This window comes from Camelus bactrianus, chromosome 5 (assembly GCF_048773025.1).
Source record: "Camelus bactrianus isolate YW-2024 breed Bactrian camel chromosome 5, ASM4877302v1, whole genome shotgun sequence".
Lineage (NCBI taxonomy): Eukaryota > Metazoa > Chordata > Mammalia > Artiodactyla > Camelidae > Camelus > Camelus bactrianus.
The window spans coordinates 56,396,104-56,510,114 of record NC_133543.1 but is presented as its reverse complement, the minus strand read 5'-3'; the positions used below and the strand labels follow the sequence as shown (position 1 = coordinate 56,510,114).

The window sequence follows — 114,011 nt, the reverse complement described above, 5'->3', positions numbered from 1 at the left end:
CCTAATTTATCTGTTCAAGGGAAGTGGTAACTTTGAGGGTGGGAGGTATCACCATTGTTTGTTGTTAGCTTTTTTGTTCATCAGGTCAAGACCAATGAGAAACATTACCTACTTCACACATACAACACACACATACACACACACACACACACACACACACACACACACACACACACACACACATACATACACAACTCTAAAGCTAGATAAACTTTCCAAGGCCTCAGATATTACTTCAATAAGAGCCTCTTGATGCTAATCTTACAGAGCTACATCGTTGTTAAATCAACTTTTCAGTAATAATCAGCAGAGTAAAGGATACAGAAGAATACTAAGGTAATAACAGAATGTAATGATCATGAGAACAACCCTCTTTGTTTTATAGGAAAAACTGAGACCGGGGAAGTTATTTTCCCTTTTAATCAGAAAACAGAACTAGTGCTAAAATCCAGGTCTCCTCCCTTAAGAACAGCATTCTTATTTTCACAGTCCTGTACCTCAGCCTCAGGGATTCCATCCTTCCAGGTAATGCTTAGAAGTCGGTTGTGTAGCTGTGTCATCTCTAGCTCTGTATTTCTCTTCTGTTTGTATCATTGAGAAGGAGACACACCAGGAAAGGATCTCCAGGATGAGCCAGAGCTCCTCTTCCAAGGCAGAGAAATAATTCAGCCCGCCAGTAGCCCAGAAGAGCAGAGTGAGGTTGAGGTGCTTAGAGCGTAGAACAGAGCCCCAACCTGCCACGGTTCACATCATCAGCTCTTTGATGCACTTGAATAGGAGTAAACAGGAAGTCTGGCTCCAAGATGTTGGAGAAAAGTAATTTTTGCTGTCATCTTACAAGCAATGGCTGAGTAGTGGGAACAGAGCAACCATGTCAGGAAGGGACAGAAATGGATTTACCATGAACCCAAAGAAACTTAAGCTTACTAACTTGGGCCCTTCAGGTCCAGGAAGATGCCCTAGCAATTTTGTATTCATGACTTTGAGGTTTTGGAGTTTTTTTCTTAAAGAGTTTCCCTCAAATTGTAGTTTAGGCTGTACAAAACCTTTAAAATTGGGATGTGCTAAACAGTCTAGAACCCTCTAGAAATGCCTCAAAAATGTCACTGACTACCTTTATTAGATATTAAAAGTCAAATGAGCACTGTTTGGCCATCCTTGATATTCATTAAATGTATCACTTAGACTATTAGAAGTAGAAGTGATAGTGTTTAACTCTTTACAGTCTAATAGACCTTCTTTTCATACCAATACTTAGGATTTCTTTCCTCTTCTCTTGAATTCGAAGTTTCTACTGAAATTATATTTCTGTGTAAAAAGTGTAACTTCAGAAGCAGTTATACTATCTTGTATACTTGTTGCATGTTCATGCCCCAGAAATACGCTATGGAATTCAAAACCATGAAGACCTTGATTTTTACTTAGATGGAGATTTATCATTATTTGTGAGATATGTCCAGTATGGTTTCACTTTAAAACCACAAATAAAGTTTTAACAATGGGCATTTTTCTCATTGGGAGGTCTGTGGTCAAATTAAACATCTCTCTGAAACTGATTAGGTCCTGAGGCTTTCAAATTCAATATTCAGCAAATACAGAGCATTTGTTTGAACATAAGAAATAATGAAGAGCTTCAGAGTTAATGCAATTCCGAACCTGCTCCCCTTTTCTGATGACACGATAATCGGCTATAAACTCCTCTGGTCCCAGGTCTCACCATATTTAAGATTGAGGCAGAATAAATCACATACAATTAATCTTTGGAGGACCTAGGCAAGTTTGCTTTAGGTTTTACAACAAGAAGTTCTTTCTTTGCTAGTAGTTAACTAGTGAAATTTTTTTATGTTATTAAATGCTTTATTTCTTCTTTCTCACTCCCAACTATTCTCAATCCAGAAAAATAGACACATGGTCATTCTGTGAAGACAAAGAAACATTGAATAGTTAATTATATAACAGACAGAACTGTCTACTGTGTATTCATTCTTGTAATGAGTCACTGGAGGGTAAATTAGCATATTTGGTTCATAATCTTATAAAATAGAATTTTTTTTTTTTAGCAGTTTCACAGTTTGTGTAATAACCATCATACTTCATGGAAAATTTGACTCAGAATAACACAAAACTCTGAATAATGTGAAGGAGAATGTCCTACTAACATCCACATGGGCTAGGTATCTCCACTGATGAGATGTATTTAGTAATGTCTAAAATCCACTTTTCCTTTATAACCACAGTATCATCCTACTCCTAGGAATTGCATTTGCTTCCTTAGAACTGAACTCTCTTCCAAAGATAGGCCTAAAATGAAATAGGCAGAAGTCATTGAATTGTTTCTGTAGCATTTTCATTGCTGGAAGGGACCTCTAGAGGTCACCTAGTTCGTCCTGATCTCCAGCCTGGGCTCTCCCTACTACTGAATATAGCTGTATAGAGATCTGCATTAAGAAAGCTTTTAAAGATCCCTGGGGTTGGTCAAAAAATAGCTAATATTGGCCTGATTCATAGAACAGCATTATACGTATGTCAAAATAGCCACCTTCATCAGGGAAAACATCCATCAGGGCTAAGTGCTAGTAGTAGCTTCAAAAGGAAAAGCTTTATTTTCTCAGAGAAAAGGGTGGTAGATTAAGGAAATGACCAAGCATGTTGGTATTTTTTTGTTTAGGTGTACATTTGAATGCTTATCAAAAAGGAAACATTGTCTTGTCAAAGACCACTGCAGGGGAAGCCGGGAGGTAGCTGTAAGCATGCAGATTACCACTCCTTAACAAGTCTTTTCAAACAGTACAGAGCTCAGAGGGGGGCTGTTGTCTCAAACAAGATCTGATTAGCATCAAGTTAGTGAAGGGCAGAGGGTGAAACATAAGAATAATATTGAGAGACCTGCTTTCTAAGTTGTATCTTTTCCCCCTAATCAGCTGAGTTTGCTAAAGCTGATAATTTTATTTCTTCAAACCCACATAACTGGAGTGCAAAGGACAGGAATTTAAGTGTAATTTCAATCTTCTAAGAAAATAAATCACATTACTGTTTTATGGGAAAAGGAATCGTCCACAATTATTAGACGTCTGAATTTTGGGGTTTGAAGTACTACAGGAGAATCTAGAAATCCAGCTAGGAGAGCTGAGGCTCTCATCTGAATTATTTTGGGCTTTCAAGTCTTTCACTTGAATTATACAGAGAATTTTAAGGATATAGCTATAGTTATCTGTAAACTGAGAAAAATGACCTGCCCTGACAGTTGTCCCAAATAACCACTTGATTTGTGTATTAACATTGCACTTTTTCAAGTAATTCGTGTAAGGTTACATAAAAGCCTGTTCAACCGTGGTGGCCTTCAGGGTTGGGAACTGGGGGCTGGGTGGAGAGACAAAGTTTGAGGGTTTTTGCCACATGTCCTCTTGCCAACTTTCAAATTTTGTGCTTGTACTTCTTCCAAAGAATTCATTTGAAAATATTTCATTTTTAAAAACAAAAAGACCCCTCTGTGCTCTCTTATAAGGCTAGATGCTCAGTCTGGGTTACAGGAAGTGGAAAGCTCCGACTACTGGCCTCTCCCAGCCTCCTTTGTAATTCTTCACTTTGCAAATGGGAATTCAGACGTTGAGACTTTTTGATGTGCAGCTGCCTTCTTCAGAGAACACTAACCAACTAACACAGACTTCAAGTTGCCCTTCCTCTTCCTTTTGAGAGCAGGAGACAAAAGAACAAGGAATCTCTCTGCTATATCTCCTTGGCTTTACAACACTCCCACAGTGGACGCCTCAATTTCATGTGCCATCTATATATGCCATAAAGGTAGAGCACTGAAGGTAAGGAAATACTTCCATATTTGGGAAGATATTGGGCATAGTAGGGGTTTTTTTCCTCCCTTAAACTGTTCAGAAAATTGTCCCCAACTTGTTTGCATACACAACCTCTAAAAAGTACTGTTTTTACAGTTGTCAACCTAACAAATTCCCATAGCAGAATTGAGAAGTTCCAAATAGAAGAAACCTAATCATCTTTAAAGAAAGATAATCAAAATGAAAGGAGCATAAGGAAAAGGAATAGCAGATTCTGTCATTTTTATTACAAAAAAAAGTTCAAATCCTTTACATGCTATGACATTAAATGTCACATGTAAGTTCACTGCAAGCAAACTTTTAAAAAATATACATACTGTATATATTTACATTCAAGTTTAAGTAACTGGAGTCAAGGTGTGGTTCAGGATCTCTACCCACCCTGCAGATTTGTTAGCTACTAACTAAACAGTGATTGTATCTTCACTCAGGCACATGGAGAGGTAGAAACCGCTTTTTAAAGAGGAAAAAAAAAAAAAAAAACTGTAGTGCAAATATGAAGATCATCATTGAAGCAGCTTAGCTACATCCAGGAGGCCCTAACTCTAACAAGCTTTGGTCAACTCTAGAAGCTGAATACATATAGCCTTGTCTTTTAAATTAAAACCAGATAAAACTTTGGGTAGCTGCTCTTCTGAGCACATCAGGGGGTTGGCAGAGCTCAGTAAGGAATGCTCTACCACTCTGTACTCAAGAATTGTGAGAATTGCATATGACTAAGTTAGGCAACATAGCAGCAGGGCTGGGCTGGTGGCTCGGCACCTTTTCCCTGATAAGACACAAATAATAAACAAATGAGTGACTTTAGACTTCAAGTTATTATCTGTACACCCATGGTCTGGAACTCAGAAGCCAACTAAGACACTTCCTCTCCCAAATGAAACCTCAATTATTTCTGTCCATGCCCACCTCCATTCCAAACTGAGCTGGCAAGTCTAGGTAGAGGTGGGTAGCCTATGAATTCTGCAGGCCGCGGTTCCTCAGCCTCATGACTAAACCTCATGAAGGTTCTTGGGCCTGAGAAGGGCTTCCCGGGTTTTTGCCAGACTTCGTGGGGCTCGTTCCTGAGACGGTTAGTTGGAGGGAAACCACAGGCGTGGTGGAGGGCAGAAGCCCTTCTCGTTCCCTCTTCTTCTGTTTCATCCTGCGGTTCTGGAACCAGATTTTGACTTGGGTGTCATTCAGCTGCAGTGAGTTGGCTATCTCGATGCGTCGGGCCCGAGTTAAGTACTTATTGAAATGAAACTCCTTCTCCAGTTCTGTCAGTTGCTTGGTGCTGAAATTCGTGCGGATCGCGCTGGAGGAGCTGGCGGCACCATACTCGGCGAGTTTGCCTGCAACGTAAAGACAGGGCGTCAGCGGGGCGAGAGGACGCGATGGCAGGTCTCGGGGGATCTGATCCTTGGGGCTACATGAGAATCAGTCACCGCGCAGCCCTCCTGGGTCTCTGAACACAGTTGTGCTGGGAGAAAAGCTCCACGGAGGGCTTCTTCATGCAGTTTTCTTTACACCTGGCACTCGGAGCACGCCCAAGTGATTCGCCTACTTTAGTAATGCCCGGACCGCGTTCTCCCCATAAAACCCAAACTGCGGTCCAGAGAAACAGCTTTGGCGAGCTCCCGGCGCAATTCCGCCGGGCAAACTCCGTCCCCACCCCTAGTTGGGTCCGTCGGTCCAGGGCCCAAGTACTTACTTTTCTTCGGGGCGTTCCTTTTCACTTTCATCCACTCGAACGTGCTGAAGGCGGCCGGGAGGCCGGAGGCCGGGGACGCGGACTTGGGGTAGGCGCCAGGAGCGGGGGAAGCAGTCTGGAAGGCCCCGGAGTGGCCGTCGGCAGGCTCTTTGAGACACGCCGGGAAGGGGCCGGGCTCGCTGAAGGCCGCGAAATCCACCTGACCGCTGAGGAGGAAGGAGCCGCCGCCCGAGAAGACGGCCGAGGTGGCGTAGTGGACGTGTGCCCCGCCGTCGTCGGCAGGCCGCCCGAGCGCGCACGGGAAGTCGTAAGCGGGCCCGGGCCCCAGGAGGCCGTAGTCCGCGGCCCCCGCCGCGGCAGCTGCGGCGTCCGGCTCGTAGGCCCCCTCCAGGGGGCACGGCGCGAACGCGGGCGCGGCCGGGGACGGTGCGGGAGGCTGCGCAGGGGCGCCCGGGGGCGAAGGCGCCGCTCGGGCCGCAGCTAGGGGCAGGCAGCTGACGAAGGCGCCGTCGCCGCGGCCCAGGGGGAAGGCGGGCTGCAGGGCCACGGGCCGGGCGTCGGCGCGGCAGAACTTGGGCGCGAAGCTGAGCACGTCGCCACCGCCCCCGCCATCGCCGCAAGACACGTAGTCCAGGTAGGAGCTCATGACTCCGGCCCACCCACCTGAGCGCGTTGGCCGGGCCCGGGTGCGGGGCTGGCAGGACCGCCGCGGTCTGCGCCGCTCTGCCTTTCCTCTCTACACGAGCTGCCCTCGCCGAGCCATGGCAAGCGAGCCGAGGGTAAATAGTGGCCTAATATAGCGGCGGGGCTGGCCACGTGGCGCCGGCCGGCCAATGGGCGCTGTCCCCGCACGGCTCGGGTCCCGGCTGGCGCGCGGCTCCACGCGCCTGCCCCGCCGCCAACTTTGCCAAACCGGCGGGAGGTCACTGCCCAACGACCCCAGGCCCGGAGGAGAGGCGCCCCGCCCGGGGCTGCCTGGGGAAGGGCGGGGCGAGAGCGCGGGTCGCTTACTCCCCGGACAGGTATTGAACCAGGTAGGGGCAGAGAGGCAGGACTAGCCGCTCGGGTGAGGACAAGAGGATGTAGGGGATGTTCTTCTGCATCGTGGGTGGCTAGTGGGTGGTGGGCGCCGCGATGGGGAAAGGGTTAAAAGGAAGCGTGGAGCTCGGCCCTTGGGGACCGCTCCTAGCCTTCTCCGGAGAAGGTAAATTTATTTCTCTTCCCTTTTTCTTGAGCCTTATGCTTTTTCAGTTTTCGTAGCACTGGTGTTATCCCTCTTCTAAACTGGAGTAGATGTTAAATTTCCCCTCTCTTTTTCCCCTCCCTCAGACTCTTGGGACTAAATTTTATGCTGTAGGAGCTGTGTACCTGGGGCGGCACAAAATCTTCACTTTTAGACTAGATTTTCACTTTACTTCACAGCATTCTCTCCAGCTTCTTCCACTCCTTCCATTTGTGGCGGCATAAGGGCGAGTGTTGGAGTGCCAGGTTTTGATTTGGACAGAAGATAGTTTCTGCCTTGTGGGAAGTTAAGCAGATTTCCCCCTCTGTCTACACTGTCAAAATAAAGAATCTGCCCTTGAGGTGGAACCCTCTCTGTGCTCCTCCCTGGGAGGCTGGCACACGCACCGGTGCTGTGCACGCTTTCTTCGAGGCGCTTGGCTCTAGGGCGCAAAGGCTTCCCAGGGACCGGTCAGATCTCAGAGGTTTGGACGGGCTTGTACCTCTAAGCAATTAAAGCTTCTGCTCCATTAGATAAGTGCTGCGTCGTCTCTTGCGAGTGAAATCTGAGGGCTCACAATGTTAATGGGCTCACGTCTTTCCCTTGATAATATGGTTTTGTTTACTGAGTATAGAGAGACGGGAAATAAAAGTGCTATTGGCACAGGAAATGAAGAGTAGAAGGATTATTACAAAGGCAAGCTTTACATTGACAAACTTTTCAGCTTCCTTGAACATTTTTTTTTTAATGTTTCCCTCTTTGGGGCTGTAGGAAAAATAACAAATTAAATGTTATTTACACACAGTAGTAATGAAAGAGGTTGGTTTCCTAAAACTGTGTGAATAAAGAGTCTACTCTTGGCTTAATCAAGTGCCCTTGAGAACTTGATCTATTACAGCCTCTGAATTATGGTGACCAAGGTTTTATTATTCTTTTACTGATCCACTTGTCATGAAAGAACGATTGAGCCCTTGCCTAAAATTCCACTCTGAGGAAGTCTGGAAAATAAGCCATCACAGACCAGGGAGCCAGTTCCTTACAGGGATATGAACTTGTGAATAAATAAACACACACCAAAAGTGTTACCACTGGTGAGGCTGAAACTGAGCCAGGAGGGTAAAGGGTAGACACCTAGGAGTGAGCACAAAGCTAAGGGTCTGGGGTTCCTGCACTGCTGAAGTTCTTGGATTTAATTGGGAAATAAAAATCTTGTGCTGAAATAGCCCTTCAAACTTGGTGTTGCTACTTCAGTTATCTCCTATAGCCCAAACACATGACAAAGGTCCTAAATAATTTTTAAAAAGAGAAAAGTAAAGGCTCTTCTCTAGCACCTTGGTTGGGAAATGACAGAGCTCTTCAGAGCTAGCTGAGGCTTCAAATATAGATGCATTTCTTCACTGTCCTCCTTCTGCATCCTTAATGCAAAAGAATCAGCAGATCAGATGCTGCTGAGTTCACAATGCCCCCTTATCCCACCAGCTGGCTAGACTTTAATGGCCAGTTTTTACCAGTATAACGTCTCAGATCTCACACTCCTGGCTCAAAACAGTAAGACCCACTCTCAAAAGGTACACATCTGATCTCAGCTTCGAGGTCCAGAGGCCCTAGGGGGTCAAGAAGGAAGAGTGGCCTTGTAAACTTCTCTGGAGAAAGACATCCAGCTGACTGCAACCCAGGATGTAGGACAGAAAACCCAGCCTGACTGGCGAATCTGACCAAGACCTATCAGATTAAGGGCCTTTTCTCTAAGGTTTCAAGAAAAACAGGCAGCCTTGGTGACTTGGCAGTGTTCATTGCAACAAGGACCAGGTTTTTGCTGCTAAGCATTTGGAGCAAATGTTGGATCCTTCCTGTTCCAGTTAAGTATTGACTTTGATGCACCCATAAGCTGTCCACACTATTTCCCTGAAGCAAAATTTTAGAGATTGAGCTTTTGCTAAGAGAAGAAAATGTCCTGAAAGAGAATGAGATTTTTAAAAACTGTGTTATTTTCAGGCTGTGGGTTAAGAGTGGGTGGGTGGGATGTTCAATATTTGTTCAGACCCAGTAACAGTTCCCCAATAATTGCATACAGAAAACTACATTCTGTTCACCCTTCTCTCTACTCCTTTGAATCTCCCAGCCTTTGGCATACTCTACACCTTGGGGCTCAGAGTTGCCATCTCCACTCCTGCCTGCTTCTTGACTTGCTCAGGTTGAAGTCAAGACACTGGTCGTCTCAGGCTGAGATTCAAAAAACATTTGCCAAGGACCTAGTTTGTAAGACCTTTTTGTTACATGAGGGTTAGGTGTGGAAAATATATTCTCAAACCAAAGGAATAAGGGAATCATTTCTGGCACAGATCTTAGCAATTCAATAAACATACTCTAGGAAAATCTGAATCTATAATTTTCTAAGGAGATATTGGAAGATATTGGGAGAAGTATATGTATAAAGATATATGATATTTTGAGTGACTTTAAAGTTTGTCTCCTGGAAATTCACAGAATATGGGAGAAATGTCTTACTGATTTTATTGCTTATTCAAGTCATGGATTCCCGAGGGTCACTTGCCCCGCTGGGTCCTAGTGCTGTGAGTTCTCAGCAGGAGGTGACGGCAGAGGGATCTGATTGCCAGGTTGTGTTTGATGTAGGAATGCTTTGAAATCGCTCCCATCCTGCTCACCACAGCAGCCACCCCTACCCAACCCCCATGACTACCTTTCTCTCCCGTTTGAACAACAAGCTTCTTTTCTGCAGACAGAAGTGATGGAGGGTGGCGGTCTGGTCTTCTGTATGTTTACAGTTGTTCCTGAGAAGCCTCTTACAACCCCTCTCCACAAGTCCCATTGTGTTATCCCTTGGAGACGCTTGAGTACATGTAAACTCTTGGCTCCACAGCCCCAAAGGATAGAAAGGCTCTTGCTCACTGGGGTAAAAAGGGGAGATCTTTTCTCTCAAGCAAGATTTGCCATTCTCTGCAGCATCCTTCTATCCCAAGACAGAGGTAGGGATAGAAGGGATCCTAAGGACAGGAATTCTAAATCTATGGATGTCTGATAACCTGCCCTGCCCTGAGAAGAGTTTAGTGTGCTGGGCCTTTCCCTGAGAGCTTTGTGAATGAGAGGCTCGTGGGACCACCCCATGCCTGGCACATGGTAGGCATTCAATCAAGTTTGTTGGACAGAAATAAAAATGGGCAGATCAGTGTGTCTTCACTATGACTAATGTTGGCTAAAGGATGTCCTTAGATTACTGGCTCCCAGCACCACTTTATGTGGGTAGGGATCAGCAGAGAAGCTTATTTAAATGTGCAGTGTGCAGATTCCTCAGGCTGCCTACCCCCCTCACCCCATGGCCCTCTCTACTCCACTGCCCAGAGATTCTAGTCCAAAAGGTCTGACTCCAGGGTCTTTCTTTTTAATAAGCCTGTTGGTAACTTCATGCTATTCTACTGTATGTACCTACCTAACCCCTAGAGCAGGGTTCTTTGGAACCACACTTTGAAAATTTTCTACTTTAAAAGCTGGGGTGGAGGACAGTGTGGGGAGAGAGGGGTGATTCTTGCCCAGCATGATGAGAGTGCATGGCTAGCTGAAGCAGGATTATGCCTGAAAAGTGTCCAGAAGCCTGTTGGGTGGTAGGGGCAGAGAGGTCAAGGTCAAGGTCAAACTTAAATCCAGTTGAGCTGAAGTTCCAGAAAATACCCGTAAGAAATAGTCAGGAGAAGTTTCCCAAGTTTTGCTGACAAAATAGTGCTTTGAGAATGCTGGCGTGGTAGGAAGTGAAGGAAAGGGATTTGTCTCTCCCAATCTCTTTAGAGAAAACTGAGTGGCTCTGAGGCAATTGGAAGAAGGAAGGAGTAGGAATGGGAGTCTCCGGAGAGAGGAGCCAACTCTCATTTCCTTCCATCTCTCCCAAACTGTCTGGAATGAGCATTTGAGCCCTAGGGATCCAGAGGGGGCCAACCATCCCTTGGCCTATCCCTGTTACTCTGGCCAACGACTGACCTTTCACAGCATAAGATGTCAATGCTAGAAGGCCCCTTAGAGATAAGCAACATCAAACCTCTCCTTTTAGCAGAGAAGCCACTTTACTTAGAAGTTAAAGGCAAAGCATCTTGCAAAAAAATGAGAGAACCAACTTGGGTCTCTTGAATTTCCACAGTCTGAAAAAAGGGCAGGGAGTCAGGCAGCCCCTCCTCTGCACTGTGGTGGCCTCCATACTGAGCAACAGCACACAGTGTCCAAGGAGGCACCTTGTTTCTGGCAGAGCACACAGCCAGCATGGCTGACTGGGAGGCCTGCAGCCATCCCTTTGCCATTTGTTTGCTAAACTTTTGCCCCAGACTTCTAAGGTCCCACCTGGAGCTGCTTCCACAAGAAAGGGCAGAGCTGAACCTGGGTTTCCACACCCTCTACCAAGCAAGGGTAAAAGATCCATTCATTTCCTGTTGAGCTTGCTCAGCATCAGGGCCCTGGGAGGACACAAGAGGTAGCCCTAGATTAATGTAGCTGGATAAGCAAGTACAAACAAGGACATGTGAACACACACAGGTACACGTATACTTGTACTCATCTCTTTTTTTTCTCCTTTATTTTTATAGCAGGTAAGAAATTTAAATTTACATGGTTTAAGATTCAAAGGGTACAAAAGGGTATGCAGTGGAAGTCTTTCTTCCTCCCAGCTCCCCAGCCACCTAGTTCCTCTTCACACGGAAACCAAGTTTTTAAGTTTCTTCACTCTTCTTATATATTTCCAGAAATACTTTATACTTATACAATTAGGTACATAGATAGATATAGATATATCTCCCCACATTTTTACACAAATGATAGCATATTACAACTCTTTTGCATCATGCTTTTCCCCCTATTATATCTTGGAGATCATTTCATGTAAATGCATACAGAACTTCCTGGTTTATTTTTATAACCTCATGCTATTCTACTGTATACACCTACCACAATTTTATTTAGCTAGTTCCTTATTAATGGGCATTTAGCTTATTTTTAGTCTTTTGTTATTACAAACATGTGTTCAAGTTTTTGCCTATTAGAAAAACTCATAGACATGAAGTTACTTAGTCTAATGTACTTGCCTTGGCAATTTTGATATATATTGTTAAATTGCTCTCCTTAGATAGAAGTGAATCAATTTATACTTCTACCAGCAACATATGAAAATTCCTGTTTCTTCACACCCTTGCCAAATCAGTTGAATATTAATTTTTTTAAATTTTTGCCAATCTGGTAAGTGAAAAATAAGTTTTTCCAAAAAGTGTCATTCTTCCTTATCTGATTTGATACTATCATAATTCTATTTTACAAATGCTAATACTAACACAGAAGAAAGATAAACAACTTACTATAGTCATGCCCAATGTAAACAGCCAAGGCCAGATGTTCAACACTCTTTCCTATACAACATTGTGCCACAAGGAAGCTTAAGGAGGTTCAAAGAGAATGGGTGGCTTCGAGCTTTCCCTGAAAGATACATGGTATAAAAAAGCACAGAAGCTTTCAGACATCTGCTAAGAGGCCCCCTCTTTAGTGGACTGATACCAAGACCACATTTCTGCATGTTTCTCTGGAGAGTACCCTCCCAAAGCGGAGGGGCTCTGATTAGCAATCTGCTCTGACTTAGTCCTAAGCATTAATTTAGATTCAATATCTGGGAAACAGTAGGGTGTTGTTTTCCATTTCCCTGAGACTTACTTCTCACTGGCCACCCAGGATCTAAGTATTGATCAGCATGGTGTGTGTAAAAGGATGTTCTCCCTAGGTTTTAGCTTTATATAGGTCACTCACTTGGACCTGATGAAGATAATACCTAATGCCTATGTGCACGCGCGCGTGCACGCGCACACACACACACACACACACAGCTCTAATGGCAAACTTATGAGGTAGATATCTTTATTGACTGTTTCATTGATGATGAAACTGAAGGCCAGAAAGATTAAGTGAATTTCTTAGAGTCACACAATATGTCAGTTAGCAAAGCAGAAAACAAAGTACATAGACCTAACCCAAACTCATTCATTTCTTCTGCAAAGTCTCTTCCTCCTCCTCTATTCATTGGGGTGGATTACCTGACTACCCTCTTAGGCCTCAAAATTGAGTCCTAGGGATTAACTTCCACAACTTTTGTTGTTGTTGTTAATCATTTTTGTAACTGAAGTATATTTAATTTACATTGTTGGGTTAGTTTCAAGTATACAGCATAGTGATTCAGTTATACATATATATATATTCTTTTTCAGATTCTTTTCCATTAGAGGTTATTGCAAGGTACTGAATATAGTTTTCTGTGCTATACAGTAGGTCCTTGTTGGTTCTGTATTTTATATATAATAGTGTGTATATGTTAATCCCAGACTCCTAATTTATCCCTCTCCTCCCCGCCTCACTGCTTTCCCCTTTGGTAACCATAAGTTTGTTTTCTATGTCTGTGAGTCTATTTCTGTTTTATAAATAAGTTCACTTGTATAATTTTTTAAGATTATACATATAAATGATGTCATAGGATATTTGTCTTTCTCTGACTTCACTTAATATGATAATCTCTAGATCTATCCATGTTGCTGCAAATGGCATTATTTCATTCTTTTTATGGGTGAGCAATATTCCATTGTATATATACACCACATATTCTTTATCCACTCATCTGTTGATGGACATTTGGGTTGTTTTCATGTTTTCGTTATTGTAAATAGTGCTGCTATGAACATTGGGGTGCATGAGTCCTTTCAAATTAGAGTTTTCTGCAGATATATGCCCAAGACTGGGATTGATAGACCATATGGTATCTGTATTTTTAGTTTTTTAAAGGAACTTTCATACTGTAGTCGCCGCACCAATTTACATTCCCACCAACAGTGTAGGAAGATTCCTTTTTCTCTACACCCTCTCCAGCATTTATAATTTGTAGACGTTTTAATGATGGCCATTCTGACTGCTGTGAGGTGATACTTCATTTTAGTATTGATTTGCATTTCTCTAAGAATTAGCGATATTGAACATCTTCTCATGTACCTGTTGGCCATCTGTATGTCTTCTTTGGAGAAATGTCTTATTAGGTCTTCTGCCCATTTTTTTGATTGGGTTGTTTGTTTATCTGCAACTTCCTTTTCACTCATCCAATTGATCACCAAGACCTGTAAATTCTTCAACACATTTAACTTCCTCCTAAATGTTTCTCTTCTTCATCTTCTTTAAATTAAATTCTCTCTAGGCTGGAATATGGCCACAGCTTCCTCCTTTGTTCTTCTTCCTTCCTATCTCTCCTTTCTTCAGTCAGACACACTGACCCCAAGAGTTAGCTTTCCAAATAAATAACCTCATGTCCCAGCTTAAAACCTTCAGTGGCTCTCCATTGTCCACACATTAAGGCCAGACTTCTCTCCATGGCCATTACACGGCCTCTCTGTCAGCCAGATGCCTCACTCCAAACTACTCTTCTTGTTCCAGGTCCAGATCTTGTTCTTCCTCCCTGCTTTTACATGTGCTGCTCTCTCCACCAGGTATGTCCCTCCTTCCTAGGCCTAAAAATCTCCTATACTTCAAGGACCTAAATTCACCTCCTCTGAAAAGCCTTTTTTGACACTACAATACCATGATTAGCTCCTTCTCTTTATTCCAGGAACATTTTGGCCACACCTCTGTGACAGCATGTGTCACACACTTTTAGGATTATTCTTCTTCTCTCCCAGGAGATCAAAGGGCATACACCATTAGTAACTCAATCCTGTATCCCAGAGCCCAGTACAGTGCACATAGTAGGTATTGGTGAAAGGACAGAGGACTCTGAACCAAGGACAGGAGGGCCAGTATTTTAATTGCTCAAGGAGTTCAGGACACTGTGCAAGGTTTAATGTTTCAGCTAATATCTATCTGAGGTAAAATGTTAGCGGAACATTTCTCCAAAGCAAGTTATTTCCACCCAAGAGGATAGTGAGAGACAAGAGGACTGAGGGGAGGAGGAGAAAGCTGGGACTTTCTGTCCTTCAGGGCTCTTTCCTGTGAGCTGAGGTAACACATTTAACTTCAGAAACTTCTTAGCTGATGTCACTCAGAAAAAAAGGTCAGAGAGAGGGTAGCCCAGAACTCTTATAATTTGCAAAGAAGACAACAGGTACCACTCAAGAGGGGGTATAAAAGTGCTCCCCCAGCCTCTCACTCAAGCTTTCCTGCTGTGAACAGCCCCCACAACACACACACACACCCGCCCCTCAGCTTGCAGTCTATCCCTTTACGGTGTTTCTAAAATGAACCCAAAAGAGCTCAAGTAAAAATACTCCAATCCTTCCCTGACATCAGAAAAGAGAGAAGAGGCATATCATTGTGGTTGGTGCTTGAAGTATATTTTTATTGTTTTAAATGGCATTCAAGTTTAGTTCCAAGTTCAACAGGACTCACCCTGCTTCCTCCCATATAAACACTCTTGCAGGTAAATAAGAGAACGAAACTAGTTCAGACTCTCCCCTGAATTCTGATCCCTAGGAGTATCTTTTATAAAAGTCTTAAAACAGTGTTCGCAAGAACCTTCAGACCCGTTGGGATTTTTCTTGTCCTGCCTTCAGAGATGGATTTGTCCCTTTCCGGGGGGCTGAGGGACAGCAGCATTTAAGGGTGTCACTGGGCCGAGCGGGAGGTGCGTGGGGGCGGGGCGGGGGAGGCAGAATCACTTGGTCGGGGAGGCGGGGGCGCCCCGCGCTGTCCGCGGGCGGGGCTGGCAGGCGGCAGCGCGGCCCGGGTGCGAGGAGGTGACCGGTCGGCACTTTCCTCGCGCGTCGCGCGGCAGTGTACGGGCGGCGGGTCGCGCCCTCTGGTAGCTCAGCCTGCGTGCCTGCGTCTCCTCCGCTTGCGGTTTCTGGTCGAATCCCAGCTGGCCCAGACTTGCTCCGAAGTAGAAGGAACCGCTGTCGAGCGAAAAGTGCACACCGGTGATTGATGAACTCTTAATAGGACTAACCTCTCCCGCCCCCCCCCCCAAGACACACACAGAGCCTACCTTCACCCCAGCCCCTCCCCGAGCTTCCCTGCGGGCTAGGGGGACGCGGCCGCCAGCCGGTTGGGTGATTAACTCACCGTTTGTCTTTCCGAAAGCGTTCCAGGTGGATCAGGAACACCCACCCCACCCACCCGCTGCAGCCCGCCTCTCCGCGCTGCGCCGCCTGCGCCTGCCGCGGGGAGAGCAGGCCGAGCGACCGCGTCACATGGTGGCGCGGCCCAAGCCGGCCTTTGTGCCGCCGACCGCCCGGGGAGACGACGTCTATTGTTCACCGCGAGGGAGGGAGGTGTTCAGACTCGGGGTCCACGCCAGCCCCCTCCCCCGATTGTCCCCCGTTTCGAGGACCGACGAGGGCCTCCTTTGTGTGTTTTTAGCCTGAGGCGGGGATGGCAGCATTGCGGCCCCAAGGGGTTAGCAGACGCGTGAAGGGGGCGGGGGGTTGGTCCCGGCTCTGACACTGCATCGAACTCAGCTCTACCGACTCAGTTTCCCCGCCCGGCCTAGTGCCCTTGCGGAGGAGGTGGAGAGAGGGATGCGGTATTCGTAGGGCAGCTCTCTGAACAAGAGTCATCAAAAGGCTTTCTCCCTGTCTCCTCAGAAGTCAGGGATGCACTTCTCCCCTCCTTCAAAAAAGCCCCAACAGGTCTTCTTGGCCTGGTTTTAGGTCCTCTTCCCCAGAAAAAACACTTCATCTGTACCAGGGTTCCTGGTACCTGATACCTGATTTAAATTAAGATCTTGGTCCCTTTCTATTGTTAAAATCCTACTTCCATGATTTTCTAGATATTATTATTCTATTAAAATGATCCAGACTACATATAGGAACCAGTCAATATATTTTGCCACAAGAGCTAGGACAAGAAGACTTAAGTAGTATCCTGCACCATGCTGATCTTTCGGGGATCCTTCACCTGCTTCTGCTACTGCAGATGAGTGGACTCCTGTTTACCCTGGCTCTTCCTACATGTGTGGAAACCTTTCTTCTGTGCTTCAGGCTGGACCTGGTCTGAGAGTGAGTGTTTGAATTGTCTTTGTACTTTCCCAACTTGTCAAGGTGGGTGTGCGACCTGAGGAAAGGGCTTAGGCTTGGGCTTTCGGCCAGGTATATGAATTCATTTGGCACCAAATTTGGGCCCCCAAAATAAGGGCATTTGTAGCTGGAGTAGAAGACAAGGGAACAATGATTTCATTCGCTGTGATAATCCTCTCCACCAATGCAGTAAGTGCATAGGATTCATCACTCAATCTTTTTTGTCTCCATCTAGACCTTCTGCAGGAGAGATCTAAGTTAGCCAGTCCTGAGAGGTGGTGAGGGTGTACTGGCCACTCAGTCTCAGCTCCCTATGCCCAAAGTGTCTAGGTATAGGTCTGCTCACCCACGCTGTTAGCTAAACCCTCTCTGGGAAGTTGCAGTTCCCTTAAGTGATCAGGCTATATATGGGCCTGTAGGGACTGGAACCTTCTTTCTTTTTTTCTTTCTTTTTTTATTTAATACAAACTTCTGTTCATCCTATTCTTTTCTTACAGTTTCTGAAAGGACCAAGTAATGCCAAGAATTGCCAGATAAAGAGGACCTTCCTAGATCTGTAACTGGGATAAACCAATTCTTGACTTCAATCGGAACCTTCAACTAATTCTCAGGATAAAGTCAAAACAGGCCTGTGACCATCCCTTGAATACTGATGGTGTAAACAAGCTTCTGGCTCCCCCAGGTCAAGCAGAGAAATACATTTTTATTAGAATGTGGGGTTTCTTTTTTGTTATTCAAACATACACCCACACACATCCTCTTCACCCTCCCTAATGAAAAACCTCAACAGATGGGGAGCCTAGACTCCCAAGCCTACTGGCTGAGAAAATCACTTCAGTCAAGCGTCAGTTGGCTGGTACAGAATGGGGGAGGGAGAAGGGTCGAGTAACTAGTATAGATAATCACTATCTTTTAATAATACTCCTTACAGATAGAAATTCAGAAAGTCCTCTTCAGCAAAGTTAGCAGCCTCTGGGGCCTGGGAAACCAATTTGGCTGATGTGTCTCTGATAGGGACTAGGCTTAGGGCTGCACCAAGGAGAAAGTACTCACTCTATATTCTCTCCCTCTCTCTCATTTGAAAGCCTGTACAAAGAAATGGTACAAATGGATGGTTAACTTAATGATTCCATCAGAGGCAGATTTTTCTCTGTCAGGTCCCTGGATGAGGCTGAGGTCTGAAAGCCAGGAGGCAGAATGTGTAATCGCCCTTTCTTACCACCTTTCCAGGGGCCGGGACTACTCTTCCTTACAGGGGCCTTTCCTCCACAACTTCCCCATCCCCCTGGTTTGCTCAATTGGGTCTCCTCACTCCACTCCTGGCTGGGTCCTAAGTTTCTCCTGGTAGCCAGGGCAAGCTCTTTCTCTGACTAAATCTTTCCCCACCCCCACCTCCTATTTTGCAGCTGGCCACTCCAGCCACCTTATCTCTACTCTGCTTTAATTCATGTTTGATTGTCTCAACCGAACAATCAGGGGCTCCCAAATGACTGCCACCGCCCCCCCGCCCCGCATCCATGGGCCTGAGCTTGAGGCCCTGACCCCTTCAGGCCTCAGGAGGATCCCCCAGAACGTCCCTGATCCCACCTCCCCCAAACCAGTCTCTACAGGGAAAAGGCAGAGCTGGCCACGGCCGGAGCCTAAAAACCATTTCCTCCCTTTGGGCAAACGAGGAAAACCTTCCAGAGCCCAAAGCCCGAAGCGAGGCCCGGCCCCTCCCCACCTGCCGGCGTCCGCCCCGCGCTGCCTTTGTGCAGCCTCCCAGCCGCGGGGCCGCGAACACAATGGCGCCGCCGCTCTCGAGAGGCCTGCTGCTCCGGGCACCCTCGACCCAGCGCCCGGCGGCGAGGGGCCAGCAGCTTCGAGGCTTTGGTGCGCTCCCCAGGAAGAAGTCTCGGGATGGGGTTGGGGAGGGGCGCAGTTTCCTTCGGCTGCCCACTGGCCCCTTTCCGATGCAAGTCCTCCCCGGGAGAAGGAGAGGCCTGAGCCCGGGGCGCCATTGCCCAGGCCGGGCTCCCCTCCCCCACTCTTCTTCCTCAGCTTTTCCGAGACCCGGGAGGGAGGAGGCGGGCGCCTCCGCCGATAGAGCAGCTATTGTGACCTTCCTTCGCAGAGCAGGAATCCAGTCGAGTGTATACCACGGGCGGTGGCGGGGGCGGGGAGGCGACTGTGTGCAAACCTCGGGGTGCAGAGGGGTGGCCTGGGGAAATAAATAAAGGTTTGCAGCCTTGGGCAGTTGGGCGCTTCAGAGAGTGGTTGTGTTTAGACTCCGGTGCTTCCTAACACTAATTGCGGGCTCAAAAGGAGCAGAATTTACGGCGAAGGCCAAGGAGGCTTGTTTATAATTTATGAAGTTTTAAATGTCTGTGCGCGGTCCCGGGCTCTCGCTCTGGCCGGCGGCCGCGTGGGAAGTGCCCTCCCCAGACTCGCCGCCGCCCCCACGCGCGCCGGGAGCGACGGAGTGTGCCCATCACATGACACGCCAATGGCAGGAACGTATCGGAACCATTCTTGGAAGCCTCGGTGAGAGAGGACCGCAGATTTGTCCCAAGCGAACTCCTACTCGACTATCGAGAGATGCCTCGGGCGGCTGCGGCTGCCTGGAGAGGGAGCCCCCAACCCTGCACTTCTTTGGAGCCTGAGTGTGAGGGAAAGCTAATGTCAGCCGGGCTAGACATCGTTTAAAATCTAATCCATGAAAGCCTAAGCCACAGATGACACTTGGGGCCTTGCAGACACCCGCAGACTCAGCAGATACTCCTGCGGTAACACACCGCGCTGGAAAACGCCTGGAGCCGTGATGCATTATGTATTTTTATTATTATTTATAGTAGGAAGAGGAGATGAGGGAAAACCGGGCTGAATCTAAACAGCCTGACAATTCATCTATTTAATATTTAGCCAGTTAAGAAAGGTGGTTGTAATCCCTGCAAGGCAGCAAGCTCTTTGATTTCCCTAATAGCTTAAAAAATAATTTCTCACAAAACAATTAGAAATTCTGCCTATGGATGCAAATTTCATAGAAAAACAATTTTAAGCCTTGAAGTGGGTAAAATATCCCCTCGGTTGAAGTCATTTATTCTGTTGATACACTTCTACAACATGTATACTTTAAACCTGCTCTGATAAAGTGAAATTTACCAAAAAGACAATACCCTCCCGCCCCCAATCTAACATGCCATTTTAAAAACAGCACAAAGGAACAAGGAAACTAAATATTATTTTTGATCCATCATTATTTAGCGAAACACAAACATCCAAATAAAAACGATTGTTCCACCATAAGATTAGAAGTTAAATTATTTCCACACAATAGGAATTTCACCTTGTGTCACTGGGGATGTAGTAGGAGTTGCATTATTTGTCAAACCAAATAAAGATGCGTGGGCCGACTTTACTGAAATACAAAAAAAAAAAAAATGAACCTTTTCTGAAGGCGTTTTCCAAGTGTTTCTTCCTAGAGAAGCGGATGTAAGTAGTCCACCCCAGCTAAAGCCACGGGAATATTTACAAAACGGTTATAAATCCTTGAAGATGTTTTTGCCCATTTTGTACAAAGAAACAGGAGTTAAACAGGTGTTTATACTTGTTTGTTCCATTAATGAAACTTTTATTACTTTACATCGTGGGGTACGTTTGTTTTCTTTAGAAATGAACCACCGACTTCTATAAAGGAAAAAATCTGACAGCATTTTCTAGAGAAAAAGCTTAAGTGTGTGGCTTCAAACGATCATTTCTTTTTCTGCACCTTAGCTTTTTCATAGCTCAGTTCTTCTTATGAGTTTTGTTGTGTCTTTTCTTTGATTGTCAATTTTCTTTCAGTTTTTTTTTCTAACTACTTAACGCAGAAAAGTGAGCTCTGCCCTCCCCAATGTAAATGCAACCTAAAAAAGTCGATTTGTGTCTAGAAAGAGAACGGTAGAAACAGCAAAGCAGGCAGCAGTGAAAAGCCCTACCCAAATCATCCCTCGCAGAACACTTTTAGGTTTGTATCCTCAGATATTTATCCCCTAATGTCAACAGCAGGAATATAATCAACTATCCCCAGAACCAATTTATGTACTAGATTCCAAATAAATGGAAAAAAATATTTCAAAGGGTCAGCCTATTGGGGGGCCTTCCACCGGGATTGTACGCAAGATAAAGGCAAGTGTGTGTGATTAACACAGATACACTTCTGACTGAGAAATTTTTTTTATTCTAAATGTTTGTTCAAATAGTACCAGACAATTTGAAATCAATAAACTGTGTCCAGTGGAGAGGGCTGCGGCTGTTCAGAAATGAGTAACGGGTGTCTTGCCACGCCACGGGGCCACCTGACTTACCCATGAAGAACAATTTGCGGTCTTAATCCTTTACATCAACTACAAACACCAGCCACGGTTACAACTGTTCAAAACTACTCTCTCAACTAGTTCAGACCAAGGGGACTAAAGAGGTGAAATGGGGCCCCCGGTGGCCTGGGAGCACGTTCCTAAACTCGGCTGGGAAATTCTACAAATATACACATAAATACATTAAGACGAGGATAAATAATCTGGGAAACGAAACGACTCGCTTCAAATAATAAATACAGATCGTTGAGTCCAATGCAATCTTGACGGGAAGAAGCTTATAAATTAAGGGCTCCGCAACTAAATTAGACGCGGGTCAGGCCCGGGCTCTCCGGGCTCTGGTCCCTCTGCAAGGAGCGCCGCACATGGATCTCAGACTTACCTTCGGGACACCATTACCAGATTAGAGTCCCTCGGTCCGCATGATACGGCACTGTCAGGCTTACAGAGGAGAATCCTTGCGGCTGATTTATGGCGAGTCACCCAAATGAGGGCGCGCCTGGAGAGGAGGCCCAGTTGCCTGCGCCTCGGCCGCTCTTGGCCCGAGACCCGAAGGAAGCGACCGGGCCAGAGCGAGGGAGGGGGAGTCACCGAGCTGCCGCGCCGGCCCCGCCCGCCACCCCCGCCACCCAAACAAACGAGGTAATTGTGCCGCGAGTTCGGGCTGTTGGCGGCCGCTACAGATGCGTCAGTTTGGGGGCCTCGGGCAGGCGTCCCTGAGACGAGTGGTGGGCCGAGAGATCTGTGTAGGTGGGATGAGGGTCACACGGTCCATGGTGGTGGTTGCCAGGAATCTGCGCGGCGCAACTGTAGTCCACGCTGGCCGAAGATGGGTGCGAGAGGTGGCCCAGGTTGAAGACCGGCCCAGACGCGGGCGCCATGGAGTCGACGAAGTTGCCGCCCACGTACACCGGGCTTCCCTGCAGGTTGGCGCTGGCGAAGCCGCCGCCGTTGCTCGCCATGGGGTGAGGCTCGAACTCGGGCGCCGCGTAGCGCTTCTGCTGTGGCAGGCAGCTGCTGAGCGGCGCCGTGTAGGCGGCCAGGCCGTACATGTTGGGCTGAGATTTGGCGAAGGCGGGAGGCGAGGGCGCGTCGTAGGCCAGCCCGGGCACGGGTGGCAGCTGGCCGGAGTAGGCCACGTGGCCAGCGGCGCCGCCGAGAGGCGGACTGCGCTCTGGGGACTGACCCGCCGGCGAGTGCAGGATGCCCTTGGCCTTCTGGTCCTTCTTGTACTTCATGCGCCGGTTCTGGAACCAGATCTTGATCTGGCGCTCGGTGAGGTTCAGCAGGTTGGCCATCTCCACGCGGCGTGGCCGGCACAAGTAGCGGTTGAAGTGGAATTCCTTCTCCAACTCCACCAGCTGGGCACTTGTGTACGCCGTGCGCACTCGCTTGGACGCTGGGCCCGGCGGGCTCTTGTCCTCGCAGCTCTCTCCTGGGCAGGGAGGGAGAGAGAGGGGACGCTGAGCCTAAGAGGTGGGGACACCCAGGGCCCAGAGAGGGGTGCTTCCCTGGCTCCCTCCTCTTCCTTCACCCCTCCCTCCCTTAATCCTAACTGGAGTGGAGGAGGGGCGTTGAGAGGTGAGATTCCCAGGGGGAACTCAACGGCTCCAGGCCTACCTATCAGTCGCACCTGAAACCCTCATCTGCCTTCTGAAGTTCAATTCACTCTGCCCGGCCCCTCCCCTTCAACCACGTCCATCATCCCATCCGGGGCTGTGGAGGAGTTTAGTGAGAGACTAGTAGCAGCTGGTAAGGCCTCCCCTTGTCAAAGAAGACTTCTTTGAATGCTCCTCCCAGCCTCTGCTGCTGGGGTTGGGGCTCAGGAGGCAGCCCCAGTCTGCCTTGCTCAGAGGCTGGCTCTTGAGCAAAGCACCCTAGGAAGCATGGAATGAGGGTAGAGATCTTGGCACCTCACTCCAGCCCAGCTGCACCTATGGACTCTGTACCCAAATGCAGGAAAGTTACAAACCATAAAAACACTGCCCCAGAGTTTTAGGGGATCCAAGGCCAGCCTGGGCATATTTTGAGTATTGCAGTGCTGGGAGCAGCAGTCTCAACACTGATTTCCACAGCCCCTGCCACCCACCTCTCACAGCTTGTCCACTCCCTCCCTAGGAAGACAAATGGATTTCTCCTGGGAGGGAGGGCCTGGGCCTGCAGCTGGGAAGGAGGGGCAGGAGGAGAAGGAGCTTACAGGCTTGAAGACACTTTCGTCTTGGTGCAGCAGCCCCAGAGGCCTGATAACAAGCTAGCTACAGCCTGGGCCTCAAGTTAGCTCTGGACCTGGGAGCCAGTTTATCTACCTGGAAATAAAAGTACATCAGAGAACACAAGGCCAGAAAAGTTCAGGAACCAAGCCAACTGAGCAGAGGGAGACAGCAGGCCTCAGAGCTCCTGGCCCTGCCTGTCTTCCTCTACACACCCTGAATGAACCTACAGAAGATCCTCTCAACTCCAGGGTCTCCCTTTCCAGGGAGAAAACCCCAAGGCTGCTCATGTTTGAGTACATCCTCTTCCCCTAGGATATACCCCTTCACATTAGGGACTTGCTGAGATGGGGAGAATTGGGCTGGGGTGGGCCAAGTAGAACTCCATGGTTATGCCCTGCAGGCCCTGGTTGGAGTCAAGTGTGCCATTTTGTAGTTTTGTGATCTTGGGCAAGTGACTTATTTCTAACAGTTTCCTTATCTGTAAAGTGGGGTGTTATCATACACCTCCCTCAAAGAGTTCTTTGGAAAATTAAATTAGTTAATGCTTGTAAAGCACTTAACATGGTTCTTAACATAGCACTCCACAGACTTTAGTTCTTGTTAATTTAAGGGAGTGTGGGATTCATGTGATATGGGCTACCTAACCACCTGAACCTGGGAATCATAATACCTATCTTCAAGGTCTAAAGAACTGTTGGCTGGAAGAGAGAGCTGAGTTCTGACCAGCAGCCCAGGAAAGCAGATATTAGGTCAGTATAAGGAAGAGCTGTCTATTAATAACTATGAGACGTCCAGTAATGGTGCCAGCCGCCTGGAATGGAAGTCAGCACTCTGTCACTGTAAGGATATGACCCCAATCAGAGACACTAAATAGAATATTTCTGCATGAGTTAGAGTTTAGACATATGGCCTCCAAAGTTGTACGTCCAGCCCTGAGTCTCTTGTTACCTAGGTGAGCTAGCTTCTTGGGGTCAGTCTGGGAGTGAGTCCCCTCAGAGAGCTACCTGCAGTGGCACAGTTGTTCTTCTGCTTGGAGTTCTGTCGAGACTCTTTCATCCAGGGAAAGATCTGCTTGCTGATAGTGGCTGAAGAGCTAGAAGCATTGGGCCCACCCTTGGCCTTCTTGGTGGGTACTCCACCTCCAGGATTGGTGGGTGAGGATGGGGGCAGGGTCGGAGGTGGAGGAGGGGGTTGTGGTGGCTGCTGCTCTGAGTTCAGCCCAGGAGGCTGGCTACCACCACTCCCACCCTGGCTGTTCCCAGTGCCAGGCCTCATGCAGCTGCCATTGAGTTCAGCCCCCTTGTGGGCTGGGGCTCGCAGAGGTGCAGAGCTCTGGATGGAGCAGGCAGAGCCTGGGTAATCAGTGTCCAGGGAGTTGGCAGCAGCAGGGGGTGGATAAGGCTGATGGGGGGCACCATAGCCATAAGTGTCAGCAGCTTTGCTGTAGCCATAGCCTCCAAAGAGTCCTGGGTTTTCATAGTAAGCAGCCTTCTGCATCGTGTACTCAGGAAGCTCCGGGGCCTGCTGACCCTGCTCAAATAACATTGACCACCACTGTCTCCTTCACCACCACTTCCACTGTCTGCCAAATCCTGAGAGAGATGGGGCAGCCCCAGGCTTCAGGTGACCTGCAAAGAAGAAAAGTGAGAGGCCTCAGAGGGACTGTCATTGGCAAGTCAATACAGAAGGACTAACCCAGGCTCTCTGCTTCCCACCCACTTCATAGTGGGAGGATTTGGGGATTTTATTTGAACCCTTGGAAAAGTCAGAAGGAATTTCTCATAAACATAAGAAAAGACTTCTCTTTAGCTCAACTCCATTCAAAGGAAGGGGCTTTTCTTTTTCTTTCTTTCTTTTTTTTTTTTTTTAACAGATACAACTTTCTTTCTCCAAGGTTATCACTTTAGCCTTTGAAACTACATAGAAAAGCACTTAGAGCCTCATACATTTTAATGGCTGATTCTCCCCCTAGACTTGAGCTCCTTGCAGGCAGGGACTGTATCCTATTTACCTATATATTCCTAACATCCAGCCCACATGTAGTAAGTGCAATAAATGCTTGTTGAGTGAATGAATGAATGGATCAATCAGTTCATTATTGAATCATCCCAGGGTTTTGATGGGGGAAAAAAGCCCTCTAACACACTCAGAACAGCCAGAGCTCTCAAAAAAAAAAAAAAAAAGTATCTCCCCTACCTGGTTTCAAAAATCACAGCATCTTTCATGGAGACCAAGATAGTCCACTTTCCGGTGACAGTGTGAGAATCAGCTGGTTAGCTCTGTGCGTCAGCACTGTGAAATCTACTAGGAGATAAAAGCCAAAAAGAAGACTTAAAGACTCCCGGACTTATTTTGATTCTAGAAAAGTTTCTTCTCTTTCATCTACATTTTTCTAGATGCTTACATTGTCCTCCACTACTTTTAAATGGATACTACTGGAAATAAGTGAAGAGATTTAGAATTTGAAGTACATGGAGCATGGGTGAATGGAGAATGCTTTATATTATAACTTTATCATTTTTATCTTGCATCCATTGTATAAATAGATATTACTATTGACTTGTGCTCTGGATCATCCATTCCACTCCACCTCCTACCCAACCTACAACCAATGAGAGAACCTCTCATGGCATGATGGATGGACCCAGATTAGAAGAAGAAGAAAAAAAAACTAAAAAAATTCTGTGCCTTTTGTGTCCTCCTACTCTTGATGGGGGGTTTCCCTTCTCACTCACCCCCCTCCTTCTCCTGAAAGGCCCCTAATGAGTTAAAGTATAACTGATACCATTCAACCACTTTTGTCTGCTTGATAATGAAAACTCATAGGTCAGCTCCCTGGTCTGAATTCTTAATCTCATCTTTCAGGCAACTTTCCTTCCCCCAAACTCCCAGGCTTCCGTTGTGATCATCATGATGGACCACATTATCTACACAACTTATGTGACCTAATGGATTTGACCACTAGTACTAAAACCACTCTCCATAAACTCATTTCCTCTCCACTTTCACCAAACAGTCTATCTCAATTTTTAAATTTCTTCTTATTAGCCTTTATTTGGTAGTATTGTTGCCCATTTTGTTTTAAAAATATAAGTGACTATACCATTTATCTTGATAAGAGACAGGCCCTTCTCAATGGGGTAACAGACTACCGTGATGTAACATTCTAGGAACTGATTCTATTATTGTTCTTAAATGTGTGCACTTAGGATATCTACCAAACAAAGTTAGTCTTAATCTTTCTTTCATTCATTTTCTGCATCATTCTTGAACTTTTAAAGTTACTGAATCTTAAATGGACAGCTACATCTTTATTCAGTGACTAATATTTGTATGTGTTTGCCCCCAAGCCAAAGGACTAGGTACTCTGGGTTTGGTTAGGATTCTGGTCTTTTCTGGAATCCTGCTTCCAGTCTTAAACTTTGGGCGCTCTGGATACCAATATGGTCACATTTGATACAGACCACCAGAATTTGCTGCTGCTTCTGTCATTCCATTTACAACTGTGGAAGCAAAACATCCCCCCTCTTGCCTCCCAGGGTGACCAAGTTTAATCTTGATAGGTAGACCAGTCACATTAAAATAGCTTCTTTAGCAACTGACCAGGTCTCTGAAACAGATGTTTTTATGTATGTATTTGTTCTTATGGCATATTCCTAGAAAAATAAAACTCTGTCTATGGCTCTCAAAAGTGCAAATACTGAGCAGCTCCAAGAGTAACCACAGTCTGCTCTCTGGCTTCTGTTTTCATTGTCTTAAGGAATTTCAAGGACCACTCAGTGATGATCCACCACCCAATGTCCATTTTCCCACAAGCAAGGGCAGTAGCCCTCTCCTTACCGGGAAGGGATTTGCAGCCTCTACCCCCACCCCAAAATATAGCGCTCTAAAGAAGCCACCTTTCCTAAAACACAACCTGAGAATATTGTTACAAAACTGGTTTAAAAAAAAAAAAAAAGCTTATTTCTTTCCAGAAATCCCGACTCCTTGTGAACTCTGCTTGAACCTAAAAAGCAGGAACAGGTCATAAATCACTTGGACAATGGTCAACTGTTCAGTGGCTCATCTTTTCGATCACCCCCCCCCCTTTTTTTAAGGCTTTCTTTTCTCGCCCTTTGGTACTTCTCTTTTGGGCTACGGGACCCAAATGCCTAGGGGCGAAGACTAGCCGGTGTAGGGGGAGGGGCGGCCTTCGAAGTCCTCAGCTGCCCTTTCCTCTCACTCCTCCTCCCCTCTACCCCCTACTCTCGCCTCCCCCGCTCCCCGACAGAGGCAGCCTCCCCAGAACCCCGCCGGCGCCATCCCCGGCCCCTCCTGGGGAAGGGACGCCAAACGGGGTCCGGCTGGTTCTTTCTTGCGGTCCCAGGAAGTTGCCCAGCTCAGCTCAACTGCAGGCCAGGTATGCAGGGCCAAACGGTCCCAGCCGGAAGGAAGGCAGGCGGCCTTGGAGTGACCACCGCCCGCTCCCCCAGCCGCCCTGCCACGCCGCACCCGCCGCGCCTCCGAATCAGCCGAACCCTGATACTTGCTCACTGCACTTAATTCTGCCCGGGATCAATACCTAATATGATACCAAATAAATAAAAGGCGCTCACAGCGGCCGGGGGACGGGGTTATTAAGCAGCTGGAGCTCTCACGGTGCATATCAATGCACCTGTCATTGTGGTTTGTAACAAAATTTATGACTGCGAGCACGGCGGCAGTAAACGCTTCAGTAAGGAATGAAAAGAAAAACACTTCCCAAGGCCCGGCACTTTTCAGAAGTGGAAAACAGGCTCCGCGTAGGAGGAAGCGCAGCAAAAGAATTCCCTGCTCCGCACTTTTCCCAGCCCTGCGCCTGGCGAGCAAGGGGATTATATAAAGTAGCCTGTGCCTGCCTCTGGGAGCAGCTCTGCTCGGCGGCCTGACGCGGGACGGGGCCGGACGCGGGACGGGACGCGAGCAGCCTGGCCGGGGGCCGAAGACCTGCCGCCCACCGCGCCCTCGGGAAGCCAGGAGGCTCGCCGGACGAGCGGAGGCCGGGCCCCAGCTTCGCCAGTCGTGGCGGCGGAAAGGCCGAAGGTCTTGGGGAGGGAGGGGGCGGTAGTGGCCGGACTGTGACTAGCACCGCGATCGTCGTAAATCACGGACGGGTGTAGTCCGTGCAATCTGAAAGAGAAGGGAAAGGCGTTGGAGTGCAGATTGCTTCTGTTCCTCTCAGTTTTTTTCTAAGGTTCGAGCTGGTGTCAGTTTCTCTGTTTTGCCTGAACCAGGGCCTTGGAAGCCCACAGATCTCTTTCTGGCGGACACCGCTCTTGCTGGGCATCCCCGTTAATTCACTGGAACATACCAAAGATTCTTTCCTCTCTGTTGGCTTTACTACTTCGGGATTTTAAAAGTACTCCTTTTCAGGTTTGCTCAGAAAGGGATATATTTACCACAGAGCTGGGGCAGCTTTCTGCCCACGCCCTCCCGATCTCTCAACCTGAGCTCTTCTACACTATGGGAAGCCCTGGGTGTGCCTTCTAAATCACTCTTATTCAGCCCAGATAACTCGATATGTAATACACCCTGCATTTAAGGCACTGGGCTCACCCCATTAAAGCACCATAAATTTGAAGGCCGATGAACGGTTATCATGTAACCAGCAGCAATTCACACTGAGGTGATCCACTTCAAAGCCGCCCTTTGTTTTATGTCTTGATGTATGAATCGTGAGATGGCTACCTTGAGTTTCAGGACAAATGGAAATGTAGTGGAAATTATTTTTAAAAACACCACCACTCACCACAATGTGTGTGTTTTCTCAAAATTTTGCCTCTAACTCTAGGCTTTTCGAGTTCCTTTTGATATTCTGCTGAGACGATTTGGAACAAAATGGAAAACTCTCAGTGGCAACCGGTTCTTTCTTACAAACACATGCAGAGAGACTTTACTCCCTTTAAGGGTGTCATAATCAATGTCACTATTGTATATGGTGTATTGTATATGGCAGGCAGTCCAAGTGACATCTCACTGGCAGAGAGGAGACTCGGCTGGCTCCTGGGGAGTGGATGGCTTTTAACACCAAAATTCTTGGCTCTGTTGGGGGAAGGGGGGAACCAGAACTGGACAGAAGGTCCAGACCCTCCACAGGGGGTGTAAGCCAAGTGGGTCAGAGGCACTGGAAAACCAGTCCCTCTCCTCCTACTCCAACCAAATCCTAAATGGTCCAGGTGCCCCAATCCCCCAGGCCAAGCCCACCCTCTTAGGGCTAAAAGGGAGGGACTGTGCAGAATGGGATGGAAGGGAAGCTACAGACTAGGGCATCAGAAAATGAGGGTAGCTATGTAGATGGGCCTGGGTAGGTCCTAGTCAAGGCTCCTGCACGCAGCCCCAGTGAAGAGGGAGCTGGGCACTATTTCTTGGTTTGTACATTATATCTCCGATGGTTTCCCAGAATTTATTTTATCCCAGTAAGTACCCATCACATTCCTGGTCTTGGCTGGCCTCGACTGGGCCAGGATCAGGCTGCAATCCACCTAAGAAACAAACTTCCCTTCCACCCCACCCCAAAACAGACCAAGTTGCCCACCACTGCCTGTGTTCAGCGGGTGCCCACTCCCGGTCAGGTGAAAGGAGAGACACAATCCCCCCCTTGCATCTGCCCTGTGCAATTTGTCGACTCAGTAGTTTGCAAACACTAAACCTCGCCCAAGAAAGCCCCACACAAAGCGTTCAGGGCCCTTGTAAAGACCAGAGCAGGCAGCCATAAGCCTTTGAAGTGACCTTTGGCTCACTCGGCAATAACTCACCCCTTAATGAACACCCAACGGAAGCGCTTCGGAGAGATCCCGGCCTGGTAGGGCTTCTAACATCGCTCCTAAGCTTCAGCTTTCCAGCCAACCCCAGACCCAGGGGTCCCCCTCCGCTGGGCCAGCCCCAGAGACTGAGCAGAGGAGGCACGAAATACCTTGGCCTTCGGACCGGGCTGGTGAGCCCCAAAGCCGCTTTATATGATGTATTCACGTGGGCGGACGTCAACTTTCGCCACTTGGTTATTTTTTTATTTGGAAAAAATTCTTTCAAATTAGGAGCTTCCCCTCAGAAGAAGGGCTAAGTTGGGAGGCCACCCAGGGCTGAGATTCCCCCCTGCCTGTAGCTAGATTTTATTTTCCCATCTGCGGAGGAACAGGGTAAGTTTGTTCTTGGGCGTTCCGGGGTGTACGGTGTGCTCTGCACTGTGGATGCAGGAGGCTTGGGAAGGGGAAAAGAAAGAAGGACCCCCCCCCAGTGGCCAAAGTTGGGCTGCCCAGAACCCCCACTGTCTTCTCCTGTGCCCCAGCCCATACACCACCCACAACCCACCACCCAACAGGGGCCCAACCAACTTTAGCCTCCTGCTTGCCCAGAATCACAGGCTTTACCAGGCTGGCTCTGGGCCACCAGCTCAAGTACCCTTTCCACAGCCAGAAACTGGGGGAGCAGGAGGGAACCCTGTCTGAGAGCTGTCAAGGAAGACCTGGTTCCTGGCAGACCTGGCCCTATACCCCATTCCCCACCAATACCCTGGGGAAAAGTCTTTTGGATGGGGAACCTTGGTGTGGATTATTGAAATTTTCGGGGAAGTTATAAGTGAGTGCTCCATGGGGCCAAATGAAATGCTGCTCGCAGTAATTGGATTCAGCTGACTGAGTTGGCAGGCTTGCAGCTCCAAGGCAGCGAGGGAAGAAAAATGTCCAGCGACTCTTAAGTTCTGATGGAGCCAAGCGCAGGCAATTGACAAAACAACTTAACTGCTCTCCTTTGATAGCAAAGCCCCTGGAAGTCGGTCCCTCTCCTGCTGGGGCCTGTCCTGACCTAGGCTATGGGAGTGCTCCATGCTTTCTGGGTCCCTTCCCCACAGAGGCCCAGTCTGGCCCGGCCCGATGATGGCGTTCCCAGGAGCACTGAACCGCTCACTCGGATTCATGGAGCTGCTCTCTCAGATTTTGGCCCTGGGGAAAGACCCAGGATGAATTGCTCTGTCCTCCCACATCCAGGAGCCACAGGACACAGTAAACAAAAGGATGGATGGGATGTGGGAACCAAACTATGATTTAGCTTTCATTTCGAGTTCTTTGGGGAGAAGGACCCAGAAGCCCTAAACCTTTTCTTTGCCACTATCACAGTCAAAACCCGGATTAGTGAGGAGGCATGTGGAGGAGTCTCCCAAACTCTGTTGGGTAGTTTGGGGGTTCTCTTGAATCTGGGGGAGAAGCTTGAGAAGCAAACATTTTAACTTCACAAGAAAAATATATTAAGCCAACAGCAAGAGATAAAGGCATGTATATGTGGAGTTAGCTCCCAGAACAATGCAGGGAGCTGGCTGGCCACAGAGTTTATTTTAAATACGTATAAATCAACCTGCCTGCACCCAGCCAGGCAGCCCAAGACATGGAATTAATATGACGCTCTATCTTACTTTGGCAGTGACAGTGTAAAACAAAAGTTTTTTTTAATTCATTTCATTTTTCAGCCCATTCTCATAACCATGCTTTTACCCCCAAAATAGTTCCTCCAGCACCCAGCCCCCTCACCGACCCTCTACTCAAACTGCCACCCCCACCCTACAATGCTACCAGCCACCCTCCAAGCCTGGCAAGGTAGTGTGTCCTCCTAACCTTTGGGTAGGTGGGGAGCATCCCCACAAAGCACACCTCCTCAGATTAATCACCGTCCTGAGTGTATATGTAGAAGTGTATCTAGGTCTACGCCGGCTGCCTCACCAATTGGCAATAATCAAGATCACAGATTACACAAAATAAATCATATTTAGTATCCCGCTCAGGGCAGCAAGCAGCCCTGTGCCCAAAGATTTCCATTTTGTCATGCAATTGCTTACCTGGATCCCAATTTATCATAAACCTGGTGTCCTCGGCCTCAGAGTGGGCGCCAGTTGGGGGCAGAGCTAGCCTTCCCCCTTTGTCTGCAGACAACACTGTCCCAACCCTGGTCTTGCGCACTCGAAGATGCGGCCATATACCCGAGCACACAGAATTCCCGGTAGAACGGAACCAGGCTGAGGTTCAACTACCAATAAACGCAGGAGGAACGAGTTCGTAGTCCCCGAGCTGGCTTTGCCTGCGCTGCACGCCCGTCGGTCCACCCGCCCGCCTGTCCGCTCCCGGGCCCAGAGCGGCGGCCACCCGCGCCCCCACCCACTCCTGGGCTCCTGCCCAGCCCTCCCAGGCCCCCCAGAGCTCGGTGTTTGTTTTGCTTTCGGAATGTGGCCCTTTCTGGATTTGAAGAGAGCCCCGGAAACCCCCTCATAGTCGGGAAATACAGACGCTGCCTTCAAAAGCGAGCACATTTGTTCACGTGACCCCGAGGAAAGATTGTACTGATTGAGGCTGAAACTTTCACGCCATCCAGCCCCGGAGCGCAGCCAGGCCTGGGGACTGGGAGGAGGGGCAGGAGGCGTGGGATTTCGGCCCCTTCCCAGGGTAGACAGGGGTGGGTATGGGGCCGTAGGAAACCCCCTATCCCGCAGCTCTGGAGCAACCTCGACCCAGCCTGATCGCTGGCCAGTGGTATGGGGGCTCTAAGAGTCTCTCCCTCCCCACGACCTTTGACCCTGGCCCAGCCTTCCACCAGGCTGGTCCCAGGATTGGAAATTTTAGAGACTGCCTCTCTTACAGGCGTCTCCGGAGGCGGCTGTGGAGCATCAGAAGCCCGGGGTTTTCTTAGCTCCCCGGCGGCGCCCAGAACCCCGCATCCGCAAGCACCCAAGCAAGGCGCATCCTCGGTGGACGCACCGCTCTTCCCTTCCCCGTGCGAGGCAATAACGTTGTGGCACAGCGCGCGCTTCGGCTCTAAGGTGAGAGCCTCCAGCTCACAGGCAAGGCTGGTCACCCCGGGGACCACCCTCTTTCACCACCATCACCACCACCGCTTGGGGCCTTGGCTCCTTCCGCGGACGCAACCGATGACCCGCCACTTCTAGAGCCATAAATTCAGGCGCATAGGCGAAGGTCTGAGCCTGGGAGGGTTCTCCCCTCACTGCGTCTGCCTCATTCCACCCGGTTCCTGCGCCGCCTGGAGCCGCCGAGGCCCGGAGCCGCAGTTTGCCGTGACCTGTGCGCCTCCAGATCTAGGCAGGGCCCAATGGATCCCGCAGGCCCCTCGACAGCCAGGCCGCGGCTTCCGGCTTCCCGAGGCACCTCCAAGAAGGCGAGGGGGGTCTGCGGAATCAGTCCTGGCTGGCCTTATCTGGGCGAAGAGGGCGCTTCTGTTTTAGAAATAGTAAATCAGGACAGGTTTCCAGCACTCTCTGGTCAGGTGGAATTAACGTAACAATTCTGCATGTGGAAGAAGAGTTAAAAGCTCCCAGCCAGAGCGAGCAGCCGGCATCCAGCTCCTGGCTTGCGGTGAGCCCCAAAGGCACTTCCCCAGCTCTGCCCGCACCCCGAATCCCGCACTCTGTCGGGGTGTCCACCCCATCCCCGAAGTTTCGCTCTCATAGCCAGCTCTGCTTCTCAGCGGCATCGGGCACGGAGCAGATGCCCTGGTGCTACTTGCAAGGTCTCGGACAGGTGAAGGCGAATGTGCCAGGCAGCCGCAGAAGAGCCAGGGAGAAGAGGGTAAGGTCCTCCGCATCCCCACTCAAGAGGCACGGGAAAGTCCCAGAGAGCAGGTCGCAGGCTCGAGCCCCTAGACCTGTCAGCGAGCCTTTCCTTTTGTTCACCTGGCCGGGCCTGGCTGGATGACCACGCTGGGTGCCTCTTGGAGCCGGACCGTGGGTGCCCTCAGTCCACCCTCACCCGGAGGACCCCGCCCCCTAGCCTCCCGCCAGGGGCCGAGCAGCCGGCCCGCAGCAAGTGTTAATCTCCAGCCAAAGAGGGGGGCCGCTTTGCGGGAATTTGTCTCCAGGAAAGGATCTAAGCCTTCTTCAATCGGAGCATATGTTCATAGAGCAATAAACCGGAAAGATTTACAGTCCTCGCCCGGCCCCCAACAGCCTCGCACCCTTTCAGGAATTACTTACGATGATTTATCACACCAACCCGGGCAATTGTCACACTGATAAAATAGCCCAGGCCGGTGCCCGCCAAGCCCGGGCCTTGGGAGGCTGTTGGCTGCCGGGCTGCCAGCGGGGCTGGGGATGCTTTTTGTGGGTTCCTCTCTGGGCCCACCAGGGGCTGTCGAGGTGGGTTGGAGTGGGTGGGGTTGGGGTGGGAAGGGAGCCAATTCTCATTGAGAAAAAACGCAAGCAGCTCAGAGAAAGCGCCCAGAATCTGTGCCAGAGTCACTTGCAAAGCATATAAACATTTGTCATCTTTGAATAATTGAATTAATGTGTTGTTGTTTGAATGTATAATTCATAACGGAGGAAACTTTGTCTCTGTCCTGACGGGGAAATATACACACACCAAAAAGAAATCAAAACACACACAATCCCAAAACAACCACCACACGCAGCCAGCCCCCACTTTGCCGATGTCATCCTCAAAGCCAACTAGAGGGAAGAAGGCGAATAAAGAGACTCTCCTTCCTGGCATCAGGGTCGGTCTGGAGTTGAGAGCTGGAGGAGGAGAATGCCGGCTGCTACCCCCAGCTCAGACCTCCGGCTAGCTGGGGTGGGGTGAGGTGGAGGGGAGCGGAGTGTTTCCTGATACCTTGCATCCCCGCATCTCCTTGGAGTGCTGGAGAAGAAAGGCTGAAACCAGAGCCTGCCGAAGACATAGCCCTTGCATCTTACCCTGGCCTTTCCCCCATATCCCTTCCCTGAGGCTTCCTCTCACCCTAGGGTCACCCACTTGGGCGGCAGGGACTTCTCCCTCCCTTTATTTTAGACCACCTCCCAAAATTAAAAATACAAAATTCGAGAGGACAGGGGAAAATTCCTTGCTAGGGTGACAGAAGCAGAGCTTGGGTGGAGAGGGAGGGGTGTGGGAGAAGCAACTCGGAAATCATTATCAGTTGGTTAAAACCTGCCTGGGGTAAAATTTCAACTCGATTTTATAGCCTTCTATTATGACGCAAAGAAAAATTTACGACCCTCGCTTGAAAAGAGGGCCGGGGCTTTTTCTCACCGGTTTAAGAATAGGCGGCAGATGCCGTGACAGCGACCATTGTTCCCGGTAGACACAGGCGACCGGGCAACCTCGGCCCGCGTGCGCCAGGCGCGTCCCCCAGCCGGGCGGGCTTTTACTACTCCTGCCGTCTCGAGCTGCCCGCGCGCACCCTCGCCCCTTGCCCCCTGCACACCCTCACACACACCCTCTCTCTCGCGCTCTCTCTCTCTCTCTCTCTCTCTCTCTCTCTCTCTCTCTCTCTCTCTCACACACACACACACACACACACACACACACACACACACACACACGCACTCGGCTGCTCTCAGTAATTTTTCATAAGTGCAAAGCTTTGCTGAACCAAAGGTCACCATCCAAGCCACTAACAACTTCTCGGCGGCGCGCGGTTCCAAATCAGGAAGCAACTATTCCAAATCAGGGAACTATTTGTCAGCGGCCCTGACAGCTAAGTTCATTAAGTATTTAAATCAGAAGAAATAAAAGTCGCCAAAATATTTACCTGCCGGCCGCGCTCCCGCGCCCGCCTCTGGGGGCCGAGGGTGGAGGGCTGGGGGCGCAGCGCGGCCCCCCTCGGCGGGTGATATTCTTGGGATCCCTGCACTTTCCAAGTCGGAGAGAGCCCTTTGCGTGGCAGATTAATGACGACTCCGTGTTTCTTAAGGGACGTGCTGAATTAATTATTTCGCCAATCACGTGGTCGGGACTTGTAGAAATCTATTCTTATCATCTTCCTCGCACTTTGAAAATTCTCCGGGTTATGAAAGGCCCTCCCCCGGCTGCCGGCGAGCCCCGGCCGCCCAGCCCGGCGCGGGGGGCAGGGAGGGCTCCCCAACATGGCGGGCGGGCGGGCAGGCGCGCGGGAAGCGCCGTCTGCTGAGGGTCCCGATTTATTGTACTGTACTCCGGCGGGCTTGGCTATGGACTCGCTTCCTCCTCATCCCTGCCCGCGATTCAATACACACAACCGTATTGATGTATTGGTGGGCACAGGAGGAGCCATTAACCAGAAGACCGGCAGAGGACAATCATAAAATGTGTCTGAATATTTAAACTTCTGTCTGCGCACTTATAAATACACATGTCCACGCGTCTGAGGCGAGCCCTTCCATATATTAAGGACACATGTCTGATTTTATGCATTCTGCTCATTTCCTGTTGCGAACACTCCCCCCCTCCCCAATCTATTTTGGGACTCCTGTCTTGGCCCCCTCTTCAGGGCGAGACCAAGACGTGAAAAAGCGCTCGTGAAAAAAAAAATAGCGCAAGCCACTTTTTATGGTGGGGACTGTTTATTGTCGTCTGGAGGGCGGAGGGAGCGCTAGGGGGAGGCGGGGCAGGTGCTGGATACCCCCGTGGGGCTGAATTGCACAGGAGAAGCAGAAGGAGCCCAACACTGGAGGCCAGGGAGGTCAGACCCGAGCAGCCACCGGCCAGCCCAAGCTTGGCCCAGAACCCAGCACCAGACACTCTCTGGGTTGGGAGGCAGGGAGGTTTCTCACCCACCACATCACAAAGAGAGACTGAGGGGGTCTGGGGCTGACCAGGGCCATGCAGACAGCCAACCTGGAGCCTCCTTTTAGCAGGAGAAGTTACTTATTTTCCTTTCAAAAAATAATGCCCACTGCTCTGCAGCCTGAATCCAGCCTCAGGCTTCTCAATACTCACAAAGTATGATGGCCAAATTGGGAGTGTGTAGGTATGGAGGAGGGCGAAATGGTTGAATTGCTAAGCCTTACACAGCTTAACCTTTACACACCAGGCATATCACAGAAAATAATAAAATAGTTCATATTAGATGTTAGCTTTTAGAAGACTTAATGAAGAATGCTTCTGTGGAGGCACCAAACAGGAGGGAGATTTCACTACACCTTTTATTATTTCAAATATAGATCAATGAATTACATCAAAACTACAGGCAACAATTAGTATAAATAATACTTTAATCAGTGGCAGCAGAACATTGGTCAATTCTATTTAAAAAAAAGCACCCTGTGTGAACAGACACCATGGGGCTGACTGACAAAGTCATCTCCCAACAAAAGGCTGCAATGGACAAAGTGAGATGGGAATCTGAGGAGCAATGTCCTCAGCAAACACTTTTCTCCCCCCAGTCATGACCCCAACACAGCATTTTAAAAAAACTCAAAACAAACACTTCTGGCTCATATTTAGGGGAACAAACTGGAAACAAATAAAAGCAAATGGGCACTGAGCCTTTCTACATCTAGCTTTCTCCAGAGCACGTTCCCAGATGGAAACTCACTTCCTTTCCTGCCCTAGGTAGTTGGGGGTGGGTGTGCTTCTTCCCTGCCCAATTCCTGTGGGCCCAAATGGATGCTGGGGTCTGACTGGGACCTCAGGGTGGAGGGCTGTCCTCTGGGCCATCCAGGCTCCATTAACATTTCAAAAGACAATCCCGGGAAGCTGAGAAGGAGAACTGAGACTTATAAACAAAGAAGTTGTTTCTCCGATTAAGTTACTTTCCAAAGTGGTGGGGCTCTGTTTGACAAGGAGCTTGGGTTTTCTTCATCAAAATATGCCTCTTGGCTTTCCTCAGGGGCAGGGGTGAAGGCAGTTAAGTACTTTTGGCATTTGGTCTGAAGCTGGGGTGAGTAACCTGAACTTCTGGGAAGGGAGGAAATCTATATAATAATCTTTATAATATATATGTAGTTGGATGATGTGAAAATATATACTCTCCCCACCCCAAGCAGAAGGTTCAATATATTCACAGCTTTGGGTTTTAGGGGAAAATCTGAGCAACTTTCCAACTTGCCTAAGGATATCGGCTCTTTTCAAATGCTGCATCCAAAGACTGCTCTCCATGTTAGAGGGGGGAAAAAAGAAGAGAAGGGTAGTTAGAGTCCAAAAGGTTAAGGGTTTAGAGGTCAGTCCTCCCGGCTGTAATACAGCTAATCGAATAGAAAATTTGTCCTCTGGATGAACCTGATTCTGTAATTTAGCCGAACTTCAGTAAAATACCTTTTCAGCTTCTCAACGTGAGGGCGTCAGAAAAAAGACGTCTTGACTATGTATGAACTCTGTGCTTTTTGTAATAGAAACAATGATGTGAATAATGCAAGAATATCCATCTTTAATATCCCGACGTGGCGATATTCAAGTATTGCCATGTGCAAGTCTGAGAGCCAGGCTCACCCCAAGGAGGAACAAAGAGCTGTCCCCAGGGTCTAATACAAAAGACCAAGGCTTGGAAGATACTTTAGAGAAGTGGAATTTCAGCCTAGGGACTCCAGTGAATACCTGCTCTCAGCTCTCAGGAGACACCGAACCAAAGAACACCCCTGCAAAGAAAGTCTTTTTCCCTCCTATACTTAAAATGTATTTTAAAAATTACCTCTGAAACCTTCTAAAGTGTTCTGGGGCACTGAAAAATAGCCCCAATTCTGAGTCTCCCTTTCAAGCTCACTCTTTCTCCCTCCCCGCTTTTGTCACTTTTCGGTAGCTGCAACCAGGGGTTTCTTTTTGGAGCCCAAGGCTTTGGGGTTTAAACTTCTGAAGCCTTGCTTCATTTGAGTTTATGAACTCTGGCCATTACCTTTGACTCTTTCCCCTTATCCTTAAGGGTCAACATTTTAGAAAAGTGAACTTTGAACTCTTCCCAGGCAAGTCATTAGAAAAATGACTAAAGAAATCTCTCCTGTTGTTTGAGAGAGATTGGTTTTAAACTACTATTCTGAAGGCAAGAGAAAGGGCCTTTTACAAATTTTCTTTCTAATTACTGTGTTGAGAAAAACTTCCTTAGATTTATTTAAAAAATTAAAACTTAGGGGGAAAACCCTAAGACCAACTTTTCTGGACTTCTAGACTCAGTTTTTCTCTCATTTTTTAAAGCAAGACATCCTTACCTTCCCACTTGCTCCCCACTGTACATGTCCTCTCCCATACAGGCCATCCACCAATTCCTACAAAATAGTGTTATATGGGGGATTTGGGGGCATTTGGAATCCAGTTGGAACAGAAAATTCAGTCATTATCTAATGACCCAGAACACAGAGGTTTTGTTTTCTTTCCCCAGAAGGAAAATGTTGGACCATTTGTTTCTTTCTTTCTTTCCCTTTCCTTTAATCACCCAGAACTGGTTGTAAGCACAGTACTGAAAAAAGCACATGTGGAAATATTTTCAAGAACTCAACTTTGAGTGGATCCTTTGCTTCCCTCTAGAAGGGTTAAGGGCCCCCTACACACATTTCCGGGGAGTGGGAGGGGGTGGAGTTCAAAATGCCAGTTACAGTCAGAAGTAAGTCCACACATCTCATTCTGCTCCCTGAAACTCAGCCCCCTTCACCATGTTACTTTTTTGGCAATAAGATGTCAGTTATTTCTGTACCCCATTCCCCAACAAATAAATATTTAAGCAGATATAATCTAAACATAAAATAACCCGTTTCCACTTGCTTCTTAGACTCATTTCTTTGGGCATGGGGCCACTGGGAGCTAAAAAAAATTTTTTTTCACAACAGAAATTATACAGACAACCCAGAAAGTTCAGAAATCCTGGCCCAGCTCTCCTGCTTCCACTGAAAGCATCTAGCACAGGGGTGGCCAAACTTCTGCCTCAACTCCCCCACATTATCAAACCCCAAAGATCCCTGGAGGGGTGGGGTGGGGGAGGACGTTCAAATTCACACTGGGATAAAGCATTCAACCTTTGTTTGCAAATTCAAAATCCAACAGTGGAGATTTTCATGAGTTTAATGACTGGCCAAGGTTTTCTGTTCTCAGTAGTTCCTGCCATTCAGTAATATACTTAGAATCCTGCCCCCTTCCCACCCCTATCCCTGCTCCAGGGAGAGGGCTGCCCTCGGGCAGGATGCTAACCTAGTCCGAGGGCGGCCTGCAGGTCCCAGGTCCAACCCACAGTACCTTAGTGCCCAGGGAGGTGACAGCAGGCCCGGCCTGCCCCCGCAGCTTCGGCTCAGCCGGGAGCGCAGGGAGGAATGGGCCCAGGGTCCCCACTTCTATAAGGTCGTCAGGTCCGTGTGGTGGTCCTTGGCCAGCGGCTGCAAATGCTGGCCTGGGGCAGCTGAGGAGGAGCAGGAGGAGGAAGACGACGACGAGGACCTGCCTTTGGTGTTGGGCAGCTTATGGTCTTTTTTCCACTTCATCCTCCGGTTCTGGAACCAGATCTTGATCTGGCGCTCGGACAGACACAGGGTGTGGGCAATTTCAATCCGACGGCGCCGCGTTAGATACCTGTTAAAATGAAATTCCTTTTCCAGTTCTAGGACTTGCTGCCGGGTGTAGGCCGTCCGGGACCGCTTGGGCTCCCCGCCGGTGTAGTTGGGGTTCACTGCGAGACAAAACAGACCGCACGGTCAGGTCAGCGCCCGGCCACCAGTTAGGCCCCTGGCCACTGCCGTTCACTTCCTGGCGCGCCCTGAGGCCCGGGCCCTCCCCGCGCGCTCCCCGGCCTGCTCTCTTTCTCCCTCCCGCCCTCTCTCCCTGGCGCACACGTTCACTCGCATCCACCCCCTCGCAACCACCGCTCCTCTCAGAGCGCAGGCGGGATCCCCAAACGTGCTCCCCTCTCCCCGGCCCGCCGCCAGCTGCAGAATAACCAGGCATTTCGGAAATCCCCTTTCCTCCACCGTGTTCCCTCCGCTCAGAGCATGGAGTCCTCCCCAAGCCCACCCCCATCTCCACCCCCTTTTGCGCCCACAGCCAAGCAGCCACCACATGGTCCCAGCCTGCTCCCTCAGCTATAAAAATTTATGGAGAGAGTAATTGCGGCGCCCATTGAAGCCCCACTCGCACCCCCTCGCGGGGCCCAGGCCGCCGGGCTGGGGTGGAGACTGAGAGGTCCTGGGCCCGTGCCTTACCCGAATTCACGTGCACCTTCTTCATCCACGGGTAGACCACGGCCGGCTGCTTGAGGGCCGTCCCGGGGGGCGGCTGCTTGGGGCCGCCTGGCTGACTGCAGGCCCGGGAGCCGGGCAGGGGCGCGGGCGGGGGCGCCGGGGGCGCAGGGCACGGCTCTCCCGGGGCACCGTAGTGGCCGCCGGGGCCGCTGGGTTCTTGCCCGTGACCCCGCGTGGGCAGCGCCGAGCCGGGCCCGGGGCCGCCGCCTCCGAAGGTCTGTTCACCGAAGTCGGGCCGTGGGTAGAGCCCCGGGGGCTGGAAGTCGGCCCCCTGAGCGCCGCCGCCGTAGTAGTCGGCTCCCTGCTCCCCTAGGTAGCCGCCCTGCAAATATTCCTCACACGGAGGGAACTTGGGGTCCACATACTTGGAGTTCACCATATACGAACTCATGGCCATTAATTTCACAAGGTAGAAAATACTAATTTTTCTCGTGTTGTCTTTTTTCTCCTTCCATAGGGCCCTCCTACTTGCTGTCAACTGAATAAAGTTGGCGGCCATGTGACCAGGCCAGCCAATAGCGAGGGAGTGAGTTTATCACCGGGTTGGTGAGCATCTCATAATTTTCACAAATTTAACTAAATAACATACGTGTAATCAAGTGACTCTCCATGGCACATTTGAGGGCCCACACCAGATGTTAATGTGGTTCTAATCCCAGCACCCTCATTCCCCACAGGCAATCCCAGCTTTTGTCTGCCACTGACTTTGCTAACCCCCAGTGCCCTCTCCACTCACCCCGCCTGAAAACATCCCCCTAGTATGGTACAGATCAAGGGGGGATGAATCTCCATATCTGTCAGGGTGCGTGGCACCAAAAGGTGGGTGGGTGAGGTGGCTTCTGAGTTGGGTAGAGAACAGCAGGCTAGGCAGGGCTCCTGCCTGCCTAGCCCGCCCAGCCCGCCCAGCCCGCCCAGCCCGCGGGAACGGGGACTCTGCTATACAAAGGCCGAATTCTGGCTTTGTCTCCATCAGGGTCACCCAAAAGTTACCACAATCTGGCTGGCCTGAATCAAATTAGGCAATGAGTAACCACCAAGCTTTCTGCAAGTGCCCAGGCCGGGGTGTTTCTAGCCAAAGCCGGGGCCTTGCGGGTATGACAAGAAGCCCGTGATGCTCCTGCCAGGCAGCTGAAGGATGGGCTAGGAAGGTGGCGGGGGCACCCCCACATGACCCAAATGGACCCAACATTCCTCCTTCCCAGCTCCCCCATCTTCCCACATGGCAGGAACAGACCAGTGAGCCCCCTCCATTGGGCACCCTCCAACCCTATGTCCCTGGAAGGCAGAGCTGGGGCTGGGGCTATCTGGACTCCCACCTCACTCCCCAGTCCCCCCAAACCTAACCCTTTGGCCCTTCATTCATGCAACCAATTAGGGGTTTTCACAGAGGCTTCTGTTTACAGATGAGGGGCTTCTCCAGTAAAAGTCTGCTCTATATCACTGGGCTCAGTCGATCCTCCTGGAGTCCAACGTAATAAAACAGAAAGAGGCGACTGACCCACTGCTGCCTCTGGCCACCACTTCTGACTCTGGCTATTTCGGAGAAAAGTGAAGTTTTTGCATCGACCATATATTCCCCTAGAATCGAATCTGTGACTATGTGGATACCACACAAATTCGGTTCTACAGGGTATATATAGACAACGTTACTACCTCCAGGTTCCACCCAGAGCAAGTACCCAGACCGTTGCCAGCCCCAGCCTCTTCCTCGGAGCCGCCACCGGCCCGACGCAGCCACCCTCACTTTCAGAGATGGTTCAGGTAGCCTGCAGCGCTTGGTGGCAATTTGCAGCAACGAGTTCCCCATCTTTGTACCAGGGTTAGCAAGCAGCCAAGGAGTCAGGACAGTCTTCTTAAGCAAAAAAGAAAAGAACAGAAGAAAAATAATCCATCCCAGAAATGGCGGCTTTATTACCCCCTCTACAGATCCACATAACCCCCACTCCCTTATCAAGTGGTATTTTCCAGAAAGAAGCAAATGCCCTCAGTGGCAGAAGAAAAAGAGGCAAGAGGGACTATCCTCTGCCCATTCTTTTTCCAGTGCTAGGGCAAGCCAGGTTGGGTGATAAAGCTAGTTCTCCAAGAAGTCGCACATTTTACCTTCCTGGGCTCTGAGCCCAGCTGGCCTCTCAGTCCGGCTGCTGCTGCAGACCCCAAGGCAGAAGCTGCTTGCAGGCACCGAGCTGCCCTGGGCTGAGGCTGGAGCACTAATGGTGAAGGGCAGGGCGAGGGGTCATTCGAAATCATTTACAAACATATTACAAAGTTTCATTATTTTCGCTTTGCCAACAACAGCACACGACTACAAAAGTTCACGAATTGTGCCCGCCCCAGTGCCTCAGTGCAGTCTGAGGCTCACCGTTCTTTGGGGGCGCTAAGAGCACTGAGGGCTCCGATGGATTTCAGGGGCAGAGGGATGCCCAGGCTCTAGTGGCGCTTTTGGATCCCTGACCTAGGCTTGCGGTGTTTAAAAATTTTTTTGTTTGTTTTGACTTTACCCTCATGATTCAAAAAATAGCTTTAAGCCTCAAGCTGGGCCTGGTAGGGTGGAGCAGGGTGACTTCCCTCCACCCCCGCAGCCTGAAAAAATTGGCCGGCTTCTTCTACCCTTTACTTTGCACACTCTCTGCACACACCCTCCCTTTGGTTCTAGTGTTTTAGGTATTTTGTAGGGATTTTCTGGGTGCCAATTCTAACAAGAGGCAGCCCCACACCCAATTCCCTTGTCCCAGGGGAGTTCCCCCCAACTTCTAATGACAAACGCTTCCACACACCCGCCTTTCTGGGGACTTGGGCCTAGGCTTTATCCAGACAAATTGGGAGAGCCTGCTGGGCCAGGTGGGGATCCCAGTGAGGGTACACATTTTCATATTTGTTAGACGCTGTGACCTGCATTTCACCTTATTGCTTGACTTGTTCAGACAGGTCAAAGCCAACGAGTTATTGATGAACAAAAGCGTTAAATATTCACCTCTCCACTCAACTGCCCATACAAATGCTTTTGATCTCTCAGGCTTTTTGTGCTGTGTTCAGCTACAGGGTGCTGAATGTGGGTTTGCAAGAGAGGAGCATCCACAGAGCTAAGCACCCAGAGCCAGGGCAGCCACAGGAAGGGTGCAAGACCAGGGGGTCTTGGGGACACCAGATTTTCCAGCCTGGAGCACAGAGCCCCTTTCACTTAAGCCAGCCTGATTCCTAGAGGGGAACTAGTACTGGGCAGAATCTCCACTTCTTGGGGTGGGTGCAGCCCCCAGTGAGTCCATAAGGCTGCCCAGCCTGGAGGGGAGAAACCTGGTCCAGAGCCAAGCCCATCTTCTGCAATCCTAGAGAGAGGACATCCTACCAGAGAGGGAGGGTGCCTGGTTCCTAACACCTTCGCACATTCCATCTCCCATTGAAATAAAATCTCCGTTTTACAGCCAGGGAGGCGCCACTGTTTTTTCCTTGATTTTTTCCCCACCACCATCATCTTAATGAGATAGTCTTCCTGGAGATTTCACAGGCCTCCTCAGAAATGTTCCGGTCTTTTGCAGAACATGCAACGCAGAAAGACCCAAACTTCCCAACCTAGGAACCCAAGAATCTCTGTGCCCACCGCACCCCCAACACTCCCCCTCCCCCATGTTTGCCCTCAACGCCAGCCGCTCCAGTGCAGAAATTCTTGAACTGCAGTTACAGAGACTCAGAGGTGAAAGAGAAAGGCCATATCCCTACCTCCTTGCTCATCCCGTGTCCCCAGCCCGGAGCCCAAACCGCTGGGGCTAGGGCTGGGGCCGGGGGAGGGGCGAGGAGGGACTTCCACGTGAAGCTCAGAATTCGCAGCCCTTCCCGGAAGCCGGCCAACTCAACACGCCCGCAGCCATAGTGGGTTAAGTTTTTTCTTTCTTCTTTTTATGAAAAACAAGAGAAGGTTGGGCCAGGCTGGACCGGGTTGAGCTGGGTTGGGCTGCGGAGGGGGATCGCACTGCCGTGGTGTTCAGCAGGTTGGTTCGAGCAGAGCGCGATGCTCGCCGCGACTGGTTAATAGGGCGGGCTGCTAATTAGTTGCAAGCTCTTCTCAGCCGCGTTCCCCGCGGTGGAGCTGCACCTGTGCGAGCTAGGGCGGCCTGGGAAGGCCGGGAGTGTCCAGGGAGGCCCACGGAGACAAGGGCGAGAGCCCGCAGCGCGTTCCCTTAGTTAGGTGACTGTAAAACTAGGCCCCAGAAAATCTTTCCAGGAGTCCAACTTAGAGCCTCCACCTCCAAATCGAGCTCCCCTCGCATAGCCGGGGAGGAAGGGCCGCTCTTCCACCCGCCCATTCCTCTGGCGCGGCCCTTCGCGCCCCCCCCCCCCCAGCTACCCAGTAATCAATACCGCCCCTTCGCTATTCGGAAGAAACGGGAAGGTACTTACAGCCGCGGTGTCTCAGGGTCCTGAACCTGTTGAAATGAAAACGGGGGTCACTTAAATTCCACAGGACAATAAAGCAGAGATAGATGATAACACAGAAAAATGACAAGGCCCAGACACCCCACCAATACCCAGACCTCCCTGCTTCGGGTGCCCGCCCCCGCCCGGGAACTGCGCCAAGTTCTCCGCGGAGCGGGAGACTGCAGTGCTCAAGGGCAGACCCACGGGGTAGGAGAGTATGGTCCCCATCACCTCCCCAACTCCATGCAGCCCTTGGGCAAAACCTTACTGGTTGCTTGACCCGAGTCAGGCTGTATATAACAGGGTTTCCCCAGTGGGAAAACGGGAAGCGAGGAGAAAACGGGCCTTTGTGTTTTTCCTTCTGCACAGTCGGCGGGGTGGGCGCAGGTTCACTGGGGAGGGGGCAGCTCCTGCATCTGTCCCCTGCCCCAGCTCCCCCGTCTGTCTCGCGCTGGGAGCAATTCAGCCCCCTTTTCCAGTTTCAGATTGGTTTCAAATTCCCCAGCGCCATTTAGCGCCCCCCAGAAATGTCTTCTCCTTCCCATAGAAGGACCAGGCATGGCTGGGACTTGCCTTCCCACTTGTGCTCTAATTCAAAACAAAGAGCAATTTCCAAGGGAAATGAGGACCCAAATGAGAACCAAGGAAGAGGAAAATCGATGGGCTTAAAGGTAAATGACAATGCTTTAGATTGTTATCCAGCTCTATGGATATGACATCATTTAGTCAGCATTTTTGCTGGAAAACACATAAAGCAATCTTACAAAGCAGCGGTCCTCACAGGGGCTGGTGTCCAGCCTTAAGTTGTTAGTCTCCTCTAGTTTTATTCTGGGATGGCAGTCTTCCCTCTGAGAAATCTCAAAGGCAGAGCCATCTCCACCCTTATCCTTTCTCTCCCCCCAGACTACCAGTTTTATTCCACTTCTGAAGCAGATGCTCCTTTATGGGCAGGAGAGAGTCAGTAATTCCCTCTAGTGAGGTGGGAGCCCTCAGTTGCTTCCTTTCTATGGCCAGAAGGGAGGGGAGAAAACCGGAATTCCCATTCTATTTGTTAATTTAGGTTTAGGCTAAAATTAAAATTAATTTCCATGGGACTTCTCCCACATCAGATGGAAAAGATGGGGCAGAGAAATCCCCCACCCCTGGAGAAAGTCCTGGAAAAAGTAATAAGTGACTTACTGATTTTCTCGCCTAGTGGGCAGGGGAGCTGGGAGCAGAACTGTCTCCTTCTGAGCCCGGCGCTAGCTGGAGCCTCTCACTTTCCTATTGCTGATCCAGGAACCAAGCATCTGCACTTGTATGCTCTTAACCTAATTTATGGTGGGAATTATATTTTGGCTTGTCAACTCTCAAGCCATAAAACAAAGTTTATTGGAATCACGTGCTCGTAAATAGCCACTCAGGTCCCATCTCTGCAGAACCATAAATAACCTTCGGCTTTAAACTTTTATTCACTAAATAAAGGTTCACTGCAATGGTTCCCTCACATTTAAATAGTTCCAAATATCTAGGATGCAAGGGGGGTCATATTCATATCAATACCCTGGGCTTTTCAAATAGCATCTTTTCAGGGATGTCTGTTTAAATTTGGAGATAGTGTTATTTGGAAAAGGCTGGTTGGTGGGCATGTCTTATGATTCTTTGGCTGCATTCGCTGTGAGTACCATCAACTCCTTTATTTCAATCATTTTCTAGCTCTAGATGTGGTATATAAAAAGGAAAGTCAAAGGCCACTTCTTTCTTGCTTATAGCAGAAGTTATTTGAGATTTTGTTCTAGCTTTAATAAGAAAGGGGTGGTTAGGGAGAGGTTGGGTGGGTTTGGGGGTGGGGTGGGGGTGGCAGTTGGAGTTAACACTTGGCTCTGTATTGTTGTGAATGGGCTCAGTGAAAGTTGAAGGTAGCCACATGCCTAGAGGTTTCTATAATTTGCTTAGATCTGGAAGGGAAGCCTTTGCAAGTGGCCAAACTGCTTAAAACAGCAAGACTTCAGGTTTGGTAAAGTGAGAAAGTGGAGAATAGCCCCATCGGAATCTTTGGCAACTGAAACTCTAAAGGTTATAAAACAATAAAACAGCCATGGTGTGAAGGGGACAGGGTGTGAGGAAGCAAATGAGACTCTCAAGGAACTCAAGCCCAGGAAGTCAGATGTCCCCACTCCCACAGTGCCCCCAACCACGGGGGCTCGGGCTTGGGGGTCCAAACCTGGGTGGGATCCTATCCTCCTCCCCCCTTGCCCCTCCAACCTCACACTACCACTCCGCCGCCCCAAGGGAGAGCCTAAGAAAGAAGGAGGCAGCATGCTCTCCTGCTGAGAAAGCCAAGAAGAGGAGCTTGCTCCTGCACGCTGCTGCACCGAGAATGTGACACTCTATGCTTGGAGGAGGTGGGTGTGGGAAAGATGCCCCCAGCTCCCACCAAAGAGAGTAAATAAAAAGAGAACTGACCCCCAGCATCCTTCCACAGCCTGCCAGAACTGCCATCAAACACTGTGAAACCTGTGTGATTTTGACCATTCCGATTAAAAGAATGGCTGTTCTGTGTAGATTTGTAGAGCACGCACATATATATGATTTCTAAATCAAATTCAGTTGCAAAAGTTCTCATCAGCAAGTCCCATCAAGCCCATGAAAGGGATTCCCCTCTACAAAGATCTCTTTGCATCCTAATTTCCACCCATTCTCCATACATTTCTAAACCCATTTCCTGATTCACTTTCACCGGGTAGAAAGCAGAGGGCTATTAGCCCCGACTGTATGGTGTCTATTTCTCCTCCTTTCCCACCCCCACTAGCAACTTAGGAGGATCTTTTTCCTCTACAGTTGGTAGCATCTGTTTTTAAAATATTTTGGGTAAAGATCAACCCCTTTAAAAAATGTTTTCTGATTCTATTAGCACTAGGTGAGCAGTTTCAAAATAGCCCCTGTTAATTCACTGTGAAAAAATTTTTGGAAGTTTGAGGGGATAAGAAAAGCTTTATTTTTCCTTAAGTTAATAAAACAGAATTAAAGGATGAATGACATTCTAGGCAATTGTGATGAGCTTTTTATGGGGGAAGGGTAAGGAGAAGACCAGGCTGAGGAGGTGGTGTTTGAAACAATGTCTAGCACCTGATCGCAGCCCAATAGATATTTTTTTGAACAAATGGTGATGAAGGATGGTGACTGGGACTTTTGTTTGCAGCCTTCACTTGGCTTACATAAGAAGAATAAAATTACAAAGCCTACTGTGTATACTTAGATGATAACAGGAAACTAACTAGCTACACTTAGAGAAAAGGAGGAAAGAAAAGAAGCATTGAGGAAGACAGCTTCAGTTACTTTCTAATATTAGGACAGACAGGCAACATGCTTATGGAGAGAGTGTCCATCTTCCTCCAATCTTCCCTCAACCCCTGCCCCCAGTGTTGGGCTTCTGTGGATGAATGAGAAAGCGGAGATGGGGGAGAGCAAATTCTGTCTAGTAGGAGGCTGAGCAGCAGACTGGTGTGGGCCCATTTGTTGGGGTTTTCCCAAGGTTTTTCAGCAGTGCTGGTGGTGATGGAAGAAGAGGTGGGGGAGAAGAGGTGGAAGCCTTCTTCAAAACCTGTAAGGAATTGGTTTCTGGGTAAAGTGAGACTCTGGGCACCGTTCTTCCCTATTTGGCTGGAAAGATTCAGTTCTGGGAATTCCTCCAGGAGAGCTCCCATGATGTAGTGTCCCCAGTAGGATTCTTCCAACCCAAATGCCAGAGTAGCTCCCAGGAAGGAGGAGAGAGTGAAGGGGCCCTGAGAGGCAACAGCTGCACTCCAAACATAATGAGGTGCTCTGCTCACCCTAAGGGCCCTTGCTATGTGGCCTAGGAAAGAATATTCTGATCTTGACTTTTAAGAGGACTTTTGCCCAGAGGCAGTGTTGAACTCTCCCCTTAAACTAAGAGTCTGAACCACCAGGGGAGGTGGAGATGGGACTTTGGATGAGCCCCCTAGACAGGGGGCAGATAAAGGAAGGAGACTGCCAAGCCTGGCACTTATGTACACAGGCAGCGGGTAGAGCCAGAGAAGGGTAGAACAGGGAGTCCCAAGCAGGAGGGAAATATAATCCCATATTCCTGGCACTGTACTCTATCCCCAAAAGAAGAATACTTCTCCTGCTATCCCCACCCCTACCCCCTACAGTGGGGTCTGCTCATTGGAGCTCTGCTTTGGTGTCCTCTGGGAAGGAAAGGTGACCCCAGAGGGAACAACTCCAGTAGTGGGAGATGGAATCCAAAAGAACAGGCCCTGGGGCAGGCTCTCTGATGGTGGGGCCAGACGCTGGGAAAAGCTTCAGTGGTCTCCAAGAAAAGCAGGGTCTGGGGTGGCCATCTAAGTCCTTTGAGAACCAAGAATAGAGGTTAGAAGGCACAGGAGACAGGGGTGACTGGGGGGCTGCAGTATTGCCTGAGTTCATGGTTCAAACTCTGCCTGACATGAGTGATAGCAGAAGAGACTATGTATGTTTTGACAGAAAATTTGACTTAGGTGAACACCTAGTTAAGCCAAGAGGAGCAGCTGGGCTGAGGACTGCAGAGGCCCTCCCAGGAAAAGTCTACAGGCAGAAGTCATGGAAGCCAGGGATGACGGAGTGGAACCTGGTTGCAGAGGGTGTGTGCACATGTGTGGGTTGTAGCCTGAAATATATTTATATAATTCTTTTTAAAAGATAAGCACCTCAAAAAATGGAAGAGCTGATGGAAACTGGGGTGGGGGGAATAAGCCTCTTAACAACACACCTTGACATCACTGTGGCCCAAGCTGGGCGCTGTGGCTCAGTCATGGCCCTGGAGCCCAGAACTTGGAACACAAGCAGATTAAGGGGGAGTGGGCCTCCTTTGCTGTTGCCCACTGGCCTTTTCCTTTTCCATCCTGTCCCAGCTTTCGAGAGACTGAAAAGAGGGTACTCACCCTGGGGCTGTAAAAGAGGGTACTTGGAAGCCTAGTGAGTGTGAGTGATAGGTGAAGGTGACTCCAGGACGTGGACAGTGGGGCCTGCTCTCTGGTAAAGCCTGAGCCTTTGGTAGGAGTCACAGATGTGCCACTGCAGGTGTGAGGCCTCCCGTATCTGACATCTACCCACTGAAGAGCTAGGGGGACTTCCCTCCTGGTATGGTTCTGAAGTCCACCTGAAGACAGGTACCAGACACTGAGACTCAAAGAAGGAGGGCCTGTGAGGCCCATTGCAGCAATAGGAAAAGATCCCAGATCCATGTTCTCCTGCGTCTGCCACTCCCTGTGTGACCAAGCCTAGGCCTGTGTTCTCTGTACAATGCAAGGATTAGGTGAGTGAACCAAGTCTCTTTCAGCTCTAAAAGTCTAGGCCTGATTACTGAGCAGAACAGGAATACTGATAATAAGGAACACCTATTGAATTCTTGTTATTCAATACATGATCAAAACAGGTATTGAATGTTTGGCTTGTGCCCAAACACTTTTAAGTGCTTTATCAGTGAATTAATGTATGTAAAGCAGTTAGAATAGTGCTTGACACATATTAGTGTTATGTAAGTAAAAATCCTCATAACAATCCTTGAAGGTACTCTTATTATCCCTACTTTCCAAATGAGGAAACAAGCTCAGAGAGTCTGCCTTTCTTTCCTAAGGTCACACAGCAGGTAAGTGGTAAAGATTTGAACCAAGGCAGTCTGAACCCAGAACCTACTTACCTCTGAAAAAAAATCTCCAAGTAAGCAAGGGATCAATGTCCCCTTCCCTATATGGGCAATTACTCGGCCTACCGGGTTGTGACATTAGAAAACCTAATTAAGCAGGTAGCCCCTGGAAGTATGGGGGATGCTGAGTGATAGATAGAATTTGGCCCCTGGAGACCACAGAAGAAGCAGGAGAGATCCTTAACCACTTATCAAACATAACCACACATCCTAATTGCCATGGTGGAAAATGTTCACAAACTGCAGGTTCTGGACGTTGAAGTCAGGCAATGAGACTCAGGAACCCACATTGTGAACAAGAGATTTGAATGCAGGCCTTCATTAAGAATCATTGCTCATTAAGAATCCTAACGCAGGAAAAAGAGGGAGACAAAAGACTGTTGCCAGGGATCAATGGAGAATCAGCAGAGTTGGATCAGAGCCAGTTGTTGAAGTTGGGTGTCACCATTGGTGCAAGAAAAGTCCCTTGGAGCCCACCAAAGGCCTGAAATGGGCACAATGGTGAAAGAAGAGTGTGTGGATGGTATGGAAAAAGGGAGAGATGGGTATTTGCACGGTCAGTGGGATTTGCCCTGGCTCTCAGAGCCCAAAGGGAGGCCCGAGGGAGACCCGGTGCCAGGCCTGTTCTAGGTGAGCCAGGGAGAGGCCTGTCAGCCTGCTGCTGGAGGCTTTTCAAGGTTGCCCCGCCCGTTCTAGGTACCAGGGACAGCTGGAAGGGAAAGTAGCATGAACGGCAGCCGAACATGAGGGGGCTGGTTAGGACCTTGCGGACTGGGCGCGGCTTGCCCCACCACCGGATCTTAGCTCTTTTCCTGCTCTTAGGGGTCCAGCGCGCGGAAATCGCGCCCCCTCCGGGAAGGCGGAGGAAGTGAGGTGGCCTGCCACCCCGGAACCTGCCTTCAGGCTCCCAGGCCTCAGGGCTGCCTCTGCTGCCTGTCTTAGGAAGCCGCCCCTGGGGAGTGGGCGCAGCATCGTTAACTCTCCTCAGAGGTGGAAAACACTTTGAGAGCAGAGGTGGAGGGCGGGGAGAGGGAGGGAGGGGCGAGGTCACGTGTCCTCCCATCCCTCCGCCCGCTCGCGCCCGGGGCATCTCCCGCGCCTCCGCGCACGAGACACTTGTCCTACAGCGCCTCCTCCTGGACAAGGAGCCAGCAAGCCGGGCAGGGGGACTGCGTCAGCCCTGGAAACCCGAGGCCGGGGCTTCTCCGCGCCGGTGGAGGTCTTCTAGCACCAGAGGCTGTGAGTTGCTCCTGCAGTGTCCCCTGGGGCGGCCAGAAGGAGTCGAAAGGGCTCTGAGACTACCACTCACACTCCTCACTCCCAGCATTGACAACAGGCTCGCGGCCCAGAACCGTGCATCCCCCATTAGGCGAGCCCAGGCGGAAAAACCCTCCAGTTTGTCCGTTTATTTATTTATTACTTGTTTGACCGCTCTCCGCTGAGCCACTGGCTCCCACAGAGCCCTCCAACGTGCTGCGCTGGCGTAACAAGATACGAAAATGGTCCAGCTGAAGGATTGGCCTGAAGTTTGGCGGTCTGAACAGCCGCCAGGAGGAAAGGACTTTTCCCAAAGCAGAAGCACCAGGCTGAAAAAAAAAATCTATACACTTCCCCAAGGATCACATATATATATATAATTTTCTTTTAAGATGTTAAAAAGATATGTATGTGTATTTTAACACCTCGAAAGATTTGGTTTCTTTTCGGCCACTAGCTTGTATTTGCAGAGTGTTTCTAAAGTACAGCTTTAAATTGGGGTGGGGTGGTGAGTCAAGATGATTGAAAATAACGTAGTCAAGGGCAAGATGTTTAGCTATATTTAGATTGAAGGCTGGAATAAAGGAAAGATGAGCGAATCCTAAGGGAGGGAGGAGTGGAGAGATCGGGTTATATCTTCCACCTCCGAGTCCACTCGCCCCCTCCCCCCACTCGTGCTTTGCTGGTTGGATCCCCAGGCTGGGCTATTTCATTGCACATGCGCCGGACACCGAGCAATCGTGCAAGGAAGGCGCTTCAGAGTCCTGAGCTGTGCGGGAGGCGTGCGCAGTGCTGGGCGGTGTGCGGCACCGAGCACTGCTTCAGCGCCTACCTGCAGAGGAGCTTGGAAGCCCCATCTTAGGAAGGAAACATACTTTTTTTTTTTTTTTTTTTCAGGAAAACCTTCGTTAAAAGCCTCAACTGTCCTTTTCTGGTTTGCAAGCCCTGTTCTACCGAACCAACAAAATCGCCATGTTGCCAGTGAACCCTCTGCAGGTTGTCGTTTAGATCAGCAATTTCATTTCTAGTGCACGGCTTCTCCTAAGTCGTTAATCGAGGCGGGGTGGGGGTGGGGGGGAACCGCCCTACGTTCAGAGGGCACACCTTCTCCCTCATTCTGCACAACTATGAAGTCTAAGGGACCAGTTCCTAGAAAGAGGGTATCTATTCACATCAATTCCGGAAAAGTGGCCCTAAATTGGACTTACATCGGAATTCCGAGTTTTTGGTGGCTTCTCCCCAGCTTCCGGTGCCCCCGCGTGCCCTACCCGGCGGCCGCACTGCGGCAAGGCAGTAAATACCTCTAACAGCTGCCTGCCAGCCCAGAGTGAAATACTGTCTTTGTTCCGATTTCCCCTGCTTCTCGAGCTCAGAAAACAGAATTCTGGCGAAATATATTTATTTGGAGAAGCATTTGACAGGAAAATACATTTGGTTTTAAGCCCTGGTTCTTGGCCACATTTATAACAACGAGCTTCACCTCCTGGAAAGCGCAAGCCCAGCTCACTGCCTGACCGTTGATACTAAGGCCCGGACGTGCCATCGACTCCCTTTATCTATAAACAGATAGAGGTTCTGCCCAAGGACGCTGAGAGTTAGGCTTCCCGGCTTGTGCGCTCTTGGGGGCCAAGTGTTATTTCGTTTAATTTTTTATTGGGTTAACAGGGACAGAGGGGGCATTTCCGGAAGTGGCAAAAGCGTTAACTAGTCTCCTCGTGGGCTAAGTGGTCTGAGTTCAAATGTGATTTGCAGATTATTTATTCCTTTAGATGCAATTGATCATTTAGTTCCAGTAAGATCTTAATGCTACCAAAGGACTTACAAAGAGCCCTTTAGTCCTCCATATCTGCTGGTGACATCACCCTCTGCAGCATAATCGGACCTGCAGCCTGACCAGGTTCCTAGTTACTTGAGGGCGCGCTCAGTCACGGAACCCAGGGAAAAGGGGTCGAAGATCTAAGTACTAGGGTTTGGCCATCTTGGCCACAACTCATCCCCACCCCCACTCCGTTTGCAGCCCACCTAGGGGCTTCTTAGGCTCTGGAGCTTCCAGGGGAGGGCCTGGGAGCTCCTGACCAGGGGCCTGCTTTTCAGTAGGTGATGCTCTTTTACCAATATAAAACAAAAATCTTAGCAGCCATTGTACCATAGTAGAGAAATAGTTACAAAATACAGACACTCCAAATTTAAAAATCACTCAGAGGTTCTTCTTTGTGAGTAATCATAGTGATCCACGACAATTCTGCAGATGTCAACTGGCCATACACAAATCGTGGCCCTCCATTTTGAACAGAGCATGATTGCATCGTTAATTACTAAAAATACTTTCCTACAAAGATGTCATTTATTTTGTTCAAAAATGCTTTTACAACCAAGATAGTTACACTGAAATATTTGGGAGAACATTAATTTAGGGTTTGCTGCTGGGTGCTTGAAAAAACGATACTATGCCATGCGCAGGTCAACACCATGCGCAATGCGGCAGATTGTCCAAGGTTTTAATATTTCACAATATGCCCACAAGGGAATAGGCAATAGGATTTGAGAACTGCATCCTCAAGTGCTGTTCAAAATCAGTGGAAGAAAAAAGCAGTTTTTTTTTCTGCAAAGAATTTTTTGACTTATAGATAATATTACAGTTCAGTAATTTTGAAGTAGAGTTGGAAAGGTTGCTATATAATACTTATTTGTAGGCACACACACACACACACACACACAAAACCCACAACACCACGACAGTGCATTTAGAGAGCAAAATATCTACTCTTTTCCTACGCTGGCAAATAAGAAACACACACTATGTTTGAATTTAGACATGCTTCGCATTTCTGAAATGTCTATTGATTTTTCCCAAAGACCTGCATCAGATTTTCTAATACTATTACCTCCTAAAACATGCATCCATTTTGTGGCATAAAATAATCCAAATTCACCTGCCAGATTATTAGATGTAGGAGGAACCTTTCTTGAGTTGTTACAAAAATTATCTAAGAACTAGAGAAACAGATAATATTTAAAATTCCATCTCATGCACAAGGCCCAATAAAACATAAACCCTAGAAATTAGCATCACTCATCAAAGCCTAGATTAACTAACCAAGCACATCCTGGATACACAGAATCCACCCCATCCCCCCCCCCAAAAAAAAAACACCTGTTAGCCTCTCAGGTACCGCTGACCACAGACAAACCGCAAAGACTGCTCTATACTACAGAGTGCTTTTAATGACTCCCAGCAAAGCTGAGACGTCCAAGAACCATCTACACACCTCCCGGGGTGGGGAATGAGGGGCTCTGGATCTAAGGAGTGGGTCCCGTCTGCCGCTATCCACCTCTCGGAATCGAAGAGGAAATAGGGCTTCCTTTCGACTTTTGAGCTCAGCCGGACCCCACCCGGGGCCCCAGGGGACAAGCCGGCTCAGAGATGGAGTGATTTGGAAGGAGGGGGCGCAGACAGCCACTCCCAGGTCCTGGGGAAGGGTAAAGGGTCGGGCGGGGCTCATCGAGCTGCCCAAATGGGTGGGCGCCTCGAGCTCCTCGGTGGCGGCCTTTGGGGCGCGCGGAGGGGACGACTCTTACCCGGAGGCTGCCGAGCTGGAGGTGGCTGTTGGCCGGAGCGGCTGCTGTAATCCGCTAGGCGCTGCCGGGCCACGCGCCCTTTGGGCGGCAGGAACCCGCTCATGTTGGAGAAGGAGCCGCGTCGGAACCGCGCGGCTGGGTCACTCGGAGCAGGCCGGCTGCTCCGGCGGGCGGTGTCGGCGCTGGCGGGCTCTCCCGCCCGCCGGGCTCCCCGCCGGGCTCCCCACCGGCTCCGGAGGAGGCAGCGGCCGGGGCGAAGCGGCTGTGGGGCGAAGTTGGGCACCGAGCGGGAGCCGAGGCCGCCGCGGACCCCGCAATTCCGCAGCCGGCGACTGGAGCCCACCTCTGCAGAGACAAAGGTTAGAAAAAGAGGGGGTGAGGCTCTAGGAAGGCAGAATGCGGGGGGAAATTCGCCTGGGAAATCAGGAAAAAGGCCGTGAAGGCGAGCGAAGCCTGCACATGACCAGCCGCAGCCAATGACGACCGCAAATAGGTCATAAAAAGGTCTATTACCAAGTTGTAAATTTTCTTCAAACAAAAAGGAATTTACTGCAATTCCTTGCGGATTTTGCACATACAGCTCGCAAGCGCCATGTTTTTTCCTCTCGCTCTCTCCTCCTCTCTCTCTTTCTCTCCGTTCCTTCTTCCTCCTCCTCCTCCTCTTCCTTCCTCCCTCCTCTCCTATTTTTTCCTCTATGCCCCTCTCTGCTCTGCCTTTCTTGCCTTGATGGTTCCTCTATGTCTCTCGCTGCTTCACCTTTTCTAGGAATTCTTTTCCTTTTTATTTTAATTTTTTTATTTTGGTGGTTTGGCTTGAAACCTCTGCTCATTGAGTGCTGTGTTACAGGGAGAATGAGTGTGGTGTACTGCCCGGGTGTTGGCTTGGAGAAGTGATCCTGGCGGTCACCCCTCCACTTTCCCCTCACTTGGCTTCTCCTCTCCTCCCCTCACAAAAAGGCAGCTCTGAAAGAGCAACCAAGCACTTTCAGTTTTTGCCCCCCTCATCTTTCTGCAAGCCCCAGTGAACCTGTGCAGAAAACCTGGGTTCTGCAGGCCAAGAAAGTGTGCTCTGCCCCCATCAACCCTCTTCAACATAAATTGGGGTCCCTCCCACTTACTGGGGTTTCTGCCGCAGAAGAGTTGCCAGTCAGCTCAAAAGCTGGAAATGGTTTTAGGTTCTTGTCAACTTCTCCAAAATAGCAGTTTGAGCTCTCAATGCCTGCCCTTTATCTAAGGCAGGAACATCTTCCTGGACAGTCCTGGGTTAGAGAAGAAACAATCTTTTTGGATACCCCCTGAAACCCTTTGCTTAAGTTTCCCCTAACTGCTATTCTCATTTTATGGAATTAATTCTAGCCCCCGTTGCCTTGCCCCCTAAATGTTTGTCCATTGAAAAGCCTGCTCAGTGCAGTAAGAGAAGAGGGGCTGCATTTGTTCAAGAAAAGAGCAAGTCCCCAGTTTTAGCCTTGGGGGAAAAAAGTCCTTTTTCTTCAAAGGCAGAGTCACATTCCCTTTGCATTCTGATGGAAGCTGCTCCAGTGAACCCCAGCTGAAAGTAAATGTCCTTGGCTGGCTCCCCTCGTCATTAATGCACGGGCATGGCCATCCGGGCTTCAGAACTTGCCTGTAAGAGGTAATCCCTCCCCCCATCCTTTCAAGGACACTGTCTTTGGACTTCTAGTAATACGTTTATAAATATTTGTATTGGATGTCTGTGTGTAAGTTCTCTATTTTTAACATCCTCACACCCAGTAAGTACCTAAGTGGACATAGACTTAAGCGGGAAGTGTACAGCACCCTCTGGAGCAGGCTATTTGTGTCCCTTGAAAAAGTTCCGATGACCTTGGATGCTTTTGATTAAAGTACTTCAGTTGCCATGTGTCAGCAAAAGTCATTCTTTCTAGAAAAAGTCAGTAGGCTCCTTTGCTGGTAGTAACCATAGCAGCAGCCAGAATCCATTAAAATGTTCTCTTTTCCCCAGTTCACCACCAGATGCCCGAGGATTCAGCAAACATCGAGGAAGGAGAGGACACAGTTTGGATGTGAAATAGCAACACCTTCTGCACTGAAGAATAATGAAACAATATTTTTCATTATACAAGAAAATGAAGCATGTTGTTGGATCCTGCTAAGCTAGAACACTTTACACTGGTCTATACATGTGGAAGTGAACAGAGATTGTTCACTTCTAAAATATTCTGAGAAATTACCTGACTTGTCAGTTTTCCTCTACCCAAATAAAGGTGGAGCTTTATGACCCTCCTTTTCAGCTGGGGGAAGGAGGGCTGGGAAAAGGCTCTGCACTTTTGAAAAGGCAGCCATATTTGCACTTTGTCCCCCTGTGCAGAGGTAAGCCATGTGCTGGGCTTTGTGGAACCTCACAAAATGGCAGTCCCTGAACTGACTTCTCTCTAGGAACCATTGAGACCCACACCCTTTTGTGTGTTTCTGGTCCATACAAACAGAGAATCTAAATCACTTCGAAGGCTTGGTTCTTTTATTTAATGTTAACATTGGAGGGTCCTATTTTTCTGTAAACAGTTTACCGACCTCTCTAAGCAGACTCTTTAAGCAGTCCAGGGCATAGGTGTCTCGCCCAGGTTTGCAAAGAGTTCTTTGAAGGTTTATGCAAATTTATGCAGCAAAAATGTTGGCTGGCTTATTGCTGCAACCCTCAGGTGTTTACAGATTTGAGTCAATTAGAAGGGCATCTTCTGTACTGTCACTGTGAGTTGTCTGCATGAAACACTATGATGGGGGTTTCTAGCCACTGTAAGAAGATGGTGAGTGTGTGTGATTTGTAATTCCACAAGCTCTTTATTTGAAGGCAAGTCTATGCTTTTCCCAGCTGCAAAAGGAAACAAGCCTACATTTATTTATTACCAACACTTTCTACACATAAGTAACCTATGTATATGTACAAATTCACCAAATATATACCCCAAAACCCCAAATTTGTAAATGTACGAATACTCTCAAATGTACCAGTTATTGCAACAGTCTTTTTCTGGACATGAGCTATGAATTTACCATGGCTTAGGGGGCCAATGGGGCCAGAAGGTACACCATTTCCAGAGTAGCATAAAATGGAGAAAATAAAAAATTTTTACCTTTCCTTCCTTCCTTGATTTCCACGTCCACCCATGCACCAGGTCCCCCATCTTATAGAGTCTTGCCCAAATCAGTGGCTCTAAATTTAATATTTGGGGAACATTCCTGTGTAGGAGACAGGGAATTTAGCTAATAGAGGAGTCCCTTAAATGGAGGGCAGCTGGAGGTTAGCCAGCACCAGTCTCTAGCCAGATAACCCCCACCCCCTCCCCAGTCAGGCTGTCCTCTCTAGTCAGGCTGTCCCCTAACCATGCTTTCAGGCACTTGGCATATTTGCTCTGAACCAGTCAACAGCAAGTCTCAGGCAGCACACAGAGCAAAATGCTTCCAAATCGAGCGTGCACGTTTGCAGCTGTCTTCGATCGTGCAAATGTTTCTTAAGCCCCAGGCCACTCTTGACTTAAAATTGTCTTTCCTGGCTCAGGTCAGCGAATGCTACAGCTACAGCCTCTTCCTTGGATAGAAAGCCAAGTGGTGCTTTCTCCTCTGGCTGAACCAGTGCCAACAATTCCCTGGTCCTTGATGCAGCAGGCAAATAGCCCACCAATGCCTGAAGGGATGATCCAGGCCTAAAACTAGGATTCCATTTTCTTACCTGTGCAATAAAAGCCACTCTGGAAATTAAAAAGTACTTCTTTAAAAATATACAGGCATCTAGAAAAAAAAAAGAATTCTTCAGTGTCTACCTGATAAAGGTGTCTTCCCTTTTTCGAGGAGAAGAATTAGTTTACTTGAATTTCTCCTCTTCTCTCCCGCCCCTCTTCCCCCTCCTCTTCCCTCGTAAAATGGCAGCTGCAGGAGCAGCCTCAAATGGAAAATGGATATCTTGTTAATAACAGATCCCAAACCCCAGCATCAGGGCTGGCTAAGTGGAATAAGCTGTGGTGTAACCAGGACTCTGGGTTGTTCCCCACTGGGCCTACAACTCCAGTCCTTTGCGAAATTCAAAGATTTCCCAGTATCTTATCAAGATTATTTAGAGCAAGATGAAACAAGGATAGCCCTTCCAGCCCCCTCTGGAATGAAAGAAAGCCCCCCTTGTATTTATTGATTTATTTTTGCAGGAAGGGTGTATGTAACCCCACCCACCCCTTTTTTTTTAATCAGATAGAAGCTTTACCAGGATGTTGCTTTCATGTAGCCCATGCGATTGTTTCTGACTCAGGAAAAGGGTTACTGGCGGCGCTCAAAGGCACTAGCTCTAGAAAAAGATTCATTTCTTTTATTAAGGAGCTAGCTATGTTTTGGAGCTGTTGTTTACACTCGGATTTTTCTGCGTTTGCTCTCAGGGCCTGTTTCAAATAGGTGAGGCCAACCTGGCGAACAGCAGAGGACGTACCAACCGACATCTGAGATGTGCACAGCAAGTTGGCTCACAATGGGCGTGCAAATAGAGCAAAGAGAATACAAATAAATATGGCACCTCTTTAAAAAAGCAGAATCACAACGGCGGCCACAGCATAGAGACCTAGCAATTTCAGGCTATACCAAGCGCGGTTCAAAACGAAAGCAAGTTCAGAAACGAGAGGCATTCCACAAGGCAACTAGCCAGGGTAAAAAGTATATGAGTGAAAATGTTGGAATTTGTTTTTCAAGTATTCATTCACTCTAGATGATTAAATTGCCATAATTTGTATAAACTATAGAAAAATTATTAAATGTCATCTTCGACATTGTCCTGAAACTTCTGTCACTGGCCCAACATCTTCCCCAAGTTTAAAAAAGCTGCAGAGCCAAGACTACACATTACACTCTTCAGCTAACATGTGCTTTTCGAATATTTGGCCCAGACTTTTCCCCAGAGATATTACATGTACAAAATGCTCAAACTTTTAGGAGTAAACAAAAGGCACCCGAACCATTCATCATAAAAGCAGAAAGGAAAACCATAAATAATAAATTTTAATCAAATAATATAAAGTAAATATTCTGCGGGCATAATTTTTAAAAAATTAATAGACTTCTTTTAATTTACTCACCATAAAGAAGATTTAAAATGTTCAAGTGCACTTGTTTGATTAATAAAGCATTTTATATTCAATTATTTAGTGCTAATCATTAGGAAGTTTATGTTGTTGAGGCAAATCACCAGTTCAGACATTAAAAACTACCATTATAAAAATATAACTACAAGGTCAGTATCAAATTACTCTTATATAGGACAGCTCAAGGGCTGTTCCCATGCGACACTAGAAACTTTATTTTTTTAACACCCAAATCCCTCTCAAAGCGCAGAAACCTCAAGAGCAGTGACACGAAGGTAGCTTGAAATACAGGTAAAGTCCTTTCCAACAAAGAAAATAGGCGGTGTCCACCAGCATATGCTGATCATTAGTTTTAACAGTCTGCGGTAAAATTTTAAAGGTAGAAGTTAATTTGTCGGGCCTTCAGCTTGGTCTTCCTCCAGCTCTTGGACTTCCTTTTTGGTTTCCCCATCCTTCGCCTCCTGTCGGGAGACCGGGAATTTGTCCTTGTTGTTCTCTTTTTTCCATTTCATTCTCCTATTCTGGAACCAAATTTTTACCTGTCTCTCGGTGAGGGCTAAGGCATGGGAAACTTCGATTCTTCTCTTCCTGGTTAGATACGGGTTAAAAAGGAATTCCTTTTCCAGCTCTAGGGTTTGGAAGCGACTGTAGGTTTGTCTTCCTCTCCGTCTACCAGGAGCTGCTGATTAAAACAGAAAAAAAAAAAAAAGAGGAAAATAAACGTTTAAAAATGTAATGGTGCATCTGCAGGTTGCTGGATGTTTCTGGAACGGGTCTGAGTGAAATATACACAACTCTGCTTAAGTCTGATATATATATATATACATAGGATGTGCAGGGAAGAGGGGCTGAGAGAACGTCTTCGCAATTATTCTGTCCCTGTCACCTTTACATGGTTTCTACTTTAATGGGGGAAAAAAAGAGTCTGCATTACTTTATGAATAAGAGCCACTGTAAGCTACACAAGGAAAAGGAGAGGGAGAGGAAAAGGCATTTTAAAGCTAGAACGTGAGATGAAAACAGATTTCTCCCCCTCGCCCCGCTTAAAAAAAAAAATTGCATCCCAACCTTGTGGTCTCATCCAGGGAAACATTTGAGAAGGAGACGAGCTCTGATTTAAGTGGTCTGGGTCCTCGCCAATATTACCACTGGACGATTTACAGTCAGGATATTGTACCAGCTCGGCCTCTTGCTGGGTCGTAAAAATCGGCTGTCTCTGTAAGTTATCGTATCCGTAAAACTTCGCGGGCTCCCCGTGACAGGCAATCCCGCCGCAGGGGGGAGGCGGCGGCGGAGGAGGGGGGGCGGCCTGGTAGGCTGCGGCCGGGCTGCCCCCTCCAGGGTGGAAGTAGTCCTGGCCAGGGCCCGGGCCGCCCCCACCACCGCAACCCGGCCCTACGGGCGGCGGCGACGGGTGCGGGTGCGCGTGCGCCTGCGGGGGCGCGTGCGGGAAGCCGGCGGCGCTGTTGCCATAGAGCTGCAAGGCGGCGGCGGCGGCGGCGTGGCGGCCGCCGACCTCGGGCGCAAAGTGACAGTCGTAGTAAGTGGAATTGATGGCCTCGCCCGCCGCAGCCGCCGCCGCGGCCGCCGCCTTGTACTTGGAGTACAGCGGGTTCACGAAGTACGAGCTCATCGGGGCGGCGGCGGCGGCGGCCGGGGGCCGAGGTAGGGCGGCCTCGGGCGGGCGGGCGGCGCGGAGCAGGCAGGGAGCGCGCCACAGCGCGACCGCACTGCCGCGGGGGCCTCTGGGGCGGCTGCTCGAGCCGCTAGGGGCGGCCGGGCTACGTTGCTGCTACCGCCCGCCCGCCCGCGCGTCGCCTCTGAGGCCCGGCAGACGCGGGCGCTCGGCTACTGGGCGCTCATGCCCCGTCCTCGCGCTCGCTACCTCGACCTCGCGCCGCCTCCCTCACAGGTCGCGGGGCCTCACCCAGCCCCCGCGTTCCACCACCCACCCGGCCTCTCCCGGTGCGCGCCGGCTCGGCCGCAATAAAATCACCGACGCCCCTGGTGACCTGCCCCGCTGCCTCCACTGTTTCCTCTCAGGCACCAGGCGGCCCTGAGCGCACCGGGACAAGAAAAAAAGTGCGCCCGGCCCACGGGGACACTCTTTAGCTTCGGTTTACAAACCCCTGCTCTGGAGGGAAAAGGAAAAAAACACCCTCTGCCCGCCGCCACCTCTCACCTCGCCCCCCCCGTAGCCCCCTCCCACCGCTCTCGCCGCCGCTGCCGAGGCTGCCGCCCCGGTGCGCCCCGGCGAGGCATTTTCGCACCACGCCACTGCGCGTAGAGGGAGCGAGATGGGCGCGAGATAACCGCGCGGAGGGATCTGCGCGGAGGCGACTTCACTGCTCCCGACGGGACGCCTCACGCTGGCTGGGAGATGCCTCCGCCGGCCTTAAAGGGGGCCCATAAAGCCGCACTGCCAAGGGCTCGCCGTGCTCCCGGGGCCAAGAGAATGCGGGCCGCGGCCGGCGGGGCGGGGGCGCGGCAGAAACTTACACTTGGGGGGAGTCAGGGAGGCCACTCCCAGGAGGCTGTGAAGCAAATGACTGGGTCCCTGGAGCAGCCCTTTAGAGGTTGGCCGTGGCTTTTGCGCTTCTGGACACGCGGGTGCAGCCCAGTGGACGTGGGCGCAGCCCAGGGGACGTGGGCAAGCAGTGTAGACGGTCCAAACAGAATATTTGACTTAGGTCTTATCCAAGTGGTTTGATTAAAGGCCACAAGGGTGACCCCAATACTTTGCATTATCAAAGCGAATCTAAGCCCTTCTTTTCCAGCTGAGCGGGCCTTGTGGAAATGAGATGTACATTTACCCTTGACGCATTGCACGCCTGCCTGAGGCTCCCAGGTTAATTGATATTTAATGGAAATCATGCCCATGAATATAGTTTCCATCATTTCACCCTTGATAGACGTCAGCACCAGGCGCAGGGGGGAGGCTGAAGAATGTAGGGGGAGGCATTAGCATTGCAGAGGGAGTACACAGAAAAGCGGACAAAAATGTTCCAAGGCGGGAAGGAGGACTCACGCTGGGGTGGGTGGTATTTCCTACGGCAGGACGCTCGGCTCCCGAGTCTCAGCTCCAGCGCGGAGCGGACCAGGGCAGGCGGTGGCCCCGGGCAGAGAATGGGGGGGCCGATGCTGGCGAGTCCCCCCATCGAGCCTCCGGGCCGAAGTTCGGATAGCGCCGGTTCCAAGCAGCTGCAGGCGGCGCCTTTCTTCTAAGGATTCTAGTTCATCCAACTAACCTGTGAAGTTACTGCCAAGAGCGGGCGCCAGGGTCAGCTTAAAAAATTACTAATTTTTCCAAAAGAAAAGAAAGAGAAAGTTCACCGAGCTTATAGAGCGATGAGGGAAAGAAACGTCCCGAGTCATGTGGGCATGAGTGTGAATGGGCAAAATATTCCTGATTTTAGAAGTTCGCTCTGAAGCTGCTTGGCGTTACACCACCATTCGCCTTCTCTTTCCATCCCCCCCCCCGTCTGTTTTAATGTCCAGTAACTGTAATAGATCTCTGTTGATTCGTTTTCTCTTGCCTATTCTGACTTTTTCTTCAGCTCTTTGACCCTTTTCCTTGGGATAATCCGTTGTGAGGCAGCCAGGCCCACCGGCCTTAGGGACCGACCTCGGAAACACTCCCAACAAGAACGCTCCTGCTAAAGCTAAAACACGCCTCTCCCGCTTTTCACGCCAAATGCAAATGCCTAAAACCCCCAGACAGCCCCCCAAAGGCGCAGCAGGCGAGTGAGTTCATCTACCTCTCGCTCCTTGTGGGTTGGCCCAGCCTGTGAGTGAGATCTGAGGTCAGTCTGGGTAGACTGAATATCATATTTTGCCAATAAAGAAAAATAAGGTCGAGATGGAAAGGCAAAATAATGTTTAAGACTCATTTGGTTCTACAGGGAATAGCTGGAAATGGTTAAGGTAAAAGGATTGCTCATGAATCTCCAGATGAAAAGGGCATGCTTTATTTAATTTTTAAGTTAGTAGGGAGTGCAAGGAGGCTTTCGTTGGGTGGGTGGTGAAGGATAAAGATTTTTTGTTGTTGTTTTCTGCCAGTTACTGTCAGGTAAAATTTCCTTTAAATCCAAAGACAAATGAACTGATTTCTGACAGTTAACAATTTGTACTACAATCTTGCAAATACGCAATTAAAAGAGTATTATTTTCAATAAAGCCTTGTAACTAACTTTGTAATTGTGCCTTTATTTCACTGTTTGGCGTATGCCTGTTTAAACTCTCGATCATGAGATTTGGAATGGAATGGGGAAAAAGAACGAACCCAGATCTCAATAATACAAGGCATCTTCTAGAACTGTGTGATTCTTGAGGGGGCGAAAAAGAAAGACAAACACTACAAAATTCAGTTCTACACATTCAGGCCTAATTAAGAAAACATTACAATGCAACATTTCCTCTTGGGACAAAACAATTTTTTTTCTTCAAGCAGTCTGTTTATAATTTGAATGGGAAAAGAGTGCGATTAACTTCGTAAACAAAGATGTATGCTTTTACACGTTTCTGTTTTGACAGAATGCATTAACTTACCATAACGTTTTATAGTTTCATCTGTGCCATAGTCCAAATTTTCTGAAATCCTGACTAAGCCAAATTTTTACACATAACAAACAAGCTTCTGGAGAATTTAATAGTGCACACTGCTGCTTTTTGGTTAAATTTATCCTAATTTGGAATTTAAAATAAGATTGTAAATATCTTTAATCAAAACCTTCTTCCGCTGAAACGCCAGCTTTACGATCACAAAATGGAGCAACGGCGCTCTCTAGTGGCCAAATGCCACCTGTAGTCGACCGAGCTTAACTTCTTTTTCGACTAAAACCAATTCCAATCTTGTTCTTTACTTTGACTGGGTTTGGATCGCTGACACTAATAATGGTTCATCCCTTTGATTGTCGACAAGTCAAGTGCAGCCAACAGGGGCTCCTGAATGCCAAAGATATTTGTGCTCCCAAGAGCTTCCAGTAGTGTTTTTTTCAAAAGCTTTTAGCCCTTCTTTTGCCAGACACAGTAGGTCCCCATTCTGTAATCGCCTACAATTATAGCATGGGTTAGATTTAACAAAATCACAACTTTCTAAATATTAACTGCAACAGGCCTTTTTTTTTCCCAAAGGGGATAGGCACTTCGAAAACTGAGAAATTATAGAAGTTAATTTTTTTCTTTTAATGTAGTTACACTTTGCATTAAATAGTGAATATTTGCTATTTTAACCTTGTAATTTTAATGCTTCAGGCCCAATTCACTGGGCAAGGTGGGGGTGGATAGAAGGCAAATTAAAAGCTTTTTGTTGTATTTCTGAATGGCTGTTTGGAAAGACCCCATTGGGCTGTGTTCATTGGATCCTCTATGCACAATAAATGAGACATTAAATTTATATTAAAAGTCAGAGTGAAATGAATTGACTAAGCATTTCACCTGAAAAAAAATTTAAAGCCAAGACTTTAATCAGTTTGTTTCCTGAGAGGTTAATCTTTTTTCCCATTTTCAAAAAAGCTTTCCCCCAATTCAGCTATAACAAGTATTTTTCCATAAGAAAATTGATTTAATTTCCAATATTTTTGCTACGAAGCTTGGAGTGTAGTGCCAGATATTTTTGTGAATAGTCATTCAAATAACTTCATCTTTTTCTGCCGACCATGTGGCTGGGAAACCTAGGCCTAAATAAATGACCCAAGATCACTAACTTTCCAACCCCCTAAAGAGCAGGCTGCTTTTTTTCTTTTTTAAAGAAGAGCTAGACGGCGGCCATAGTCAAATATTATTGAGAGCCAACCACCGTTGGCTACTTTTAATACCCAGCGCATTTTAAAAATTAGAAATAGATCATCTTCCTCCTACTCCATCTCCCATTTTTATTTCCTAGGTGCTCACACCTCATCCGGGGCTCCCAGGCCCCTGCCTTCTTAGTCCAACGCAGTCTTGTTTATATTTTATTGTCCAGATTTTAAGACCCAGTTTTGTCTGCATTTTTCCTTTCCTCCCACAAACACAAACATCAAAATGAGATGGTTTCAAAGCGAAGCGCCGAGCCTGTCGTAAACTCATTACCTCCAGACGTCTCGCCAGTTCGATGGCTTTATGACACCTTGGCTCTTCCTGTTTTCAAAGAGCCCTAGGTATCGGGTTGGCCGCAGGGGCGGGGGTACGCAGCACCTTCTGTCGGATCTGGGCCTTGGGTTTCCTTCCCAGCCCCCCTCTGCTTTTCCTTCAAGTCCCCTCTTTCATCCCGGCCCCCCAAAATTCTGCCATCGCCCCGGCCTTCCGCCCAGCCCAGGCCGTCAGGCGCCACAGCCTCTCTGGCCTGAGAAGGCTGTGCTGGGCCCGAACCCTCACTTACAATGACCTTCATTTTAGCCTCTGAATGCGGCCCTCAGAGGGCCAAGCTGGGGGCTAAACACACAGAAACTGGGTGGGGGGAGGGGCCGTGGGTGGGGATAGCTGTGGAGGAGAGCCTTGACCATTTTGATCTGCTAAGGTCACTTCGGGGCTCCTGTGCGGCGGGGTGGAAGCTCATAGCCTAACCGGCTCAGCCTTCCCAGAGTCAACCAGCCCCTTGGAATTGAAGGAGTTGCCCCAGAATGCAGAGTTGGCCTTTCCCTGGTTTGGAGGAGGGGGGTGATGGCAGGACTTCATGAACAGAAGTGGGGTGTGGTATGCCCAAGTGCCAGTAGGGGTGGGGGGGCCTGGCTTCTGGAGACCGTGGGCTCTACTGGCACTGCTGCGAGGCTGACACTGGGCCCAGGGCACAGTTTGCCGAGACACTGGAAGCAGGCTAGGTACAGAGGGGGGCCACCAAAGTACCCCCAGGGGCTGTTCTCTAGGCTTGGTCTGCCCACACAAAGGAAGACTCCCAGGCACATCAGAGAGACCTCTCAGGTGGAAGGGCGAAGGATTTTAGCAGTGTCTCCCTCCCAGGGAAGAGGGAGAAGTCCCACGAGGGTGATATTTTGCAGAGAGAGAGAGAGTAAGCAAGCACACAGTGTTCAGGGCCAGCGTCTGGACTCCGTTTGATCAGGTCAGCATTTATTGGTAGGAAGCGGTAACATTTACAACTGGTCCTCAGGCAGGAACCCGGAGGGCCTACACCCGCAGTAGCCCACGCGAGCCAACACCTCCCCTGAGAATGCGGCTCCGCCAGTGCACTGAGAAGAAACCCCCGACCCACTGGCGGCCCTGGGCTCTTCTCTCGGTCTCATTCCACGTCTTAGTGGAGGGCCCGTGGGCTCCCTGAGGAAAGGGGGCTTTCATAACCGGTGGACAACACGACCGGGTCTTGGCCTGGGCGGGCCTCCTCGCTGTCGTCGCTCTGCCTTCGCTCTCAGAAGTGGGGTGCGCTTGGCCCCTGCTTGAGCAGCGCTGGGGGCTAAACTACAGCACTTTTCAGAAACATAGGGGACATTTACACAGGAGAGGGCTCCTCAAGCCGGCGTGCACTCACAAAATATGGCATTTCCTAAGGAACCAATAGGACAGGAAACATGGGGAGCGGGATAGGGCAAAACCCCAAAGCCACTTGGTTTCTCCAACACATAAGCGAGCAAATACAGAGTCCCCAAAAATACCTCACAGAGACCAACCACACAGTCACTTCTACCTAAAAAAAGGGGCAGGGGGAGAAATGTCCGAATCGCTGCAGAATTTCTGGAAATCAAGCACCCACAAAGAAAAAACCCCACTGCCTTTGCAAAGCAGAGCGGTTCCGTCGGCGCCGCGCCGGGTCAGTCTCCTTTAGGGCATTTCTCCTTGCTCATCTTTTTCATTTTCATTCTACGATTCTGGAACCAGATTTTGACCTGTCTCTCTGTGAGGTTCAGAATCCTTGCCACTTCATAGCGCCGGTCCCGGGTGAGGTACATGTTGAAGAGGAATTCTTTCTCCAGCTCAAGCGTCTGGTATTTGGTGTAGGGACAGCGCTTTTTCCGGGTGGAGCGAGCGTGGATCCAGTTTGCTGCGGGGTTGTCTATGAAGAGGGGGGGGGGTTTGGAGAAGGGGAGCGAGGGGCGGAGGGGAGACAGGAAGAGAAGACAGGGTGGTGGGGGGAGAGGTCGTTAAATTAATTTCACCAAGGATGGCCGCTTTTCACAACTTGGGGAATTATCATAAAAAGCCTTAATGCCCGCTCTCTGTTTACCGTACAAACCGCGCGCCCAGAGTAGGTGGTTATGGGAAGCTTTTTTATGGATGCGTGTTGCTCGCCTAGGCTAGGGTAGGCGTCTAGACGTTTTTATAGGTTAGTAAAACTATCAGTTTTGCACATTCGAGCCTTACAGGTTTCAGCAATAAATCAGGGGGCAATTTCTTTTGCACTTACTTGGGTCAAGTTGCTGCTGCGGCGGCGGCTGCGGATGCTGCTTCTCCTCCTCCTTCAGCGGGCAGCCCGGGCTCGGGTGGTCGCTGCAAGCCGAGGGCTCCGACGAGCCGCCTGCCCCGGCCCCGGCCCCGATCCCTGCACCGGGCCCGGTTGCCCCAGCCGCCGCTGCTGCCTTGTCCCGTAGGAACGAGTTGCACGAGAACTCGGGGCCGCCACTCCCCTGGGACTCCCGGGCCGCGGAGCACTCAGTCCGTTTGGAGGAGGAAGACGAGGAAGTGGAAGAGGAGGTGGAGGTGGAGGCGGCCGCGGCGGCGGGGGTCGGGGCCGCTCCGGTTTCAGGCTTAATTCCGTAGTGGCGCCCGTTGGATGGGCCGCTGGGGCCAGGGCTGGGACCGGGGCCCGGGCCACCGCCACCTCCACCACCGCTACCGCCGCCACCCGCGCCGCCCGGGAAGCTGGGCAGCGGCTCCATCCAGGAGCGCATATAGCGGCCGGGCTCGGAGGAGGCGGCAGCCAGGGGCGGCGGGGGCACGTACGGGTGGTAGAGGCCGCTCATCGCCGCCGCCGCCGGGGGCTGGGCAGGCACCGCGGACCACGAGGCGGAGAACACGGCCGATTTGGGGGCAAAACTACACGAGGCAAACTCGGCGGCGGCGGCGGCCGGGCTGTCGGCCACACCTGCGGGCCTGCCCTGCGCGCCCGGCCCCGGCGGTCCGAAGCGCGCGGCGAACACCTCGTCACCCTCATGGCCTATGAGCGAGTCCACGTAGTAGTTGCTGAGGGTGCCACTGGAGGACATTTTGAGGCGCCGTGCGCTCCCACCCAAGGTTACACTGCCCGCCTCGGCGCCGCTCCCCGCCGGCGCCGGAGCCGCCGACTAGTTCGCAGGCTGCAGCCTCCACCATTGGTCGCACGGCCCACGTGATCATATTTACCAATACCGGGAGTAAATCAGTCCGCTAAACTGGGGGCTGCTGTGATTTAAAAAAAAAAAAAATCATCATCAACATAAACGCCGCAATTAGAGGCCGCGGGTCCCGGCCTGTGCGTCAGGCTCGGCCCGGCCTGGCTCGGCCAGCCCGGCTGCAGCTGGGACCACACGCCAGACCGCGGCCGGAGGAGGCGCTGGGGACTATTTGTTCGCCTCTTGCAGCCTTCGGTCTTGCAGTCCGGACCTGGCTCTACCTCCCCAGCGCCTGGGCTCCGAGCTACTCGCCGCGTGTCCTGGGCGCACCGAGCGCTTGGCTAGAGCCCAGAGCAGCCGAAGGCAGCGCAGAGCCGGTGCGGCCCGAGGCAGGCTGGCTTTCCGAGGCGGCCCCCTGGCGCCCGAGGGGAGTTCTTCTCCCTGTGCCTCTCTCCCGGCCCGAACCCACCCCTCCCTACGCATACCCACACACACGCTCTCTCACAGCTTGTCGTGTTGTTTAAAACAGGTGGAAGACCTCTGTAATGATATTATGCCTTTCAATAAAAATTTTATGAGGTGTATTTGATTATAGATTAATGTGTCCCTAATAAAACGGACGGATGGAGCAGCTCGGAGGGCCCCCTCCCCCTACCACACTCACACACGCCCAGGCAGCCACACACACCCTCGACGTGAGGCTGAGCGCACGCCGAGGCCCGAAGGGTAAGCTGGGGAGGCTTGGCCGGCGGGCTGGGCGCTGCAGCGGCCACCGCCTGGGCTGTCTGCCCTCGGAAGGGTCCGTAGGCTGGCAGTCGATACAAGGTGGCCAGGTTGCCTTGTCTTCTCCAGGACTTCTGGAAAGGCCCTGGAAGAGAACACGCCACAGAGCAGAACCCAAATGCTAGCGCAGGCCCGTTCCCGCCCGCTGGCTCGACGGTGCCTAAAGATGCCAGCGGGAAGAGCATCTCCCTGGGCAAGGCCTCTCCCCGTGGTTCCCACTTAGAGACCTCCAAGTGGATTCCAGAGATGTCTTAAAAATGGCCTGGTCCTTGGTCCCCTCTCTTACGATTTATTTTTCTTTTCTTTCTTTCTTTCTTCTTTCTTTCTTTCTTTTCTTTCTTTCTTTCTTCCTTCCTTTCTTCCTTTTGTTCTTTCTTTTCTTTCTTTCTTTCGTTCTTTCTTTCTCTAGCCTCCAGAGGTAAGGCTGGGCAGCCTTGAATCTGAGGGAAATGCCCATTGTCACTCCCAAATCCATGGTACAAAGCCTCGGAAGCCAGGCTGGGAGCCAAGACAAAAGCAGCGGGGGCGCCGGCTCCGGAGGATATATTCCTCGCTCTACAAGTTGCCCAGTGCACCCTTGGAGGGCTCCCAGACCACCTCTAGCCCCGGAAAGGAAAGGGGGAAATGGCTGCTTATGGCCTGATTGATTGCCTTTGCCAATGGCTTTCTGATTTTATTCCAGAGGAGCTGCCTTTGCCTGCAGCACGGGTTTTTCCTCGGAGACATGGCCCCCTGTCAACAACTAATGTGCTCCCCACATCGCAGGGGGTAAACTGAGAAGATAAAATTGTTCTCCTTCTCCTGCCCAACCAATGAAGGTCTGGGCAAATCTATTCCAGTGTTCCCAAAGTGGCATTGATGCAGAGCCGTGTCTCTCCCACCCCAGGCAATGGCTCCCCTAAGGGGTTCTGTTTTGAAACTGGGGAATGGTCTTGATTTTGGGGAGGAAGTTTAAAACTGAATAAGTATTGAGTTTTCCAAAGACTCTATGGATGAGGGTTCTAAGGTTTACATCCCCTAAAGAAATTGTTTTTAGGGAGAAAAATATGAAAAGGACACGTTTTGTGAAGCTGCTTGAATCTACTGGAGACCCTCTGAAACTACGTATGAACTTAAGTAACGAATTCTATTAGCTCATTCCCCCAAGTCTTCTCCTCTTTTCTCCCTGGCAAGACTAGATAAATCTGTGCTTTCTCGGGCTAAGGAGCCTGCTATACACACACACACAGTGGTGAAAACTGGCTGGAGTTTTCCGAGCCTTGGTAGCAGCTAGAACATTGGACTTCATGGGAAGTCATGTTCATCTGCAAATTCTCTTTCAGTCACCCTCTGAACATTTTCTTTCCCAGATACAATGGCTCCAACCAGCATTTTGTAATTAAATAGGGTTAACTGGGAATATCTTTTCTTCCTTTAAAAAAAATTTCATGTGGGCCACTAAAAGGTAATGATTGAGCATAAAATCCTTCCACAAGGAAACCATGGTAAAGAGGAATGGGAAAACTCACCCATCCTAAGCTTCACTGTGGCCTGGACGTCTTGCACTTGGAATGGAGGTTGGGGGTGAGGGAAAGGAGTGTGGAACTGGCTCTGAAGCAATGCTAAGCTACAGCTTGTCCTTTGCTCCTGCATTGGAGGCCCCGGCGGCTTCCAGATGGGCAAGACTGGTTTTAACCCAGCTCCTGAAGACCGCGCGACAGTCAGAAATCTCAAGACCCCACTGAAAGCATTAAAAAAAATACCACAACCAAAACCAAGGAGAGGAATCATATAACTGGGGAGCTGTGAGGAAAAAGCAGTTTGGCTTACTTACCAGGCTCAGGCTAGAGGGAAGCTTACACCCATTGACAAATCAATTCTGTTACTATCATGGGGGGAGGGGGAGAGAGGACTCTATTTCCCAACTACAAAAACAGCAGAGGCAGGCTGGATTATCTCTCCTCCCAGCACTGCCAAATTTCAGCACCAAAGGCCCCTCCAGCTTTTCTCTCCCATCTCTCTTCCCCTGCGCTCTACCACCCCCACAACTGCCCTAAATAAGCAGTTTAACAGGAAGATAATCTCACCAAGGGCTTTCATTTCCACCATAACATAGTTCCATTTCAGAAAGCAGAGAGAGCGCACTCATTTCCAGAGTTTATTGCATTAAACATGCGACCAGAACATGCACAGAAAGGACAGGTTGCTGTTGTACTTCTACCAAACCACAGATGCACAAGGGGAAGGCTACAAGGCATAAGTCGTCAATATTCCATCTCACTAAGGACAATTGCTAAATTCATCTGCAAAAAGATACATTGTAATGTGCTTTTTTCATCCCCCTCCCCCCAAAGCTTGTGGGTTTTCTTACTCTTTTTTAAATATATATGTAATTTAAGTACTTTTAAGTACTGGATGGACTCAAAACGCCATGAGCTCATGGACTAACCACACACAGACCTTTTGTGTTAGGAAAAATATGAAGAAGTCACATCGCTGGATGGACAAATGGATTGATGGATGCTCTACAGTTCCAATAAGTTAAGATCCAAATGAAAATGCACAGTAATAGTTACCCTGCATTACGATGAAAAAAATAATAAATTACACGTGCTAGTTTTTTAATATATATAGATATACTCATAGGGATTACAGATCACTTGCAGCACGAACAGAATGACCCCAAAGTCACATTCTAGCAGGAAAAAAAAAAAACGAAACAAAACAAATCAAAAAACAAAGAGCAATGAAGGTTTTGTTTCCGCCTTTCCAGTCCTCCAGCACTGGGCCCTGGAACACGGTGCCCCCTCTCCGATCCTGGCCTCTGACCGGCCTCGGACCTAAGAGAAGGTGAGGTTGGCGGTCAGTTCTCGGATCCGGTTCTCTCGGCTCATCTTCTTGAGTTTCATTCGGCGGTTTTGAAACCAAATCTTGACCTGCCTGTCGGTGAGGTTAACGCTCTTACTGATCTCTAGGCGGCGCTCGCGGGTGAGGTACATATTGAACAAGAACTCTTTTTCTAATTCCAGCGTTTGGTGCTTAGTGTAAGGGCACCTCTTCTTTCTGCCACTCTTTGCTGTGAGCCAATTGCTGGTTGGAGTATCAGACTTGATTTCCTCTAACAAAATTAAAGGGAGAAGAAAAAAAATCAAGAATTTTTTTCTCTCAGTCTGTTCAAATGTACCCTTGGCATTGACCCCGCTGGCAGCCAGGCTGCTTGGGGGAAATGCTGGAATTAAACATTATTCACATGAGGTGGGCCTTGGAAGGGATTTGTAAATGATGTCAGATTAGTTTAAATGCCAAAATGACAAGATGGGCGGATACTCTCACCCTCTGTGTCAGGGTTCTCCCCCCCCCCCCCTCTCTCAACTTTCTGACCTGCACAAAACCTTAGTACACCAGTAAACTTTCAGGATCTCACCGGCAACATTCTAAGTGATCATCTCATAACCGGGCTGGAGTGGAAGCAGCAAACCACAGCCTGACAAGCTTACCACCCCAGTGTAGCCTCAGATCCCCAAGTCTGCCACTTCTTCCCCACCTCTCCTAGGCAGGCGGGGAGCCCCACAGCCAGGTTTATACGTACCCATTTTCTTTCAAAAGATAACCGAGGAATCGCGTACACCTTCTCTGCTCTGCCCGGGCATTGATATATGCCCCCAAATTTCCTGAATTCTCATGCCTTCTTGTCCCCACGCAAAAGCATTCTCCCAGAAATGTAGCTCCTTGCTGTGGCCCAACTCTGGGCACTGAGGGAGAGGATTGGGGGCAGAAAAGCCAGAGTCCCTGGCTCTTTGCCCTGCCCAGCCCTATGGCTGGCCCTGCCGGGTGGGCCATTTGCGTTCCATTCTCCCCCTCCTTCCCCCTTTGCCCCCTTTGCAAATGGACTGCAAAGCTTGCGACACTTTCCCCAGACAAAGCCAAGGTTACCTAGCCCCGCAGAGGCAGGGAGCCCTGTTTCCCAGCCCAAGCACCAACCGGCCCAGCCATCTCATTCCCCTTGCCACCCCCAAGCTCGCAGGATGCGGGGTGCATACACTTGAACACACACACAGTGTCTTGGACCATCTTAAAATCACTAGGTGAAAGGCAGCGTTGGGACTGCAAATATGAGCAGGAGAAAGGAGGTTCTGGGGCCGTGTTTACCAGCCGCAGGTCTCATTTGTGCTCTTTTGTTGCATTTCAGGTCTAGCTCAGGAAAAAATAAACCCGGCAAGCCCTTCCTCTGCCCAGGCGCCATCAGCATGCGGCCAGGACTAGCCAGGAGGGCCAGAGCAGCGAGGGAGAAGCAGAGACCATGTCGGGACTAAGACTGCCCCTCTAAAAGCCAGGAGGAGCGGCACCTGCCATTCGGGTCCCAGACTGCCGGGCTCGGCACTGGGCACGCGGGTGCTCCCTCTCTGCCAGGTTCCCGGGCTGCGCTCCCCGCCGGGGTGGCAACTCTGCTCATACCGACCTTTGCTTTCCTTCTCCTGTACTTCGGGACTGGACACGGAGACCTCAGCCAGGCAGCTCCTCTCTTCCGGAAGGCCACCCTTAGCCTCAGGGCTCTCCACCTGGGAGACTTTGGTGGGCTCCTGGCCACTCGCGGGCTCGTTCATCTTCTTTTCCATCTGCAGCTGGGCGGCCGAGAGCTGCGGCTTGGCCGCGCCGCGAGGGTTGAGCTGGAGCATGACTGTGGAGCTGCCTTCGGGGCTGTTATTGTACTCTTGGGTTTTCCCGGTGGCGTAGGTCTGACTCAGTCTAAAATATCCAGGGACAGGAACCTCGGGGTTCTCAACGGGACAGGACTCAGGGACCAGCCTCTGGTACGAAGGGACCTCGGCAGAAATGAGTTTGTTGCGCTTATCAGAATACATGCAGCAATTGGATTCTTCCTTAATGTTGGTGGTGAAGGAGCAAGTGGGGACTTGCTGTGTAACAGGTTGCTCTATTCGACAAGATCTGTTCGGGTCTGTCCAAGTGTCTACTTGAGGTATATAAGGATGCACATTCATACCCATATTTTGGTGGTTCACTTCTCTTTTGGCCAGAGACGGGAGCAGTCCACAGGTTTGCATTCCATAGGTCCCCATGTCTGCGCTAGGTGGTGGCATGTACATGCTGGCGCTGCTCGAATAAAAACTGTCACTCCTGCAGGCACTGATCAAGGAATCTACTAAAAAAGTATTAGCAGCAGGAGAGCTGTTGGGAAAGGACATTTTGGGGAGGAATTTGAAGAAGAGAGATTGTGTCCTTTGTAGGCTGACATCTCTAGGAAAACATTCCCGGTGTAATTGTGGATGCCTCTGCCGACCACATGACAACCAAGCCAATGAGATTTGAAAATGGCCTTGAGCCGCAGCCTCCTCGCAGGTCACGTGCTCCAGAGCCCGGCCGGCCGGCCGCGTAAGCACGGACAACAGCGACATCTACTATGCGACCGCGATAGTGCGCGCTAGAGACAACCGGCCCAGCACTCTCCGCCGCCCGCCAGCCTCCCAGGGCTCGTTCGGCCCGCCCGCCCCCACTCGCGTCCCCCACTCGGGCCTCTGGGCCCCGCAGGCGGAAGGAAAGTCTCGGCCCGAGGGGTCTCCGGGAGGACACACGCGGGGAGGGATGCCAGAGCGCAGTGGCGCCAGCACACAGAAGCATTCCCCCCCCCCCGCACACACCCAGGCAGAAGGCGCCCGAGAGGGCCGGGGCCCGGGCAGGGGGTGGGGGCCCAGCCTGGTTCATTTTGTCCCGGGCAGCCTGGGAAGGTGAGTCGGATTCACCAGGCTCTGAGACAGCCTACCCCAGGGGTCCACAGGAAAGAGCCCTGGCGCGGAGTCGCGGCCAAGGTATCCTGGGGAGCAGAGGCGAGAAGGGCCGCGAGGGCCGAAAGGCCACGCAGCTGGCCTGCCCCGCGGAGCTCCGAGGACCGGCCTGGCCCCGGCGCTGTCGTCTGCCTCGGTCCGCCCGCCCCAGCTCCCAGCGCCTCCCCGTCCCGGTGGGCTACCGGAGCCTTCGACTCTCCGAGGAACCACACCCCGACCTCTGCGGGCCGGGCCGCTGGGAGCTTTCAGCCCGGAGACAATCCCTCGCCAGCAGTTCGCCATCCACGAAAGCGTCCCTCGGGTTCCCAGCGGAAGAACTAAACCGAGGTTTCCCTCCCCACACACCCTGATAATAGAGGGCAAAGAGGAAGGAAGGAAGAGAACAAGAAAAGAATTTTTTCCAGGAAAGGGGGAAACTCGCCCTCAGACTCCAGAAGTTTTAGAAAACTGGGCCAAGCAGGAGCCGAGAGAGATGCAAAGGTGTCATTTGGTTCTTCTGCAAAGAAAAATATGTTTTCCTTTTATGGATTTTGTAAAAGCATTGGTTTCTGACAAGTGCAAGGTACAAAAGGTTGTGGAATTTATTAATACATATTAAGAAGAATCAGGGCGATCAATAAAATTCTCATCTACATTCTTGGGCTACTTGGTAATTTTCTTGCTTCTGAAGGTTTTTAAAGAGTTATACCCGCTGTTGCCACACACGGGAAGATATTTTATTAACAAATCAATCGAGACTTTGTAAAGGATAAGATTAATAGTTAAGATTTAGCATAATGGCGTTCGCTTTATGAATTATTGAAAATTATACTATTGATTTTTCCCCTTCGCTACTAACCAAGAAGGTCAATTTTTGTTTTAATACAAATTGTCAAATATTAAAAGCTATACTTTTGTCAGAAGTTGAGTTTTATAGTTTTGGACAATTTCTAAAATTATTTGACATGGTTCTACTTGGGTAAGGGAAGGGAGAAAAAAAAAAGAGGTGGAGGAACCTTAGTCCTCTGTTTTCTTTGGTGATGGAAAGTTCTATAAAGAAGATTTGGTCTGGGGTTGTGGTCGAGCTCATTAAAAGAACCACCACCATCACCACCATGGAAACTCAGAGTTTTATGAGAAACTTCTCCAACAACTTCCCGCCTCGTTCTCTGGTTGCAGGCGGGTGAGCAGTCTTTCGGAAGCCGCGGCCTCGGGGCAGCAGCGGGGAGCTTTAACCTTGATTTCCAAAGGCTTGCCCTGGGCGAGGGGCCCTGGCCAGGGCGCTGGAGCCGACCTCTGGCTTTTGAATCCCCTTCCCTGCATCCAAGAGAGGTAAAGGGCCCCGGAAACTCTGCTCATAAACCAGTTCTCTGTCTGGAAAGGTATCCGTGTTTTCTTCTCCCCACACTCATCCTGTCATGGGTTGGCCTTGGATTTCAGGCCCGGAGACTGAACTTGTGGGCAAATTGGGTTTCTGCCTCAGCAGAACATTTCTTTGGAGCCCGATGCTACTAAAGTGCCTCAGCCTACTGGGGGACCTAGTAGCTTGCTGGCCCCTTCACAAAAACCTTTCCCAACAAACCTTTTGTCCCCCTCCCCAAAAGGAAGTTCCCCTGGTCTGGTAGAAACAGGCATTGGACATTATTTTCGGCCTTGGGACCACTTCGCCTGTTCCCTCGCAGTGCCCTCGCCCAAACAATAACCCCTTTTAAAAAACTCCGCGGTGGCAATGAGACAGACCTTTTAAACCTTTATGCAGCTGTTCAAATACAACATCATTGTCAGGTTAAAAGCCTGGCGCCTCTAACTGCTCGGGCTGCAGGATGCTGGCCGACGACGCAGACGTTTAAACATTACCTTCGGCAGGGGTGGCTGTTTTTAAGCTTGGGGGCGGGGGAGTGAGGAAGGCAAAACACCCCACCTTTTGACTCTAGCCTGCTAAGCTCCCTTTCAAAGCTAACAGCCACTGACTAGCACCCCGAAAATTGCTTTCTCTTAAGGTGGAGATCGTGATCCCAGCCTCAGCTAAGCGTGCCCAGGCTGGACAAAGTGCCCGCTGCACGCGTTCACGGCAGGCGCCCTGACGCCAGCCTGGCGCTACAGCACTGTCCTCCCTTTGCATGACGGCCAAGGGAGCTGCCGGGAACTCCGTTGTCCAATTCTCCCAATCGCACAAGAGAGGCAAGAGTATTCAATCTAATCGGGAATTTTATGCCCATCAAATGCCCTTTCATAATCTTTATTTATACATGAAGAAAACATCCAAGCTAAAAAACAGCGATTCCTCACTGAACGGGTAGGTCTGCCGTGAGCCAGGACAGGCAGGATCTGCCTTCTGAATTTGGGGGGCCTTTCTGTTTCAGCTCCTGGCGCCTTCAAACTCAAAGTCACTCCCACAGCGGATTTGGTTTTAAATAGTTCTCTACTCACAGGGGGGAAAATGTGTATCAGATATAATTCTGAGTATATTATCACAAAATTTTCTTTCATTCTTTTTCAAATGTCTGTCTTCAGACCAGTTCCCTGAAACCAGAGACTGCCCATATTTCAAAGAGATTTTATTATAAAAATCAAGCAAAATAGAAATAATACAAGAGAAGGGTCTGGGCCTCGGAGGATGGAAAGTTTGCCTAAGACACTAAGGCTAAAATAAAGCAAATGGAATGAAAAGGCAGTGGCTTTCAAGGCCAGCCTTTATTTGCTTACAAGTATTTAATGTAGCTGATAGCTGCTGTTTTCGATCATCTTTAGATTGGTTAGAGCAGTTACCATTAATAATAAATCAATATTGCATCATAAAGGAGATGAATATCCATATTTGTACCAGGACATCCTTCTCTCTGGCTCAGTTCTTTCCAGAAAAAAATTAAAAGGGTCGCTTTAGTAAGAAATTAGCATTTGTAATCAAGAAGTGGCTTGCATCTGTGCTCTTCTGTCACCGAGAAGAAGAGCAGTAGCCCTCGGCCAGAGTGGACCTGGGGACTCCTAGGTTCACCCTAAATTTGGGCCCCAAGTGGCCTCTCAGGGCTGTGCCACTCTTTGGGGGCAGAGAGGTTGGGCACAAATTTTAAAAGCTGCTTCCTCAGGGCACTCCTCTGGGTTGCACCCTTGCACCTCCTGGCCAATGGGAAAAAAATCAAGGGGGCAGTTGGAGAGACTGGGGAAGACACCACCAACGCGAGGAGGGGTCTAGGGAGATGTGCAAAAGGGCCAGTGCCCAGGAACCTTTTTCCTTCATAGACACAAAGAACTCCTACTTCTCCTATTTTCCCTCCACTTCAGGATCTGAGACCTCAGGGACTCAAGATATGTGGCTATGCTCTATGAGCCCCACACACCCTGAAAAATCAAAATAAGTCAGGTCTGCAGCCCCCAGAAATCCTAGTCCAATCCCCTGGCCTTTTTCAACTTGGGTGCTGCCAGGGGAAAAGAAACTGCAGACCCGTTGAGCACTCATGGTCTGGGTGAGGCTGCCAACCAAGGCCACATGAACCCCCGCTGGTGCCACCTAAAGAGCAACACAACATTTGAGGAGGGGGTTCTCACCCCACCTTGGGCTGAGGCTCAGATTAGGCCTGGGGAAATGTTGCCTCATCATAGCTAAACTGGACCCATGGTCAGACAGGCAGGAGCCAGGGTGCCCGCGGGGAACATCCATGCCTCTGGCTGGCGCCTCCCGTGGTGTGGGGAATCTCACAGCCCCCAGCCTCTGCTGAAGCGGATGCCACCTCCCAGGGGTGGACCCAGAGCCTTTGGTCCAGGGCCTGGAGGGAGGGGGCAGAGAGAGCGGAGCCAACAAGGTCCTTACTAATTCAGGAGATTGCATGTGCTTCACAATGAACTTCGGGAAAGAAGGGACTGCCGCCCTTCATTTTGGAACTTCCCTTTTGGACTGCGGATGGTGACACAGACCGTCCTCAATATCAGGGGCTTCTCGGGGTGGGGGTGGGGTCGAGGAGGGCACTCGGCGAGAAAATTGCTTTCAAAAGCTGGTGCCAAAATCAAACTCCGCGCTCAAGGCCAGCAGACGGCTTGGAAGGGTGGCCAGGGTTCTGTCAAACACAAAGCTCGTTTGCTTCAAATGCATTCCCTATTCCACGACGCCTTTAAAGTAAAAATGTTTCCCGGGACTGCCTGCCGCTTCCCGCAGCCACATTAGCCCAGCCGGGACCAGTCGCCCCAAGTCAGTCCTGCCTGCGCTTCTTGGTCGCTACCGGTAGCCCAGGACATCAGGCACGACCGGGGCAGGGGGAGGGGTGACTCCCTCGCGTGGAATGACCCGCTCAGTCCCGATGCGTCTCATTTTTCTGAGACAACACTCAGCTAAGTTGCCGGCGCCCTGATCTCTTAAACAAAAGCCTTTTAATCACCCCAGGCGGTCGGAGAGCGCGCAAAGCGGACGTGGTTTTGTACAGGGGTGGTCCGAACCTTCCTATCGCTCTTCACACTCAAACCAACAAGAAAATTGATTTCCCTAATTTAATTAACTCGCAGTAGCAGGACCTATTTTGAAATGCACATATTTGTCTTTTAAAAACCTCTCCTCGACACCACCAGGTTATACCAAGGTACTCTTTGCAACAGCTTTAAGAAGACAACGATTAAGTGATCGCTTGTTTTAGTAACCTGGGTAGCTCCCTTTTCACTGTCTTTATACAACTTCCCAACCTCATGGCTGCTTAGAACAAACACACAGCGAACAAACACCTTAGCGGTTCCTAACGGGCTAAGATTGCATATTAGAATCTAGTATTGGAAAGATATGGTACCGCGGCCTCTCCGACAAATGCGTTTTCTGGAACATGAGCACGCCCCCGTGTGGCTCTCCAAGGCCATGCAAACGTGAAATGGTATCTCTAGGTTCCGCTTGCCTAAGGTGGTGGACATACAAGCTTGCTACATTTAGACGCAGTTAAAAAGAGCGAGAGAGATGGAGAGAGAAAGAAAGAAACCAGTTTTAAGTTCCTGGAATGATCATACTGCTAGAGCACTGACATTGTAACGGATGCTCAGAATTCCAAACAAAGGAATCCCCTTCTGAACGAAATTATTCCATTGTAGACTTCGTTTCTATTGCATTTTTCACCAAAGGTAGAGGGACGCTTTTGGAAACAATATAAATATATTTTCTTTTGTTCCATGTCATAGCAAGTGCAGTAATTTATTTGACAGGGTGACAGGTTTTTTTTTTTTTCAAATATAACGAAGGTGTAAAGCTGAATAGAACTTCCTTTTTTAAATGCCTGCATTTAAAACTGCAGTTCTACATTAGAGCTATCTATGACCCCCCCCCAAAACACACCCAGCATTTCTTATCTGTCTTCAAAGCATGCTGGTAGACATTTTATTCTAACTAGTATTTTTAAAAGAAGTCAATTGCTATTGAATTACACAAATGTTTGAAGGGAAATTAAGGTTATTGATCCTGAAATTAGGAATTTGCTAAGATTTATGGTGAGCCCCCGATATGATTCTGTGTGGTCATAAATGTGTGTGGGGGTCTGGATGTGTGTGAGCATGTGTGTGTGTAAGTGGGTGGCAGCTGAATATCACAGAAGAACCTTAAGGTGCCTAATTATTCAGAAAGGTTAAAGGTGATGACCTTGACATTTTGGAAGTTCAAAGGCATACACTTATGTTTTTCCTTCCCCACAAAGCTCTGGTAATTAAAAAAATTTTGCATTTGGAAATGCATGCCTCCTTGCAAGATGCATGGGGTTCTGTACATCTTGTGGATTTATTTTTTTGACTTAGGGCTTATAAGAGGTTAAGAGTCATAAGATTCACTTAACTCTTTTCAGAGAAAGAGAAGCTTTTTCTCACTCTTCCAGTTTATTGCACATTGCGGAAATCTCTTTTGGGCCCACCAGAAGGTGTATAATATAACCCAATTAAGCTGTTTAGAACTTTGGCTTTTATGGTGTTGTCTAGACAGTTCAAGGTTTTGTAAACAGCCTGGCCTGGCCCTGCAACATAAAGTGCAGTGCAGCCCCCACCACATTCTTTAACTTGAAGCGATAAATGTGGTGAGAAGTGGGTCTGTAGCCCTGGGCCCTATTTCCAGGGAGGGGGGTTACCTTCTCTGCTCCAGGCCCCTGTGACACCAGCAAGGACCCCAGGCTCTGTCTACCCACTGATAACTTTGTTTAGCAAACTTTTTTTTTCAGTGAAGGGTTTTAGTTTTGGTTTCTTCTTTTAAGGGACCCTGGATCCTTGACACCTTGTTAAGAGTGAATTTGGATTTCCTAACCAGTTTTTTTTAATGTTGTCTTTTCAGAAATTTCAAGCTTACTACACTGGGGGTGGGGTGGGGAAGGAGATTTGCTTCTTAGGTTCCTGCTGCCCCTGCTTCATCGCCTGAAGAAGGCAGCACCAGCATGGCTGGGTCACATCTTCAGCTGAGAGATTTATTCTTAAAGTGGTTTTTTTTTTAACCAGTGTAGTCTAGAAGGGATAGGAGGAAACAACTCTTATTTTAATGGGATTACAAAGCATCTCACTTGATTTTCAGTTGCATCAGAGAGAAGGTTCTGGCCACTAAAATATCCTAATCAGACACTAAACTTCTTCAAAGAGGAAAATTCATAGTGTATTGAAGCTGTAACCTCCATTTTACTAGAAACCATTTATTCACACAAAAAAACAGTGACTCATGCCTTGATAAGACAGACCAAAGGTACATTTCCCAGAGTTTAAATAATCTGCATTCACCAAGAGGCAAGGACGGGGTCCCTTAGACTCAGAACAAAAACAAGCGCCTTCCAGCCCTTCGGCCTAACTCTACCAATCCCACAGCGTCCCCACGGGAACTCAGAGAGAGGGAGGGAGAACAACAGCGCATTGGCGATAAAATTGTAAAGGGACGTTTGCATTTACCATTTTCCCCTTATTAGGATCCGTTCGGCCAAGTCCCCGACCTCGTCCGCAGGCTGCAGTGGTCGCTGGGAGGTCCCGAGTTGACCGTGGGAAGGAATCGTGGAGTTCCACAGAGAAGAGGCGGCATTAAACCCAAGGATATTGGGCCTGCCCAGGGCAGGTTGGTGGGGAGGAGAGTGGGTGAGTGGGGTTCGGGAGAGAGGGGTGCTTCCTGGAGCTCTCAAAATAAGGGGTTTCCAGTGAAATACTGCAGACGGTCTCTGTTCAGTTTCTTTTCTTTCATCCTGCGATTCTGGAACCAGATTTTGACTTGCCGGTCGGTGAGGTTGAGCATCCGAGAGAGTTGGAGTCTTTTCTCTTTGTTTATGTACACGTTAAAGAAAAACTCGCGTTCCAGTTCGCGGATCTGGTACTTGGTGTAGGGACAGCGCTTTTTCCGGGACCGCTGGGGGGCCACTGCAAGGCAAAGAGACCAAGGGGTGAGAGAGGCCGCTGCCTGCCTACCTCCGCCTGTCTTCCCAGGCCCGCGTGAGGGCCAGGCCTCGGGCCCCATTGGGGACGTCCCCTGCTGCCGCTGAAAGGCCCTGCCTGCATCGTGGGGGATGATATATGGGCGGGCACAGGAGAGAGTGCGGGCGTGGACGAGTGTGTGTTCACGCCCGGACACACTCACACACACACACACACACACACACACACATATCCTGGCACCGAGGTAGGGAAGCAGAGGGTGAAGATGGCTCTCAGCTGGACTCGAAAGGGAGAGAAACACCAGCGCGCAGGGCATCTGCTCGACTCCAGCCAGCAGCGTGCGTCAGCCAGCGGCTTGGATAAAGTCCAGTTCAAGAATCAAACTCTCCCCAACCACCCCCCTACCCCTTTAAAAGAAGGCTCGAGTGTCCACACTCACAGACTTGCTTGAACTCTCTCCACCCTCCATGGTGTCTACGACCACCACCTCAACACACACACACAAAACTAGGGAAAAGCTCTGCAGCGATTAATGTCCTTCTCGAAGTCTACCTTAAGCCCACCTAAATTGGTTTCCTATCGTAAACACGCTTTACAACGGCCCGGGAAATCTTATAGGATGTATAAACCCCTTCGAACGCTTATAAAGTAGCACATAAAACGGCGCAAGCAGAGGGAGGCCCCCGCCGCCCCCCCGTGCCCGCGGCCCGGGAGCCCAGCCGCCCACCCCGCACCCAAGTGCCTACCTGCGCCGCCGCTCTTCTCAGCCCCCGCCTCCCCCGGGGGCCCCTCGCCTTCGCCGCCTTCTGCCGCCCCTTTGGGCTCTGAGCTGGGGGTCGCCTTGGTGCAGGGACTGCTCCCGCCGCCATTGGCCCCCGTCTTGGGATCGCCCTTGTCGGTAGCGCCCTCGGGCTGCAGTGGCGCCGGCGGCGGAGGGGGCTGCGGCCCGGTGAACGGGGGCCCGGGCGCAGCCTCGTAGAACTGGTCAAAGCCCTGCGGCAGGATGCCATTGCGGCCAACGGCGCTGTAGAAGTTGGAGGCTGCGCCCGCCGGGCCGTGCGGCGGCCCGGGCGCGGCACACACCGGCTCGGGCGCCTTGAAGAGCACGTCCGGCCGCCGGCCCGCGGGCGGGAGCAGTTCGCGCTGCATGGCCGCCTCCTCGGCCGCAGCCGCCGCCGCTGCTGCCGCCGCCGCTGCCGCGTAGTAGGGAGCGTAGCCCCCGGCGCCGCTGCTGCCGCCCCCGCCAGGGCCGCCCCCACTGCCGCCGCCCCCCGCGCCGCCGCCGCCGCCGCCGCGGTATGGCCACTTGGCGCGCTCCAGGCCGTAGTCGCGGAAGGCCACTTCGCGCACGGGCTGGACGTGCGGCGCCAGGTTGGAAGAGTAGGGGAAAGTCATCTGGCAGGACGACGGTTGTGACAGGAACGACGGCTTGCTTGCGAAGTCCGACGGGGCCACATAGTAGGCGCAGCCGGGAAGGTACATGCTGGCTGCGCTCGGGCCGCACTCGTCAAAGTCGTTCATGGCTCCTCGGCGTGGGCGCCGGCGAGCCCCGGGCCGCTCCCCGCGCCGCCAACCTGAGCCATCGATTGCACAAGAGGCTTGGGCCAGGATCAACTAAGCAAAAAACCCCACCGGGCGCTGACGTGCAATTCATCTTGATTGATTCTGGTGGTAATTATGTCACGTGACGCCATGGAGAGAAATGTCCTTATATCTATATCAGTGCTCGCCAACACGCCCCAGGACGGCTCCTGGCGCCGAGACGCGCGCGCGCTGGGGGCGGATCGGCCTCCCTCTCCAGCCAGCTCTCCCCGGGCGCCCCCTGACCAGGCTGTGGCGCAGGCCGGTCACCTGTGCGCCGCCGGCGGCTGCCACTGCTGGGTGCATCTGCCACCACCAGGCTAGGCCGCCCGCCCGCGCCCGCCCGCGCCGCTTTAAGTACGCGGACCGAGGCCGGCAGAGAGGAGGAGGGAGGGGGAGGAAGGGGGAGGAAGGGGGAAGGGAAAGAAGAGGAGAGCGGAGGGGGGAACCCAAGCTCGGGGCACGGGGAACTAGGTGTGAGGGTGTGAGGTTCCCACCCCCTACACTCTTTCCTGCAGCCGCTCCCTCCCCCGCGACGCCGCCACCCTCTGCAGCTTGCCCGCCGGGAGCTTGTTGCTTCTAGTTCAAGGGGCGTAATTGCGCCACTCTCGGGGCACAAGGAGCCCTGATTTACATATTTCTCTGCCGGCGCATTCGCCGCGGAGTAACTTGGTTCTCTTCACTGACCCCCTGAGCGCAAGTACCAGCCTCAAAAAACCCATGCCAGAACCCTATCAGGAGCTCACCCGGGCCAGGGCCTCAGTGCCCACTAGGCCCTGTTGCCCTCTCTTCCTTCCTGTATCTCTTTCACCTTTCTTGTCTCCTTTCAGTCTTCTCACTTTCTCTCCTGTCCTCTCTTCTCTCACTCCCGTTTTCTTTTCTTCCTGCCTCTTACTTTACTCTCTGTCTCTCACTCTGTCCCCTAATCCTCTGTTTTCCTTTACCCCAGTTGTATCACCCTCTGTATCTCTCTCCCTGTTGTCTCTCTGCCTTTTATCTCCCAGTGCTAAACCAAGCAGTTCAGCTATCAAGAGATACTCTGTGGCCCTCTAGAAGCTGGGTGGGTCTGTTGAACAAAAGGATCTGGAGTCCTACTCTCGGGATGCCTGGCTTCCCACTTTCCCACAAGCGTAGACAAATCACCGGTGCCTCTGCCTTCCTCACCCTCTCTGCTTTCTGGCCCGGACTGGGACCAGCTCGCCTCGCATCCAGCCCCTTCTCTGCGTCGGAGCCCTGCCAAGGCCTACGCATCCATGCCGCGTCTACTCTAGGCTCCCACAGCACCCTTGGGCCCCCACAGTCTCTTGGAGGGGGCTCCCTGAGGTCCTTTGGCTGTGGGGGATGGGGGCGTAATCTCAGCAGCTCTTGCCTCCTTGCTCAAGCCCTTCTTCTCCACTGGGCTCTGTGTGCCCCCATCCACTGGTCCCAAGGCCTCACTCTCCTCCAGCCGCAGCGTCTCTCTTTTCTAGCCCCGGGGTCCAGGCAAGGCCTGGGCTCCCGCCTCCGGGAAAGCCAGCGTTTTCCAAAGGTAAAATCAGTCTCTCAGAAAGAAGTTCCCCAAACCTAAATTCCAGAACCGAGGGCAGGAAGTTGCCTCTCTCCCCAGGATTCCTCTGTCAGGCAATCCCAGCACGGGTCCTGGGCCTCAACCCTACGCCTAGGACAGGCAGCGCAGGTTGTGAAGCTGGTTCCCTCCCTGGCCCTGGCCGCCGCAGTGCTGGTGCAGTGAGCTCTGCCCACCATGCAGACAGACGGAGAAAAGGCGGGTGATCAGAGCTCATATCTATTTTCTGGCCGATGTTCCCCCCTTCCTCTTTTTCTCCTCCCTCCCATTCTCCCTCCCACTCTCTTTCCTCCGCCCCCCTCCCACCTCTGCTTGCCTCCGAACACTGCGCGAACAGTTCAGTGGCGACCGGAGGGCAAGAAGCACCCCCCACCAATGCCCATGCTTGAGTGCACTATCCACACAGCTGGCACCCTCGCCCAGATTCCAGCTCGCCCCCTTCTCCTCTGCCCAGATCGCCGGCACACTTATCTGCTTCCCCATCTCCATCCCCGGCCCAAGCCTCTCCCTTTCGGGCTTGTAGTCGACGCCCCTGGATCTCTCTCCTAAAATGGCTCCCCGGACACTGCACTCTAGTCCTGCGGCCGCTCAGGACCCAGGGCAGGGGCGGCGGGGCCCCCGGCCGAGTCTTTATATGTCTGCAAGTGCTCAGGATTCAGGCACCTTCTCTCTGCACTGGTGGGGCCCAGGCCGCTCGCTGCCCCCAAAGTGGAGCCTACTGACCGCCGAAGTGGGGAAATGGGGGAGGACGAACCATTCAAGTTCAACGACATGGCGACGGCGCTCGGGCTGGAGCAGGGCTTTGGCGGGGGAGGGTGCGCCATCTGCAGCGGCGCGCCGGTGCATAGGAGAAAGGGGCGGCTGGCCCCTCTCCGCGCGTTAGCGAGGACCCCCACCCCCACACTCAAGGGTTTCATTCGGGTCCCAGCCCTCTTCGCCTTTTGGCCTCAGCTTTTTCCTTCATCTTCACCCCGAAACCCAAGGAAAACCGCAGCCTCCCGACCCGCGCGTTCCGCTCGAGAACATACCGTGAAGACCCCGGCGCTGTGGCCTTGTCCTTGCCTGCGCGGCCCCACTCGAAGTGCAGGGAGCGCACTGAACCCTCCGGACACAGCCAGCAGCTCCGCGAGTGGTGGCTTTCCGCGCAACGCCCGGACGCGATGCGGTAATTTTGAGCCACCCAAGATAAGACACTAACTTGACCTTAACTTTGTCAGGGCGCCCCTGGTATCTGGAGAACGTGAACAGACACTGTCTGGCAGCTCTCGTAAAAGCTGACTGGGGAAGAGATTCTGAGTCATTTCATTTATTGCCACTACAGTTCTGCAAGAAAGCTTTTCCTCCCTGCCTAACTTTAATTATTTATGCTCTTTTAGGAAACGAAAGAAGAGGATAAACGCGGAGAAAACACCCAGAGCCAGTCCCTTTCCTGCAGAGCCTTCGGAATGGGCTCCTTAAGTCAAGCGCGTGAAGAACAAAAATGTGGGGATATTACCTTTGTCCAAGGACGATCGGACAGGCGCCGTACCCACTCCCCACCAAGGGGGGTGGATGCAGCTGGGAGAGGCGGGTTGAAGGGGCACACCCTCCCCCCCCAGACATGAATATTTACAGCGTTTCTGAATTTCTCCTCCACCCACCCGCCTCCCGGAAGCCTCCCCAGTCCGCTTCCCTTGGGGAGAGCCCCCAGGCCTTAAAAGAGTCCCCTGATCGGCCCTCTGAGCTCGCAGCCGATTGAATACCAGACCAAGCCGTTTTTTTCTTCTTTAAAAACCTTTTTCTTGGTCAAGAGGCCTGCCTGTACTGCAGCATTTGGGAGGACGCATTTGTCTTTGTGCTAGGGAATGTTAAGCACTCAGATTTCAGCATTTCTCTCAGGCATTTGTTTATTATGAATTTCATTGTGATTCTGAATCCCTGCCTGGACTTCGGCTGAAAAGGGAGAGAGGACACCACCACCTTTGTATTTGTATTTGTATAGACCAGTAAAAGAAATGAATTTGAAAAACACCGACGCCCCAATCGACAGACAAAATCTTACACTTAGAATAATTCCAATCTGTTTGGGGAGTGGTCTCCATGAATATCTCCTCCCACCCTACATCCCAGGCTAAAGAGAAAGAACACAATGATTTAATGGTATATATTGCAAAGAAATGGCCTCCCTGTGTTGTTTTAGGGCCTGGGTCTAAGTCCGTTTTCCTTGTCCTTTACCCAGCCCTTGGGACCTGAGGTCTGAGTGTGGCCTCTGCCTTTGTTCAGTTATTTTGAAGGAGGAAAACCTTCCAGGACTCAGAGAGATTCAGCTCTGCTACCACTGCCTCCCTGAGCCCCAGTAGGTGGGGAAACATTCCTAATGATATGGCCTCAGCAGCTTCTTGCTTCCTTTACCCACCTCCCCTTTTTTAAAGGAGCTGTTTAACATATATTTCATCAAATTTGCTTCAGGGGAGGGAGTTAGAACCACTGAATAATCGAAATTGGAGATTTAACGGTTTTGCTAATTCTCCCACTTGCTGAAAGCTAGCAATTCTCTAGTTTCCATCTCCGAGCTAGCCGGAGAGCTGGGGTCTGCACGAGCTCGGTGAACACCGAGCAGGCCCTAGTCTTCCCGGCCCAACCTAGAGGCTCTGATGGCCTGGGTGGGGGGGCAGGGTGTGGAGACCACATTTCCCAAGGGAGCCGGCTGGACTCCAGGCAGAGGTGCCAGTGTGGAGGATTTCCACAGCGCATAACCTATTCAAGACAAACCTGACCAAAAAACATGACAGGGAGATATGTTTTGTATTGAAATCCAAGGACCCTCGTATCTAGGTAGCCCCTTGATAACAGCGAGCTTCAAAGTTTGAGAATTTAGGCAAAATTCGGAACCCCCAACCAAGAACAAGCAGAGAGTTCACTTTGTGTGTAAGACACGCTGAAGTCTGCTCACTGTCCAACCCCCCTTGGATGTTTTATACACGTTTTGTTCGTAGGTTTTTCTACACCATTTTCTGACTTGGAACCATTTTCTCATTTAATGAATAGTCAAGTCAACACCCGCAGTGAAACCACAACCAGGAAAGAAAAACGAATTTGGTGGCCTGAAAAACATTAGAAGGGAATCAAATGTTTTGAAAAACCGACATCAGTCCCATGACAGCTTGACTGGGACCTGGATATTTATTTCCACTCAAAACATTTTTATATGTGTGATATACACAAACTATTGTTTCTGATAAAATCAAAACAGAACAAAATATGCATGAAAACTATTAGCAGAGAAAATTCAATTTGTCTAAACATCAACTGAGGTCAGTTGGGCTGAGGCTCAGGGCTCCCCATGAGGTGCGCACTCCAGATCTGGGCCTGGTCCTCCACTGAAAATAAATCATCATATTTTGGGAAGGAATCTTCAACTCTTTGGCTGTCGTGCATCTCGTCAGGTGTTGGGGGGGCGCTACTTCTTTGAAGGAAAGGGAAAAGAGGCAAAGATGGTAGAAGGATCTTAGGGAGCCCTCAGGTTAACTGAAGTTAAGTCAGAACACCCCAACACACCGAGGACATCTCTATCTGACATTCAGCAATCCCAGCCTCCACAAAGGAAGCCTGGTAGGGCCCAGGCCTCTCAGGCTCCACTGGGATAGGTCAGACATAGCCCCAGAAAGAGCACAGTGGTTGGGCAGTGGAGAGGGTAATGAGAGGGGAACTTCTGCTTCTCTCTACTTGGCCAAGAACAGAGAAGGAGGCTGAGGCTCTGAGGGCCTTCTTCCTAGGCCCCCGAGTGCTGACTGCTGCGGGAGACTTCACCTCTCCCTGTGGCAGCCCATTACTGCAATTTAAGAAAGAAGAAAAAAAAAAAAAAAGACAATTCTTGACACCTTTGCCTACCTCAACAGGAAAGCCATATTTATAGTTGGAATGTAGGACCCCCTACCCTTTCCTGGCTCACTCCCTTGTCCTCCCCTTAGATATTTTTCCCTCCTCCTAGTGCAACCCAGCCTCAAAGCCTACTAGCAGCTCTCCTCACCAGAGCTCAGCTCTGGGGGTCCAGTTACCGAGGGCAGGGCTCTGGCCTGGGCATGTGTGAGGAAGTGGGAGAAGTAGGGGCATTTTACCAGTCTAATCTGGAGATTGCAGTTTGCTATTGAGCCCGAGCTTCCCTTGTCCCAAACATGGGAAGGAAGTATCCAATCCATCACACCCAGAGGTGTCTCTGGAGTTTGTCTGGCCACCATGCCCCTTACTCTCCTTTCCTCCTAAAGTCTGAAGGTCTAGGGCAGCTTTTGTCCTCCCAAACTAGCCAAGGCAGACCAGAGTGGGGACGGCACCCTTTCCTTCCTCCAGAGTTGAGATTCTGGCTTTGGCTGCAAAGAGACAGAATTGTACTCTAGTCCTTTTCAGTCTGCCCGAGTGGCCTTCTTAAATTCAATTCCACTCCGAGCTCTAGTTAGGCATCTACTCGATGCAGAAATGTCTGGGGAGATGGGAAAAGGGAGACTAGTCAGGTGGAAGCAGAAATCCAAGTACAAGGGCACTAGAGTGAGCCCCGGGTATCATGCCCCAGCCAAGAGTTAGGACAGGTGACCCCAAGCCCTCCGCTCTGGAATACTCAAGGCCAAGGTTGTGCCGCAACTTCTGCAGGCTTCTGTCAGAAAGGGGAAGGCATGGACGCTCAACTGGCCAGGTCTCCAAATCTCCTGCTGGCGTTTGAGACTGCAGACTGAGCGGGAGGGTACCTGAAACCAGCGGAGGAGGAGTGGAAGGAAAGGCCCCATCCCAGCTCTTCCTCCATGCCAGGCCTCGGTGAAAAAAGGCAGGCCCCGCCCGGCCGCGGCCACATCCGGGGCTAGTACAGCGCCAGCGCCTGCTCGCGCAGCACCACGCGCTTCTTCTTCATACGCCGGTTCTGGAACCAGATTTTGACTTGCTGGTCGCTGAGGTTGAGCCTGTTGGACAATTCCTTGCGCTTCTGCCGGTTGATGAATTCGTTGAGGAGGAATTCGTTCTCCAACTCCGCAATCTGCTGCTTAGTGTAGGGTTTACGCTTCTTGCGTGCCCTCCCCGGGGTTGCCCCCCACGGCAGGCCTGCAACACAGCCCCAACCCAAGTCAGCCCGGCTCCCTCCCTGTTGCCTGTCCTCCCCCGGCAGCCCCCTCCCCCAACACACTCTCCTTTGCCCCCACCTCCCACCCCAGCCCAAACTGGCTCCGGGAGCGTGGTCACGGTTTACCGTCGGGCAGCGAAGGTCGCAGGCAAGAGGCGACGCCCGCCGCCTGCACTGTCATGTTCAAGGTGAGCGGGCCCTTGGCGTCGTCCTTGAAGCCAGCAGAGCAGGGTGTCCCCTCCAGCAGAGCCGAAGAGCCCGGCACGGCACGGCCCACACCCGCGTAGTCGTACTTGGCCGCTTTGAGAGCAGCGGCCGAGGGGGCCAGGCTAGACTCGGAGATGAAGGGCGGCCGCGCACGGCCACGCTCTTCTGGCCCGGCGGCAGCGTCGGGAGTATAAAACTTGGCCTGTTCTTCGGATCCGTCCTTGGCGCCCAGGGGCTGGAGGCCGAGAGGCCCAGAGCCAGCCAGGTAGGGCTGGGAAAAGCTGCCGAAGGCTGTGGCACTGGCGGGCTGCGCTGGGGCACAGGAGGCGGGCGTGGTGGCCCAGGGCAGCGCGCCGCGCGGGTAGGAGATGGGGGGAAGTGCGGCCAACTGGCCACCATTCGTCCGTAGGTTGGAAAAGTAGAAGGAGTCGGGCGACTGCAGATTCAGAAGCGAGCCCACATAGCCCGCTCTGTAGAGAGTGCGCTCACACATCTCCAACAAAGGGCTTGGGCTGCGCTCGCAGCAGTATTTAGTTACAACCGGGAATAAGAGGACAGGCTCAGACGATTGGACGAAACTTTGCCTGCAGGTTCTTCAAAGCCGGTCATTTCAGCACCGCCTACATCCCCCGACCCGTTTTCCCCCCCTTCAGGGTATTATGATAACACCCGCAATATTTGATGGCGAAGGGCGAGGCTGCCAGGCAGAGCCAAGGCATGTTGAGCGAAGGTGAAGCCTCTGAATTTCGGGGATGGTTTCAAGAGCTGAGGGCATCCGGCATTGGGTGCCCTTGCCTCAGTGTCCCTTGGGATCCTTCTTGGTCTTGATTGGCTTTGTGCTCCTGTTTTCCACTGGCTTTCTTCTACCAGCTTTAAGTTGCAGCTGAGGCCTTTTCCAGGTCAGCGCACTTCTTGGCTTGTCCAGAGAGAACCTTGCTCTGGTGGGGCCACGAGCTCTGTCTGTAGGCCTGAGCAAAGCTACTCCTCACCCCCTCATCCCACTTGACAGGATTCTACATGGGTGATCTGGCAGTGAAGACCCAGTGCTGCCTGAGCCCTGGGTCCCAGGCTGCAGACATAGTTTGCTGATAAAGGAGAAATGCATCACAAACTCTGCCCAAGCTTGGCACCAGGAAGGGGGCTTCACACCGCTCCTGGTGTGCTTCTCCATGGCCAAGCACTCTGATTCTAGAAAAGTCACCATCCAGGTCCATGGAGTTCGGAAACCAGTGCTACTTGATTGGCCAATTGTGGCGAAAGGCTACATTCCTTTCATTGCAGGGAGTCGCCTTGGCGACTGCAGTCTGCAAACCAGAACTCCAAGGTGTTCATCCACTCCATAACACGCAGGACAAGCTTCCCTGACCTGGTGTGGAAGGACAGAAGAGCCAGAACCACTGGCTGGAAACAGCCGGGCACACCGAGGCAGCGGGATAGCAGCGTTCCTATGCTCAGCGCCTCCAGGGGCGCGCAGGCTGCTGGCGGGTTCGGAGGTCTGGCGAACAGAGAGGCCGACGGGCTGCGCTCCCTCGCTGGGAGCAGTATGGCAGCCGCCGCCGCAGGCCCTCCAGTCTAGTGTGGCCAGAAGGCTAAGGGTCCTCCTTTCCTGCCTCCGGCCCCAAGACCCCCAGCGACCCCGTGACTGGCGCCCGCCCCAGGCTGAAGCCCGCCTCGCGGTCCCCGCGCCAAGCTGGAATTGGTTAGACCGCCGGCTCCGGCACAGAGACCACACAGGCGCCGCCGGAGGGCAAGGCTGACCACCGCGCTGCGACTTTATTGTGTGAGTTATGGCGACCAATTGGGCGGCTCTGGGGAACGCAATCGGCCTCTTCCTCCTGCTGTAGGGCGGGGGTAGGGGGTGGGGGTAGGGGGTGGGAATGGGCAAGTCTGGGCTCCTCAGGGCTCTGTCAGTTTCCTTAGGAACTCAGAATCAGAGGCGTATTCCATTCCCTGTCCTTTCATGGAGGTGTAGGCACAAGCTGAAACTTCAGTTCCTAGGGATTTAGGGAACCTAGTCTCATTTTGGGAAACGCCCTGTTTTCAAGGAGCTACAGCCTCTCTAGGTCTGAAGCCCCAGTTCCAAGGGGTCCCTGCAGTCTCCCATCCTCCCATCTAGTACTGTAGAGCGATTCTCCAGTATTTCCAAGTCCATGGTTGCCTTCTACAGACGCTTAGGCAGCTGCATAGCTGCGGCTTGTCCTATGGAACTAGAAATAAAAGGAATTAAGATAGAAATAGAAAAGATTAGAACTAGACTCTTATTTCTCCTTGGCATAGATGATGCCCAGGTGTCCCACCTCATCTCCTGGGTTTTTTATTTCCGAGGTCCAGCAAACAAAATGGTACTTTGGAGCTGGGAACTGGGGACTGGGAGGGAGGGAGGGAGGCGAGTTGGGGATGGGGCAGGAGTCTAGGCTGCTGAGCTGGAGAATGGGAAAGGAAGATTTGGTCGCGGAGATAAACGGCAAGCTCTGCCAGTGCCGCCAACTGCCCAGGAGATGGCGAGCGAGCTCCACGCCTGGCGAGGCGCAGCTGCACGGTCAAGATCAACAGTGAAGGGCGGCGCAGCTGGCCTGGGGTCGCCAGCCCGTGCGATCACAACCCGCTACCAGGCATGGCCGAGCGTCTCAGAAAGCCAGAGATCGTGGCTGCAAGGTTGGCCGTGACAGAGTAGCCAGAGGGACCCGGCGGGCTGCCAGACACGGGGAAGCGTCGCGGACGCCCCTTTGTCTGGCAGTGCGTCCCGGCTCCAAAGCCTCCTTCGCCTCTTGAATCACGCGTAAACGCGCGGGCCTTGATTCTCCACCAGTGGCGCTCGAAACCTGCCAGGTTTCGGAGCCGCTGTTCCTGCGGCCTTTCAGTCTCCACCCGAAGCAAAGGCCTCTCCCCGAAGCTCCCTTCGCCTCGCTGGCCTCCCTACCAACCCTTCGGCCACCGACCGGCTCCGCTCCTCCCTCCTCAATTTGGAGTATAAAAGGAATTCATATAAGTAAGAAAGTCTTCATCTGTTATCGATTTAGCCGTCAATTCAAATTCCAATGGAGAGGGTTTCAGCCCAGTTTTAATCTTCAGTAAACCTCTCTGTTTCACTTAGGTGGGGGAAAACTGACCCGCAAACTACTGATGAATGGAAAACCTCTAGGCAATCCTCCCCATCCACGACGGGAAACCTCAGAAACCTCAGAAACGAACCTGGAAAATGGGGTGCAGCCCTGGAGTCTGGAATTTACAGAAGAAGAAGAAGAAGAAGAAGAAGAAGAAGAAGAAGAAGAAGAAGAAGAAGAAGAAGAAGAAGAAGAAGAAGAAGAAGAAGAAGAAGAAGAAGAAGAAGAAGAAGAAGAAGAAGAAGAAGAAGAAGAAGAAGAAGAAGAAGAAGAAGAAGAAGAAGAAGAAGAAGAAGAAGAAGGGGAAGGGGAAGGGGAAGGGGAAGGGGAAGGGGAAGGGGAAGGGGAAGGGGAAGGAAAACGACGTTGGAGAAGAAGGAAAAACAGGCCCGTTTCAGATGAAAACACATTTTGTGAGGAAAACAGAGAAAATGTTAATTCTTCCCGAAGTGGAAGGTCAGGACCGCGTAGCCCCCTTTTCAGAGGCTACTTCTTCTCCAGAGATGGAATTACAGTCACTTTTCTTTCTCTCTGTCTCTCTGTCTCTTTCAATTAAAATGAAGTTGCTTGCTCGCAGTCGGTTGTAAGATATGAAAGAAATCAAGCCGAGGCAGAGAAAACGAAAGTAGCTCCGAACCTTGGGTCTCTGCACTTTCTCTGGCAGATCCATAAGGGAATCCTCCTGCCAGAAGAATTTACATATTGTGTGAGGTTGTACACATCTGAATTTGACTCACATACCCAAAAGTTAGCAACCATTGAATTCATTGCGCCCTAGCACTAATGACGGGGCATTCATTTAGTTCCTCAGCGGCCATTTCCGAGTGGCAAAAAGCCCTCAGAAGGAAAGTTCATAGTGCCTAAAAATTGCGTCTAGAGGTTTAGGGTGTATAATTATGGTTTCAGTCTTCAACTGCTGTGTGCAGGCTGCCAGGAGAAGGCGATAAGGGATAAGCCTGAAATGTTTCTTTTTCAATTGCCAAATATGGATATGACTAATTTCAAGACCTTCCTAGAATAGATATTTATAATGGCCTTTCTAGGAAGAAAACCTCCAAGTGAGTACGTTTTCCAATACCTGGGCACATACATACATATTGGTTTAAAAAAATAAAACTATTGAATAAACTGATAATTTTTTGAAAAAGAAGTAGAATTTTATTGGAATATTTTTGAGTTGATCTGGTAAAAAATATAATTTTAGACACCACAAATTATATCCTCATTTAAAGATATCACTATGTTAAAGCCACGGGAAAAAGAGGGGTGGGGAGGGTAATGGAAGTGGGAGCCTGGAGGTTTCGGAGACCAGGGCTGGTGTTGAGTTTCCTTCATCTGTGGGGAACACCATAGTGTTCAGCATAATAAGATTTTATAATAAATAAGAACAGTTTCTAGAGGCAACACAAGCTTGGGAAAAGAAAACAAATGTATAAAGACTCAGAAGAAACAAGAGAGTTCTGTTTATTTGCATCTCCCTAGGAGTAAAAAATGATTTTTAAATGCCTGAAGCACTGTCCATGTATCTCAGCTCACAGACATTGCATCTACAAAAATAGTCTCTCGGTTGTATAAATATGCAGCACTTTAGAAGCAGTTATTTATCACCGCTTTCAGAAACATTTTTTTTTCTTCCTGGACATCAGAGCTCCACATATTTTGCATTTGTTAAATGTTTTAAAGCTCCATGAGAGCCCAACACATTTGTTCAGAGTCAAGTTCTTCATTGGGTCCTGGATAAAAGTTCCCACCCGCGGCCACAGTGATTCAGCCTCTTTCAGGGAACTGAAGAGATGGCCCTCAATTTTAATGCCACAGACCCGAGGCCAAAGAGAAGGGGATGCATTAATATCATCCATGGGTCACTCTGCCAAGTGCAGCCATTTAAATATCTCCAACTAGAGCTGGAGAAGTGAAGGCATCCATATTACAGCACACATTATATCCAAATTAAAGATTATAAAAGCATAAACACGTACAACAGCAAGTGAAAGACCCAAAGTCAGAAAGATTGTCTTCACTCCAATATTGATACAAACCCTATTTAACAAGGTAGCTGCTTTTAAAGCTGTCACAGTACCTCCAGCCTCCTGTTTTTAGACTTTACCAGTGACCCTAAGAACACTGCTTGCCCAGAGATGTTTCCATTTGCCTCAGGGAGACTTGCTAAGAGCTAATGATTCAATTACCCAATCACAGGATATGAGTGACTGCAAATCATTCTGCCCTAATGGATTATGAACATAATCAGTTCTGGAAACAGGCACCAAAAGTGATTAAAAAAAATAAAACCCTAAAACCAGAATGGCACTTCTGAAATTCATTTGTGGGGATTATTCAAAAATACTTCAAGTCCTTTATACTGGCCTGGAGGGAGAAACAGAACATTAAAAAGTCATTAAAAAATAAACCTAGACAAGAGCAAAATCAATAATAAACAAGTAAGAAACAGAACTACACAGTCAGGTTGGGCGGCAAAAGGTTTTAGAGCCAGATAAGGGGAGGAGAAAAAAACAATTCACAAAATGTGCCATCACTGGCAGGGTAGTGGGGGAATTAAATACATATTCAAGTCTTTTCAAAGGTCTTTTGGAGACAACTGAAAGCATTTAAAATCTCTGTGGCCAAGCTGGCTACATCAGGAGACAGTGTCTTTGAGCTTGGAAACGATTTTCTTGTCTTTCACTCTTCGATTCTGAAACCAAATAGTCACTTGTCTCTCGGATAGGTTCGTGGCAGCCGAGATCCGCCGCCGCTTGTCCTTGTTAATGAACTTGTTAATGGCATACTCGTTCTCCAGTTCTTTGAGCTGCAGTTTGGTGTAGGGTACCCTCTTCTTCCTCCCCCGACGGTAGACACACATGTCTGGCTGATTTAGGGCCACATCCCCTGGTATAAAAAACAGCACGGGAAAATTAGACCAGGATATTTGGAGCACCCAGCTGAAGACTGTGTGTATACTTGGAGGGGGTACAGGGAATGAAGAAAGTCAGGCTGTTTACACTTCATTATTATTTACACAGACATATTATTTACACATTATTAAAGAAAGATTATTTACACTTCAAAGTGAAGGCCAATTTGATGGATCATCATAGTTTCTCAAACCGGCATCTTAACAGGCCTGTGATTTTATGGTGTGGTTGTTGGGGATGCTCATAAGGCCAGTTTCTGCAAATGCTGGTTGCAAACATACACAGACTCTAAAAAATATCCAGGCTGTTTGTTCAAGCTTTGATTTCTTGTGTACCTGTGTTTGGAGCTTGCTTGGGAGCTCTTGGAAGTCTTAGTGGTCACTCTGGGGCATTCATGTCCTTGAAAAGTGAGGCCCAACTCCCTGACACCTCTTTGGGGAGGAGGGGCCAAAGCTGAGCAAAGGGCAGCAAAGACCCTCAACTTTAGGAGAAAAACAGGCCTATGCGCACACACAGGAGGAAAAGAATTGTGAGAGAAGCAGTTTAAATTAAAGGATGAAGTTACAGATTTCACACAAACTGGACAACTGTTCCACTGGGTTAATCTAGATAGGGAAGGAGGAGAGGAACCTACTCCCAAGTAAGGGCACAGACTCCCAGTACTTTCTTTTCCTTCTCTCTCTCCCTCCCTCCTTGCATCCTTCCCTCCTGCCCTCCCCCTTTTTTGTGTGACATGCCTACCTGGAAAAGATGATTTCCAAAAGTGGGAGCCCTGTGGCTGGTCCTTGGCACAGTACACCTGGCTGTTCCATCCGTTGGCCAGCGTCCAGGACTGGTAGCCCTCCATGGAGATGTACGCCTCGTGCCGTGGCTCCCCGGAGCCGAAGGTAGACACCATGTCGATGTAGCCGGGCACATGCTGATAGGGGCTCGTGTAGCCTTGGTAGAAGGACACCTCCTTGGCTCGCGCGGGCACCTCGTTGGCCGGTACACTGCTGCTTGCCAGGCCGGACACGTCCATGTACTTCTCCACCGGGAAGCCTCCCAGGGAGGCGTGTGGCGACGACTTGAGAGCATTCTGCTGTAAGCCCACGCCGTGCGACATGCGGCAGCTATAGTAGCCGTTGCCGAAGTGGTAGCCGTAGCCCAGGGCTGGGGCGCCCGGGGGCGCGGCGGCGGCCGCGCCGGGCGCCGGGCACTCTTTGGCGGAGGGAGCCTCCGGGCGCGCTGCGACCACAGCCGAAGATGACGACGACGAGGCGGAGCCCGCGCGCTCAGAGGTCCCCGGGTACGCGAAGCCCGAGGCCGCAGCCGCCGCTGCTGCCGCCGCCGCCGCCGCAGCCGCCGCACGCCCGGAGTGTGTCCCGGCGAAGACTGGCGCCGAGAGGAAGCCGCGACACTGGCCTGGCGCCGCTGCCGCCACGGAGGAGGAGGAGGAGGAAGAGGCCGGGGCCGCCCCGGCGGCCCCGCTGTCCGCCCGCAGCCCGTCCATGTCCCAGCTCCCGGCGCGGCTCATGGCCCAGCCTGGCCCGGCCCCGGCCCCGGCCCCGGCCCCGTGCAGGAGACCATGGCGCGGCGCACCTCCTCCCTCCTCTCCTTTCTCTCTGGTTCTCTCGCTCCCGCCCTCTTCCTCTTGCCCTCTCTCCCTCCGCTAGCCTCCCGCCTCCCTCCCGCCCGCCCGCCCGCCCTCCAACAGGTTAGCTCATCGCGGGACGTTTATAAAAACGAAGTTCAGGTTGGGAGGGGGCCTGGGCCGGTTGGGGGGCCGCCTCCCTCCCCAAGGGCTCCCGCTCGGGGCCGTGCCATTGGCTGCGCAGGGCCACGTGGGGGTGGGGGCGCGGGAGAGCCTGGCTCCGGGCCCCGGCCCGGTGGACCCACCCACCCCGGCCCCTACCCCTCATCTCTTGCGCAGCCCACCTCCCCTTCCCGCCCTCCCCTGGACCCAGGCGTTTGCGCCGCAGCCACCCCCACGAGCTGATTGCGCGACCGCCCATCCTAGGCCCTGTCTGCGACTGAGGCGGGCGCCGAGGCCTGCGCCTTGTCTCGGCCACGGCTGTTTTTGCCACCTCTCCTCGGCTCCTTGAGCTGCACAACTAAATGAAGGCGAAGGACAGAATGGTCAGAATGATGTGAAAACAGGCTGATTTTTGATCCTGTTGCTTAATCCCTCCGATTAGCTAACCCAGATCCCAAAGTCGAGGGGGCTAATTTTCCCTACCTTGAGCGTTGCTACGGCGCAAAGGGATTTAACGCATGTTTTCCCTGGCGATCCTCCGAATTAAGACTATTTGGAGCAGACCCTCCCTATACACACACACACTGTTTGCCCGGGGGAAAAAAAAAGGGTGCTTCGTGGGGCCCGGGTCAGAGACTTACATGCAGATTCAACAGACGAAAAGACCTGGCCTCGGCGCGGCGAACCTGAGGATCTGCTCCAGTGAGAAAAGTCCGGATGCCTGGTCCACACTATTCGCCTCTACATTCAGGCCAGCCGGGAGTCGCCTCCCTAGCTGGGCTCCTCAGTCCTGGCGCAGCCTTTCCCGGTCCGCAGAAAGACCCTGTGGAGTGTGCCGGAGAAAACCACTCTGCCGCCCTCCAGGAAACTTCTGCGCCTCGCCTGCAGCCGAATTGCCTCTTGCGTTTTGCAGCCACCACCCACCCCCGCCCGTTACTCACACCAATTAATTGAAAACTTCACTTTCCCAGGGACCTTTGTTTCGCTTTCTTTTCCAAGCTGCCAACTACAGAGAACTGAGAGGGGCAAATTAAGAGTGCTTTTTTCTCTTTTTCCCCAAGCAAATTTGGGGCTCGTGACAGGAGTAGCTGAGAGCAACTGGGTCTGAATTCGAGGGGTAGAGTGGGCTCTGAGCAGCCCCACCAAGGTGTCAGGGATCACAGCCTTGAGCCCTCTTCATCTCTTCCTTCCACTCCTCAGCCACAGAGCCCCAATCCATGATCCTCCATCTTAGCCATTAACAGGGATCTGATGTGAGTCCTGCGGCAAATTTAAGGCTCCACCTTAGGAGCAACATTAGATCTGATAAGCTGAAGGTACTGGGGTGGGTGGGGGAACCCTCAGAGTGAGCCCATTTTGTTCTGTAGCATCAGACCAGCCCATCTCTAAGAAAATTGGTCCCCTGAGCCTGCGATTGGTGAGGCCAGATTGTCACCTAGCCCCGCTGTTCCTGGACCCAAGACTGGACCTGGATGGTGCAAGTAAAAGAGCCACAGAGGCTCTCTTGGGCCTGGCCTGGCATTGCAGGGTGGGCTGCTGGTGTTGGGAGTGTTGACACGCAAAACGCAGTAACCATAAAAGGTTCAAATAAAGGGGAAAGTTATGAGAGGGGCACTGGAAAGGAAAAGCAGGAGAATTTGACCTTTTTGAAGCCCTAGACATGTTCATGATCAAATTCAAGACAGGAGGGGCCTAAGCCTCTGCAGAAAATCATAGGGAATAGAAATTTGCTGGTGAGAACAATTTTGGCTAGTTGAGAAAAGAACGCAGAAGTTAACAAGAGAAGCTGGATTTGTATTTTTCAAATGACAGCCAGGGCCAGATGACAGCGGTGCTGACTTTTTGGAAGATTCTGGCTGTGTCCTCTTTACTAAACAATCTCACTACCAAACTGATCATGAGATGCCCCCCCCCCCAGTGCTCTTATTTTTTCTTTGTCTCCCTTTCTTTTTCTCAGAGAGGAAAAACATGGAGATACTTAATTTTTTTTTGTCACCTTGAAAAACAAATTCGTTGAAATATCTCTAAGACATAACTGGAACCAATGAACTTTCAGTCTCTTAAAACTAAATATCCCTGTGATTTTGTGCCCGGGACTTTCAGTTCTATTTTCTGATAAATACATTATAGTGACTGATTGTATGCTTAAAATTGAAGAAAGTGAAATTAAGATAGGAAGGAAGAACTTGTCAGGTTTTGCTGATTTCAAACAGCCTTTCACTTTTAGCTTATTTTCCATTCAGCAAATTAAGTTGTGCAGGATTGGGAGAAAAGTCTGAATCAATGCTCTGGTTGAAAGACACTTCTCAATGGTGGCCCTGCCTCCAGTTGCCCTGTGGGACTCTGGCAGGATTTGGACTTTCTCTGCCCATCCTAGCCAGTGTTCAGACACCCAGAAGGTTTTGGACAATAAGGAGAATTACTTCTTGCTATTCCACAGCTGAACCTTCTTCCAGTGCAGCCTTCTAGGTCCTGGCCCTGGCAGAGGGGATTCTCCTTAGAAAAGAGGCTCTGACTGGACCCTATGAGGGCCCCCTATACCCAGCACCCTAGGGCAGCTGCTGCTATTGGATCATAGGGCTGTGGTTGAATACCAGGCAAAGTTTGGGTTGCTCTGTTTATGAACTAAGACAACACATAGTTTACAAGCTGGAAGTGATAGGTAATGGAGGAATTTTGAGGATAAATTTGCAGAAACATTTCATTTAGCTTGTGTACCCTGTATCCAAGCTGATTTCAGGTTTAAACTTAGAGGGAATAATTTTCTTTAACTGGCCAGGAGCACAGACTGAAACCCTGTATATGTGTGTGGGTGTATTACGGTGGGTCTTTAACAACAGAAGTAGTCTTTGTCAAATGAAAATCCTTGCAACCAAAAACATCTCCAAACACTGATATGTTATTCAGTGAAATCAGTTTTGCCCTCTTACCTGATTTTGGTGAAACTCAAGATGGCCCTTCATTGCCCAAAGTCCTACTCCATCAGAGAGTCAGGTCAACTTTGCCCTCCTCTCCCATCACTTGTTTCTCTCCCTCCTTTCTCTCCCTAAGCACTCTTTTTGGGAATTGATGATGTTCTGGAAGTCATGTCCTCTCTTTTCCTCCTTGTAGATGATCTTTCAAATCACGTCCCTGTCCTTGGTTGGGGAGTGGGTAGATGTAGGCCGAGATTAAGATTTATTGAAGAACGTAAGTTCCTCTGCTTGCCAAGACAGCAATGAGCTCAATTAACCACCTAATCGGTGGCCATTAGGTTCAGGACAACAATAGCCGGGTCCTAACAGAATGGGGTCCTAGGAACTTCTTTGAAAGTGTTATCCTTGATGGCCACACCAGAAAGTGCAGGACACCATCCTAATTCATTTGTAAGAAAACAAAAATTTAGTGTAGAAATAAAGTCATAATTCCAAAGTAAAGTCTTAAATCCAGCGGAACTGGCTGGACAGTGCTCTTAACCAAATTTGTACCCTGACAACTTTGTAGCTAATTTTTCCTCTGCAGGCAATACCCAGTTTCACTCAGGCTGAAAATATCAGAGGGATTAAACAACAACAAATCTGAGTAACAAACCTGAGATAAAGAAAGGGGTCTCTACCAAAAGCCAGACAGTGGAATCCCGAGTTTTAGGCACTTTCTGCCTCTGAGATGTATTCCATTTGAATTTAACAACACAATTAGGTTTTATTAAATGTAAATTGTTTGCAACAACAACAAAAACCTCTCCAAACTGAAAGCGTTTATTTGGTGAAACCAGGTTTACCTCCCACAGGGCATCGGGCTCTTGTTCGGGGTGGAGAGAACTCCTCCAGTCCTGGCGGGAATTAAACACAGCGAGAGTCTTCCCTCTCAGAGAAGCACTAATCTCTCTGCGAAGGGGGCGCCGGAGGGTGGATGGAGCTGGAGGACCCCATAACTTGTTGCTTTTCTCACAAAACAAAAGATGGGACCGCAAACCATCTTCTGCTGTTTTGTCCCACAACTCAAGGTGCTGGGTTATCCTTGGAATACTTCTCTACCAATTCCATTGTTAACTGAAGTTCAGTAAGTGCTCGCTCTGTCGGCTTTTGAGATGAAAGTAAATAAAGCCTCTATCTCTCACTCTCTCTGTCTCCCTCCATCCCCATGCCTATTCCGCAGAGCCCCGCTGTCTCTATGGGAAATCCACTTGTGGTCAAGGGCAGAACGAAAGGATGAAGGTTAGGGAAATGCCTAACCACGAAGGGGCGGGTCGGGCGGGGGCAGGGGGAAGGGGCGAAGGGAAGGAGGCGGAGGAGCCAGTGGTCAGGCTTAGCTTCCCGGCTGGGCGACGCGCAGTTCCCCAGGCCCGGCGCTAGATGTCCCTGCAAGTTTTCCTGTCGCATCTGAGGGCGCAAGAACTTCAGGCAGGCAGCGAGTCGGGGTAGCCCCAGAGTCCAGGGAGAAAGTACTTTCCGACCCCCCATCCATGGCCGTCCCGGCGGGACGCGAGATTGTAGGGGAAAGGAGGAGGAGGAGAAATAGAAGCGGCCAGAGAGACCCGAGAGAGACAGAGCGCGAGGCCGGCCTGCCGAGGGTTGGCAGCAAAAAGTTGCCGATACGGAGTCCGCCTTGGAGTCGCCAGACCTGCGTCTTCCCTTATAAAGCGAAACCTCCAAGCCGTAGGGACGGCACTTGGCCTAAAAAATATGGACTCGGGCTTCGCAGCCCAGGCTCTAGCGGTCCTGCTGTCCCACCGCACCCGAGGACCCCATTCCTCGAGCGAGTTTGCGTCCGGATGCGGGCCTGAAGGTGTCAGGCCCCGCTGGCCCGGAGCCTTCCTGGCCGAAGGCCGCAGCCAGGCCCCGGCGTTTGCGGGCTCCGTTGCCACTCCGGCTTTCCTGGCCCCCCTCCCTTCGGGAAGCCTAGACAGATTTTTATTACCTTCAGTCGAAGGCCAAAAGTGTTTACCACTTCACCTCGGAGGACCCGCCGCTGCTCGAGAAATAAATATTTAGTCTGGAGGCCTATCAACAACAACAACAACAACAACAACAACGACAACAACAACGACAACAACAACGACAACAACAATTTAAGCCTCTTTCATGTAATTCCTCCTTTGGAGCAAAAGTGCTTTTCAGTCCATTTGGAGAAAGCCCTTCCCAAATCCTCACTCCCGATGCATCTTAAAAATTCCTGCCAAACCACAAGGACATCGGTTGGATTCTTGTGTGTGTCTCTCTCTCCCTCTCTCTCTCTCTTTTAAAGTGAGTCTTGTACTTTTGTAGTGAGTAGGAGGTCTTGGTGGCCTAGAGGCTGCATCTGAAAACCAAGGACTTTTGACAGGCCCGTTCCCAGTCTCAGCCTCTAATTCTGGGAGAGGTGTAAAGTTTGGGCATTTCATTAAGAAACACCAACAGAACTGTGTTAATCTTATTATCCTCTATACACACAGTGTTTTTGAGGTAGGCTTGTATTTAAAGAAGATATGCAAAATGAGAGAATCAACCAAAAATGCCCAGTTTTTTTTAAAGTATAATCAATCACCTTACAATGTTGAGTCAATTTCTCCAAAGCCTTTAAATATAACCCAGATATTATCAGAGATAACTTTAAATCACAAGCAAATCTTTCAAATTCTGTGTAAAAGATTTCTCATCTCAGAAAAAAAAATAATTGAATCGATCTCTAGAGTTGCTCTGAGATTTAAAGGAATTAATATATGTAAAATGCACTTGTAATTTCAGAGTAAAAGCTCTATATAAGTCGACCAGTATTACTACTATCAGTAGATGTGTGATCTAAATAAAAGGACATTAAATATTGTAACAGAATATTCACTGTCTCCCAAGAAACACTGTCTGCTAAACGTGAAAAATTATAGGTGTCCTTTTAGTGTTAGTAGTTTCCCTGACATGGTCTCAAAAGTACTTGTCATAATAACCGTGCTAAAACACGCAATATTAGTGTTATTTAAAAGGTGCAAAATAGTTTGCAAAACCACTAATGAATGAAAGTGTCGTGGAGAAATGGTGTTTTCCCTCTCCAACGGACTGAGGTCTGGTTTGGCACAGGCCTTGGGACTAGAGGCGAGGGGTCCAGGGGAAGGGAGGAAGTTGGAGACCCACCCGCTGGGTGAAGGAGGAAGGAGTTGCCGTCAGCACCCAAATCCCCAACGGCGATTTCTGCGATTGAAAGCAGCTCACAGCCGCTGAAACCACGAGGAAAACAGACGGGGGCGCCAAAAGACAGCAATAAAGGCATCCGCAACTTCCGCTTAAGTCGCGCCTCCACCAGATCCCACCCCCCACCCCGCCAGCTCTTTGGCCCCCCCACGGATCCGAGCCTGGACCAAAGTGTCCCATTTAGTCCCCAAAGCGAAGTGGGACTATGGGGTAACCTTCCCAAGTTCCTGGGACAGCAACTCCCCTCCGCTGGGCATAGCCTGCCAGGGATGGTGGAACTGGGCACCCGGACTGTGGGGCTGTGAAGGAGAGATGGAGCATCTGCAAAGCTGATCTCTGACCACGTTAGTGGCCGGAAAGCCGGAGCGAGAAGGGCTCATAGTGCTCGGAAAGACGGAGCAAGAAGGGCTCATAATGCTCGGAGTCCGATGGCCTCTGGGGAGGTGGAGACCGGTCAAGTCGTCCTCCCAGATCCCGACGCCTGCTGCGGGTCCCACCTCTCACCTCCTCCGCCCCCGGGTGCCTATCCAGCTTTCAATTTCTCACACCTTGGGGGAGAGTTCCGTTTATTACCTTAAAGAGGTGGAATTGATTTTCTAAGCAAAGCTCCCGTTGCTGGCGCCAAGGGGAACAGGAGACAAACTTTTGGCTTTGACTCTGTGTATAAATGTATATAAATACACTTCACACCTCACCTCCCCTTACATTCCTGTCGCGCCCCCAACGGGTCCAAGGTTAAAAGGAAAGCGCCAGCAGAGAGATGGGCAAATAGATCTCGGGTTTGCCCTTAACACACCCCCGATGTGCTGGGTGTGGCGGCAGGGAGGAAAGGGAGGGGGCCTGGGTCGGGGTCTGGCTTGGCGCTGAGGCGGGGATACAGGGCCGAGCCCAGCGCCCAGATTGCCAGGGTCTCTCGGCCGCTTCAGAAGCTCTGATGCCGACCTCCGTGTCCCATCTCTATCCTCTCTTGTCCCTCCTGTGGCCGTGGATCTCTCCGCTTGGGCTGCTGGCGGGCGGAACCTCACAGTGCATTGGGGGTCCGGGCACGGTGGGGCGCAAGCGAGGGAGGAGACGCGCAACGGCCTTGAGTGAAGATTGATCTTCGTTAAAATGGTTGCCACCGGCGTCATTATGACCATCAAAGTTATCGCCAAGAGGCTCAGCCGCCAAGCTCAGGCCGGGAGGAGCAGCAGCAAGGCTGGTCCGAGGTTTTTCGCGCCCAGACTCAGTGCGGGGAATACCCAGGGCCACAGGTAAGGGACGGGGGTGGGGGAGGGGAGGAAGGAGCGAAGAGCAGAGGGGAAGACAGGGTAGGGGGATGGTAGAGAAGGAAACTAAGTCTCTTCTTTCCCCTCTTTGACCTCGATATCCGGCAACTTTGCCACAAATAATTCTATTTGAGAAGGGAGGGGGAAAGCTGGCGACATAAAAAAGCGGATTCAGGGCGGCCCATATGGCGCTGTAAATTGCGACTGTGTTTAAAGTTAGCTGTCGAATTCTGCTATGAAATCGTCCAGTCGAGTTCATTTCCCCCAGGGAAAATGTGCAGGCGAGAAGCCTATCCATCAGCAGGATTATAAAAGTAAAAAAAAAAAAAAAAACAACAAACCCCACACACACACACACAAACCGGGACTTCAAGTTCAGAACTCACTCTGCAAACGGTGTTAAAAAATCAGAGAGGACCTAATGATTTCCGTTTGGAGGCGCGGGCCCAACGCACCTCCCCAGCCACGTAGCACTAAAGTGCTCTAAAAACTCTACGGGATTCTCTTTCTCCCCCTCCCTCTTTCCCTTCTAGGGTGGGAGGAGAGCAGCCAGGCTGAGGTGAAGAAGTAGGGAGACAATTTGTTGTACTGTTTGTTAAAATACATACTTGGTTCTGAAATTCGAAAGATAAGTAATCCAGACAGGAGCGCAAGGTCTTCTCCTTACGCAACTCTCTACATCCTCCCCCTTGGCCCCCCCCCTTACCCTCCTCCCGCTTGTAAATGTTTAAAAAAAAAACACCTTCCCGACTATCTACTCTGGAAAATCAAAGCATTATCTATTATTTAACACGTATCTGTGTCCGAGGAAAAATGAGGAAGGCGCTGCATGATTAGGACCTAAGGGGCAACCCAGCAAACTGAGAGCGTAATGATGCCCCTAAATGAAGGGGGAAATGTGCCGCGGCGCGCTCTATTAATCAGACTGTCAATTTCACCCCCGAGGCCAAACCCCCGGGCGAGCAGAACCGGCTCTGAGCGGGCAAAGGACTGGAGCCTTCCTCCTTACTTCTTGTCTCTTCTCGCCTCCTACCTGGATCTATTTGTCTGCTCCGAAGCTGCCTTCATTACCCACTGACAGGAGTGTGTATTTATTTGCTTATAAACCTGTTACAATAAATGATTATTCGAACGGCGTCATTCGTACCTTAATGACGAGCGAGCGCTACTTTTTGATGAATGACATCTCGGGCTCGGAAGAATGTATGGGTCATTTTGACCAGTCATTCCCTCGCTCTGGCATCCCACAATTTTTCCGCCTCCCTCCAAAAGAGATAATAATATTTAGAGCCGCTCGCTGGGGCTGAATGAGAATTAGCCCTAGGCGCAGCCCATCATTAGGACGGGACAGCCGGGCAACTGTGACATTTTTTAGAAAGCTGAGATAATGGAAAGAATAAGAAAAGAGATGATTCTGATGGAGAGAGGGCTACACAGCCCCACGGCCGGCAAGAGGTTCTCCAATTTGTCCGACTCGGCTGGCAATGCTGTGCTCGAGGCCTTGGAAAATTCGCAGCACCCGGCTCGCCTCAGCCCGCGCTTGCCGTCCGCCCCCTTGCACGGCGCTCTGGGAGACCTCCCTGCCAAGGGCAAATTCGAAATAGACACTTTGTTCAACCTGCAGCACCCGGGCAGCGAAAGCACCGTCTCCTCCGAAATCGCCTCCGCCGCCGAGGGCCGCAAAAAGCCGGGCCATTATTCAGAGGCGGCCGCAGAGGCGGACATGAGCAGCGACGTGGAGGTGGGCTGCTCGGCGTTGCGCTCCCCCGGCGGTCTCGGCGCCGCGCCGCTCAAGGAAAACAATGGCAAAGGTAATCGAGCCGCCTGCGCCGCGCTCTCCAGTCCCATCCTCCCTGTTCCTCCGCGGGCCCTGCCGGCCCTTCTTGGTGCCCTTGCCCCTCTCCGACCCACAGCAGCAAGCTACACAGGGCTAGTTCGGGCGGGGGCGGGACGCATGCAAGGGATCTTGCCTTCTGGCTGTACTCCTTGAACCTCACAGAGAGGCTCAGGCCTGGGGCTCCAGGCCCGTCCGCCTGTCTACCCTTGCTCCTGAGTAGGAGAAAATGTTTCTGTGCGCGGTTCTAAAAGCCGGTGTGAGCCAACCGGCCCCTAGCTATCTACTAAGTCGCGCTAGGGGAATGGTGCCCTGGGCAGCTGCTCTCAACTCCGCTGCCTCCGAACCTCAAGGCTGAGTAAAGAGGGCATCCTAAGTCGGAGGGAGCCTTGCTGGGCGCCTCTGGGATACCTTCTTGTGTCAGCGCGAGAAAGAGATGAAAAGTAGAGTCCACCCCCGAATGGTTCTGGTTTGAGCCACTACTATCTTTCGAATCTTAAAATGTTTTAAAAACAAACCCCAAAGACTGTCAAAGAAAGGTTACAGGCCGTACAGAAAGCTGCCATGCAGTTTCCAGATCGTGGCAAATCTAAAGCTTCTCAAACTGCACCTAGATGTAGGCATTTTCCCTTGGCCAATTTTCCTCCTGAGTTGAAATTTTCCAATTACTTAAAAAAAAAAATCCCTAATTGAGTTCCTATTATTTGGTTATGAAGGGCTCCCCAAACTTTATTGATTCCATTAACGGCAGCAATTTGTAAGCATGACAGACCCCATCAATTCAGGCAGCGCCTCGCCTTCCTCTCGCAGCTTCCGCCATCCGCGTGCAGCCCCAGTGCCGAGATCTCGGTCCTACAGTGACTCATGCGCTGTTGGCTGTCTATTCGCCAGGGTACACTGAGAGTGGCTCAGCCGCGGGCACCACGACGTCTGCATCGGGCTCCGGCCTCGGCAGCCTGCATGGAGGCGGTGGCGGCGGCGGCGGTAGCGGCGGGGGCGCGGCTCTGGGCGGCTCCAGCTCTGGCGCCGATCAGGTGCGGCGCTACCGCACGGCATTCACCCGCGAACAGATCGCGCGTCTGGAGAAGGAGTTCTACCGGGAGAACTATGTGTCGCGGCCACGCCGGTGCGAGCTGGCCGCTGCGCTCAACCTGCCTGAAACCACCATCAAGGTATCGATTCCAGCACGCGTCTGTTCTAGCCTCCCCCGGGGTGTCTGGGTTGATTTTTGTTTCTCTTTTCTGGGTGTCTAGATTTAGCTGAGGGCTTGAAAACCCGCGGGGAGAGTCACCAAAGGAATTGGCATATTTATTTCTCAGCTGCCAAATCCGAAGGGTTAGCCTGCCTGGCTGACCTGGGAAGGCCCCGGAATGGCGAAGCCGATGCCGCAAACTCTCGCCTCTGCTCAGGGCCTGCCCAGGTGCCTCTAGCCCATGTTCATAGCCCCAGTTTACCTTCGGCGGCAAAGCCGGCTGGTCTTTGTTCCTCTGACACGAACCAGAGGTGTAACTTTTCATTGCTCTTGATCTTGGACATTTATTCTCCATATAAATCGTTACAAGGAGGAGAAAGTGATACTGTATTTTAAAAATCGATTAGGTTGAGAAAGTTTTCTAAACATTTTTCTCCTGGGCAAGGGGAGGGGGGGAAGCAACGTGGGGGTGGGACACAACGAAATTATTCTTATTTATATGTCTTTAGGTGATTTGTTTTATTATACGTCCAGGAGAGATAGCCAGGAGGTTGGGCGACTTCGTGAACACTTCATGGAGGATCTGGCCCTCTAGAAAAAGAAAAGAGGAAATTCCACGGGATAGGGGAGGAGTGTGGAAGTCTCCCTTCGGTTTGGTCGGGCTTTCTTTAAAGTTGTGACGAATGTTGTCTTCATTAGACACTGTGTTGGGAGGGGGTAGAAAAGTCCCCTTCCCGGTTTAGGAGGATATTGTTCCCACCACTCATTTGAGGCAAACGATTCCTACAAAATCATCCCTTCATATCAGAATCGGACCCGTGCCCCTCGGGACAATTCCTTGTAGCTCAGAGGACTCAAGACTTCGTGCGGTGACTTCGTGCAGCTTTTTACAAAAGCTGCAGCGGCAGCCTCTCTTCAAAAGAGGCCTAGAATCCCCGTGCAAATCCAGGGATTGAGACATGGGTTCTCAGCGAGCCCAGGGAAGAGGGGGCGGTAACGGGAAGGGGAGGAAAGGTTGGGTCAGGAAGAGAAAAACGCAGCCAAAAGTAAAGGAGCAGAAGCCCGAGGAACCGCAGCAGTCGGACACAGGGAAGACCCTTTCGCTGAGGAGGGTGGGCCCACGGCACTCCACACAGCTGCCCACACTGTCCCACCTGGGAGAAAAGAGGGGACTTGGGTCTGGGTCCAGTCGGAGGGGCGTTGGCCAGGTCTTTCGGGGGTCCGGGAAGGGCAGAGTGGCCCGGGGCGGGGACTGGGGCCTCGGGGCACTCTCTAACTCGGGCCTCGGCGCGGCTCTTCCCGCAGGTGTGGTTCCAGAACCGGCGCATGAAGGATAAGCGGCAACGCCTGGCCATGTCGTGGCCGCACCCGGCCGACCCCAGCTTCTACACCTACATGATGACGCACGCGGCCGCCACCGGAAGCCTGCCCTACCCCTTCCACTCGCACGTGCCGCTGCACTACTATCCGCATGTGGGTGTCACGGCCGCGGCCGCGGCGGCTGCGGCCTCCGGCGCAGCGGCCGCGGCTTCATCGCCTTTTGCCACTTCCATCCGCCCGCTGGACACCTTCCGAGCTCTCTCGCACCCCTACTCGCGGCCAGAGCTGCTGTGCAGCTTCCGCCACCCGGGCCTCTACCAGACGCCGGCGGCCGCCGCGGGGCTCAACAGTGCGGCCTCGGCCGCAGCGGCTGCAGCAGCTGCGGCGGCCGCGGCTTCTTCGGCCGCGGCGGCCGGGGCGCCCCCCAGCGGCGGCTCCGCGCCCTGCTCGTGCCTCAGTTGCCACAGCAGTCAATCCGCCGCGGCGGCCGCAGCAGCCGCCGCCGCGGCCTTGGGCTCCCGGGGTGGCGGTGGGGGCGGCGGGGGTGGCGGCGGCGGCGCTGGGGCCGCCGGGGGCTCAGACTTCGGCTGCAGCGCCGCGGCGCCACGCTCCGAGAGCGGCTTCCTGCCCTACTCAGCCGCCGTGCTTAGCAAGACGGCCGTGAGCCCGCCGGGCCAGAGGGACGAGGCGCCGCTCACGAGATAACTACGTCGCCGCCGCCAGGGGGCCGTGCCCGCCGCTTGGAGTGTGCCCAGGAGCCCCCCGAGCGCCCCCCGCGCCCCCTGTGCGCCCACATGCCCTCTGCGCGCTGCCCGCTGCGTAAACTACCGCCAGGGGGCGCCCCGGCGCGGGAGGCCGGAGGGAACCTGCCCCAAATTGGGGGGAAAGAGCCGGCGTGAAAGCCGGGCGGCCGTCCCCTCGAATTATTTCTATTTTTGTATTTGCTAGCCAGCCGCCTCCCCTCCTCTAAATATGTTTCCCGCTCCGCAGACCCTGCTTCCTGCCTCTGTCCTGAGCTCTTGGCTTCCCGAAGGCAATCCCCTCGCCCCTAGACCAGTCCTCTGGGGTCTCGAGCCTTGGCTGTAAGCTCTCAGGCCGCGCGTTACTCGGCTGAACCACGTGGCCAGAAGCAACCGAGAACCACAGCAAAGAACGAAGGGAATGGTGTGGGTTTGTGCTTTGTGCGGGAGGGAAAGCCACCCCCGATGTTCCTGCTGCTGCACTGTTTCTTCCATGCTTTCTTTCCTTTAAAATAGGGTGAGAGGAGGTAGCAAGTTTTCTCTCAGCCTGATCTTGTTAGGGGCCCTGTCCGAGGAGAACGAAAGAATAAAGGTCTGAGAAGGCCGGGAGGGCGGATGCAGAGCGCGGGCGGCTGCGGGTGCGTTTGTGAGATTGTCTACTGCGTGCGGGAGCAAGGATGGTGGGGCTGTGGCCGCCTTGCCTGGGAAGAACAAAGCCACAAAGCCGAGGCGGAAGGGGGAGGTGGTCTCTCCTCCTCTGTTTCTGCCCACCACTGTTCTCTCTTCTGATCTTCGGTTTGGGATGGAGGCATCTTGCACATTTTATGCAAAAAGTAATGGCTAAGGAGACTGCCACAACCAGGCCAGGAAAGGAGAGGGAAACGAAAGGATGGGGAAGGCAAGACTGACAGATCACTGTA

The 114,011-nt window shown here is 50.8% G+C and overlaps 10 protein-coding genes and 1 long non-coding RNA gene across 15 annotated transcripts; 2 read left to right on the top strand and 9 right to left on the bottom strand.

Moving 5' to 3' along the window:
- Nucleotides 1-4,034: 4,034 nt before the first annotated feature.
- On the bottom strand, nucleotides 4,035-6,582 carry HOXD1 (homeobox D1). The gene is made up of 2 exons (XM_010960736.3): nucleotides 5,542-6,582; nucleotides 4,035-5,182 (listed from the first exon to the last, which is right to left on the bottom strand). Exons 1-2 carry the CDS (start codon nucleotides 6,185-6,187, stop codon nucleotides 4,848-4,850), a joined length of 981 nt encoding a protein of 326 aa, XP_010959038.3. The 5' UTR covers nucleotides 6,188-6,582; the 3' UTR covers nucleotides 4,035-4,847.
- Nucleotides 6,583-15,092: 8,510 nt separating this feature from the next.
- HOXD3 (homeobox D3) lies at nucleotides 15,093-24,926 on the bottom strand. Of its 2 annotated transcripts, XM_074363924.1 has the most exons (4): nucleotides 24,340-24,926; nucleotides 21,505-22,557; nucleotides 18,512-20,185; nucleotides 15,093-15,666 (listed from the first exon to the last, which is right to left on the bottom strand). In XM_074363924.1, the coding sequence occupies exons 1-2, from the start codon at nucleotides 24,878-24,880 to the stop codon at nucleotides 21,800-21,802; spliced, it is 1,299 nt and encodes a 432-aa protein (XP_074220025.1). In that variant the 5' UTR covers nucleotides 24,881-24,926; the 3' UTR covers nucleotides 15,093-15,666; nucleotides 18,512-20,185; nucleotides 21,505-21,799. The 2 variants fall into 2 exon arrangements, with proteins under 2 accessions (XP_074220025.1, XP_074220026.1); XM_074363925.1 differs by lacking the exon at nucleotides 18,512-20,185.
- Nucleotides 24,927-37,223: 12,297 nt separating this feature from the next.
- Nucleotides 37,224-56,316, bottom strand: LOC123618487 (homeobox protein Hox-D4). Of its 3 annotated transcripts, XM_074363928.1 has the most exons (5): nucleotides 56,182-56,316; nucleotides 45,642-45,667; nucleotides 43,350-43,456; nucleotides 41,211-43,098; nucleotides 37,224-40,681 (listed from the first exon to the last, which is right to left on the bottom strand). In XM_074363928.1, exons 4-5 carry the CDS (start codon nucleotides 41,746-41,748, stop codon nucleotides 40,350-40,352), a joined length of 870 nt encoding a protein of 289 aa, XP_074220029.1. In that variant the 5' UTR covers nucleotides 41,749-43,098; nucleotides 43,350-43,456; nucleotides 45,642-45,667; nucleotides 56,182-56,316; the 3' UTR covers nucleotides 37,224-40,349. The 3 variants fall into 3 exon arrangements, with proteins under 3 accessions (XP_074220029.1, XP_074220028.1, XP_074220027.1); XM_074363927.1 differs by having other exon boundaries at nucleotides 41,211-43,456; XM_074363926.1 differs by having other exon boundaries at nucleotides 41,211-45,667.
- An 11-nt stretch (nucleotides 56,317-56,327) lies between these two features.
- LOC123618486 (uncharacterized) lies at nucleotides 56,328-59,297 on the top strand. Its single transcript, XR_006726930.2, has 2 exons — nucleotides 56,328-56,540; nucleotides 58,163-59,297. It is a non-coding gene; the product is annotated as an uncharacterized LOC123618486 (long non-coding RNA).
- A 1,197-nt stretch (nucleotides 59,298-60,494) lies between these two features.
- On the bottom strand, nucleotides 60,495-63,723 carry HOXD8 (homeobox D8). 2 transcript variants are annotated; one of them, XM_010960723.3, is made up of 2 exons: nucleotides 62,346-63,723; nucleotides 60,495-61,959 (listed from the first exon to the last, which is right to left on the bottom strand). In XM_010960723.3, the coding sequence occupies exons 1-2, from the start codon at nucleotides 62,908-62,910 to the stop codon at nucleotides 61,664-61,666; spliced, it is 861 nt and encodes a 286-aa protein (XP_010959025.2). In that variant the 5' UTR covers nucleotides 62,911-63,723; the 3' UTR covers nucleotides 60,495-61,663. The 2 variants fall into 2 exon arrangements, with proteins under 2 accessions (XP_010959025.2, XP_074220030.1); XM_074363929.1 differs by having other exon boundaries at nucleotides 60,495-61,956; nucleotides 62,346-63,722.
- A 4,577-nt stretch (nucleotides 63,724-68,300) lies between these two features.
- HOXD9 (homeobox D9) lies at nucleotides 68,301-73,275 on the bottom strand. Its single transcript, XM_074363921.1, has 2 exons — nucleotides 69,610-73,275; nucleotides 68,301-69,258 (listed from the first exon to the last, which is right to left on the bottom strand). The coding sequence occupies exons 1-2, from the start codon at nucleotides 70,406-70,408 to the stop codon at nucleotides 69,017-69,019; spliced, it is 1,041 nt and encodes a 346-aa protein (XP_074220022.1). The 5' UTR covers nucleotides 70,409-73,275; the 3' UTR covers nucleotides 68,301-69,016.
- Nucleotides 73,276-73,420: 145 nt separating this feature from the next.
- On the bottom strand, nucleotides 73,421-83,933 carry HOXD10 (homeobox D10). The gene is made up of 2 exons (XM_010960722.3): nucleotides 75,735-83,933; nucleotides 73,421-74,393 (listed from the first exon to the last, which is right to left on the bottom strand). The coding sequence occupies exons 1-2, from the start codon at nucleotides 76,687-76,689 to the stop codon at nucleotides 74,116-74,118; spliced, it is 1,233 nt and encodes a 410-aa protein (XP_010959024.2). The 5' UTR covers nucleotides 76,690-83,933; the 3' UTR covers nucleotides 73,421-74,115.
- Nucleotides 83,934-84,149: 216 nt separating this feature from the next.
- HOXD11 (homeobox D11) lies at nucleotides 84,150-87,138 on the bottom strand. The gene is made up of 2 exons (XM_074363923.1): nucleotides 85,149-87,138; nucleotides 84,150-84,387 (listed from the first exon to the last, which is right to left on the bottom strand). The coding sequence occupies exons 1-2, from the start codon at nucleotides 85,921-85,923 to the stop codon at nucleotides 84,152-84,154; spliced, it is 1,011 nt and encodes a 336-aa protein (XP_074220024.1). The 5' UTR covers nucleotides 85,924-87,138; the 3' UTR covers nucleotides 84,150-84,151.
- Nucleotides 87,139-92,243: 5,105 nt separating this feature from the next.
- On the bottom strand, nucleotides 92,244-93,333 carry HOXD12 (homeobox D12). The gene is made up of 2 exons (XM_010960720.2): nucleotides 92,760-93,333; nucleotides 92,244-92,614 (listed from the first exon to the last, which is right to left on the bottom strand). Exons 1-2 carry the CDS (start codon nucleotides 93,331-93,333, stop codon nucleotides 92,376-92,378), a joined length of 813 nt encoding a protein of 270 aa, XP_010959022.1. The 3' UTR covers nucleotides 92,244-92,375.
- Nucleotides 93,334-97,200: 3,867 nt separating this feature from the next.
- HOXD13 (homeobox D13) lies at nucleotides 97,201-100,445 on the bottom strand. The gene is made up of 2 exons (XM_074363226.1): nucleotides 99,601-100,445; nucleotides 97,201-98,833 (listed from the first exon to the last, which is right to left on the bottom strand). The coding sequence occupies exons 1-2, from the start codon at nucleotides 100,373-100,375 to the stop codon at nucleotides 98,583-98,585; spliced, it is 1,026 nt and encodes a 341-aa protein (XP_074219327.1). The 5' UTR covers nucleotides 100,376-100,445; the 3' UTR covers nucleotides 97,201-98,582.
- An 8,947-nt stretch (nucleotides 100,446-109,392) lies between these two features.
- Nucleotides 109,393-113,056, top strand: EVX2 (even-skipped homeobox 2). The gene is made up of 3 exons (XM_074363225.1): nucleotides 109,393-109,816; nucleotides 110,731-111,011; nucleotides 112,337-113,056. The coding sequence occupies exons 1-3, from the start codon at nucleotides 109,393-109,395 to the stop codon at nucleotides 113,054-113,056; spliced, it is 1,425 nt and encodes a 474-aa protein (XP_074219326.1).
- Nucleotides 113,057-114,011: the final 955 nt, after the last annotated feature.

What these genes read in the sequence shown, in the direction of transcription:
- HOXD9 (XM_074363921.1), bottom strand. Translation starts at nt 70,408, where the DNA reads ATGTCCTCCAGTGGCACCCTCAGCAACTACTACGTGGACTCGCTCATA. An exon ending in GCAGCAGCAACTTGACCCAA is followed by an intron (nt 69,259 to 69,609) that starts GTAAGTGCAAAA and finishes CCCTCTTCATAG; the next exon opens with ACAACCCCGCAGCAAACTGG.
- HOXD3 (XM_074363924.1), bottom strand. Translation starts at nt 24,880, where the DNA reads ATGTTATTTGAGCAGGGTCAGCAGGCCCCGGAGCTTCCTGAGTACACG. An exon ending in GAACAACTGTGCCACTGCAG is followed by an intron (nt 22,558 to 24,339) that starts GTAGCTCTCTGA and finishes CTCCCTGCCCAG; the next exon opens with GAGAGAGCTGCGAGGACAAG.
- HOXD12 (XM_010960720.2), bottom strand. Translation starts at nt 93,333, where the DNA reads ATGTGTGAGCGCACTCTCTACAGAGCGGGCTATGTGGGCTCGCTTCTG. An exon ending in GCGACCTTCGCTGCCCGACG is followed by an intron (nt 92,615 to 92,759) that starts GTAAACCGTGAC and finishes GCTGTGTTGCAG; the next exon opens with GCCTGCCGTGGGGGGCAACC.
- HOXD10 (XM_010960722.3), bottom strand. Translation starts at nt 76,689, where the DNA reads ATGTCGCTGTTGTCCGTGCTTACGCGGCCGGCCGGCCGGGCTCTGGAG. An exon ending in ACAGGAGAAGGAAAGCAAAG is followed by an intron (nt 74,394 to 75,734) that starts GTCGGTATGAGC and finishes TAATTTTGTTAG; the next exon opens with AGGAAATCAAGTCTGATACT.
- HOXD11 (XM_074363923.1), bottom strand. Translation starts at nt 85,923, where the DNA reads ATGAACGACTTTGACGAGTGCGGCCCGAGCGCAGCCAGCATGTACCTT. An exon ending in TGAGAAGAGCGGCGGCGCAG is followed by an intron (nt 84,388 to 85,148) that starts GTAGGCACTTGG and finishes TTTGCCTTGCAG; the next exon opens with TGGCCCCCCAGCGGTCCCGG.
- HOXD1 (XM_010960736.3), bottom strand. Translation starts at nt 6,187, where the DNA reads ATGAGCTCCTACCTGGACTACGTGTCTTGCGGCGATGGCGGGGGCGGT. An exon ending in AAGGAACGCCCCGAAGAAAA is followed by an intron (nt 5,183 to 5,541) that starts GTAAGTACTTGG and finishes TTTACGTTGCAG; the next exon opens with GCAAACTCGCCGAGTATGGT.
- EVX2 (XM_074363225.1), top strand. Translation starts at nt 109,393, where the DNA reads ATGGAAAGAATAAGAAAAGAGATGATTCTGATGGAGAGAGGGCTACAC. An exon ending in CAAGGAAAACAATGGCAAAG is followed by an intron (nt 109,817 to 110,730) that starts GTAATCGAGCCG and finishes TCTATTCGCCAG; the next exon opens with GGTACACTGAGAGTGGCTCA. An exon ending in TGCCTGAAACCACCATCAAG is followed by an intron (nt 111,012 to 112,336) that starts GTATCGATTCCA and finishes CTCTTCCCGCAG; the next exon opens with GTGTGGTTCCAGAACCGGCG.
- LOC123618487 (XM_074363926.1), bottom strand. Translation starts at nt 41,748, where the DNA reads ATGGCCGCCAACTTTATTCAGTTGACAGCAAGTAGGAGGGCCCTATGG. An exon ending in GAAGGTGCACGTGAATTCGG is followed by an intron (nt 40,682 to 41,210) that starts GTAAGGCACGGG and finishes TTTGTCTCGCAG; the next exon opens with TGAACCCCAACTACACCGGC.
- HOXD8 (XM_010960723.3), bottom strand. Translation starts at nt 62,910, where the DNA reads ATGAGCTCGTACTTCGTGAACCCGCTGTACTCCAAGTACAAGGCGGCG. An exon ending in TCCCTGGATGAGACCACAAG is followed by an intron (nt 61,960 to 62,345) that starts GTTGGGATGCAA and finishes TGTTTTAATCAG; the next exon opens with CAGCTCCTGGTAGACGGAGA.
- HOXD13 (XM_074363226.1), bottom strand. Translation starts at nt 100,375, where the DNA reads ATGAGCCGCGCCGGGAGCTGGGACATGGACGGGCTGCGGGCGGACAGC. An exon ending in TTGGAAATCATCTTTTCCAG is followed by an intron (nt 98,834 to 99,600) that starts GTAGGCATGTCA and finishes TTTTTATACCAG; the next exon opens with GGGATGTGGCCCTAAATCAG.